The 144,179-nt window shown below is 43.4% G+C and overlaps 1 protein-coding gene across 2 annotated transcripts; it reads left to right on the top strand.

Moving 5' to 3' along the window:
* Window positions 1-62,545: 62,545 nt before the first annotated feature.
* GUCY1A1 (guanylate cyclase 1 soluble subunit alpha 1) lies at window positions 62,546-121,495 on the top strand. 2 transcript variants are annotated; one of them, XM_061191782.1, is made up of 9 exons: window positions 62,546-62,792; window positions 92,500-92,863; window positions 99,352-99,413; window positions 102,836-102,894; window positions 104,202-104,911; window positions 106,428-106,913; window positions 110,242-110,385; window positions 115,362-115,516; window positions 120,733-121,495. In XM_061191782.1, the coding sequence occupies exons 2-9, from the start codon at window positions 92,606-92,608 to the stop codon at window positions 120,932-120,934; spliced, it is 2,076 nt and encodes a 691-aa protein (XP_061047765.1). In that variant the 5' UTR covers window positions 62,546-62,792; window positions 92,500-92,605; the 3' UTR covers window positions 120,935-121,495. The 2 variants fall into 2 exon arrangements, with proteins under 2 accessions (XP_061047765.1, XP_061047766.1); XM_061191783.1 differs by lacking the exon at window positions 62,546-62,792 and adding an exon at window positions 63,046-63,215.
* Window positions 121,496-144,179: the final 22,684 nt, after the last annotated feature.

Below are 144,179 nucleotides of genomic sequence, written 5' to 3'. Positions count from 1 at the left end.
CCCTCCCCCCACCATCAACATCCCCACCAGATAGTACATTTGTTATAACAGATGCATCTACATGGACACATCAGCATCACCCAAACTCCCTAGTTGACATCAGGGTCACTTTTGCTGTTGTACAATCTATGCATCTGGACAAATGTCGAACGACGTGTATCCCTCATTATTTTTTTTTTCGACAACTGTTTTTCAAGCTTGTTCCAGTTACTTTAGGTCCTTGCGTATCTGTCTGCAACTCTATCTCTCAGTCTACACACGTATATTGAAAACGATTCTCAAAGTTTACAACTTGCTCGAGCTTACCAAAATTGAAAAAGTAGTCACACTAATGATCTCTAATAGTCATTAAGAAACTCACATAATAAAGGGACTTAGTCTCTCTGGTTGCCTGGCAGAAAGTCTAACAGGAGCAAAGGAAGTGCGGACACAGTTAGGAGACAGCGTAGTGAATAGGATAATGTGGATTCAGCCTTGTTGGTGTTGGCTTCAAATCTCAGATTTGCTTTATAATAGCTTTATTATTTAAAGCAAGTCGTTTTTCAAAATTTATTTTCAGTTCTTCATTTATAAAATGTAAGTATTTCACCTAGCCCTTGTAAGTATAAACCAGTTTATATATTGATACTTGGCTTTTTGGTTATGTAGATCACAAAATATGTAATGATAGTTCATATCTTTGTATGGGAATATTGCACAGTAGCATTCCATTCTGTGGATAAGCTACAATTTGTTTTTCTGTTCACTACTTGATGGATATTTGAGTTGGTTCTATTTGGGGGCTATTCCAAACAAAGACCTAAAAGTCTTTGTGAGAACATGGGCTTCATTTCTAGGAGTTGAGTGATATTTTACTTTTTACGAAATGTCTAAATTATGTGTGAAAGTAATCATACCATTCTGTGTTACCACCAGCAATTTATGACAGTTCTAATTACTCCACACCCTCACCAGTACTTGGTATGGTAAGTCTTCCTAATTTTAGACATTGTATCTTACATGCAGTGGTCTAATCAGTGTGATTTTAATTTGCATTTACTAACAACTTTGAGAATCTTATTTTTTTTCTTGTATCTTTTGTGTGTTTCTAAAGAGATTATTGTTAAACCAAGGCCCATATATTTTTCCTCATGTAGTATTCTAGAAATGTTATAGTTTTAAACTCTTACATTTAGGTCTATTTCTTTTTTAAAAAAATTTATTGAGATATAGTTGATTTACAATGCTGTGTTAGTTTCAGGTGTACAGCAAAGTGATTCAGTTATATATAAATATATATATATATTCTTTTTTTTTTTTTTTTAAATGGTACCTCATTTTTTTTTTTTAATTAATTAATTAATTTATTTATTTTTGGCTGGGTTGGGTCTTCGTTTCTGTGCGAGGGCTTCCTCCAGTTGTGGCGAGCGGGGGACACTCTTCATCGCGGTGCGCGGGCCTCTCACTATCGCGGCCTCTCTTGCTGCAGAGCACAGGCTCCAGACGCGCAGGCTCAGTAGTTGTGGCTCACGGGCCTAGCCGCTCCGCGGCATGTGGGATCTTCCCGGACCGGGGCACGAACCCGTGTCCCCTGCATTGGCAGGTGGACTCTCAACCACTGTGCCACCGGGGAAGCCCGAAATATATATATATTCTTGTTAACATTCTCTTCCATTTTAGGTTATTATAAGATATTGAGTCTATTTCCCTGTGATATATGGTAAGTCCTTGTTGGTTACCTATTTTATGTATAGTAGTGTGTATATTTTAATCCCAAACTCCTAATTTAGCCCTCCCCCTCTTCCCCTTTGGTAACCATAAGTTCATAGTTTGAAAATATACATAAACCCCTATGTTCATTGCAGCTCTATTTGCAATAGCCAAGACATGGAAGCACCCTAAGTGTCCACTGACAGATGAATGGATAAAGAAGATGTGATACCTATACACAGTGGAATATTACTCAGCCATGAAAAAGAATGAAATAATGCCATTTGCAGCAACATGGATGGACCTAGAGATTATCATACTAAGTGAAGTAAGTCAGACAGAGAAAGACAAATACCATGTGATATCACTTATATGTGGAATCTAAAAAAAATGATACAAACAAACTTATTTAGATCTATTTCTTGTCCTCTCTTCTGTTCCACTGACCTGCTTATCTATTCTTGCACCAACACGACACTGTTTTGATCCCTGTATGCTTATAAGCCTTGCAATCACACAGTTTATATCCAATAATTTGCTCTTTATTTAAAAATTGTTTCATACATTCTAGATACATTACATATTTGTATAAATTTTAGACTCAGATTATAAATTTCTATTAAAAACCCTGCTACAATTTCAATTGGGATTCATGATGAACCTACAGATAAATTTGGGGGAAATGGACATCTTAACAATATTGATTCTTCTGGCTCATGTACACAGTATATCTCTCCATTAGTTTAGACCATTAATTTTCTTCAGCCATATTTTTTTAGTTTTCGTGTTTCATTCTTCTACACTTTTTCTTAAAGTTATCCCTAAATAGTTTATATTTTGGAGGCTACTGTAAATAGTATTGCTGTTTTTTAAATTTAATTTTAATGAATGATTATCATTGTTACTATGCACTAATGCAGTTGACTCTTACATATTGACTTGTAACCAACAAACTTCTTAACTCATTTTTTTTTTTTTAAGTAGGTACTTTAGTGCCTGTATCAGGGGTCAGCAAACTATAGCACACAGGCCTAATTCTCTGTCTTTGTGAGTAAAGTTTTGGTGGAGCACAGTCACAACTTCCTCAGTGTCATCTTTGCTGCAACGGCAGAGATGAGCCCTTGCCGCAGATGCTGGTCAGAAAGCCTGAGAGATGTGCTGTGTGGTCCTTTACAGAAGAGGACTGTCAAACTCTGGTCTATGTTATACATCCTTCTCACAGTCTACCTTGAAGTAATGACCTAACACTTCACTTAGAGTACAGTCTTGTAACAAAATGCTTCTGTCTCTCCTCCCAACTTGGGCTAATATTGTCATACGTTTTATTTCTACGTGTGTTATAAAGCTCCCAATGATGCATAACTATTATTTTTGCTTTAAACAGTCAATTATATTTTAAAGAGATTTAGAAATAGAAAAAATATTTGATTTTCATCCACATATTTACCATTTCCTCTGCTCTTTATTCCATTGTGTAGATCAAGATTCCATCTGATATCATTTTCCTTTTGCCTGAAGGACTTCTTTTAACATTTTAATTTATTATAGTTCATGTCTACTGGTGACAAATTTGTTCAACTTTTATATATCTGGAAAAGTCAGTTTTGGGGCATTAATTTCCTAAAGATATTTTTGCTGGATATCGAATTCTAGTTTGACAGTTTGGGTTTTGTTTTTGGTTTTTGGGTTTTTTTTTTTCCCCTTTAAGAACTTTAATGACTCTGTGCTACTTTTTCTGACTTACGTGGATTCCAGTGGAAAGTTCTGCCATTCTTTGCTCTTCTGTACCTAATTTTCTTTTTTCACTGAAGGCTTTTAAGTTTTTCTTTTAATCACTGTTTTAAGCCAGTTAATTATGATGTTACTTGAGATAGTTTTCTTCATGTTTCTTGTACTTAGTACTTTGAACTTCTTAGATCTGCATTTTTATAGTTTTCATTAAATTTGGAAAATGATCTGTCCTTATTTCTGCTCCCCACCTATCTCCATTCCTCTGGGGACTCCAATTAAATATATTTTAGACCAAGTGTATTTTCATCTCTCATATTGTTTTTTCCTCTCTAGAAGTTTTATATGGGTGTTTTTTTGTGGGTTTTAAAAATGTTTTTGGTTCCTCTTCAACATGTTTCCTCTACCTTCCTGAATATATGAAATAGAATTATAAGTTTACATCTACTAATTCCATCATCTGGGCATTTGTCGGTTTATTTATTTATTTATTTATTTTTGAAATGTCTCTTTTTTTTTTTTCTTAGTGATACAAATGAGCTTATTTATTTATTTATTTATTTATGACTGTGTTGGGTCTTCGTTTCTGTGCGAGGGCTTCCTCTAGTTGCGGCAAGCGGGGGCCACTCTTCATCGCGGTGCGCGGGCCTCTCACTGTCGCGGCCTCTCTTTTTGCGGAGCACAGGCTCCAGACGCGCAGGCTCAGTATTTGTGGCTCACGGGCCTAGTTGCTCCGCGGCATGTGGGATCTTCCCAGACCAGGGCTCGAACCCGTGTCCCCTGCATTGGCAGGCGGATTCTCAACCGCTGCGCCACCAGGGAAGCCCTGTCGGTTTATTTTTACTGATAGATTTTTGTCTTAGCTATGGATCTTATTTTTCTGTTACTTTGTATGTCTCTCACTTTTTTGGTGCCAAAAATTATTATTGATACTATTTTCTGTGCTAGTTTTTTGTATTTCTATCAATATTCTGGAGATGTGTTCTGCAGTGCAGATAAGGTCCTCCAAAACAATTTTAAACTTTCAGTTTTTTAGGTGGGCCCAGAGTAGCCTATAGTCTAAGGCTAATTTATTTTAGTATTGAGGCAATCCTCTCCTAAGTAACATACCCTGTGGATGAAAAAGCCTCTCTGCTCTGGCAGCTGAGAACACAAGCTCTTCTCAGCAATTTGGGAGCTCTGAGGGTCAGAAATGGTTATTTCCCCGTATCCAGTAAAGCCCTCACGTGCATGACCTGATGAGTACTCAGCCGAGCCTCTGTAATTCTCACTCCTTCCAAGGCATCCCCAGATGCCCGCCTGTCTGCCCAGCCCGGGGAGACCACAGGACCCTCTCCTTCTTCCAGAAATCACTCCCTGGGCTGCCTGATCTCAGCCTCTGATTGCCGGTATTTCATATATTCTCTTCTGTGTATTGGTCATTTCTGGTGGGAGAGTAAATCTGGACCATCTTACATCAATTTGGCTGGACCATGTATGGTTTTCAGAGTGTGTTTTTAACACTTCGAAGTAATCTCTCCATATTTCACTTTATCCAACCTCTATAAGGTGTTTAAAGGGAGCATAATTATATTCACATTTAACCTTTGAGGAAATCCATACTATCTATGATCACCCCACTCCTTTGGTGGAAATTCCTGCTCTAGAACCCAGCTCCTTGCATCCAACCACATGTTTTCTCTAGACGACCATGTCAAAAAATAGCACTTGTACTTTGAAAGTAAATAGCTTCAGATTTTTTTTAAAAAATCACTTATATATGAGGTGATTATATGCATAACCTTTTCCTTAATGCTTTTGTTAAATTATTTCTTCTAAACCATTTTCTTTTCACATCAAAGATTGAATCGTATTCATCTGGAGCTAAAAATTTCCAAATGAGTTGGAAGATATATGAATATAGAATTGACAGTATGTTATTAATGTCATCTTATCAAACACACCTTTCACTCTGAACTTTCTGCTGCTATTTTTTGGATTTTTGGTGTATAAATTTACTGCTACAGTTGATGTACAAAAGTCAGACAAAATTTCCAAGGTCAATTTTAAAGGAGGAATTGAAAAGTAAGTTTGCCAAAATATTATCCTCAGTAATGTTTCAAGAAAAGCAAGTGATTTTTTCAACAAAATAAAAAAAAATATTATTATGAATACAATGCATCTTGTTTAAAAGATTTAAAATACAAAACAAAAAGGAGAAAAGACTAAAATTACCCATAATTTCAGAATCAGAAAACTATCACTAACATTTTGGTGTATTTCCTTCCAGTCTTTATTTTTCTCTCTCATATAGGTCTTTGTATGTGTACTTTTATTATAAAATAATGTAATTAAATTGTTCATATTTTGTAAACTTGCTTTTTCTTTTTTTGTTTTAACTCAGCTAACAGGCTTCTAATAGCTTCAATTCTCCCTTTTTATAATTTAATATCAAAGTTATGCTTGCATAAACATCTTTTCTGTTTAAAAGCTAGATGTTTATCACTGGCAAATATTACTAAGCCTAACACTGAAAGGAACAAGTCAAAAGTTTATAAAGAGAAAAGTAATTTTTATTTATATAGAAAGAAACAGACACACTCAATATCCAAAATTTTAGTCTGCATTCCAAATAAAACATTCAGGATGAATATTTACCTTTGGTTAGTTATTTCTGGAACCTCTTTGTGGTGGACAATTTTTCTAAAGCTTTGTTCCAGGAACTTGCCCTTTTGGGTTTTTCACAAGGGGCTGGTAAATGTGTTAGGCCTGCCAGGGCCCTAGGAGATGTCACTCGTAATGACAGCTCTCACTGTGAGTGCCAAGTGTCACACAGACTGAGGCAGGATCCAGGTGGCAGCAAAGCCTGTCAGAGCCCATAAGTGTCCCGACTTTACAAGAGTGAAGAAAACTCCTGTTACTCGGTAATGTGTGAAAGAAGACAGTATTCACGACATGCTTTCCAGCACAGATGGAGAATGAGGTATTCTCATAAAGAGAAATACACGTTTTTTTGCTTCTGTGTTTTCCAATCAGGCTGACCTAAGCAGTCAGCTGGGGCCCTTGTTAAAAATCCAGATCCCTCTCTGTAATCCAGAACCACTGAATCAAAGTCTCCAGGGAAGATTCTACCTTTAACAAATTCTTCCCCAGGCAATTCTAAAGATGTGGTCAGTTTGGGGGGGGGGGGGGGAAACAGCTCTCTATATGAATTTGCTTTTCTCAAAGTATTAAACTTCAGCAAATAATGTCGTCCTAGAGCTGTATTGAATGCATTCATCTCTGCTGATCCAGAAAAGGCGTTTCACAATCCTGCTGGATTCCTAGGAGCAGCATTAAGAACACACATTACAAAACTGTTGCAAGAATGTGTTTTATGTTACGTGTCTTTTGGCCACAATAAAAAAAAGAACATACATTATGATGGAATTATGTAGGTTATAAGAGATAGAGTGTGCTGTTCACCAGATAATTTTTAATAGAAATTCCATGTACAAATGCTGTTCAGGTGACTTCAGGGTGTCCTGTAGCTGTCACACTTGACTTGATGGTGAGCAAAGCACAGTTGTTATCAAACTCTAAGTTAGCTTGTGTAAATTTATTGGCAGCAGTGATGTGAATCATGCATTTTGTTTTACCATCTCAATTATTCCTGCCATTTCTTATGAAATAACTCATTACTTTCTTGCTGACTGGAGTCAGAACTCCTTCAGGGAAAAGCCAGTTTCTCTATCAAATCAGGAAGCCCCTGAAGAAAGCACCATAATCAGATTTACCAAGCGATGGAGACAGTGGGAGTACAAGTCAAAAGGGTTTGCCCAGCAGGGTAAGGGAAAGGCACAGAAATACCTGTTGTGAGATAAACACCTCACAAGAGTGAATATGTACAATAAGAACACAGGAAAAAAGCTCTCTCTCAGGAGAAATGTGTCTTCTTCTAAGGCTCCCAAATGGTGGCCTTGGAATATCGTACACTGGCAGCCCAGAAATCTGGACCAGCTTGTTGCTAGGTTGCCTGGTTACTAACAATTCAGGCAAGTCCAGTAATTCCCAATTGCAATTCACTACTTTTCCTGTTTGAGGATTTTTTGGGTTTTTTTGACCCTTTGATAATCTTACCTATTCCTACATTTTCGTCCTTACATAAGATGGTTTTCCATTCCAGCCCTTTTAATAATTATATGTCGATAGACAATATAGTAATTAATAAGTAATTAGTGATAAGTGACTGGTAATGTTTTTGTTAAAATTTGCTCCCGTTTATTTTTTAAAGTGCATTTTACTTCATGATACAAAGAGAGAAGAGCATAGCCGATTTTTCTTCCAGCAAGGAAGTAGCCGTGTGGATAACAGCAGTGGTGCAGAGCAGGGCAGAGTCTAATCTGTGTAATGTGAAATGAGTTGCCAAATTTGGGGACACACGCTTTGAGCTTTCCTTCCTTTAATCAGTAAATTGACTAAAAGCAAGCTGCATATATGGTCCTTGAGATAAGGCTTTGAAACACCGCAAAAGAACAAGGAAGACAAATGCATTAAATGACATTTCTTTCAGTCAGGCAGACAGATGATCAGATTTCTGTTTTCATGAATTATAGAGCATGTGTCCTGCTCTCGGTTTTGGGAGCCTGAAACAGTCAAAGCTTCCTCGCCATGAAACTTTATCCTCATCCTTAAATATCCATAGTTATTTTCATTACCTGTTTACTTTCTTTTATCAGTTCTTTCAGTGCAATAGCATCAATGACCTCAGCAGCTGTTTTATGTATATGCTACATCAGTACTTGTTACATTGTTACATTGGCACTTAGTATATACACTGGTACATGGTCCATTCTCTCCCATTGCTTCCGGGGTATATATTTGTGATATTGTGACTTATAAGAGGAAATGTATATTTAGTATTTTGTCACAAGACCTTTGGGATTTCCTAAGTGATAAGAGCAACACAGTTGTCTTCTATTTGTTGATGAGGTGGGTTTTGGACCGACCTTAGGTACCTAAGTGTGAGGACTGGTGGCTAAGAGAGCACCCCTTGTGTGTCGAGGACTGGGAATTTCAGTCCCACAACCTGGCCTTCGGGGAGGAGGGAGGGCCCGGAGGGGGAGGGCACCGCCAGCCAATGATCTAATCAATCATATCTATCTGAAAAAGCCTCCATAAAAACTCGGAAGGACGGAGTTCAGAGAGCTTCCAGGCCAGTGAACCTGTAAGTCCGTGCACCTGTCAGTAAAAGGATTTGAAGGGAAATGATTTTTGGAAGATTTGTAAGTCTTGGTAAACACCATATAGTTTAGGAGACACAAACAAAATTCATCTTAATATGCGTTGTCCGTGAAATCCGGACGTCTCTGCTTACGTGGGTGGTCGGCAATGTCTCGCTGAAGCTTGAACACGGGCACAGACCAAAGTCAACAGCTGCCACGCATATGAGCCGTTACCTTTTTTCTTTTTTTCAATGTTATTTAATTTTATTTTCTTATTGACGTAGAGTTGATTTGCAATGTTGTGTTAGTTTCAGGTGTACAGCACAGTGATTCTGTTTTTTATATATATATATATTATATATACATATATATATTTTTTAGTTCAGATTCCTTAAAACTGTACATGTTGTTTACTTTTCCACATATTATTTGCTTAAAATTTATTAATTTAAAAAAGGCCCCATGTAATGACTATAATATAATGTCATTAAAAAATTTTTTTCCGGGCTTCCCTGGTGGCACAGTGGTTGAGAATCTGCCTGCCAATGCTGGGGACACGGGTTCGAGCCCTGGTCTGGGAGGATCCCACATGCCGCGGAGCAACTGGGCCCGTGAGCCACAACTACTGAGCCTGCGCGTCTGGAGCCTGTGCTCCGCAACAAGAGAGGCCGCGACAGTGAAAGGTCCACGCACCGCGATGAATAGTGGGCCCCGCCCGCCGCAACTAGAGAAAGCCCTCACACAGAAACAAAGAACCAACACAGCCATAAATTAATTAATTAATTAATTAATTAATTAATTTTTAAAAAAAGTTACAATCTAAAAAAAAAAATTTTTTTTCCTTGCAAAACTAATTACTGTGAGAAACTTTTGTTAATGCTTATCAGTAAATCAGACTAGAAGAGAATGTCATTTTTTTGCTCGCCAGTGCCAAAATTCCGGATCGTAGATACATGACAACTGTTATGTTCTTATGCCAGAGTTTGAAAATATTCTGTTTATTTTGTTTTCTCAGACTGATCAAGGCCAAGTTCTTCACACAAGAATAAAGGCAACTTGCCGATGATGAGTTTTGGATCTAATGTGTTTTCCTCAATTTGGAAAGACCTTTTATGGACACTGCAATGCCTACAGCATAGAAGTATAGATTATGGATATCCATAAGTGTGTTTTTAGTTCTTTACTGTTAAATCTTTTTAAGATGATTATGAATATTACGCAAACCACAGTAAAAATGAGATACCTTTGCCGCTCGTTTGCAATTGCCTTCGCCTCTCCTTTTTTCCGGAAAGGGACACCCGATGTGTGAGGGCAGACGGGAGGGCTCAGGTCTCAGCTCACGCTCTCCTTGGCCGTACGAGAGGTTTCCTTCTCGGTCCAGCAAGGTTCCTGGCGACGGAGCACAATGTTTCTGCAGCGCTACAGCTTATCTGTTCAGCCTGAAATCTGCCTGCGAGGTAGGCGTCCAGGCCTCGGGGCCCAGGACAGGAGGTCCCTGGGGAGCCAGCCCAGGCACAGACACCCAGAGGACCAGTGAGCGGCCGTGTCATCGCAGGAGAGGACCGGCCCCCGGGGGAGAGAGCACAGCTTCAGCCCACAGACAGCTAACCGCTGGCGTCTAACCGCTGCCTTTTTATCCTTCTTCTTCCTTTCCTTTCCTTTTCTCCTTTCCTTTCTTCTTCTATGCATTCTCTTCTTTCGTTTTCCTTCCCTTTCTCCTGAGCACCCTTCCCTTTTCTCTTGCACATCTCCTGAGCTCTGCTTCTCTTTTTCTACTGCTGCTCCAGCTTATTTTTCTTCCTCACAACCAATTTTCTTTTTCCTTTCCTTCTCTTCTCACTTCACCCACTGTGGAGAAGCTTACGCCTTTCCAGAGACCTGTGGTTCCTCCCAGCAGGCGCAACATGCCCAAAAAGCATGCTTAGGGTGTCCTAATGGTTCAGTGTGGTTACTGAAAATTAAAGGTATATGTCAGAGGACGTAAAGGGTAGGGTTCTAACTGCTACGTTCTGCTAGGAATTTGCTTAGTCCTTTTTTTTTTTTAACATCTTTATTGGAGTATAATTGCTTTACAATGGTGTGTTAGTTTCTGCTGTATAACAAAGTGAATCAGCTATACATATACATATATCCCCATATCCCCTCCCTCCTGCGTCTCCCTCCCACCCTCCCTATCCCACCCCTCTAGGTGGTCACAAAGCACCGAGCTGATCTCCCCGTGCTTTGTCCTTCTTACTCCGCTAGGATACTAAAGTTTTCTCCACCCGATGCTATGGAACCTTCACCTTAGAAGCAAACCTGAAGGACATGGGCCATGACTGTTTCTGAGGAACTCGAGGCTTTCCACCAATAGACAAGTCCTAGAGACCCATCCGTCAGAAGAAGAACTGACGAGGTCGGTTAACTTTAAATTGCACATTGTCACTGATACCTTTGCTTAACAAGTCAAGGTATTTCCAACAACAATGCACTGAAAAATTAAACTACAGTTCACCCTTGAGCAGCATGGGCTTGAACTGCAGGAGCCCACTCATATGTGGATTTTTTCAATAACACAGATCTTTAGATTAACAAAGTGGTGGGTGGGGGGGAGTTTGCGTCTGATGAGAGATCACAGTGTGTGGAATCAAAAGAACTAGGGTTTGAGTCCTGACTCTATCCAGACCGTTTCGGCTTCTTGCCCTGGGGCGAGTCCTTTATCTATTCCTTTGCTTTTGAGGCAGACATAGAAGTTTGCACATTTGCACCTGTGAGGGGTCAGAGCCCCTAATCCCCGGTGTGTTCAAGGGGCAGCTGTATGGTAGTTCCATCTGGCACTGACATTGGAAGAGGATCGGTGTGTATGGTCAGAAATGAGATTCAGAGACTGCAAGTTCAAAGCTACTAAGTGAATAGTTTCCTTCACTTGCTTCTGTGTATTCAAGAAGGACAAGATAACAGCTTCATGTTTGTCTAAAATTTTCCATTTAAGGAATATCCTGTTTTAGCACTGTCACCTGCCTCAATATAACACCTACTCTGTGTTGTTATAAAGTTTTTTGGTTAAAGTTAATGTTTTTTAACTCTTTCTTGGCAAAGATTTTAATGAGGAATAGATATTACTCAGGTGGCAAAGAGTTGCTTATACTTCCTTCTAAAGAAATTATATTTTTCACAGGAACGAAGTAAGAATGCAAACCATATAGACTAATTTAATTTTCTTTGACTATCATTCAAAGTACACTTTGCCTTCTGAGGCTTAAATTCCTATACTGACTGAGGATTATTATTTCTTTCTATCTTTACAAAAATGACAAAATTAGAAGTCAATTATCTTTTAAACCCTATGTATGAAGTGTATATAAATGAATTGTACAAAATCAACACACAAAAAGGAAATTGTCAGTCAGATTCTCTTATGAGTTTCACACCTGCTAGAATAAGCAGCATTCTCCTTTTAGAATGAAAACAGTCCCACCTTCTGTACTTTTCTACTTGATAAGAGAAAAACAGATTCCAGACAGTTAACTATAGAATTCACCACATTACTTTTCTTCTCTCCACCTAACTAAAAATTTGTTTCTTCCATTTCTCTTAACTGAAGTTATTAATTTCATCTAAAAACATCTTTATACCATAGTCAATGAGTCCAACCTGAAATTGCATTATATGTATTTGAGGCTAATACATATTATAAAAAGTCTGATCTTTTTGCACCTTTTCCAGAGCAGTGACATGTGAAGCCAAAATTAAACATACTGAAGGAAGATTTTTAGTACGAAAGTGCCTGGCCTGTTCATTTGCATTAAATTGTTGACCTAGGGTCTAGTCGCAGCTCCACACTCACTGATATTTCTGTTTCCTAACTCATGGAGAACAAATGACAGGCACCCGTGCTTAGCAAGGAAAGAAAACATATCCAATCCTTTCCAGAAACATCCTGAACTTCCTAAAGTAGGCTGAATGGTCCGTGGGGAAAATTTATTTGCTCTTGGTCACAGGAACAATTAATCCAAAACAGATTTAAATCAGGGCAGCTGTAAGGCATTGGTTTCGAAAGAGGAAAAGGAAAAGAAAAAATTGTTTTATGTTTCAAGAGAGTTTAGGAGATTTCTTTCAAGTCTAAAAATCACAACCCAAAGAACACAAAGCTTAACCAAAAATAACAGCACTACAACTCTTGGCAAAGAATCAAGACTTTTTTCAATAAAATAATCAGTACATCTGAGCAATCTACTATACGAACAATCCAATAATATCTATATTGATGTTGCAATATGGAACAGTGTATATACTGGACCAAAGTTGTGCTAAAATAAGGCAACATAGCACATGTCTGACCACAGAGGAGTTATTTTACAGTGTAAGCTTCCATTAATAACAACATACATGCATATCATCAAACTGACCCTCGACGTAGATGGAGCAATCGTTCCCACAGTTTGGTTTCAATAATTTCATATTAAGTGGTTCCATTTTAAGTCAATTTCCTACTACACAAGACTATCAAATTAATGTAATTTCATATTTCAAATAGAGAACATATTACATATTTTATTTTATTTTTGAATCGTCTCTAAAGATTCAATGAAACCATGATATCGTGCATGTATAAAAATGCATTAGGGGACTTCCCTGGTGGTCCAGTGGTTAGGACTTTGCCTTCCAATGCTGGGGGTGAGGGTTCAACCCCTGGTGGGGGAGCTAAGATCCTACATGCCTCCAGGCCAAAAAAACCAAAACATAAAACAGAAGCAATATTGTAACAAATTCAGTAAAGACTTTAAAAATGGTCCATGTCAAAAAAAGAATCTTAAAAAAAATGCATTAGGGGCTCTTTGTGTAATGGATATCTTTACATTTTATCTGAAAAATATGATGTCTATAAAAACCATATAAATGTTTGCAAAAATATCTTCTAATATTAACTTTTTTTACTTTGTAAATATCTAAACCATTTGTAAGAAAGAAAAAACTTCTTTGTGTTTTGATAATTATCTATATCAGAATTTCCAAATTAATAGAACAAAATAGGAAAAAAGAACTTGAAGCCATAAGTTATATTTAGTTATTCGTCAAGAAGCCAGATTCCATGGGTTTTGAATATCTGACCCTTTGGCATCTTCCCACATAATCAACCCTTTAACCCAGACTTGGAGTAAAGGGAATAACAGTATTTTTTTCCCTTCTCTGTTTAACTTGGCTTAACTTTCTGTAGAAACTCCTCTTTCCCACAGCCTAATTCCAAACAAATTGTAATGTTAACAATACCCTTACCGTGGTTAATTCTGTCATTTTGCCAGTTAACCTGATGAAAGGCCAACATTACATCATTTCCTTTTTAGGTGAGAAATTAATTAGTAATTTCAACCTATGATTGACTTGTATTCTTATTACTGAATTTCCTTTTTTTTCTTTCATTGCTTTTGAGCAAAAATTTCCAGTCATGGAGAGATCTTAACAAAAAAACATGAGGGAGATAATATCAAATGATCTAGAAAAATATACCTTTCCCTTCTCGAGTAACCAATAAGTAATAGAATGCTAGAAAATGGGCCACAGACAAACCTTTGAAATGGTCATTTTTCCAGGGTAAATTTGAGAGGGTCAAATGTCATGTTGCTTTTTTTGTAGGCTTTAGAGAGAAAATATACAGATTTGAGAAATAATTGTTTTCTAAATCAGGAGAGAACAAAGTAAAAAAAAAAAAATCTGTGATGCTTTTGATAGAAATTAAATAGCTGGGGGCTGAAGAGTAAGCCAGTTTCACCCTATGTGAGGGGGTGGACGTGACTATAGGGACAGATTATTTCAGCTTTGTTCATTTGACAGAAAAGCAGAAACCAGGACATATGAAGAAAGTCTCCCTTCACGGGGCAAAGGGGGGCCCATGGGCTGCAGAGCTGCTCCACACGACACTGGGCCAGCAGCTGGCTGCTCTGTGTCCACGTTTTCTAGGCCGGGGGTCAGTGGGGCACTACAGCCCCGCCAAGCATTTACGTGATGGCCACAGTGGTGGGGATGGAAGGTTGGGGTAGCAGCGTTAGTGATTACATATGATTTAGAAATGCGACTAATGCATTCATGGTTTGAACATTTAGTGTTAAATAAATGCTTTAACTTTGTCTTATCCAGTGCTGCCCACACTGATTTCAGCAAAGAACTTTCCCTTCCGTCCCTCGCGACACACACACACACACACACACACACACACACACATGCACACACACATCATCTTTCACAAACCAGAAGACATAGGTGTCCTAAAAAAATGCGTTTTAGTCAACGATGGTCTTCAGCGTTACCAGTTGTCTGAACAGAGGGTTGGGCATATTGGTGAAGGATGTTGGAAAATACCAAGGACTTTGGAACTCCCAGGACATATATTCAGCCCTCCTTATCCACGGATTCCTTGTCCTCAGATTCAACCAACCGCGGATCAGAAATATTTGGGGGAAAAAAATTTCAGAAAGTTCCAAAAAGCAAAACTTGAATTTACCTTGCACCTGGCAACTATTTACGTAGCATTTACATTGTATTTGGTATTACAGGTAATTAGAGATGATTTAAAGTGTACGGAGGTTCTGTGTAGGTCACATGCAAATACTACACTGTTTTATAGGAGGGACTTGAGCATCCATGGATTTGGGTATTTGATGGGGGTCCTGGAGTCAATTCCCTGTGTACACCGAGGGAAGACTGTATTCAGTGGTCTAACACTTGATGAAGGCTAAGCTCAAAGGACTGAAAAATGAATCACCTAGGAGCTTCACATTAAATCATTTAGAGTAGTCTGTGCTGACCAGCAGGAAAATGGAATCGTTTTCTTCGTTCTGTGTATCTAAAACAGGCATCTAACATTCTTACTCAAGGTTGAGTAGACATGGGGACCAGTCTTTAAGGACTTTTCTTTCTACCTTTGTTTTTATAGTTAATTGACTTTAAGATCTCCTCAGGCAATAGATACTTGCTAGAACTGTAGTTCCTCTCCTTTCCCACAGAAAATTAATTTTTCTCATTTAGATAGGATCATAAGAGCCAAACCTAACCCTTATTTCAGTCATGAATATTCTTGAATGCAATTGATGTAAGTGGCATTTTTTGTTTAATAGAGGACATAAAAATGAACACCCGGCCCTAGAAAGATTTACTGGATGAACCTTGCCTCTACCTACACACTGTAGGAGGAATAAATGTCTGAAGAAGGACAAATTGGAAAGACGTGGAAGATATTATGATGTAAGGAGAAGTGTAACCCATGAAACCTTTCGAAGGACTCCTCTGACTTGGAATTAAAATATTTATTGCTCAATCCTGTACCTTCCAACAGTTATGAAATAACACACTCATAAGCTATTGTTTGGGGTTATTTTATTTTTTATGTGATCCCTATGCTCTGAAGATCTGCAGTGTGTCTGGGAAATAGACGACCCTTTTACTAGTAACAAAAATATCCACTCTCTATTGGTGTTGGGGGAAACCAGGGGAGACAGACTTAATGTCTTTCTGCACTTAATATGATGACCTGAATACAGCAGTCACTTAATGATACTGTTACGATTGTATTCATGCCAAATTTAGGAGCATCCTCACCCCCATTACTGGAAGGTGCTAGGAGGCTACACAGTGTAAAAGAAGACAATAAGGTGCATACAACGAACAGTTATTTAGTAGGACTCTGAGTATTAGCCCCTGATTTGTTTCTCTACTAATTCTGCAACTGATATCAGGTCAGTTAATCCTTATGACATTCTGACATTTTCTTTCTGGACTAGAGATAATATCTCCCATCTTAGGACATGTGGTGTGTGGAAATTTCATCATGATGAAACATATTTTGAAAAATGCAAGTTTCTATATTTCTTAAGATAGTATTAAATCATGGCTCTTCCACAAGTTTAGAACCACACAAAACGGCACTTTGTCCTTTTCCTCCATTTTTCTCCACTATATCTCTTGACTTAGTTCGGTCAAATGATAGCACAATTTTAAAAATATTCAGTTCTCAGAAAATAAAAGATTTTAAAGTATGTAAAGAAATGTGTTCAGTCTCAAAATCTGCAAAGTCACACATTCCTTTAGGTATAGTGTCCTGGGTCATTAAATGGTAATTGTCATGTACAAAAACAAGTTGCTATTATAAAAATTAGGCTTATTCTAAGATAAGCCTTTCTTATTCTAAAAAAAAAGCATGGGTAATTTCATTAAGAGCCTACAAGACCCTTAAGCAAGTTTTTTTAGCTTCAAATATATTTACAATTATGTGTGTGTGATACTATATATATATACATATATATATATATATATATATATATATATGTACACTAATGCCCAAAGCATCCTGCTAAAAGATTAGCATTCCATGCTAGATGCAGAGATTCTTAATGTTAGTCTGTTTGGTAAACAAATTTCACAGTTTTGTAGAGATAAAGAGATCATACTTATTCCATCCCTGGAATTTTTGCATAATGAGTTGAAATTATAGAAAAGGGGGCTTCCCTGGTGGTGCAGTGGTTAAGAATCCGCCAACCAATGCAGGGGAGATGGGTTCAAGCCCTTGTCCGAGAACATCCCACATGCCACGGAGCAACTAAGCCTGTGCACCTCAACTACTGAGCCCACGTGCCACAACTACTGAAGCCCGCGCGCCTAGAGCCTGTGCTCCGCAACAAGAGAAGCTACCGCAGTGAGAAGCCCAGGCACTGCAACAAAGAGTAGCCCCTGCTCGCCGCAACTAGAGAAAGCCCACGTGCAGCAACGAAGACCCAACGCAGCCAAAAATAAATAAATAAAATAAATCTTAAAAAATAAAAAAATACATTAAAAAAAGAAATTATAGATACTAATTACATATAAGTCATATAATGAAGCTATTTTCTAAAGCTACCATCCACCCATTCATTTATTCACTTACTCACCGATATCTATTGAGAATTTCACGTGTGCTGAGGACAGAATGGTGAGCCTGTCAGACAGACTAGGGCTCCACAAAGCCATGGAATCCGCTCTGTGTCTACGTCCACGCATGTTAACCTTTCTTGTCCAGAAATTAGCTGAAAGAATTAATGTTCCCTTTTAGGGTTTGCTTTCTTGTAGACTCTACATTTGATAACTTAATTTTTTATATTCCCTGGACTTTAGAGTGTTCTTACTTCAAATTAATTCAAACTATATTTGAAACATAAAAGCGAGCAAGGCTCTTCATGGAATTGCTAACAGCAATGTTTCACAGATTTGTTGAAAACTGAAGTTTGCTCAAGATCCCACACACAATATGGCTGATTTATCTGTGGTAACAGCAAAGGAAGAAGATTAAAGCTATTCTATATGTAATCATATTGCCTCGAATGCTATATGTGACCAAAATATGATTTCTGATGGAAAAATAAATGAGGTCTGCTAAAATGTCAAGAAACCTAATCATTGCATTAAATAATGATTTTCATACACTAGATGGGCATATTTTCCTAATCCCAGACAGGGGGGTTTCAGATGTCAAAAGTGTTTCACAATTTAGGTATCTGGAAGAACTGGTGAAAATTACCCTCTTAAACAATAATTATCCTGCTTTCATTGATGTTTGGGTTATATCAAAAATAGGTTAATGGGAGCAATTAGTTGATTTTTTTTCCTGGTGTAATGTAATTTATCTCAGTTGTGGTATTGGTACAAATGAGGAAGATGATAGTAAAAACCCATCACATTAAAATTTAATGTGTGTAATTTATTCTACTTGTTTCAGTGGCTATAATGCTTCTCTCTCCACCTTCGGTCACCCCACTCCCACCAACACACTTTGTTACGTGTTTGGTTGATTTACCCCAACTCTGCCGTGTTTGATTTTCTCACAGTGATGTTTGAACCCCACCATTCATACATGCACACCCTCTTCATAACCAAATTTGAAGACAATAATAATTTCAGATTTCTCAAACTCGTCTGTATTATGGCCTCCTTTAATTCACCAGCTACTCATTCCCTGACCCCTACAATGTAACATCTAACCTTCCACAGACCATTGAGTCTGACCCCCTTAAGATCTTCAAAGACCTCTTCATCTTTAAATATATCCCCTCCTCCATCCTTGCCACCCCCAGTGCTACTGGCAGAAACCATACCTCTCTAGGCTCCCGGAAATAACAGGAAGTCACCCTGTGTGTCAGACAGGGTGCTTTGTTGCAACAGAAACTGGTTCCGGCCATCTTCCATAGGACAGAGAGGTCGTGCACCACGATCAAGTGGGATTCATCCCAGAGATGCTGGGGTGGGTTGACATCTGCAAAGTAGCCCATGTGATGCACCACATTAACAAAACAGAGTGTAAAAATCACACGATCATCACAAGAGATGCAGAAAAAGCATTTAACAAAATTGAGCATATATTGATGATAAAAACTCTTAATAAAGCAGGTGTAGAGAGCAGGTACCTCCACATCACAGAGGCCATGGCATGGCCAGGCCACTCACGAGGGCTGCTCTCTTGTTCTCTGCGCATCCCCTGTCCGACCCGTCCCTGCCTGATCCACACCCACTCACATGCCCGACCCTCCCTCTTAATCATAGAGCCCGATCAGTAACTGCCTGTGTGCTCCCCCCACCCTTCCTCCCAGCTAGTTATTGATCCACTGTGATAGTCTATCAAAGGGAAAACATCTGCCTGTGTTGGTCCTTAGCGTGAGGGCTATGAGGGACATTTCCCTCTGCTGGTTTCCCGGGAAACCCATGAGCCAACCTGATGTCAATTTCCCTTATAACTGGTAACCTCCCTCCGCACCCCCCCCAGTAGCAAAGACTGCTGCCATGTCCTGTCCTGCCAGCCCGTCCACAGCACACTGGGGGGTGTCGCTCCAGGACCTTGCTTCATATGTGTAAGATCCCCTGTCCAATAAACCATTGATGTTTCTGCCACTGACTCTGGACTCTTTCATTGGTCTCAAAGCTGCACTTGCAGGCCTGCGGGGTGCAACCCAACTGTCATAAGTGACAAGTCCGCTGTTAACATCATTGAAAACAAAGTATCAGAGAAAAAAAGAAAACAATCCTCTTTACATTTACATCCAAAAAACAAAGCAAAATACCTATGAATAATTTTAACCAAGGAGGTGAAATACATTTATATTGAAAACTAAAAGACATTAATAAAAGAAATTGAAGAAGACACAAATAAATGGAAAGATACTTCATGCTCATGGGTTGGAAGAATTAACATTGTTAAAATGTCCATACCACCCAAAGCAATCTACAGATTCAATACAATCTTTATCAAAATTCCAATGGCATTTTTAATGGAAAAAGAACAAATAATTGTAAAATTTGTAAGAAACCCCCCCAAAAAAACCCCAAATATCCAAATATCTAGTAACTAACATAGTATGTTATTGGCATAAAAAAAGGCACATAGATCAATGGAACAGAAAGAGATCCCAGAAATAAACCCACTCATATGCGGTCAATTAATTTACGACAAAGGAGGCAAGAATATACACTGGAGAAAGGACAGTCTCTTCAATAAACGTTATTGGGAAAACTGGACAGCCACATGCAAAAGTATGAAACTCGACCACTATCTTATGCTATATACAAAAATTAACTCAAAATAGATTAAAGACTTGAATATAAGCCCTGAAACCATAAAACTCCTAGAAGAAAACATAGGTGATAAGTTGCTTGACATAGGTCTTGAAATAATTATTTTAATCTGATATCAAAAGCAAAAGCAATAAGAGCAAAAATAAACAAATGGGGCTACATCAAACTAAAAAGCTTCTGCACAGCAAAGGAAACAATAAAAAAAATGAAAAGGCAACCTATTGAATGGAGAAGATATATAAAGAACCCATACAACTCAATAGCAAAAAAACAAACAATTTGATTTTAAAATGGGCAGGAGATATGAATAGACCTTTTTCCAAAGACCAACATACAGATGGCCAACAGGTACATGAAAACATGCTCAACATCATCAATCATCAGAGAAATGCAAATCAAAACCACAATGAGACATAACCTCACACCTGTTAGAATGGCTCTTGTCAAAAGACAAAAAATAACAAGTGTTGGCCAGGATGCGGAGAAAAGCGAACCCTCATGCACTGATGGTGGGAATGTAAATTGGTGCAGCAACTGTGGAAAACAGTATGGAGGCTCCTCAAACAATTACAAATAGAACTGCCATGTGATTCAGCAAATCCACTTCTGGGTATTTATCTGAAGAAGATGAAAATACTAATTTGAAAAGATCTATGCACCCAATGTTCACTATAACACTATTTACAATATCCAAGATATGGAAACAACCTAAGTGCCATTCGATGGATAAATGGATGAAGAAGATGAGGTGTATATAGATATAATGGAATATTATTCAGACATAAAAAAGAATGAAAGCTTGCCATCTGTGACAACATGGATGAACACGGAGAGCATTATGCTAGGTGAAATAAACCAGACAGAGAGAGACAAACACCAATATCATTAAGATCTCTCTTACATGTGGAATTTAAACCAAACAACAACAAAAAACCCAGGGCTTGTTGTTGTAGATACAGAGGACAGATTGGCGGCTGCCAGAGGCTGGGATGGGGATGGGAGAAATAAGTGAAGGGGGTCAAAAGGTAAAAAAAAGTAATAATGATAAGATCAGATAAAATAAATATATAAGGCATTCATATACATTACTTGTAATCTGCCTTAGAAGTTACGGAGACACACCAGCATATTAAGTCCCACAGAAGTAAATAGAGAACTATTTAATACAAAACTCAGATTATTATTAATCTTATCCTAAGGAAAAAAAGTCAATTTTTAGCAGACGGGGGCCTCGTAGGCAATGGGAAGCTGACGAGCATGGGTCCCTGTGGCTGGAGCTGCTCTCTTAACTGCAGACACTGTGCAGAGTTCCACCTCCAAGCTTCTGCAGGAAGACAGCAAAGGCTTCCTTCTTCAAATAAGAGCGAACCTCTCCCAGTCTACATCTTTTATCAACCCGGACATTTCTTCTTCTTCTCATCTTTTTTTTTTTTTAATCTCCACTGCCTGACAGATATTTCCACTTGGATGAATTACTGTCATCCCAAATTCAATATCTTTAAACAGAAATGCATACTCTTCCCTCTCCTCTTTCCTAAAAATCCTTAATGCCACATTATCCCAGGCACATCTGTACTGTCAGCCTTTTACCAGGCTGAAATTCTTGAGTTATTTTTAATTCTCAGGAAACTCCTGCTCTGGTTCCTATGTTCCCATCCAACTTGGCCATCTGAGATATCAGTTTATTTATTTATTCTCCACTAGCGACCCCGTGGGCAGAAAGCCCGGGCTTTGCAACAGGTCCCCTGCTAGGCTTCACATAAAATGTCAACAGCAGTAAGTCCAATGAGGCTCAGAAGCTATTTGAGAAATAGTCACTGTTAATAGAAAGAAAGGAAGGAGGAGGGAAGGAAGGAAGGAAGGAAAGGAAGAAAAGAAAAGATGAGATGATATAAATAATAGAGCACTCAATAAAAACTTAGGAGATCTGGGTTCTACTTGCACACTTTCCACTAATTAGCTCCAGTAAACCAGTAAACCATTAAACATGCCTTGGTTTTCAGAGTCTTCATCTATGAGATGAGGTATTTGTCTGTGTGGCATGAGATCTTTCCTAGTCCTGACACTTTATGACTTTTCTTCGGAAATCCCTGTTTTCCAGGTTGCAACATTCAAGTTAAACTATCAGAGAGCCCTGGAGTCAAGTAGAGATCCCAGCAGGACTCCAGAGGTGCTCAAGGCTCCTGGAGGGGAGCCATGAGCATGTGATCCTCCAATTTCCCCTCCTAAGAAATCAGGACCTGCAATGTTGAGCCAGGGCCAGGTGCAGTATTTGGGAGCCTGGGTCAACTATGGTAGAGGGCATCTCTCACTTGTGGAGTACAAGGTGTGGTGCAGAAGGGTAACCCAAGACATCATCTTAGGAAGACTGAGTCAAAGCCAACTAGACCACCCAACAAATCAACAATCTAAAGGGCTTAGGCACCAAGACATTGAAACAGCCTAAGTGTCTATGAATGGACAAAGAAGATGTGGTACATATATACAATGGAATACTACTCAGCCATAAAAAAGAATGAAATAATGTCATTTGCAGCAACATGGATGGACTTAGAGATTATCATACTAAGTGAAGTTAGTCCGACAGAGAAAGACAAATATCATATGATATCACTTATATGTGGAATCTAAAAAAATGATACAAATGAACTTATTTACAAAACAAACTCTCAGACATAGAAAACAAACTTATGGTTACCAAAGGTGGTGGGGAAGGGTTGGGCTGGGAGTTTGGTGTTAACAGATGCAAACTATTATATACAGGATAGATAAACAACAAGGTCTTACTCTATAGCACAGGGAACCATATTCAATATCTTGTGATAAACCATGATAGAAAAAAATATAAAAAAGAATGTACATATATATATATGTATGGCTGAATCACTTTGCTGTACAGCAGAAGTTAACACTACATTGTAAATCAACTATACTTCAATTAAAAAAAATAAAGGGCTTAGGCAGACAAGAGAAATATATATATGAGGCAGAGAGAGATTCCAGGAAATTTCTCTTAATAGAATTTTGTCATGGGATGATCATGACCTCAGGTTAAAACTGTGACCTGGCTGTGTGTGTGTGTGTATCTGTCTCTGTGTGCCTGTGTGTGAATGTCAGTTTGCATGGAGTATGAAAGGTAAAAGATAAAAAAAGCAATGGGCTAAAATGTGAATGAGATATTAGAGAATGAATGTGAACATATGTAAATTATTCTGTTAATGCTTTCAAGACATTTGATAGTGAAGGGAAAATATAAGCAATAGCCAGATGAGAGTATACACTGAAAATAAATATTTGTTGTGAACCTACTGCATGTATGTCACTAAAGAGTCAGCAACATATAACACAAATATGGACCTCAAGCTATGCAGTGATTTTAATGTAAAACTAAAATTATCACAATTCTAGACTAAAATTATACTGTCTAACATCTTGGATAAAAACACACATGATGAAGAAGGAAGTGTGTACGTCAGCCGAGGTAAGGAAGACTGATTTGCTGAGCCTCCTTGCGAAGCTCCTGCAGGTCTGCCTTGGCATTTGTGATGGAGGATAAACTGCCCTCCGAGGCCGTGGGGTCATCACGGGGCGTGACTGCAACAATGACATCGAGCACATTCAGGGGATTCATGGGACAAAAGCGTAGCTGAGGCTATAATCTATGAATAAAACTTTCCTCCCAGCTCTGTACTCAGCAGATGTGTGAGAACAGAGACTGAGGCTAGTGCAGGTGAGAGGTCCGCGATGACAGGCTTTCTTCTAGCGTGGCTAGTGCAGGTGAGAGGTCCGCGATGACAGGTTTTCTTCTAGCGTGGCTAGTGCAGGTGAGAGGTCCACGATGACAGGTTTTCTTCTAGCGTGGCTAGTGCAGGTGAGAGGTCCACGATGACAGACTTTCTTCTAGCGTGGCTAGTGCAGGTGAGAGGTCCACGATGACAGGCTTTCTTCTAGCGTGGCTAGTGCAGGTGAGAGGTCCGCGATGACAGGCTTTCTTCTAGCGTGGCTAGTGCAGGTGAGAGGTCCGCGATGACAGGTTTTCTTCTAGCGTGGCTAGTGCAGGTGAGAGGTCCGCGATGACAGGTTTTCTTCTAGCGTGGCTAGTGCAGGTGAGAGGTCCGCGATGACAGGTTTTCTTCTAGCGTGGCTAGTGCAGGTGAGAGGTCCGCGATGACAGGTTTTCTTCTAGCGTGGCTAGTGCAGGTGAGAGGTCCGCGATGACAGGCTTTCTTCTAGCGTGGCTAGTGCAGTTGAGAGGTCAGCGATGACAGGTTTTCTTCTAGCGTGGCTAGTGCAGGTGAGAGGTCAGCGATGACAGGTTTTCTTCTAGCGTGGCTAGTGCAGGTGAGAGGTCCGCGATGACAGGCTTTCTTCTAGCGTGGCTAGTGCAGGTGAGAGGTCCGCGATGACAGGTTTTTTTCTAGCGTGGCTAGTGCAGGTGAGAGGTCAGCGATGACAGGCTTTCTTCTAGCGTGGCTAGTGCAGGTGAGAGGTCAGCGATGACAGGTTTTCTTCTAGCGTGGCTAGTGCAGGTGAGAGGTCCGCGATGACAGGCTTTCTTCTAGCGTGGCTAGTGCAGGTGAGAGGTCAGCGATGACAGGTTTTCTTCTAGCGTGGCTAGTGCAGGTGAGAGGTCCGCGATGACAGGTTTTCTTCTAGCGTGGCTAGTGCAGGTGAGAGGTCCGCGATGACAGGCTTTCTTCTAGCGTGGCTAGTGCAGGTGAGAGGTCCGCGATGACAGGTTTTCTTCTAGCGTGGCTAGTGCAGGTGAGAGGTCCGCGATGACAGGCTTTCTTCTAGCGTGGCTAGTGCAGGTGAGAGGTCAGCGATGACAGGTTTTCTTCTAGCGTGGCTAGTGCAGGTGAGAGGTCAGCGATGACAGGTTTTCTTCTAGCGTGGCTAGTGCAGGTGAGAGGTCCGCGATGACAGGTTTTCTTCTAGCGTGGCTAGTGCAGGTGAGAGGTCCGCGATGACAGGCTTTCTTCTAGCGTGGCTAGTGCAGGTGAGAGGTCCGCGATGACAGGTTTTCTTCTAGCGTGGCTAGTGCAGGTGAGAGGTCAGCGATGACAGGCTTTCTTCTAGCGTGGCTAGTGCAGGTGAGAGGTCCGCGATGACAGGTTTTCTTCTAGCGTGGCTAGTGCAGGTGAGAGGTCCGCGATGACAGGCTTTCTTCTAGCGTGGCTAGTGCAGGTGAGAGGTCAGCGATGACAGGTTTTCTTCTAGCGTGGCTAGTGCAGGTGAGAGGTCCGCGATGACAGGTTTTCTTCTAGCGTGGCTAGTGCAGGTGAGAGGTCCGCGATGACAGGTTTTCTTCTAGCGTGGCTAGTGCAGGTGAGAGGTCCGCGATGACAGGTTTTCTTCTAGCGTGGCTAGTGCAGGTGAGAGGTCCGCGATGACAGGCTTTCTTCTAGCGTGGCTAGTGCAGGTGAGAGGTCAGCGATGACAGGTTTTCTTCTAGCGTGGCTAGTGCAGGTGAGAGGTCAGCGATGACAGGCTTTCTTCTAGCGTGGCTTGTGCAGGTGAGAGGTCAGCGATGACAGGTTTTCTTCTAGCGTGGCTAGTGCAGGTGAGAGGTCCGCGATGACAGGCTTTCTTCTAGCGTGGCTAGTGCAGGTGAGAGGTCAGCGATGACAGGTTTTCTTCTAGCGTGGCTAGTGCAGGTGAGAGGTCAGCGATGACAGGCTTTCTTCTAGCGTGGCTTGTGCAGGTGAGAGGTCAGCGATGACAGGTTTTCTTCTAGCGTGGCTAGTGCAGGTGAGAGGTCCGCGATGACAGGCTTTCTTCTAGCGTGGCTAGTGCAGGTGAGAGGTCAGCGATGACAGGTTTTCTTCTAGCGTGGCTAGTGCAGGTGAGAGGTCCGCGATGACAGGTTTTCTTCTAGCGTGGCTAGTGCAGGTGAGAGGTCCGCGATGACAGGCTTTCTTCTAGCGTGGCTAGTGCAGGTGAGAGGTCAGCGATGACAGGTTTTCTTCTAGCGTGGCTAGTGCAGGTGAGAGGTCAGCGATGACAGGCTTTCTTCTAGCGTGGCTTGTGCAGGTGAGAGGTCAGCGATGACAGGTTTTCTTCTAGCGTGGCTAGTGCAGGTGAGAGGTCCGCGATGACAGGCTTTCTTCTAGCGTGGCTAGTGCAGGTGAGAGGTCAGCGATGACAGGTTTTCTTCTAGCGTGGCTAGTGCAGGTGAGAGGTCAGCGATGACAGGCTTTCTTCTAGCGTGGCTTGTGCAGGTGAGAGGTCAGCGATGACAGGTTTTCTTCTAGCGTGGCTAGTGCAGGTGAGAGGTCCGCGATGACAGGCTTTCTTCTAGCGTGGCTAGTGCAGGTGAGAGGTCAGCGATGACAGGTTTTCTTCTAGCGTGGCTAGTGCAGGTGAGAGGTCCGCGATGACAGGTTTTCTTCTAGCGTGGCTAGTGCAGGTGAGAGGTCCGCGATGACAGGCTTTCTTCTAGCGTGGCTAGTGCAGGTGAGAGGTCCGCGATGACAGGTTTTCTTCTAGCGTGGCTAGTGCAGGTGAGAGGTCCGCGATGACAGGCTTTCTTCTAGCGTGGCTAGTGCAGGTGAGAGGTCAGCGATGACAGGTTTTCTTCTAGCGTGGCTAGTGCAGGTGAGAGGTCAGCGATGACAGGCTTTCTTCTAGCGTGGCTAGTGCAGGTGAGAGGTCAGCGATGACAGGTTTTCTTCTAGCGTGGCTAGTGCAGGTGAGAGGTCCGCGATGACAGGCTTTCTTCTAGCGTGGCTAGTGCAGGTGAGAGGTCCGCGATGACAGGCTTTCTTCTAGCGTGGCTAGTGCAGGTGAGAGGTCAGCGATGACAGGTTTTCTTCTAGCGTGGCTAGTGCAGGTGAGAGGTCAGCGATGACAGGCTTTCTTCTAGCGTGGCTTGTGCAGGTGAGAGGTCAGCGATGACAGGTTTTCTTCTAGCGTGGCTAGTGCAGGTGAGAGGTCCGCGATGACAGGCTTTCTTCTAGCGTGGCTAGTGCAGGTGAGAGGTCAGCGATGACAGGTTTTCTTCTAGCGTGGCTAGTGCAGGTGAGAGGTCCGCGATGACAGGTTTTCTTCTAGCGTGGCTAGTGCAGGTGAGAGGTCCGCGATGACAGGCTTTCTTCTAGCGTGGCTAGTGCAGGTGAGAGGTCAGCGATGACAGGTTTTCTTCTAGCGTGGCTAGTGCAGGTGAGAGGTCAGCGATGACAGGCTTTCTTCTAGCGTGGCTTGTGCAGGTGAGAGGTCAGCGATGACAGGTTTTCTTCTAGCGTGGCTAGTGCAGGTGAGAGGTCCGCGATGACAGGCTTTCTTCTAGCGTGGCTAGTGCAGGTGAGAGGTCAGCGATGACAGGTTTTCTTCTAGCGTGGCTAGTGCAGGTGAGAGGTCAGCGATGACAGGCTTTCTTCTAGCGTGGCTTGTGCAGGTGAGAGGTCAGCGATGACAGGTTTTCTTCTAGCGTGGCTAGTGCAGGTGAGAGGTCCGCGATGACAGGCTTTCTTCTAGCGTGGCTAGTGCAGGTGAGAGGTCAGCGATGACAGGTTTTCTTCTAGCGTGGCTAGTGCAGGTGAGAGGTCCGCGATGACAGGTTTTCTTCTAGCGTGGCTAGTGCAGGTGAGAGGTCCGCGATGACAGGCTTTCTTCTAGCGTGGCTAGTGCAGGTGAGAGGTCCGCGATGACAGGTTTTCTTCTAGCGTGGCTAGTGCAGGTGAGAGGTCCGCGATGACAGGCTTTCTTCTAGCGTGGCTAGTGCAGGTGAGAGGTCAGCGATGACAGGTTTTCTTCTAGCGTGGCTAGTGCAGGTGAGAGGTCCGCGATGACAGGTTTTCTTCTAGCGTGGCTAGTGCAGGTGAGAGGTCCGCGATGACAGGTTTTCTTCTAGCGTGGCTAGTGCAGGTGAGAGGTCCGCGATGACAGGCTTTCTTCTAGCGTGGCTAGTGCAGGTGAGAGGTCCGCGATGACAGGTTTTCTTCTAGCGTGGCTAGTGCAGGTGAGAGGTCAGCGTTGACAGGTTTTCTTCTAGCGTGGCTAGTGCAGGTGAGAGGTCAGCAATGACAGGTTTTCTTCTAGCGTGGCTAGTGCAGGTGAGAGGTCCGCGATGACAGGTTTTCTTCTAGCGTGGCTAGTGCAGGTGAGAGGTCAGCGATGACAGGTTTTCTTCTAGCGTCCCATCTGTCACTGCAGCGAAAATCCCCAAGCATCATTGCTGCTCAGGCAGCTCTGAAGCTGAAAACCTTCCACAAGATTTGCATGTGAGAACCAGTTTACTCTTTTTTGTTGTTTTGGGTTTTTTGGTTTTTTTGAAGTATAGTCGATTTACAATATTGTGTTAGTTTCAGGTGTACAGCAAAGTGATTCAGTTATACATACATATATATATATATTTTTCAGATTCTTTTCTTTCATAGGTTATTACAAGATATTAAGCAGAGTTCCCTTGGCTACACAGTAGGTCCTTGTTGGTTATCTATTTTATATTTAGTAGTGTGTATGTGTTAAACCCAAACTCCTAATTTATACCTCCCCCCTTTCCCTTTGGTAACCATAATGATACAAATGAACTTATATACAAAAGAGAAATAGACCCACAGAACTGGTTTACTCTTGACTACTTTTCCTCCATTTATTTATTTCTCATTCATTCATACAACATAGCTATTGTGGAACACTTATGCACTAGGTACTAAGAGGTAGAAATAAAGTGGTGAAGAACAAGAAAGGAGCTGTTCCCACAAAGAGGCTAGTGGGAAGCAGCCGCAGAGCACAGGGAGATCAGCTCGGTGCTTTGTGACCACCTAGAGGGGTGGGATAGGGAGGGTGGGAGGGAGATGCAAGAGGGAGGAGATATGGGGATATATGCATATGTATAGCTGATTCACTTTGTTATAAAGCAGAAACTAACACAACATTGTAAAGCAACTATACTCCAATAAAGATGTGAAAAAAAGAAGAGTCCACCATCTAGGAGGGGATACAAACAACGACCGAATAACTGCAACGCAGTGAGTGTTATTGTTATGGGGAGTACGGAGTGCTATGGAAACACAAAAGCTGCACCCAGTGGAGGACTTAGAAGTAGATGTGTAGAGAATGACATTTCACATGAGACAGTGAATGGGAGGGGTTAGCTGAGCCGAAAGGAAGAAGCTTCTTGCAGACACATGCAGCAGTCAAGGAGGCTAAATCATGCTGAATTAACAGAAAAGACCTCCAGGTCTCTGGGGTTTATGTGTCCAGCATGGTTGGCTGCAGCTCTGAGACAGGCTGGGACCTGAGGCTTGGGACCCTTTGCTGCAGTGCTGGCGCCTGGACACACCTCTCCTGGAGAAACAAAACACAAAGAAACCGTAAGGGACTAAAAGTAACTGTGCGCATGTGCACATGGGGCAGATTATGGACAACAAGATACAAAAAGACCAAAAACCCAGCCGCCACTTCTGAAGAGCCAGGAGCAAAAGCAGGTCCTGCAAATGTCCCCTGCACTCAGCACCACCTAAGGGGCGGGCGGACCACCCCAGCCAGCCCTCCGGCCCGACCTCTGCACGCGCCCCTGCCCTCACCCCGTGTAAGGAAGCAGCTCGCCCCGCCTCGGGGAGTGAGCAAGGGCCCCTGTTGCTTGACCTCGCTCCCCCCTCCTGCAGCAGGGGCCCCAATTAAGCCTTGCCTGAATTTCTTCTCTGGCCTCTAGTCAATTTCCTTCTTTCTTTCTTTTTTTTTTGCTTAATTGGAGTATAATTATTTTACAATGTTGTGTTAGTTTCCGCTGTTCGGTGAAGTGAATCAGCTATACATATACCTATATCCCCTTCCTCTTGTGCCTCCCTCCCGCCCCTCATCCCACCCCCCATCCCACCCATCTAGGTCGCCACAGAGCACAGAGCTGAGCCCCCCACACTATACGGCAGGTGCCCACTAGCTGTCTGGTTTACACGTGGCAGTGCACATCTCGTCCATTTCTATTGATTAAGGAGGCCAAGTACCCCGTTGGGCATCAGCTCTGCTGTGCTCCCTGCCTTCTTTTCTCCAGGACACAAGTTGACAGGTCATTCTGCATCCGGGACATCGCCTGTCTTGTGGCAGAAGGCAAACATCGCGTTGAAGCACAGAGCTGTCATCCCAAAGTGACACGTGCCACTTCTGCTTACATCTCACCAGGCAAAGTAAATCATGCGGCCAAGTCCACCAGGCAAGGGTGTGTAATTTCCGAAGGGCAGGCAGGGACACCACATTGTGAACTGGAGTTGGTAGCGGAAGAGTGAGACCACCCATCAATGCTGTAAACAAAGCAATAGAACAAGGATAGAAGTTGGAACAGCCTCAGACTTACACTGATTGCAGTGTTGCGTGATCTCAGACGGTCAAACAGAAAGTGACAAGGATGAAGCCGGGTCACGCAGGCTCTACAGCCACCTTAAGGAGGGAGAATTTCATCACAGATGCGCCGGGTAAGATTTGCTGAGTGATTGCAGTGTGGAAACTGGATTGGGGAGAAGCCAGATTGAAGGACGTGTGGACCTTAATCCAGGTGAAAACTTATGAGACCTGAATAAAGGCAGGAGGAAAAAGACAATAGAATTTAAGAGGTGTCTGGAAAATTGAATCAGCAGTGGTTGGAGAATTCTTGTATATGAGGGATTAACAGGGAAAGATGGAAAGATGCAGCCAAGTTTTTGGGGTTTTTTTAAATTTTTATTTATTTGGCTGCACTGGGTCTTTGTTGCTGCATGTGGGATTTTTCGTTACAGTACGGGCTTCTCTCTAGTTGTGGCGTGTGGGTTTTCTCTTCTCTAGTTGTGGCTTGGGCTCCACAGTGTGTAGGCTCAGTATTTTGCAGCACGCGGGCTCTCTAGTTGAGGCGCATGAGCTCAGTAGTTGTGGCACACGGGCTTAGTTTCCCCGAGGCATGAGCTACCTTAGTTCCCCGACCAGGGATTGAACCCACATCCCCTGCATTGGAAAGCGGATTCTTTACCACTGGACCACCAGGGAAGTCCCCCAAGTTTTGGTTAGTTCCGAGAACAGAGGTGTCCATCCCAACATAGAAATACAGAACGGGGTCAGGTTGGGGAACAAGATGGTAAATTCCATCTGGGGAATTTTGAGTCTGGCTCTCCTGGAAGCCATTCCAGCAGAGGCATCCAGTAGGTGAGTATATACTTAGGTCTAAAGTTATGAAGGAAGGGAAATCTGAGCTAAAGTTGTACATCCAGGACTTATCAGGATGTGGGTGCAAACTGAGCTGAACGATTGAGGTCAACTAGGCGATGTGTGAAAGGAGAAGAGGGGAAAGGATGGAAAGATAAGGCAGCACAACAGAACCATTTTTCCTGCCGAGATTTTCTTCGGCCTTTATTAAGCGCATACCTCCCCATATTTTTATTACTCTGCCCTAGAGGAAGGGCAATCGTTCCCGAGGAAGAATCACAGGTTTTCCCACCGCCCTCAACATAACATGGTCAGAAGAACAATTAAATCATGAGTCAGGCAGCTTGGGTTTCAATTTCCACCTTCACTCCTAGCAACGATGTGTCTGTGGAAAACTCCTTAATCAGCCGTGTCTTAACTTTCTCACCCTGAATCAGGGGTGCTAACACCTTGACTCCCTCCCTTAGGAGATTGTCAGGGCTGGGAAAGCTGCATGCTATGGGTGAAAACTCTTTGAAAACTGAAAGTATCTTTTAAACACAAGTTGGTATTACAGTGTTCACCCTAGGAGGGGAAATTCCAAAATCTATTTTGAGATCTCATAAAATATGAAGAAAATAGAAAGCCCTTTGCCAAATCTCATAAAAGCAAAATTGACAACATTTTTGACATGACTCATTCTTCCTTTGAAAACCAGCTATCAGATAAGGGTCAGCTCCTTTCAAAAAGAAACTTAAGGAAAATAGAACTTGTTGGAGTGAGACTGTTGTTTTTCACATTGATCATTTTCAAGGTGTCTATCATTATTAACATATGAGTTAGCCCGTGGCCTTAACTCTAACCCTAATATATGTATTTTTCCCTTCAGGCAGATATATTTAAATGGTGGCAAAATAGTTAAATTTTCCAATTGGATTTCAGTGACCTTTTTTATGGAGCTCTCGGTACTAACCAAAAGTTCTGAACACCCACATACTTACAAGAACATTAATTCTAGAAGATTTGTCTAGAGATGAGAAGCCAGGAATCAGAGCATTTACACTGCCACTGGTCCAGTGACTCTGTTTTCTATACCTTACAATTTCAGACAGTAATTATGATCCCCTTTCAAACAGTTTTTACTTATTTAAGATTAGAGCCGACCTTCATCCTCATTGCTTATGTGTCTTGTTCTTGTAAACTCCAATTTAGAATCACTCTAGTGCCCTCTATCCCAGCAGCTTATGGGAAATTTTGGATTATTGGTTGTATGTCAAGTGTTATTGTAAATACTTTGTCAAGAGTGGGGCTTGTGCTTTCAGCTTTACTACATTTGTTTCATTTTATCTTCCCAACCAAAAGGTGCCCCAAACACGAAAACGTTATAAAAGTCATCATATACCACAGAAAGTACCAACTACGATTTAGAGATTAAAAGAACTTAAACCTTCACTGCACATTTAATTAAACGTCTTTAAGTTTAAATGTTGAATATATGTTCAGGGATATATAAGTAATAGAATTAGTTTTGTCCTTGAATTAATTTCTAAGCTATACTACCTCTAGGGGTAATAAACATTAGGTATATGGGCCATCAATCACCACCCTCACCCCAAACATCACTATCATTATATACTTTCTCAGTCAGTCCTCAGAATCTTTCTCAACACAACGCCCCAGGAAGCCCCTTCAAATCACTTACCTGTTTGCCACCCTGAGGCCAGCAGTCTACATAGGTGATAAATACCAATAATCAAATGTATTTCATCCTACTTTATCTAAAGTAGATGTATCTTGTCCATAAATTTTATCTCTGAATGTAAAAAATCTTCCTCAGAACTTAATTTATGCTATAAGCACTAAAGCTATAGGCAACAACCTATTTTTTACAGGTATTAACACTGCTTATGGAATGATAAATTATTATTGTCCTACCAGTACTCTGTCACACTTCACTACCATCCAAGAATAATGAAGTGTTTGCTAATTGTTAATCACTAAATGCTTATTTAGCAATTATTCCTACACTCATTTCAAATAAACTGTTAATTTAGGAAGGAAAAAGTAAGCTGATTTTAAATCTTATGCAAACTTTGTTTTATCACTTCTATGACTACAGACTATTTTCTCATATCTCAGCTAATCTTTTCAGCACTGTTTGTAAAGCAGTAATAAAATGGACATTTATTGTGCACTAATGTGGAAAGTTATCATTATTCTTCTAGAACACATCCTTTGCCTCTTACTGAAAGGCATTTTCCTCTTTTTACATTCTTTTGGACTCTTCCAAATGAAACTTCACTAATTGTATCGTAAAATCGCGCCATGTAGCTTTTGAGATCATGCAGATGTGTGTTGACAAAATAGCTATTTCAAACTTTGTACATGGCCTTGAAAAAAGTGTTTTAATGACTAGGAAAGGAGATTTGTTCAAGTCAACAGGTTGACAGTAAGCAGCTGTTTCTGTTTTATACATTCCATCTGTTGGACCACACTTTATATCTGTCCCCTTTTCAAGTCAAATTTTCAACAGATGCATCTTAGTTATCGTTTAATAGTCAGTGTCTGGCCGGCTACAGTTCTGATACTTGTCATAAGCTGGTTGGTGAGTATTACACTGAATCCCCTGGCTGGGAGCCTTTGGCAGTTTTACTGTAGTGCACAGTTCTTAACGAACAGCATGAAATCGATTTCCAACTGCCGTGGAAAAATGCAGTAATGTCTCATTGTCTATAGCACTACAATGTGAGATCTTAAAACTACAGCTCCGTTAAAAACACATCTGAAGGACTTCCCTGGTGGTGCAGTGGTTAAGAATCCGCCTGCCAATGCAGGGGACACAGATTCGAGCCCTGGTCTGGGAAGATCCCACATGCCGCAGAGCAACTGAGCCCGTGCGCCACGACTACTGAGCCTGCGCTCTGGAGCCCACGAGCCACAACTACTGAGCCCACGTGCCACAACTACTGAAGCCTGCGCACCTAGAGCCCGTGCTCCGCAACAAGAGAAGCCACTGCAATGAGAAGCCCACGCACCGTAACGAAGAGTAGCCCCCGCTCGCCGCAACTAGAGAAAGCCCGTGCGCAGCAATTAAGACCCAAAGCAGCCAAGTAAAATAAATAAATAAATAAACAAACAAATAAATTTATTTATTAAAAAAAAAAAACACATCTGAAAATATTGGCTTCAGAAGTGTGTTTGGTACCAGCACATATGTCTCTTTGCAGAGAGTCCACACTTAAAACTCACTTTGAATCAAGTTCATAAGTCTTTGATGGCTAATTATAAAAGGCTCTTCATGTTAAAAAAAAAAACTAGCCTAAATTGCTATTTGTTGATTTTTTATTGTACATGTGGTATAATTGTGACTGTATAGTCATTAAAATATATTTAGACTACACAAATCACTGCTTACACACCTTGAATAACCTTGTAGTTTCTACCATAGAAAATATTCTGCTGGCCCAGAAAGGCTCCCAGTTCACGGGCTAGATCATGGCACTGTCAATCTCTCCTGAATAACCACATATTTCACATGAGAATTAAAATGACTTATGCTATAATTGTGTGGCCTTGCTGACCACCAGAGAGCTTAAGAGGTCTAGCTTCTGTGATTGAAGCATACTGGTCGGGGAGAATGAGAGTTCCTGACCCTGGAACCAGAAATCAATGATTTGAGGTTTTCTAAATTAATTATATGACATGCTGTTAAGATTTTACTAGATAACAATAGAACTAGTAAAATGTCAGTCCACAGCAATCATTTAAACAAAGAACTATTTAAAATTTTAAAGTTTTAATATGTTCACAGATATATATGGGTAGACAATAGCTGACAATTTGATTTCCTCTCAAATAATATTGTCATCAAAAAACCATAGAAAACTAATCTAATGAATGGACTTAGAAGCATCTGGAATGCACTGTTGGTAAAGCAGTGATCAGTAACTTGGTATTGGCACATCACATACTCCCCTAGGAAGAAGCCACAGAGACTCTGCAACCCTGAGCTAAACCATACAATTGAAGGCTATGTGTGACTGGGGTTCTGGAGCTGTGCAGGGTGCAACTCTCACGACACTTGGAGCCCTGAGAGCCTGTAAAGGGCTTAATATCAATGTTTGGATCAGTAGTTTTGAAGATAGAAAATGGGATAGTACGGCTATGATATCACTCTCAATTTTATGTCAAGATTATCCCTCAGTTTGTTAAGAGAAGATTTACTCAGTCTCATTCAGAGAACTTCTAAGTCACCGTTTGTCAAGATCAGCTTTTTATTTTTTTAAAAATTTAAAAACATTTATTTTATTGAAGTATAGTTGATTGACAATGTTGTGTTAATTTCTTCTGTACAGCAAAGTGATTCAGTTATACACATACATACACATTCCTTTTCCTATTCTTTCCCATGATGGTTTATCACAGGATATTGATGATAGTTCCCTGTACTCTACGGTAGGACCTTGCTGTTTATCCATCCTATAGGTAATAGTTAGTTTGCATGTGAAGATCAGTCTTGAAGTGCGTTCAAAATTTTACTTTTTAGCAAAGCACTCAAGTATGTGCAAGATTTGCTTGAAAAATAAGTGACAGTAGATCCAAGAGTCAAGATTCTCCGTACAGCGGTGTCCCTTAATCCGCATGGCAGTGTTTCCCCGAGCGGGAGATGAGGAATGACGGCAGCCTGAGCGCCAAAAGGCTCTGTGAACCGGCGCCCTGTCCGGTCTGAACCTCACCCCGACTAGACCACGAGCGTGTGGCTCGGGGCACGTCACTCTCCGTGTGGGGCAGACAAGGAAAAGCATCTCTACTCCGGAGAATAAATCCGACGCTCAAATTCAGACCAGTCAAGGGAGCTCAGACCTCAAAGAACTTGTAGCCAAGTAGTGCAGACAGGGGTAAACAAAATGCTGCAATAAAGCATTTAAGTCCTAAAAACTCATACGAGCAAAACAGACAAGACGCAGGCTCAACTTGTGTTCAGGTCTTGGGCATCGAAAGGGAAGACCTCACACATGAGAGGAAGTGAGAGCGGGCAAGGGGGCTGGGATCCAGGACGGCGTCAACACCACTCTTGGCCTGTCTGATCTCTGGAGGGTGAGAAGAAACCTCCATGGAAGGGTCTGCAAGGCGCTGTGACTGGGGCTGCTCACAACACATCCAGGAGGTGGAGATGCCTTCTGGGGAGACATACAGACGTATAAGAGAACGGGGTACAAGCAGGGTCCAAAACGGGTGTGGGGACAACAGAACGTGGTCTCTGACTTCTCCCTGGACCACAGATCAAAGTCAGAGGCTGTTGTTCTCGTGCCTTGCCGAGGCCACCATTTCTCCACTCGGTCTTCTGTCTCTATTCTTTACTCCGTTCCAGTCTCGGTTCTTTATTCCTTGCAGCCTCCACACCAGCTCCACTCATCTGCTTTCAGTTCTCCCGACATGCTGCATGTCCTGTCCTCAGGGTGCTCGCATATACTGTTCCCTCTGTCAGAAACACGCTTCCTTCCCCGACACTCTGTTCGGTTCCCACACGCCCTCCATATCTCAGCTCCAGCTTCACCCCCTCTGACCACGTCTCCACCTCCCACCTGCACCTGCAAAGATCAGGTTCTCCTTTTCTCATACTTCTCTGCACTTCTTTTTCATAGCACTTGGGCTGTTTTTAATTGTATGGCTGTTGCTTCCCATCTCACTAACTCTGGAGCAATCGGCAAAGTATTAAACTGTTTTGCACACCACTGTATTTTGTTAATGTGTATCTATTTTGTTAATGTGTATTTATTTAATAAATAAAAATGATAACCGACTCAATCTGAAAAAGTTGTCTTTGACCACACTCCTCCCCTGTGTCTCCTTCTGTGATATTCCCCCTTTCTGAATCTCAGCATGGAATGCTCAGACCAGACGTTTCAGTCCTTTTCCATTGCACCCTCTGTTCTAGAATCTCAAATACCCAAAGGGAAACGATCTTGGCTTCTTCAAGAGCAAGACTTAAGGGAAGAATCCTTAGTGTCCACTTTTTCATCTTTGCTGTTCTTCTGATGTATCTAACTTGACAGTGATAAAAATTTTCTTCTGAGAAAGAAAAGCGCTCTGGACCGCAGGCCTTTCTAATGTGGGGCATAGGAAATCTCTGTCATAAACAGAGGAAGTCAGATGTTTCCTTTTCCGTAACTTCTAAGAAAATTATTATTGTTAACATCTATTCTCACCTAGGAATAAAAGTAATTTAATACAAATCCAAGAAAATTCCTCATCACAGAAATTGGTTAGCTCCATCTAGAGAAGCAGATGTTAAACCACAGTCTTATCAGCTTGATGGGGATATTTGCAGTTTGCACACAAGATAGACAAGCATAATTTACTTATTGACAAGACTATGCCATTTTCTGATAACCCAAGGACATGATTTTATATTTATCAAATATTTGGATCTTGTAATAATAATAGACAGTGAGTCTCTGTAGATGAAATGAAGGCATTAAAGTCAAACACTTTTCCAGGGCTTTGTAACTGTAGGTGCTTCTCATATAACTTATAGTCCAAACCAGGCACTTTTGAGAGTCCAAGAGGATACCAAAAATAACTGAAACTATATAACTTTTGAAATGTTCATTTTTTTCTAATAAGACAGCTTTTGTATATTATGGAGATATGTATTTTTTTCAAAATATGTCTATTTTCAAAAGCATTTTCTTCTTAAATTAAAAGTAACATATCTGCACAAACTAAATAAGAATGGTATTTTTTTCTTCTGTCTATTGACTATCTTGACTATAACATAAGCAGAACTTTCAGTCTCAGTTCTGACAGCTCTAAAGAACTTAGAAGTTATCACTCCCATCTTTTCAAGAAGAAAAAGCTGAACTGGACCAGGGTGAGTCCATGGTCTTCAAAGGATCCCCACGCTTTTGTGGATTTCACATCTAGGAATCCTGTGAAGTTCCAAGGAAAATGCCCTCCCAGCTGTGGTTGTGAAACATGCCCAGTGTCTTCTCCAGGGAAAAGGGTTCACCTGACCCTTATCTTATCCGGAGGAAGGGCATTCCTCTGACTTCAACCTTCCTGCATAACCCAAGGGAGCAAACAAAAGCTGTGCTACTGGAGACGCACTTGTGCAAGTCCCATCCCACTACACGGCTGAGATTTCACCCTGAGATTATAGAACACTTCTCCTCTCCCCCACTTCACCACCACACCAACAGGGCTCTTGTACAGCAAGAGTGGATGACAGCTGAAATTTGCTGCAAAATGCAGCCCAGAATCAAGAGGAGATAAAAACAAGAACGCTCAAGGAATTTGAAGCCTCTGGCACCTACAGCTAAAGCAAACATCAAGAAAACCCCAGTGCTTCTCATAACATAAATCCTCACACTAAATGCCTATTTTCCTCTGTTTCTATTACTCAGTACAACATGTCCAGCTTTCTCCAAAAAATTACAAGGCACGCCAAAGTCAAGAAAAAAGTCTGAAGAAACAAATGAAGTATCAGAAGCAGACTCAGATATGACACAGATGTTGGAATCATCAGAGCAGGAATTTAAAATAACCAAAATTAGTACGTTTAGGTGTCTAATGAAGAGGGGACAACATGTAAGAACAGGAGGGTAATGTAAGCAGAGAAGTGGGAACTCTAAGAAAGAGTCAAACAGGGTAGAAATGAACTTATCTATAAAACAGAAATAGAGTCACAGATGAAGCAAACAAACTTACGGTTACCAAGGGGGAAAGGTGGTGGGGAGGGATAAACTGGGAGATTGGGATGGACACATACACACTACTACATATAAAATAGAGAACTAATAAGGACCTGCTGTAGAGCACAGGGAACTCCACTCAATACTCTGCGATAACCTATATGGGTAAAGAATCTAAAAAAGAGTGGATCTATATGTATGTATAACTGATTCATTTTGCTGTACACCTGAATCTAACACAACATTGTAAATCAACTATGCTGCAATAAAAAACTTAATAAAAGGATATTATAGAAATCAAAAACAGTGTAACAGAAATGAAGAATGCTTTTGACTGATTTATTAGTAGAATGTGACTCAGCCAAGGAAAGAATCAGGGAATGTGAAAATTAGGTCAATGGGATCTTTACAAGCCAAAATGTAAAGACAAAGAAAGAATGGACAAAAAGAATAGAACTTTTAAGAACTGTGGGGAAATTTCAAAATGTATAACGTATATATAATTGGAACGCCAGAAGGAGAAGAAAGAGAGAACAGAGCAGAAGAAATATATGAAGTCATAATGGTGAAGAACATTCCAAAATTAATGACAGACACCAAATCACTGATACAGGAAGTTTGGAGAGCACCAAGCAGAATAAATTTCAAAAAACTGACACCCCACCATGTAATATTCAAGTTGCAAAAACACAAAGATGAAGAGAAAATTTTCAAAGAAGCTGGAGGGAGAGGGGGTGGCAACACTATCTGTAGAAGAATAAGGGTAAGAGTTACAGTGGACGTCTCATCAGAAACTGTGCAAGAAGAAAGCAGAGTAAAATACTGAATGCATTAAAAGAAAAAAAATCCACCAACCTAGTATTATATATCCAGCAAAATGAACCTTCATAAGTGAAGGAAAAATAAAGACTTTCTCGGACAAACAAAAGCTGAATACATCCACTCCCAACAGACATGTCCAGTAAGAAATGTGAAAAGAAAGAAACAACGAATATATGCAATGAAGAGAAAACAGTTACAGATATGGTGGATATTAATCCCAATATATCAATAAACACCTTAAATGTGAATTGTACAGATACACTAACTAAGAGAAAGAGATTGTATGAGAGGATAAAAAAAGACCCAATTATATGTTGTCTACAAGAAACCCACTTTAAATATAAAGAAACAGATGTTAAAAGCAAAGCAATGGAGAAAGATATATGGTGGCAACACCAATCAAAAGAAAGCTGTAGCAGCTGAATAAATCTCAGACCAAGCTGACTTCAGCACAAGGAAAACTATCAGGGATCTAGAGTGGCTTTTGATGAGCAGAAGAAAAGAAATATCAAAAATTATTGCATATTGCAATGAACTTGAAGGTAGGAAAAGTAGAGAAAATCAAACCAAAACCTGGTCATTTAAAAAGATAAATAAAATTGATAAATCTCTCAGCCAGTCTAATGAGGAAAAAAAATTGAGAAAACACAAATTACTAATATCAGAAATGAGAGAAGGGCTATCATTGCTGATCTCTTGGACATTAAAGAATGATAAAAGAATATTATGAACAACTCTAGGCCCATAAATTTGATAACTTAGATGAAATGGACCAATTTCTTGAAAGACACAAATTACCAAAACTCATGTGAGGAAAAAGAGATAATATGAATAGACTTATATCTATTAAAGAAATTGAATAAAAAATGAATAACCTTCCAGAAAATAAATCACCAGGTTTCACTGGTGAACTCCACCAAACATTTAAGGAATAAATGATAACAATTCTCCAAATTCTTTCAGAAAATCAAAACAGAAGGAATACCTCCTAACTCATTCGAGGCCAACATTATCCTGATATTAAAACCAGGTAGACATTACAAGAAAGGAGAACTACAGACCAAAGTGTATAGTATGGAAAGGGAGATGCTGAATGATGGGATTCTGGGGGGAAAAATAGGATATCTTGTAAAAACTAAGTGAATATGAATACACTTTGGAATTTAGTTAATAATTTATTAATATTAGCTTATTAATTATACCAAATGTAGATATTAATGTAAGATGTTAATAATAGGAGAAACTGAATGTGGGGTATGTGGGAACTCTGTGTACTAATTTCTGAATTTTTCTATAAATATAAAACTGTTTTTAAAAATAAAATGTATTTAAAAACAAAGTTTTGCCCTACAAAAGAGACTATTAAGAGAATAAACAGGTGAGTAAATTTACTTCTTATGACAAACATGGTTTATAACTATAAGTGAACAGGTAAACTTTTCTAAAAAAGTTATATTCACCACAGAGAGTCAAGGAAAATGAAGAAACAGAGGAATATATTCCAGATGAAAGAACAAAATAAAACCTCAGAAAGAGACATAACTGAAGTGGAGATAAGTGATTTACCTGATAAATTGTTCAAAAGGAGCAAACATCTGGTAGTTGCAAAATAAATAAATCACAACGTACAGCATGGTGGCTATAGTTAATAATGCCGTATTTTATATTTGCAAGGTGCTGAGAGAGCGGAATGTAAAAGTTCTTATCACAAGAAAAAAACTGTGTAACCGTGTGGTGATGGATGTCAACCAGAGTTGTTGTGGGGATCATCTCACAATACATACACGTATCAGAACATTATGTTGTGCACCTGAAACTCATATACTGCTGTGTGTCAACTGAAAAATAAAAGAGCTCAATATAAAGGTTATAAAGATTCGCACCAAGTTCAGGAGAACAATGGAAGAACAAAAGTGAGAATTTCAACGAAGAGGTAGAAAATATAAGAAAATACCAAACTGAAGTCCCAGAGCTGAAGAATACAATATCTGAACTGAAAAACACAGTAGAGGGCTCAACAGCACACTAGATAAAACAGAAGGAAGGGCCAGTGAGCTGGAAGGCGGGACAGTGGAACTTATCCAATTAGAGCGGCAAAAAGAAAAAAGCACAAAAGAGTGAGGATAGCTTAAAGGACTTGCGGGACAAGGTCGAGTGGTACAGCTCAAAGCCCTTGAAAATATTGGAAAAAATAGGAATGTTCTTTGCCTGTTTTAGAAAATACAATTAAAATAAAATCGCTTTTTGACATAAAATACAGAATAAATATAAATTAAACTTGTTATATGCACACAGATATAGAAATATTTTCTAGCCTGAACAAAAGGCAATGTTTATCCAGTGCTTTCTTTACCTGTTCTCAAAGAACTAGCATCAATAACTGTGTTTTTCTTCTGTTAAAGGTGTCTGTTTTTGAAGTTTTACCCTCTTTTCTCAACCTAACTTTAATCAGGGTTAAGTTACAGGTATTTGAGTTTAGAATTTTAATTTCTACTTAATAGATGACTCCTTCTTTTGGTTTATGCAAGCATATTTCTAGTACATATGGGAGAAAGGAAAGAGAAGATTGTTTTCTGAATTTTATCCCACACCCTAACCTCCCCACGATGCTTATATGGTTACAGATTGTAACAGGAAGAGCTGCAGAGATGACGCAGGCCCACCCTCGCCCCATGTGAAAAGGAAGCTAAGACACGGGGTGTTAGAGAGCTTATAATCTGCTAACAGTGGGTGTCCTTGACAAATTGGTGTGACTGCTGTATGTCGAGCCGCTAACCATAAAATAGGTGTAAAGAAGGGCTCACAGGGAAGATGTAAAAGTTTTGGAAAAGTAACTGAGCAGCTCAAAGTAAAGTGCAAACGATTTATTGGAAATTAATGAGTATCTGAGGAGGGTACAGTCTGCAGCGTTCCAAATTAGAGCGGTCTTAATATTGAGGCCACAAGAGGTAAAAGTCACAATCAAATAGAATATGTAAACTAGAAACAGTGGTCATATATTAACAGTTAACCGATTGCACTGTGATTCACCAGGGTCGTGCCTGCTGTTGCATTTATACAACCACGCCGTCCTGCCAGCTGTTCACATGCTCTGTTATTGTTTCTCTGGTATCTATAGAAATGACTCGTTTTGATACCTTTCCTTCCTTAACCTTAGGGAAAGTCCAATCTGCTCTCAATTTCTCTCTGTCTTTTCACTGACCCACAGTTGTGGCTTCAAACACAGAAAACCCTGCTCCCCAGAGACCACTGCCCCTGTCCACCGCCTTCCCTTTGCTCCGGCCGAGGCACCCCCAGCCCCAAATCTCCACGCTGCACATTCAGGGAACAAGAATATGACTAACTGTACATCATGACTCTGACCTCGTAAAGATGGGGGAGAGGCCCCTGCAGGAGAAGACTGGAGAGAGAACAAACTGAGAAAAGAGTCCAGATTCGCAGCATCCCGCAGCATAGAAGAGGCTGTGAGCGAGGTGAGCAGAGGCTCTGCGGTCAGTAAAGTGTGTCCCCTTTACTGAGACACACGTGTGTGTGCGGGAGAGTGGCGCGTGCAGGAGGGGCTACTGATGGGGAAGGGGAGAGTCAGGGACAGCTTGCCGGGAGAAATTCTCCATGTCTGCTCTTCCAGCATCATTCTTATCGCACGCTCTCCGTTCTCGTACATGACTGCAGTTTAGACAACAAACCATGCTGTCAACCTAGGATCAGTCACCCGCTCCGAGCTTTTGAGGAACTTAAGACAGCCAAGATTTTCACCTACTAAACAATAACTACCTTGTTTTCCTCCTTTTCCATATAAAAGTACAAGTTAGAGTTCATTATTAAATATGTTATCTTATTTTTCATTGTAAATTATTTCCATATTTCAGCTGACAGTTTTTAAAGTCCCGAAGGGAAAACTAAGACATAGCAACTTTACCACTATTACAATGTTTTTTCTTCTAGCGACAATTCTCTAACATAGCACATTTCTAGTTACTTTAATTTACCCGTCTTAACTCCCAAAAGAATATACACATTATTTATAGAAGGAAAGAGGGGAAGCACATAGGTGACCATAACAAGGTCCCTGCTGCTCTGCTATAATGAAAATAATCGACTTTACTTGATAACTTATTAAAAGTGCCTGCCTGGATATTGGCTTTTTACTTTCCATGGTGTCTAGGCTAAAATCATTGTTATGCAAAAGCCATCAGTCTCAGACGATTCTTACATCTTTCGGTCTCTGAGTTAGATTACAAGCATATGAGAAAAGCAGATATAAAGTACTTGGGTATTCGTAATAGTATTTGTTGAATTATTGAAGATAATATAAAACCATGATTAAAGTGTATGAATATAGCTGTGAATTTTCTTATAAGCTTTTCCCTTGCCCTCTTCATTCAGTTTGTCATAATTATCTAACAATTATGTGTGGCCCTTTAGGCAATTTCTGTGTGTGTGTGTGTGTGTGTTTTCACTGTTGGTATTGTCTGGTAGGTTATTATCACAGTAAGAATTTTACTTCTTTTTCTTTTAAAATACATCATAAATCAAGAAAGGAACCTGAACCAACCACTAAGCAGTTTATTTCCTGAGATTTGAAAATATGTACCTTAGAAAACTCCAGTAAATACAGTAATATCTTCATCTCCATTTCTCTGGACACCAAATCACCCCTCACCCATCCACCTGTTCAACAAACATTGGCACTAGGAGCTGTGCTCTGTATCAGGCACCGTGCTGGGCATCTCAAGACTTCACAAGTTTGCTCAACCTCTCTGAGCTGCAATTTCCTGGTCCATAATATTGGAATAATAATTTACACTTCCACAGAAAATTATGAGACAACCCTGAATTCCCAAATCAAACATCATCAACTCTCTGAAATGAGTCATGACCATTTGTGGGTTCCTAAAGCATCCTCTGAGCATTTCTATTACATCATGCCTATTGCGGTTTCCTAACTACTTTTTTTTTTTTTTTTTTAAGACATGGTAGCTTTTTATTTTTATTTTTTATTTTTTTAACATCTTTATTGGAGTATAATTACTTTACAATGGTATGTTATTTTCTGCTTTGTAACAAAGTGAATCAGTTATACATATACATATGTTCCCATATCTCTTCCCCCTTGCATCTCCCTCCGTCCCACCCTCCCTATCCCACCCCTCTAGGTGATCACAAAGCACCGAGCTGATCTCCCTGTGCTATGCGGCTGCTTCCCACTAGCTATCTGTTTTACGTTTGGTAGTGCATATATGTCCATGCCACTCTCTCACTTTGTCCCAGCTTACCCTTCCCCCTCCCCGTGTCCTCAAGTCCATTCTCTACATCTGTGTCTTTATTCCTGTCCTGCCCCTAGGTTCTTCAGAACCTTTTTTTTTTTTTTTAGATTCCATATATGTGTGTTAGCATATGGTATTTTTTTTTCTGTTTCTGACTTACTTCACTCTGTATGACAGACTCTAGGTCCATCCACCTCACTACAAATAACTCAATTTTGTTTCTTTTTATGGCTGAGTAATATTCCATTGTATATATGTGCCACATCTTCTTTATCCATTCATCTGTCGATGAACACTTAGGTTGCTTCCATGAGCTGGCTATTGTAAATAAAGCTGCAATGAACATTGTGGTACATGACTCTTTTTTTTTTTTTTTTTTTAACATCTTTATTGGAGTATAATTGCTTTACAATGGTGTGTTAGTTTCTGCTTTATAACAAAGTGAATCACTTATACATATACATATGTTCCCATATCTCTTCCCTCTTGCATCTCTCTCCCTCCCACCCTCCCTATCCCACCCCTCTAGGTGGTCACAAAGCACCGAGCTGATCTCCCTGTGCTATGCGGTTGTTTCCCACTAGCTATCTATTTTACATTTGGTAGTGTATATATGTCCATGCCACTCTCTCATTTTGTCACAGCTTACCCTTCCCCCTCCCTATATTCCCAAGTCCATTCTCTAGTAGGTCTGTGTCTTTATTCCCATCTTACCACTAGGTTCTTCATGACCTTTTTTTTTTTTTTCCTTAGAGTCCATGTGTATGTGTTAGCATACTGTATTTGTTTTTCTCTTTCTGACTTACTTCACTCTGTATGACAGACTCTAACTCCATCCACCTCACTACAAATAACTCCATTTCATTTCTTTTTATGGCTGAGTAATATTCCATTGTATATACGTGCCACATCTTCTTTAACCATTCATCCGATAACGGACACTTAGGTTGCTTCCATGTCCTGGCTATTGTAAATAGAGCTGCAATGAACATTGTGGTACATGACTCTTTTTTTTTTTTTAATTTTATTTATTTATTTATTTATTTATTTATTTATTTATTTATGGCTGTGTTGGGTCTTCGTTCCTGTGTGAGGGCTTTCTCTAGTTGTGGCAAGCGGGGGCCACTCTTCATCACGGTGCGCGGGCCTCTCACTATCGCGGCCTCTCTTGTTGGGGGGCACAGGCTCCAGACGCGCAGGCTCAGTAATTGTGGCTCATGGGCCCAGCTGCTCCGCGGCATTTGGGATCTTCCCAGACCAGGGCTCTAACCCGTGTCCTCTGAATTGGCAGGCAGATTCTCAACCACTGCGCCACCAGGGAAGCCCCATAACTCTTTTTGAATTATGGTTTTCTCAGGGTATATGCCCAGTAGTGGGATTGCTGGGTCATATGGTAGTTCTATTTTTAGTTTTTTAAGGAACCTCCATACTGTTCTCCATAGTGGCTATGTCAATTTACATTCCCACCAACAGTGCAAGAGGGTTCCCTTTTCTCCACACCCTCTCCAGCATTTATTGTTTGTAGATTTTTTGATGACGGCCATTCTGACTGGTGTGAGGTGATACCTCATTGTAGTTTTGATTTGCATTTCTCTAATGATTAGTGATGTTGAGCATCCTTTCATGTGTTTGTTGGCAATCTGTATATCTTCTTTGGAGAAATGTCTATTTAGGTCTTCTGCCCATTTTTGGATTGGGTTGTTTGTTTTTTTCATATTGAGCTGCATAAGCTGCTTGTATATTTTGGAGATTAATACTTTGTCAGTTACTTCATCTGCAAATATTTTCTCCCATTCTAAGGGTTGTCTTTTTGTCTTGTTTACGTTTTCCTTTGCTGTGCAAAAGCTTTTAAGTTTCATTAGGTCCCATTAGTTTATTTTTGTTCTTATTTCCATTTCTCTAGGAGGTGGGTCAAAAAGGATGTTGCTGTGATTTATGTCATAGAGTGTCCTGCCTAGGTTTTCCTCTAAGAGTTTTATAGTGTCTGGCCTTACATTTAGGTCTTTAATCCATTTTGAGTTTATTTTTTGTGTGTGGTGTTAGGGAGTGTTCTAATTTCATTCTTTTACATGTAGCTGTCCACTTTTCCCAGCACCACTTATTGAAGAGGCTGTCTTTTCTCCATTGTATATTCTTGCCTCCTTTATCAAAAATAAGGTGACCATATGTGCGTGGGTTTACCTCTGGGCTTTTTATCCTGTTCCATTGATCTATATTTCTGTTTTTGTGGCAGTGTCTTGATTACTGTAGCTTTGTAGTATAGTCTGAAGTCTGGGAGCCTGATTCCTCCAGCTCCATTTTTCTTTCTCAAGATTGCTTTGTCTTATCAGGGTCTTTTGTGTTTCCATACAAATTGTGAAATTTTTTGCCCTAGTTCTGTGAAAAATGCCATTGGTAGTTTGATAGGGATTGCACTGAATCTGTAGTTTGCTTTGGGTAGTATAGTCATTATCACAGTGTTGATTCTTCCAATCCAAGAACATGTTATATCTCTCCATCTGTTTGTATCATCTTTAATTTCTTTCATCAGTGTCTTATAGTTTTCTGCAAACAGGTCTTTTGTCTCCTTAGGTACATTTATTCTTAGGTATTTTATTCTTTTTGTTGCAGTGGTAAATTGGAGTATTTCCTTAATTTCTCTTTCTGATTTTTCATGATTAGTGTATAGGAATGCAAGAGATTTCTGTGCATTAATTTTGTATCCTGCTACTTTACCAAATTCATTGATGAGCTCTAGTAGTTTTCTGGTGGCATCTTTAGGATTTTCTATGTATAGTATCATGTCATCTGCAAACAGTGACAGTTTTATTTCTTCTCTTCCGATTTGGATTCCTTTTATTTCTTTCTCTTCTCTGATTGCTGTGGCTAAAACTTCCAAAACTATGTTGAATAATAGTGGTGAGAGTGGGCAACCTTGTCTTGTTCCTGATCTTAGAGGAAATGGTTTCAGTTTTTCACCATTGAGAACAATGTTGGCTGTGGGTTTGTCATATATGGCCTTTATTATGTTGAGGTGTGTTCCCTCTATGCCTACTTTCTGGAGAGTTTTTAACATAAATGGGTGTTGAATTTTGTCGAAAGCTTTTTCTGCATCTATTGAGATGATCTTATGGGTTTTCTCCTTCAATTTGTTAATATGGTTTATCACATTGATTGATTTGCATATATTGAAGAATCCTTGTATTCCTGGGATAAACCCCACCTGATCATGGTGTATGATCCTTTTAATGCACTGTTGGATTCTGTTTGCTAGTATTTTGTTGAGGATTTTTGCATCTGTGTTCATCAGTGATATTGGCCTGTAATTTTCTTTCTTTGTGACGTCTTTGTCTGGTTTTGGTATCAGGATGATGGTGGCCTCGTAGAATGAGTTTGGGAGTGTTCCTCCCTCTGCTATATTCTGGAAGAGTTTGAGAAGGATAGGTGTTAGCTCTTCTCTAAATGTTTGATAGAATTCGCCTGTGAAGCCATCTGGTCCTGGGTTTTTGTTTGTTGGAAGATTTTTAATCACAGTCTCAATTTCAGTGCTTGTGATTGGTCTGTTTATATTTTCTATTTCTTCCTGGTTCAGTCTCGGAAGGTTGTGCTTTTCTATGAATTTGTCCATTTCTTCCAGGTTGTCCAATTTATTGGCATATAGTTACTTGTAGTAATCTCTCATGATCCTTTGTATTTCTTCAGTGTCAGTTGTTACTTCTCCTTTTTCATTCCGAATTCTATTGATTTGAGTCTTCTCCCTTTTTTTCTTGATGAGTCTGGCTAATGGTTTATCAATTTTGTTTATCTTCTCAAAGAACCAGCTTTTAGTTTTATTGATCTTTGCTATTGTTTCCTTCATTCCTTTTTCAATTATTTCTAATCTGATCTTTATGATTCCTTTCCTTCTGCTAACTTTGGGGTATTTTTGCTCTTCTTTCTCTAATTGCTTTAGGTGTAAGGTTAGGTTGTTTATTTGAGATGTTTCTTGTTTCTTGACGTAGGATTGTATTGCTATAAACTTCCCTCTTAGAACTGCTTTTGCTGCATCCCATAGGTTTTGGGTTGTCGTGTTTTCATTGTCATTTGTTTCTAGGTATTTTTTTGACTTCCCCTTTGATTTCTTCAGTGATGTCTTGGTTATTTAGTAGTGTATTGTTTCGCCTCCATGTGTTTGTATTTTTTACAGATTTTTTCCTGTAATTGATATCTCGTCTCATAGCATTGTGGTCGGAAAAGATACCTGATATGATTTCAATTTTCTTAAATTTACCAAGGCTTGATTTGTGACCCAAGATATGATGTATCCTGGAGAATATTCTATGAGCACTTGAGAAGAAAGTGTATGCTGTTGTTTTTGGATGGAATGTCCTATAAATATCAATTAAGTCCATCTTGTTTAATGTATCATTTAAAGCTTGTGTTTCCTTATTTATTTTCATTTTGGATGATCTGTCCATTGGTGAAAGTGGGGTGTTAAAGTCCCCTACTATAATTGTGTTACTGTCGATTTCCCCTTTTATGGCTGTTAGCATTTGCCTTATGTATTGAGGTGCTCCTATGTTGGGTACATAAATATTTACAATTGTTCTATCTTCTTCTTGGATTGATTCCTTGATCATTAGGTAGTGTCCTTCCTTGTCTCTTGTAATAGTCTTTATTTTAAAGTCTATTTTGTCTGATATGAGAATTGCTACTCCAGCTTTCTTTTGATTTCAATTTGCATGGAATATCTTTTTCCATCCCCACACTTTCAGTCTGTATGTTTCCCTAGATCTGAAATAGGTCTCTTGTAGACAGCATATATGTGGGTCTTGTTTTTGTATCCATTCAGCCAGTCTATGTCTTTTGGTTGGAGCATTTAATCCATTTACATTTGAGGTAATTATCGATATGTACATTCCTATTACCATTTTCTTAATTGTTTTGGGTTTGTTATTGTAGGTCTTTTCCTTCTCTTGTGTTTCCTGCCTAGAGAAGTTCCTTTAGCATTTGTTGTAAAGCTGATTTGGTGGTACTGAATTCTGTTAGCTTTTGCTTGTAAAGTTTTTAATTTCTCCGTCGAATCTGAATGAGATCCTTGCTGGGTAGAGTAATCTTGGTTGTAGGTTTTCCCCTTTCATCACTTTAAATATGTCCTGCCACTCCCTTTTGGCCTGCAGAGTTTCTGCTGAAAGATCAGCTGTTAACCTTATGGGGATTCCCTTGTATGTTATTTGTTGCTTTTCCCTTGCTGCTTGTAATATTTTTTCTTGGTATTTAATTTTTGATAGTTTGATTAATATGTGTCTTGGAGTGTTTCTCCTTGGATTTATCCTGTATGGGACTCTCCGCGCTTCCTGGGCTTGATTGACTATTTCCTTTCCCATATTAGGGAAGTTTTCAACTACAATCTCTTCAAATATTTTCTCAGTCCCTTTCTTTTTCTCTTCTTCTTCTGGGACCCCTATAATTCGAATGTTGGTGTGTTTAATGTTTTCCCAGTGGTCTCTGAGACTGTCCTCAATTCTTTTCATTCTTTATTCTTTATTCTGCTCTGCAGTAGTTATTTCCACTATTTTATCTTCCAGGTCACTTATCCGTTCTTCTGCTTCAGTTATTCTGCTATTGATTCCTTCTAGAGAATTTTTAATTTCATGTATTGTGTTGTTCATCATTGTTTGTTTGCTCTTTAGTTTTTCTAGGTCCGTGTTAAACGTTTCTTGTATTTTCTCCATTCTATTTCCAAGATTTGGGATCATCTTTACTATCATTACTCTGAATTCTTTTTCAGGTAGACTGCCTATTTCCTCTTCATTTGTTTGGTCTGGTGGGTTTTTACCTTGCTGCTTCATCTGCTGTGTGTTTCTCTGTCTTCTCATTTTGCTTAACTTACTGTGTTTAGGGTCTCCTTTTCGCAGGCTGCAGGTTCGTAGTTCCCGTTGTTTTTGGTGTCTGCCCACAGTGGCTAAGGTTGGTTCAGTGGGTTGTGTAGGCTTCCTGGTGGAGGGGACTGGTGCCTGTGTTATGGTGGATGAGGCTGGATATTGTCTTTCCGGTGGGCAGGACCACGTCCAGTGGTGTGTTTTGTGGTCTCTGTGACCTTATTATGATTTCAGGCAGCCTCTCTGCTAATGGGTGTGGTTGTGTTCCTGTCTTTCTAGTTGTTTGGCATAGGGTGTCCAGCATTGGAGCTTTCTGGTTGTTGAGTGGAGCTGGGTCTTAGCGTTGAGATGGAGATCTCTGGGAGAGCTTTTGCTATTTGATATTATGTGGAGCCGGGAGGTCTCTGGTGGACCAATGTCCTGAACTCAGCTCTCCCACCTCAGAGGCTCAGGCCTGACACCCGGCCGGAGCACCAAGACCCTGTCAGCCACACGGAGGTTCTCTTTTTTTCCCAGCTCTCCCAGGAATCATGAAGTCTGAGAAAGCCAATTACGTAGAGCTGTGATGGAAATTAACAACTAAAGCAGTGCCATTCGAATTGAACTCAAGATACAAATGCTGGTCCAGGAACCGTTTTATTCTGGTCTTTAGATGGCTTGCATGAAATAGATTTTTGGTCAGTTACAATAAGGCAGAATGGAGGAGACTCCTTGCCTGACAGCAGTTTTCCAACAGCCAGATGAAGAGACACATAAGGGGTCCTGAACAAAGGATCTCCTGTCCTCATGGAGTTTGGGGATCTGCACAATGGACCCAGATAACACTTCTTAAAATTCACAGCAGTTAGGTTACTAGGCAACTAATAAAATATTATTGAATCAAGTGAAATAAGAATTAATCTGTTAATTAATTGAAGCATTAGTATTAAATGGCATTAGTTGGTCTCATGAAATGGTAGAATAAATGTTTAAATGTGTGAACTTAATTAATTAATATGAAATGTAATCGATTGAACTAATGTTTCTATCACCCTTGATGCCTTGAGATTTCTTCATCTACCACCAGCCCATAAGGGGACACCCCCTGGCAGAGGTGTCTTTCCTCTCAGCCACCTACACACAGTGTTCTTCTCCAACCTGCTCTTTTCCTAATCCCATCTCTCTGTGGCCAAACTTCTATTTAATTAACTCAAAACTGGTGGCTTTATTTACAACTTAGATGAGGAAATTTAATATCCTATAAAAAATATATTGTATTTGGGAATTGGCCAAAAACATACTGTGCAGTACTTGCAATAGTGTTTTCAAGCTTGGCTCTTATGCCAGATGGTCTGTCATCACCTGGGCATCAGCCCCGCCCCTTGCTATGGGCTCTTCCGCAACACAAGCAGGGAGCATGGAAACTACGGTTCCCAGAATCCTTCACCAACAGGGCTGAGACCGGCCTGTGATTTCACTGAGGCTTAGACGGCAGAGAGAAGGAGCAGGCATCTGGCGTCACTGACATCTTCCTTCGATCCCTACACTCTTCGCCAAGGCCTTCCAACAGCTCTGTTTAAAATGCATCAAGGGTCAAGTGATGTCTGTTTTCCTGCAGAAAAACAATCTGACATAGGGGTCATAATAAGACTGAGATATTAAAACAACATCCACGACTTATTGGCTAGAGAGTCGGTTAACTCCCTCCCCTCCCACCTTCCCACTCCCGGCCCATCATCCTTCTCTGCTTTATTTTTCTCACACCCCGTACCACCATCCGATGTCCTATAGTTTTGTTTGTTCATATTTTTAGTTGTCCGTCATAGTGGAAGCACCATGACAACAAAAGTCTTTGTTTTACACACTAAGTCCCCAGTTTCTAGAACAGTGCCTGCTGTGTGATTGGTATTCAATAAAAATAGTTTAATGAATGAGTGATTCTGAGGGAACGTTATTTTTTTCTGGTGAGAATTTGTGTTTGCTTCTGCCAGGCTCCTGCAGTGCTCCCAACACAGGACCACTTTAAACTCAGGGTTCCGGGGCTTCCCTGGTGGCGCAGTGGTTGAGAGTCCGCCTGCCAATGCAGGGGACACGGGTTCGAGCCCTGGTCTGGGAAGATCCCACATGCCGCAGAGCAACTGGGCCCGTGAGCCACAACTGCTGAGCCTGCGCGTCTGGAGCCTATGCTCCACAACAAGAGAGGCCGCGACAGTGAGAGGCCCGCGCACCGCGATGAAGAGTGGCCCCCGCTCGCCGCAACTAGAGAAAGCCCTCGCACAGAAACGAAGACCCAACACAGCCAAAAATAAATAAATTTAAAATCAGGGTTCTGCCTGCGGAGTTTCAAGCCACTGAATGTCAATGCGTTTCTGAGCCAAAACCGCGCATGTGCAGGCTTCAGACCAGGAGTACTTGGGGGAGATTGTGTTCTCCCCATTCTGAGTCAACACTGAGGAGAGAAAACACGCCTGCAGGATTTCTATCGTGGTATCATTTCCTGTCCCTGCTGGTTCTGTCTTGTCCCCTCGTACCTGCTTCCACCAGCCCAGTCCTCCGTCCACCAGCTACAGGTGATGACAGCCGAGGAATTCCAGCTCCTCTGCTTCCTACCAGTGAAGCCTTTTTTTCTCTTTATTCCTTGCTGCAGCTTGTTACCCTTTCTGGGCATCCGGCCTGCTTAAGCCCTAAAATCGTGCTCAAATTGTATCCAGCACTGCCAGGTGTTCTGTACTGGGGAGGGTCTCTCTGTACATCTCCTGAGGTGCTGCAAAGGGAAGCCCCTTTTATCACTTGCATCACTTTTATAATCAGACCAAAGTAGATGCTCTGGAAAAGAAGAAGAGTTTGGTAAGACACTACTTCCCCTAGGTCATATTGTCTACCGTTTAAACACAGTATTTTATAAATATAAGAGAAGCACCCATAACTGTCATTTTCAGAAAGTGAGATTTCAACAAGTCTGCCTCTGCATAATTCGCCTTTCCTTTATGTCAAAGCAGACATCTCTTCACATGGAAACTTGAGTCAGTCTCTTGTCTTGAACCAGGGCTCAGGACGTGCCTTTGGGCCCCGTCTGGCGAGGTGACCCCTTAAGAGAATCTTAGTCTCCTTGGCAGTTTTGAGGTCTACGTGCTTCGTGTTTGCCAGAAGGAGAAGCAAACCTGGAACACTTATGAGGAAGGATCAAAGGAAACGTCTTGTCTTTGGAAGTAAAGGGAAAAACAAAAGCGACAGTGGCACCCATTGGTTAGATGTTTCTGGCACAGATTCATCGGCTCACTAGAACAACACATCACCAGGGCAAGTGAACAGTGGAAATTATCAGGGCTTCCTCCCAGGGGACTGCTCAGTGACAGGCATATTATTGTTCTTATACCATATTTTGCAGCTTTAAATTATGCTATATTATATTGGAAGCAAAAAAATGTTTATCTGTTACAATATTTGAAAGGAAAGAGGGCACTTTATTGACTAGAGTATAGTTTTCGTTCCTTTCACTGGTATCTGAAAAGTTGCAAACATGTCTTTCTACACAGCTGGCTCTTTCCCGTAGGTCAGTAGGTCGTGTGGCTTTGGAATGTTTCTCTTAAAACTTAAGGGCTCATAGATTTTCCCATATTTGTATTCACATATAAAAACTCTCCTCATTTGGATTAAATGCATTCTTCTAAAAGTGATATTCTTTTAAGGCTGTGATTTTTTTTAACTCTGTTTCAATTCAGCTAATGCAGGACCCCCCTGAAATAGAAGACTCACATCCTGGCGAGGAAGATGCTTGGGAGCTTCACCTGCAGGAGCTCTGTGGTTACTTCCAAGTCCACTGACCAGACATGGCAGGTGCTAAGGGATTTTCAGCTCTTTGTAAAAGGCATACACGTAATTGATGCTTATTTTCTAATATGCTTTGCCATGAAGGGAAGCAGGGACCTGTCAAGCTTTATGACATTTGAAGAATTGGGATAAGGTTACCTGAGTGTGATTTCCTTAATATTTTCTTTTATAAGCAGCTTTATGAATATACTTCCAATGCTTTGCCTACCTGCTTCAGGAATCTTCCTTCCCCCCTTCCTTCCTTCCTTCTTTCCTTCCTTCCTTCCTTCCCTCTCTCTCTGCCTCAGTCTCTCCCTCTCTTTCATTCTATAAATGCATAAATAAATGGAAATGCGTTACTACGATTTAGTTAACCTTGCCATTAGGAAATAAAGCTATTGAAACTCATGTTCTCCACTGCTCACATGTAGCTTAAACAAGTCAGACAAGGAACTTAAAGGAGTATTTAAACAGTTTGAAGTGCCAATGTTGAAAATCCTATTGCATAACGGTGTCAGGAATGTGTCCCCGCCCAGGGACTTCTTCACTGAGACAGCTTTACGACCAAGAGATATTTAGTGTTTCTGATTGTGACCCTCAAATATCAGAATGACCTACAGATGCTTGTTAAAATGCAGATTCCTGGGACCTGCCAGTACCCAAAGAATCTGATTTAATCAGCCTGAGCCGGGGCTTTTTGTTTTGCATAATTAGCGAGCTCTTTGCAGAATGACCAGAGGCATTCACACCCAGGGTTCCGAACCAGGCCACCTGAGTTTGAGCCCTGCTTTTGCTGCTTGCTAGCTGTGTGATTTGGGGGAAATTGCTTAATCTCCCTACACCTCCATTTTCTTGCATGTAAAGCAGATATAGTAACAGTGCTCACCTCAAAGGATTACTGGAGGAAAGGAGTGACCCAACACATACAGTGCTTGGAATAGTGTCTGATACATAATTACATCTTGCCGTGCGAACTACTATGGTTCTTTCCTGACAATTAACATTTTAGAACCCCAGAAAAGAATTCATTCATCTTTCTCTGAATAACTTTGCTTCTTGTTGATGTTGTTTTCAGCTCTCGTTTTAAAGCCAACTTTATTGAGATACACGTACATACGATAAAACATACCCATTTTAAGTGTAAAATTCGATGAGTTTCGATAAATGCATACACCCTCAGTGCCCCTACCACAATCGTGATGTGGAACATTCCCAGCACCAAGAAAGTCCCTTCTGTCCCTTTGCCAGCAATTCCCCACCCTGGGTCCAGGCAACCAGGGGTCTGCCCTCTGTCACTACCAGATTGGTCTTACCCTTTCTAGAATTTCATGTAAATGGAAACATGCCATATGCACTCTTTTGTGTCTGGTTTTTTTTCCCTCAGCACAATGTTTCTGAGATTCATCTGTGTTGCTGTGTGGGTTAGTAGTTTCTTCTTTTCCTCTGCTGAGTGCTATTTCATTGTATGGATGTACCATAATTTGCTCAGCCACTCATTTGTTGCTGGATATTTGAGTTGCTTCCAATTTGGAGTTATTATAAATAACTCAGATAACTTCTTTGTTGGCAGCAAGTTTAGTTTTCCTATTTAAGAAAGAGTAAAGTCAAGGACTCAGAAAACAGAATCTGTCTTCATATGATCAATTTTGGAAAGCCTAGAAGTCTTGCAAGAGCAAGATGCAGGGGAAGAAAAAGCAACATTGAAAACTACGTGTATTTTTTAACTAAGTTAGAATGAGCGCTTAACCTTAGCTGTGGACTTTTCTTCTCTCTTTACAGAAAACATATCATTGTGTGGCTGAATTGTTTTTTTTAAACTTGTCAGTTTTGCTCGTGTGAAATATCTTTTACTGAATACAGTAAACATAGTTACACTCAATAAATACGTTTGAACTAGTTTGTCAGATCTTTATTTTGCAGTATCCATTAACCCATTCATCTTTGGAACTTTTCATGTCACTGTTTCTACCTTATGCTTTCCTTTCAATTTCCTCTAGTCAATGCAGTTGTAAGTTATTCCTATGGGGGGAGCACTTTAAAAGCAGCATTAAATATATTGAGATCTATACGATACCATTTTGGCCTCCTTTTTTTAAATTTTTGTTTATTTATTTTTGGCTGCGTTGGGTCTTCGTCGTGGTGCGCGGGCTTCTCATTGCGGTGGCTTCTCTTGTTGTGGAGCAAGGGCTTTAGGCACGCGGGCTCAGTAGTTGTGGACACGGGCTCAGTAGTTGTGGCTCACAGGCTCTAGAGCGCAGGCTCAGTAGTTGTGGTGCACGGGCTTAGTTGCTCCGTGGCATGTGGGATCTTCCCAGACCAGGGCTCGAACCCGTGTCCGCTGCATTGGCAGGCAGATTCTTAACCACTGCGTCACCAGGGAAGCTCCTTGGCCTCCTTGTGAAGCACAAACAATTTATGAATACCAGGGTTATGTAATGATATCAGGGCCAAAAGAGTCACTATAATTATTACTCTAGGACATAAAATTAAAATATGGGGATCTGTTGAGTCAATATATTTAACAGATTTTTCAAATATGAGAATTAACAAAACCTCTCAGGATCGCCAAAGCACAAGGACGTTATGTTTACCCAGAAAAGGGTGGCACGCCATGCTTAAGCATCCAGATAAGCTGAGGATTTCCCAAATCACCAAGTCCTGGCTCCTTTTTGCTTCCTATCTCTTCCTTCAAGCTATCTCTCTCCTTTCACCTTTTACAATAAGCAGCAAGAGGAAACCAGCCTGTGTCTTCAACACATTGCTTAGCACTTGCCTCTGGTAAGTGTCTAAATATTCCTCGTTCCCGCATACCTGCAGACCGCAGTCCTGCTGAGTTTCTGCCACTGCGTAAGGATCTCCTTTCCCCCGTTTTCCAATAACGGGTTCATTTCCAGCTGTGCCTTCACTGGCAGTGCTTTTACCATCCCTGCTTCTGCCAGCTGACCATTTGTGACCTGTTAGGGGTTCTCTGAGATGACGGGGGTTTTCTCTGCCGTGCTTGTGACTCGTTGAGAGCGGAGTGAACGGCCGCACGTTTACTAACAGTACACTCAGAGCAACCTAGGCTTTCTAACAAATCATGCGCCACAAGATTCTTCCAGCCTGCCCCCTCCAAAGCTACTTTCACATTTTAAGGTATTTTTTAGAGCAACACCCCACTTCCCAGGACCAAAATCGGTATTAATTTCCTATCACTGCTGTAACAAATTGCCCAAATCTAGTTACTTAAAACAACGCACGTGTATTGCTTCACATTTCTGGGAGTCAGAGGTCTGAAGCGGGTCTCGCTGGACCAGAAGCGAAGTGCTCACGTGGCTGCCTCTCCTCTGGAGGCTCAGGGAGAAGGGCTTTCCAGCCTCACCTTGTCCAGAGGCTGCGCACATCCCTGGCTACTCACCCCTCTCCACCTTCAAGCCAGCAATCGCTGGGCAAGTCTTCCTTACACTGCATCGCTGTGACTCTCTCTGCCTCGGACCTGGACTTTCTTGCCTCCATCTTTCACTTATAAGGACCCCGTGATTGGGCCCACACGGGTAATCTGGGGTAATCTTCCCACCTCAAGGTCCATCGGTTACAATCCTAATTCTGTGTGCAAACTTAACTGCCCCTCGCCATGTGCCACGAAGCATAAGCTATTCACAGGTTTCAGGGATAGGGACACGGCATCTTGGGGCCGGGGTGGAGGGCGTGAGGGCATTATTCTGCCAACCACCCTACTGAACACTGACAAACACCATCTGTTTTGAGAAAATATAATGAACTCTATTTCCGTCCCCACTGGAATCTCTTAAAGCCCACGTTGCTTCGTGAACGTGTACATCAGGACCAGAAATTTAGGGACTCCGACCTCCTGCGTTCTGCTTTCCTGAATTAAAACCTCACATTCCAAAAGAGACGTGGGATGCTAATGTGGTCCCAATGATTGATCACAGGTTACCAGGGCAAAAGACATCTAACTAGGTGCGTTTCAAACAAATTGAAAGTAAATGACCTTAAGGAGGAAAAAAGAATAATAAAGAGAAAAACAAAGATAATGAAGTTTGACAAGTTACCTCGATGTGATAAACAGTACGGTCAATGGTTTGTTTGCTAAAAAGTAAAGAGAAGTTCTACCTCTGACATATTTTTAAAAAGTACATGTACACTAGCGTACAATTTCCTCACATTTCTTCCCTCCCACCCTCTCCCTTTTCTCTCTAAATTCCTTTGGTTTGTGAACTTGTGGTTTTTGTTTATGAACTAGACCAAGAAGCCAAAAAGACGAATCCATTAGTCCCATTAGTTGATTTGAACTGATATGGTAATAAAATCCCAGAAAAAAAGAAAGAGTCTTGCTCTAAAAATCCCCAGGTTTAAACAGATTCATAAAACCCATTTCCAGGTGGAGCATACTTAATGAGCCGACTGCAGACCAGTGCTTCCAAAACTGTAATATGCGTACAAGTTAACCAGGATTTTGTTAAATAAAAGTTCTGATTCGGTAGGTTTGGGGTGAGGCCTGAGGCCTGTATTTCTGACAAGATCACAGGTCATGGTGTTGCTGCAGATACACAGGCCACCCTCTGAGTAGCAAGGAGTTAGATCGCACCTCTGATTGCCATTGTCATCTGCAAATGTGGAAAGAATACACAGTTGAATGCTTGTGTGCTGTTGCCAATTGTGCATACAGGAAAAACAAAGCATCTTGAGAAGAAAAACTTGAGCTTTTCTGCCTGAGAGACAAAGTTACAGAAAGTCGCTTTAAACTGAATACTTGTCCTTGTTAACATTTTGATGAAGTTGTCATGACAACTTTCCTATTCTCAATAAAGTGAAGGCAAGTAGGTTTTAACCTACACGTCATCTGTAAGACAGAACAGATCTCAAGGATGATGAAATATTCAGGTGTTCATTCATGCATTCAATGATTTTACCGAAACCCTACTGAGATCCATGTTCTTTGCTAAGCACTTAGGCTGGAAAGATTACTTCCCAACATCAAGGAACTCTTAGTAATTTTTCAGGGCATATCAGTCATCCAGATTAGAGAATGTCTCTCACAATCACGCTTTGGTGGTTCCTGTACCCCAGGTTGGTTGCTTTTCCCACACACCCTATAGAGAACGGGGGAGGACCACAGGCAGCCCTCTTTTTAGTACGCTTCCCTTTATTGCGTTTTCTTACAGATTGAAGGTTTGTGACAACCCTGCATCGAACAAGTCTATCTGTGCCATTTTTCCCACAGCATTTGCTCACTTCATGCCTCTGTGTCACATTTTGGTAATTCTCGCAATATTTCAAACGTTTTCATTATTATTGTATTTTGTCATGGTGACCTGTGATCAGTGATCTTTGACTTACTACTAAGACTCGCTGAAGGCTCATTGATGGTTAGGATTTTTTAGCAACAAAGTATTTTTTTAGTCAAGGCAGATACATTGTTTTTTAGACATAATGCTATTGCATACTTCATAGACTACAGTGTAGTGTAAACATAACTTTTATATGCACTAGGAACAAAAAATTTGTGTGACTCGCTTTATTGTGATATGTGCTTTATTTTGGTGGCCTGGAACTGAACCCACTATGTCTCTGAGGAATTGCCTGCACAAGACACTCTCTACCTGAGAGCTACCCTTGGTGAGACTGGGTAGGTCCTGGTAGAAAGTACTGAGGTTAAATGTAGTCCTTACCAAGGAGTCTGTGTGCCTTAGAATTTGAGGCTGGTAAAGGCAAGAATGAATGGGTCAGGCAAGTCATGATCCAGGATGAAGGGTATGTTGACAAGAGTAATGACAGTAGAGGAAAACAAAAAACAAAAAAACAGGTTTTATATGAAGCTGCAATGCATGACAACTAGAAGGCTGGCAAATGAGGCCGTCTGGACTCAACTTACCTTTCTACCTCATCTGCCTATACTTTTTTTGGTGTACTTTGCAAATGACTCCCTTTTAAATTTATTTTATTGAAGTATAGTTGGTTTACAATGTTGTGTTAATTTCTGCTATGTAGAAAAGTGAGTCAGTTATATATATACATATACATTCTTTTTTATATTCTTTTCCATGATGGTTTATCACAGGATATTGAATATAGTTCCCTGTGCTGTACAGTAGGACCTTGTTGTTTATCCATCCTATATATAATAGTTTGCATCTGCTAATCCCAAACTCCCAATTCATCCCTCCCCCACTCTCCTCCCCCTTGGCAGCCACAAGTCTATTCTCTATGTCTGTGAGTCTGTTTCTCTTTCATAGATAAGTTCATCTGTGTCATATTTTAGATTCCATATATAAGTGATATCACATGGTATTTGTCTTTTTCTTTCTGACTTACTCTTAGTATGATAATCTCTAGGTCCATCCACTGTTGCTGCAAATGCCATTATTTAATTCTTTTTGATGGCTGAGTAGTATTCCACTGTGTACATGCACCACATCTTCATTATCCATTCATCCATTGATGGACATTTAAGTTGCTTCAACGTCTTGGCTATTATAAATAGTGCTGCTACGAACATAGGGGAGCATGTATCTTTTCGAATTATAGTTCACTCCGGTTATATGCTCAGGAGTGGAACTGCTGGATCATATGGTAGTTCTATCAATATTTTTAGTTTTTTAAGGAACCTCCGTACTGTTCTCCACAGTGGCTGCACCAGTTTATATTCCCACCAACAGTGGAGGAGTGTCCCCTTCTCTCCGCACCCCCTCCAGCGTGTGTCACTTGCAGACTTGATACTGATGGCCTTTCCGACCCTTGTGCTCGCCGCTCCCTCTATGAACAGCAGGGCCCTGCCTTCCCACCTCCAAGCCTTTGCTCACAAGCAAGTTTGCCTCTGTCGGGAAAGCACAGAAGACAAACACTTCCTCTACTTTATCTTTTCCCAGATATGATCTGTGCTGTAAGGCCTGACTCCACTGCCGTCCTGATATGAAATAGTCTCCTGTCAGAAGGTATCTGTGTTTCCTCTGAGCTTTCAAATCATTGGCTTTATCTTTCTTAAAATACGATGAAATCCTCTTTCAATCATGCGATACTGGGTACTTCTTACTTATTTGTTTCCTCCTAGGACTTAAATTCTCTGAAGACAAAAGCCCTTTTGACCTAAGAGATTATCATGCATCAGGTGTAGAGAAACAGATGGTTTCAGAGATGGCAGAGCCAAAAAATGCACACTTATAGCTCTGGACCAGTTGCCCGATACTAAGGCAAATTTTAGTTAAATGCCCTTTTTTCTTATTTAAATGTCTTTTTTCTTATTTAAATGTATGTTTATTCTGACTGATGTTTGCCTTGAGGACAGCATAGTTGTCAAGGCTGCGAGATGAGTCTAAAATGGAGAGATTATGTGGGTAAGTTTAGGGAGAAATATACAATTGGAGATAACCGCGAACAATGTATCTCAGAGTTCCTGGGTTTGAAGAAAGATCGCATAATAATCATGATTAATTATGAATTCAAAATGAAACAGCATAATGAGCTTTTCTGAGGTCGGAAAGGTGACTCAAAACATTTATATAAGAACTTTTTTTTCTGTTCTGGAATACACACACACACACACCCAACAAACAGAACTAAATGTACCGAACCAAGCAGAATCAGGACCTTACTGGAAAGATGTAAATGCTCTGCAGCCATAGAACTGCATTTGCAAAGGAGCAGATTGGCTTTAACCTGAGAACCAGGGCACGAAAACCATCCATGCAGAGACATCAATTTCCCAGCAGAAATGCTGGAGTTTCTAACTACGGAGAACTGAGGTTTTTCCGGCCCAGTGCATAGTGGAAAACATTGTTTTTTAAGTCGGCCAAATTTTCCTTGCGTTCCCTCCCTCTTTCTCCTTTCTCTTCCTTTGTCCCTGTTCCCTGGCCTCCGTCTCCACACAGGAACTGCTGGGAAGCCGACTGGGCGGCTGGAGGGCTCAGTCTCCCTGCTCTAGAATGGTCGCAGCGGGTGACACTCAGCCCCGAGCTGGCTTTCCAGGAGCAGATTTCGCTGCAGTTTCCCTACACTTTGGCTGCTAGAGTCCACGCGGAAAGCAGGGAGCCGCCGCGGGAGCCCCCCGCCCCCAGGCGACCGACGCTCGCGGGGAGGGCGCGCCGCGAGCGGACAGGGGCCCGGCGTAACCTCACCATGGTGCGTTCCCGCCGCTGCTTTCTTTCTCAGTCTTTTGGTGCAGGGAAGGGGAGGGGTTCCGAAAAGACCGCAGGGAGAGGCGCTGCGAGGGATCCTTGGGGCTGAGCGGGGGGAGGAGAGAGGGAGGGAGAGAGGGAGAGAGAGAGCGGGAGCCCGGGGCCGGGGCTGCCTGAGCGTGGGCGCCGCGCGGGAACCGGGTTTGCTGCGCGCCGCGCCCGCCCCGCCTGTTGAGCGGCAGCCGGGAAGAAGCGCGGCGGCCGCCGGCGGTGGGGACACCGGTGCAGGGACCGGCAGGTGCCGCCGCCGGGCCCCCCTCTGCCGCCCGCCGCCCACTCTCCTCCTGCGCGGGCGGCGCGGAGCTGCGAGGCGCGCCCCGGAGCTGCCGGCGAGCCGGAAACGCAGCCCGAGGTCGGGACGCCCCCAGTAAGTGGTCGCCGCGCGCCCTCGCCGGCCCGGGCTCCGGGGCCGGCCCGCTCCGCGGCCCCCCGTCCGGGCCCTCGCGTGCCCCCCAGGCAGCCCTCCTGCGCTCCCGGGGCCGGGCCCGGTTCCCACGCCGGGGGCAGCTCCGCGCCCCGGGGCCCCGCGGCGGCCGAGGACGGAGGGCCCGCGGGGAGCGAGGCCGCCGCGAACTTCCAGGGGGGCTGCCGGGCTCCGCCGGGGTGTGTGCGCGTGCGTGTGCGCGTGCGCGTGTGCCTGTGCGTGTGTTCGTGTGCGCGCGCTTGTGTGTGCCTGTGCGCGCGTGTGTGCCTGTGCCTGTTTGTGTGTGTGCGCGCGCGTGTGCCTGTGCGTGTGTTCGTGTGCGCGCGCGCGTGCCTGTGCGTCTGTGTGTGTGCGCGCGCGTGTTAATTACTGCTTGGGGATCCGATGCCCACTGTGACCGCGGCGCCCTGGGGAGCGGTGGGCGTCGGGCCGGTGCCCGCAGCCTGTCCTGGGTGGGCCGAGCAGCCTCGCGGCGGCACTTGCGGGCCCTCCGCTGCAAGGGGTCATGTGATTTCAGGGTACGCATCCCGCGCGTCTTTCCTTCGCTCCCTCGCTTCCCAGGGTCGCGCCTTCACTTTGCACCTGGTGGACAGTGTGTATCTTCTGAAGTAAGCCAGAAGGTTGCACGTGTCGCTGAATTGTGACTGGGGCGTCTTGGTTTCCATCACACTGAAACCCCCTGGAATTTTAAGTAGAACAGGTCGTATATACAGTTTTAAATTAGAGCTTGATTTATAGCATACCAGGGTCAGTCCTGTGATAGTAATTTCATCAAATGCTTACCTCCCAACTAGAACTGCTCTTGGGAGGAACATCGTTGACCCTCTGACGACACGTGGATAAGCGTTAGAGCCTTCAGTGATGGATGTAGATTTTTATACCTTGGTTCCTAGTGTGAGTGTGGGACTAATCTGTTGCTTTTCCTAAAACGGCTGTGTTTTTTCGTTTTCTTTGGGAGTTGTCATTTCAGGTACTATATTATGAAGAGTGACAAAAATCAATAATAACAGCAATTAACAGAAATATGATGTCTAAAATTTCGAAGCAAATCTTAATTTGTCAAAAAGCCACGTTAACAGTGTCATGCTTTTGGTGGAGTCTGCCCGTGTAGCCTGCGCTCTCCGTTCAGTTATTGCACAGCTCCGTCTGGGGATTGCTTCCGGGGATCCTGAACTTGTATTTAAACGTTTGAGTCTCTGCCTTTTTAGGGAGATAATCCAGAGTCCTCAGATATCTAAAGGGATCTATGACCCAGCAGAAAAATAAGAAGCACGCAGTTAAAATAAATAAGCTATACTTTTCATGTCAAAACAGTAGGCTCTTTACATAAAGCCTGTAGACATAAAGTAGTAGGAAAAATTCTAGAATAATTATTGGTACAGTAATTAAACATCTCATATAAAACAGACCCACTTGTATGTTTTTAAATGTATCAGCGAGGAAACTTAACTAGCTGAAGTTTATTTAATCGAAATTTGTAATGAATAGATGGGTATTCTGTTTTTTCTTGTGCTGTAGGATCTTTTTTCTAATGTATGACAGAGAAAATAAGAATTTTATTTTTCTCTCTTTGAGACCCAACACAAATAGAAAGTACTTATGCTTGGTGTGGCGTTTCATAGTGTATGAGTATGAAAAGTCCCTTTAAGTCCCCGCTACTAGGTATCCAGGTATAAAATAACATGTCCAAGATACTTTTTTGTCGTTCTTGAGAATGTAGAAGGAGACGTGGCTTCACAAGGTTTGGTCCTCAAATCTCATGTAACTATGGCTTATAAAATGATCTTGTGTTAAGGCATTATTTTAAAAAACTTTTAAAATAATATTGGACTGAAGAATAAAGAAGTAAGTGATCACTCAAATTGTTATTTCCATTATGAATGTTAGATTTTCCAGGAAGTTGCTTAGTTTTCCTTTTATTTGCTAGGATACATAACTTTTGTATCATTGATTTTTATACCACTTAATTATAAATATTTACCCAAGCAACTCTTCTTAAACATTACAGTTTATTACTTTTCTGCATATTTGTAGAAACAGTTGCTTTCCTTTCTAAAATATCAATAATTTCACTGGTTTTTAGTCTCTAGGCCATCTAGATGTTTTCAGTAAATATTCGTTAGGTGCCTGTGCAGCAGTTTTGGTTGGGGCTCTCCGTCTTGATACAAGAAAATCTTTTGGCAAGTTTTAGGTCTTTAGATGAACCAATTTAGCCACCCGTAGATTAGTTGACTCATTTGGCATTGGAGTGATTTTTTGGCTATCCTGACTCACATTTGCTTCTTTGTTTCTCTCAAACAGTTTGGAAGTGTCTGACCTAGTTCATCTCTATCTCTCTCCCCTGAGTGCAGGCCCACAGGCTTGTTCTTCCTGCAGCCTTCAGGCTTACAGGGTATGAACAGAGTTATTTGCCAGGAGTGAGGAGCTTTAGGCCAGTCCCCGCCCAGCAGCGGTAGGGGAGTGAGTACCTTATGAACCCTGAGGGGCTTTGGGCCACGATCCCCCCGTCCCCCGGGTCCAGCCACGAAAATGTGATTATCACCTGTGTGTAGTTGCTTGCCTGGAATCCTTTCTGGCCGTTAATAATCTTTTTATTAAAATAAACTCTCCCTTTCAGAAAATCAAAGGCAACTCAAGTTAATTCACTCAGGTACCACTTCTTCCTTCTCACCACAGTAGGAATTAGCAAAAAGCCAACAGAAGACAGTGGCTTTGGGAGTGAACACCCCAGGAAAGGGGTCTGGGCACCCCCAGGAAAGCTTCTTAATCCTGAATTTTTTCCAGGTCTGACATAACTATGTGTCCCCTTTCACTCTGCTACCTTACATTAAAAATACCTTTTTAGGGACTTCCCTGGTGGTCCAGTGGTTAAGACTCCACGCTCCCAATGCAAGGGGCACGGGTTTGATCCCTGGTCAGGGAACCAAGATGCTAATGCTGCGCCGTGTGGCCAAAAAAATAAATTAATTCAAAATGAAAATAAAAATACCTGTTCAGACAGGGAAGCCAGAGAAAGACAAATATCATACGGTATCACTTGCATGTGGAATTGGAAAAAAAAAGATACAAATGAACTTATTTACAAAACAGAAACAGACTCACAGACATAGAAAACAAACTCATGGTTACCAAGGGGAAAGGGGCGGGGAGGGATAAATTAGGAGTTTGGGATTAGCAGATACACACTGCTGTATATAAAGCAGATCATCATCAAGGACCTACTTTATAGCACAGGGAATATCTTGTAATAACCTATAAGGGAAAAGAATCTGAAAAGGTATATATATATATATGTGTGTGTGTGTGTATATATATATATATGTGTGTGTGTGTGTATATATATATATCTGAATCACTTTGCTGTACACCTGAAGCTAACACAACATTGTAAATCAACATACTTCAGTTGAAAAAGAAACACCTGTTCAGATGTCTGTATTGCTTCCAAACTCAGATCTCCCTCAGGATATTCATCCTTGGATTCCCAGTACCTGGCACATAGTGGGTGTCTTCCTAATTATTGATTTAAGTTTTTTGATGCCTTGGTGCTGTAGGTATTCTGTTCGACAACACCATCTCAGGATTAGTATCTGTTTTGCAAGGAGCCTACATGGACTGTTGTGGTCTTGGTCCTACACACATGCCTGTGCTTTTCTCCCATGGGGCCTGCAGGCTGTTCAGAGCTGCTTCTAACTGTTAATTCTTTCACCATCGCCCAGCTACCCTTGGTCTTTCTAAGTTGACACCCTTCGCGGGTGTTACCCTCTCCCTGTGACCAGTGCTCATTGACTTCCTGAGTATTCCACTTCCCTTGGGAATCTACGCTCACAGAGGATTTGCTTCCTCCACTTTGATCAGCTGTCATTGCTCAGGACTTCATTCAGCATCTGCGCGCTGGATCCACAGGACCTCAGCCTGCGCTGCTTCACCTTGGGAATCCACTGGTGTTCAGCCCCGCCCTCCGGGCCTTCCCATCACGCAGGGCTGCGCAGCTGAAAAAGCCGAGCCTTCCATGTGCTCTTCTGACCCCACCTCCTGCCCTTCCAGGAAGCCCCTCACTCGGCACCGCGCACCCCCTCCTGTCCTGCGACTGCTCCTGGGCCGGTCCCGATTTTCTCCGGTTTTCCTCTTTGCTCAGCGCACTGACGGCGGACAGCCACGTCAGCTCTGCTCCGTGCCTTAATCGCCTGCCACTAGCCCTGCCAGCACCTGATTCACTCCACCTTCAGCTTCAGGGATGGTTAACAGTGCTCGGAAGTTATTCTGTTCTTTCTTGGATAATTCCTATCAAATTCCCCATAAGACATGTTCCAGGGTTCTCCAGGTTTTCCAGTCCAAATTATCTTTATTTTTTCACTTTTAGCAGGTGATCTTATTTCCAAATTCAAGGAGAATATTAAGATCAATTTAGGCGACCTATTGATCGAGATTCATCTTGAATGCGGGAGGCATTCCTTTATTTGACCTGCTCTGAGCGTAAGAACTCTTTCCTTATAGTGAACTGTACTGTTTGACTCTATAATATTCATATCCCAATTTTTACCTCTTAGAGTACTTATACAGAAAGCTTTTCTACATAACAGAGATATAATATGTCTATGATCTCTATGGTAATATTCATTTCCTTCAACTTGTCCTTAATTGGCATAGGTCGAGAATCCCATTATCATCAAGGAATTTCTCCTTTGGATGAATTCCTGTTTTTCTGAAAGTGTGGTCCTGAGAGCTGAGCTGAGGAACGGACTAACATCACTGGACTTGTCTGGCTATCTCCTCTGGGTACCACATGGTAAATCACCCTCAAGTCAAATTTGTCCTCTCCCCTTCTATATTTTTGGCATCCATACTGCACTGTTTAATTAGGCATCTTTTTGCATACTTCTCTGCAAGTATACTTCTTTTCCTCAATTTGTACATTTGGCTACTAGATTTGGGACTTTGAAAAATACTTATTGCAATTAAATGTAACCTTTACCTTTCATTAGCCTGTTGTTCCAGAAGGTCAGGATATTTTTGGATGCTGATTCCATGATACAGATTAGCTGTTCTTCCCCATTTAGAGGCATGAGCAGATGTGGTCAGGATGCAGTTAATATCTTCATCCAACGACTGTGCAGAGTGGAGAACAGGCAGGACGTTTGGTCCTAGACGCCGTCCCTTGCTTTGCAGGAGCCCATGAATTAGTGGTCTTTATAAGGCCATTCGGGCAGCGTTATAGTCAAGTGACTCCTTCCTCAGCGTTTACATTCCTTCATGTGGGCGGGGCGGATGCATTCTGTGACAGACTCAGTCAGGTTCCTTGCTGGACTGCATTTCCACTTTCTGCAGAATAGCTATGAAGCAACCCTGTAAAAACAAAAAGAAATAGCCCTGGGTTCCTTTGTAATGATGGGTTCCTTTGAGCTCTCCCTAGCTGGTAGGTAACAACACTTCACATTTTGGGCGCTTACAGATGATAATGTTAAGAATCTCGTGGGAGTGTGCCTGGAATCAGTGTCAAGCTCTCAAGGCTAAAGTTGGAATCCACCTTCTTTGTTTTGAAAATTGAGACCATGGCTGGCTTCTTTGCTCCCTGTCAACCCTCCCTTCACATAACATTTAAAAAGATGATTGTAACTGTTCCCTTATCACATCCACACGTGCTTTCAGTACTTTGTGATGAAATTTTTCCAAATTAATGGATTTAAACTCATTTAGAATATTGAACATCATACTATGGCTTGGGCCTTAAATTTGTTACTTGATTTCTGTCTCGCTTTTGCCAGTATAATGATATTTTCTCGAGGAACTGAGGTGAAACCAAACCAGAATCGGGTAGTTATGCTGTCCAGTGAGTCAGCTTCATTTGAATTTCTTCACCCCCAGCAGTCAGTGCGCTCCTCCTATAGCTGATAAACGCTCTTAGCACCACTGTGCTAGCAATAATAACAAGAATTAAAAGATTTCTTTTTGAATTTGTAGTTTTTGAAAGCTTCAGCTTACGTTATGTTTTATGACACACTTTTCAGAGGTTAGTCACCTTTTTGTACCTCTCAGGATGAAGTGTATTATGGATTATGCGTGTTACTGAGGAAGATGCAAAGTTTATGACATTCCTGCCTGAAGGGGCTTAAAGTCTGTGTGTGGAGATAACCACCCAGGAACAGCCTTGGAATTACACATGTCAGCACTTTACCAGGAGCTTAATATTTGTGCTGCAGTTTTAGAAACTTCTCAAGAACTTGAAAAGCCAGAGTCCCACAGGAGGGAAATGCTGAAGAAGGCTTTCTAGGGAAGGTCTGGCACTGAGCAGAGATTCTACAACAGGATGAGGATGCCGGACTTTGCAGGACCTGTGGGATTTAAAGAGTGGTGGGAAGAGTGGGGTGTGAGTGTGTGTGAGTGTGTGTGTGAGTAGGTATGAAGGTGTGTGTGAGAGTGTGTGTGTGAGTGTGAGTGTATGAGGGTGTGTGTGTGTGAAGGTGAGCGTGTGAGGGTGTGCGCGAGGGTGTGAGTGTGTGTGTGAGGGTGTGTGAGGTTGTCAGTGCGTGTGTGTGAGTGTGTGTGTGAGGGTGTGAGAGTGACTGTGTGTGAGGGTGTGTGTGTGAGTAACTGTGTGAGGGTGTGAGTGTGTGTGTGAGGGTGAGGGGTGTGTGAGGGTGTGAGTGTGTGTGAGAGTGACTGTGTGAGGGTGTGAGTGTGTGTGTGAGGGTGAGGGGTGTGTGAGGGTGTGAGTGTGTGTGAGAGTGACTGTGTGTGAGGGTGTGAGTGTGTGTGAGTGTTTATGAGGGTGTGAGTGTGAGAGTGACTTGTGTGAGGTGTGTGTGTGTGAAGGTGAGTGTGTGAGGGTGTGTGTGTGTGTGAGAGTGTGAGTGTGAGGTCAGCGTATGTGTGAGTGTGTGTATGAGTGTGTGTGAGACGAACCTGTGGATGGAGAACCGGCAATGCCACTTCTTCTCACCCCACCCTCTGCAGCGTCCCTTTGTGGGAAACACTGCGACCTCCCCTCCTCTTCTGGATTCCCTGGCCCCTTGCTGGGTCTTTGAGGGCCCGTACCTACTCAGCCTTTACATCTCAGACTAGGCTCTGCTTCCCAGAAACTCTCCCTGCTCTTCCAGGTCTGAATCGAGGGCCTTGTTGTTTCCCTGCACCTCCCTGTTTATCCCCTATGCTATTATTTATCCTCGGCTGTAATCTTTTTACTGAAGTAGAGTTGATTTACAGTGTCATGTTGGTTTCAGGTGTCCAGCAAAGTGATTCAGTTATATATATCTATGCATATATATATATATATATATATATATTCTTTTTCAGATTCTTTTCCGTTACAGGTTATTAAAAGATATTGAGTAGAGTTCCCCGTGCTATACAGTGGTCCTTGTTGATTATCTATTTTATATACAGTAGTGTGTATCTGTGAATCCCAAACTCCTAATTTATCCCTCCCCCCCTTCCCCTTTGGTAACCATAAATTTGCTCTCTGTGTCTGTGCGTCTGTTTCTGTTTTGTAGACAAGCTCATTTCTGTCACTTTTCTAGATTCCACTATAAGCGATGTCATACGGTACTTGTCTTTCTCCGTCTTATCCTCCGCTGTAATCACTTGCTGAATTGACTCTTCTCCCCAATGGGAGGAGATGCCATTTCAGTTTAGTTTCCATTCTGTTCACAGACACGTAATAAAAGTGCTCCAGGGATCACGAGCGTTCGGTCAGAGTGGGTGATGTGAAATGGGCGTCTCAGAGCAGTGAGTGCTGGGAAATACCGATAAAAAGAGTTGAGGTTAAAAGGGGTTAGGTTGCAACTAGACCAGGATGTCCACTGAACCTTTCTTTGTTAGGTTATGCGGAACCATTTTGTTGTTTAGAGTTTTGGGGAAAGGATGTGTGGCATATGCATTACTTTTAATTAGACCTTCATAGTCAATTCCAACCCTTCAGAGTTTTAGATGCATCTCTAGACTTAGGGAAATTGTTTGACTCCTCACATTGCATCAGGTGTTTCCATCCATGAGGTTGACAAACCCTAGAACTTTAATAATGCATATTTTTATTAGAGGAGTTTGGTTATGTTACTAGTCTAATTTTATATGAATGCACTGAAATTGCCAGCTGCTTCTCATTCATTTTGCAGCTTCAGATATCCTCTATTACAAGTAGTTAAATGATACATGGCTCATATGATTAACTTAATTAAACATAGGACAAAGAATGTCAACGTTTCACTAGTATAATATGAACTTCTAAGTTGTGTATTGGTTAATATAAAACTGAATCAATATAGGTTAATTCAGAATTTAGAGGATTACAAATGTAACGTGGAAGATACTTGGATAAACACAGTCACAGAGTCGAGACTTGATAGGTCAAGATTTGAGGCAAGAGATTCTTACGCTGGATCAACACAGTACGTTTCCAAACGTGATTAGCAACAGGCCATCCTCCCAGTGAAAACTCTGGGTAAAATTTCATTTTTCAATGTCTTAAAGTATTTGCAGTCACTAATGACTAATGACTAACATTCTTCTTTGTTCGTCTCTACTCCAAGTAACAATATGCCACAGCCTCTATTTGTGGATCTTTTCTGTGGGGACGGTTTAGAGTAATGTTCTTAAGCTCTTGTTGTGTCATCTCATGCTGGAAAATGTTCCTGGCGGTGTGTGAGAGAGCTGTGGTACTTCTTGACAGAGCCTGTCGCATAGCAGGCTGTCCTAAGGGAAGCTGCTGTCCTCTGCTTCTCCTCGTTCCCCGCTCCCTCCGAAGCTGTAAGAGTTTATCCTGACTGAGGCCGGGTTGTCCCCTGCAGCTCACCTGCTGGCTTGGCCAGGAGCAAGAATGTTGTGTATCGCAGGTATCGTGAGGCCACAGCCCACAAAAGTTTCTCTCGCATCGGTCCTGCCCTGTGGCCCGCTCATTTGGACTGATGCGGTCCTGTGGAGTGTATCTCTGGAGGCCACGGGGAACTGTTTGACCCAGAAAAGCAGCACGAGCTTGTTTGTCCAAGAGCAGAAGTCACTGTTATTATGTTGCCTTCTGCCTTCAGTCAAGACCATGGTTTCTTGAATATAGACTTTCAAAGTCAAGAGAAAAAGGGAAGTGGTAGACGTCGCCGGTGGGACTTAAGAAAGGCAGGAGAGTCGGGTGCCTTGGGCACCAGGGCGCTTAAGCAGCACGGAGGAGGCCCCGGGAAGTCCTGGGAAGAGCTGTGTGCTCACACGTTTTCTTCCCTGTTAGTCTTCTTCGTCGCTGATGAAGAAACGTCTTAACTGGGGGTGGTTAGAACATTTTTGCTCACCAGCCCTGATCATCTGTCCAAATCCAACTGGAGTAAAATCTGTTTAGTTATTCTTGTCTTAATATTGGCTGTGTTTCGGTGCACAGTGGATGCTGGGAGCTGTGTGCCGTCAGTCTGTTTTACACGCAGTAAAATGGTGTTGGGCTGTGGTTGTCTGCATTAGCTGTCTTTGACAAATAAGCGTCGGTCACTGCTTGAGTACCGAGAAGAAGTGGTGCCGCGTGTGCGTGTCACACGCCGTGTACAGTGGTGTAGAAGTGGTGCAGTGCTCACAGCTCCCCCTGGGTGATCTGACGGCCGCACGTCGCCTCTAACTCTGTTCCCGTGTCTCGGTCACCCTCCTACTGGAATACTGTGTCACAGCCACGTTGTCCCAGCTGCAGTTTGTCACCAAACGCTTTCTTGTTTTGTCTTTCTCTTTTGCGCATACTTTTCTGCTCCTTGGAATACATTTTCTTGTTTGTTATGCCTTGTTATTTCTTACTCATTCAACAGGGCTCAGTTTAAGAGTCATTCATTTGAGGAAGCACTTACCAATGTACCGTGTCAGCGTTCGATGCAGATTTTCTGTGTCCCCATCACAACATGTCATGATAGTTCACACTTCACTGAATTTGTGTGCTTTTATCCTGTTCACCCACCAACCCCTACATGAGACACTCCTTTAGGGTTTCATGTTGGCTTCTTTGTATTTGTTTGTTTTTGTTTTTAATTCCTGAAACCTCATCCCTTAGAATGTAGGAATAGGTGCTTAATAAATAATTTGCAGGATGTATGAACAAATGAATAAGCGAATGGTTGGATGGATGGGTAAATTCAGGAATTCAGGTAGACAGAAAGATTAAAGATTTTACATGGGTAGAATAATTATAAAGAAAGGTCTTAAAGAAAGCATCTGTGATGGAGTCCAGAGCAGAATATGAGCTTTAAAGGAGAAAGCTATGGTCTTGTCCGGCATTGGAGAGAAGTGTGCGTTGCCGGATGGAGAGTAGTGTGATGTGAAGGTAAAGCAGGGGTGTGTCCACGGTTAGTGAGATTGAAACTTAAAGTTTAACCTCTGTGAGCAGTAACTATGCATTTGGTAAAAGAACCCACCGTCAATATACAATCGTTTGAAGTGAAAAGCAATGTGTTTTCTATATTTAACACAGGTTGCTTTCTATATTTTCTATATTTAATTCAGGTTGCTCTAGTGGAAGTATGAAAAAACCCAGCCTTACACTGATGCATAGTTGAAAAGGGAGGAGGGGTTTAATATGTTTTAAGACAACTGTAGATATTCTTTTGGTATAAAAAATTCAAAATTTGAGAAGTGATCATTTCATAAAGGTTACTTGCCACATGAGATCTGAAACCATTAAAATCCATTGTTCTGTGAATGGAGCCTTTATTCCTGCATGAATTTGGAACATCGTGGTCACTGGAAAATACTGGTTCCCCTTGTTTTGCAGGTCTTCCAAATGTTGACAAACTTTACATTTTATATTATACAGTATCAAAAGAATCACATTAATTAACACCACCACTGACCTCATCAGTGCTGGGACGCTGTCAGGCTACCATGGTAGATGTACATGGTGCAGCTGTGGGTTGAGGAAGTTGTCCAGTTCCCTCTTTTCAAGCAAAAAATCTGTCTTTAAGTAGAAGAAAAGTATAAGTAAATTTTTCTTTACATTAGAATAAGTATTGTTGAATTCTAAAATAATAACTGTTAAAATGAAAATTTTAAATTTAGAAAAGTTAATATAATTTAATATCATTGCAAAACAAAACCCCAAAGTGTAGTTACTTCTTGTGTTTACATGTAGATGTAAGAAGAACTTGGGAATTTCAAAATAATGATTTATTGGACAATAATGAGGTTACAGAGATCAGAGCAAGTGTAACGAGTGAAAGGTAGAAAGAGCACAGTAGAAGTTCGGAGAACAAACGGAGTTAACACCTGAATATACACATTCATACCCTAAACCTACTACGGTAGAGAAGTCTACAGGGGCATGCATTTCATTAGCTGCATAATGATGACCTTGTAGATGTCATGTAACTTCCAGAAAGCTGCACTGTGTACTTGTGAGAGAATGAGAATGGAAAGGACACATGGTATCCGAGTGCTGTTATGAAAGCAGTCTGACCTTGCACCTTCTAGGAGAGGCTCTCAGGGCACCCCAGGGTGTGCAGAACTTGGAACCCTTTGACAACTACTGCTTTGTTAACCAAGCCTTGAACAAAGTAGCATCAAGGGGCTAGAATAATGTAAACCTAATTTCAGGTCATAATAGTCAACATTCATTAAGTACCTACTATATTCCAAGCATTGTTAAAACGCAATTACCTTTCTTGAAACCCTTGAGAATGTTCTACCCTTATCATTTAATTTAAGATGAGGAAACAAAGTCAAGAGTAGAAAAATAATTTGCCTAAATGTCATACATTGAATTAGTGGTGGAACCAGTCTTTTTAGCCAGGCAGGGTCCATCCTCTAAAAACTATGCTTTAGGACTTCCCTGGTGGCTCAGTGGTTAAGAATCCGCCTGCCAATGCAGGGGACACGGGTTCAAGCCCTGGTCCGGAAAGATCCCACATGCCGCGGAGCAACTAAGCCCATGCGCCACAGATGCTGAGCCTGGACTGTAGAGCCCGCAAGCCACAACTACTGAGCCTGCACTCTAGAGCCCACGAGCCACAACTACTGAGCCCACGTGCCACAACTACTGAAGCCCACGTGCCTAGAGCCCGTGCTCCGCAACAAGAGAAGCCACTGCAATGAGAAGCCCACACACCACAACGAAGAGTAGCCCCCGCTCGCCGCAACTAGAGAAAGCCGGCGTGCAGCAATGAAGACCCAATGCAGCAAAAATAAATAAATAAAAATTAATTAATTAATTGTAAAAAAACTATGCTTTACCACCTTAATGGCTTACATATAAGTTTTTCTGTTGGTTTGTATATGATTTTGCATATAATCAGTAGCATTTGTTTTTAAAATAGTCAGATTAGACTCTGTAGCATTATGAGCTTTAGAGTTAGGTTTTGATGATCTATGAACTTCCAAATAAAACACATAAAACCAGAAAAAAATTAATACATTTAATACAAATGATAGAAATTCAGTTAAATTAATGTATCTTTAAATTCTCCACCAAAGTTATGACTGTAATGTTTAGGAAACTTCTTTTTTTTCATATTAACTCTTGAAGAATATTTTGTTGGATTTGTAATTTAAGGTAAAGAGGGTTTTTTTCTTCTTTCAGCCCATACATTTTTTTGCATTATCTGCTATTCTCTATTGTTTTGGTGAAAAGTAAGTAAAAATCATTTACTCCCTCTTTATTATATTTCTTTTTTTCACCTCTGGATGTTTTTTAAAAGTTTTCTTTTTATCTTTGAATTTCAGAGGTTTGATAACATTATGCCTAGGTGTAGTTTTCTTTGTATTTATCATGTGTGGGGTTTAATGAACTTCTTGGATCTGTGTTTGATGCTATCATCAAATATGGAATATTCCCAGACATTATTTGTTCAAGTATTTTTCTGCTTCCATTTCCTCTCTTTTTCTCCCTGGACTCTAGATACGTGTATGTTAGACCTTTAGATATTGTTCTACAGATTTCAGATGCTTTTCTATTTTATCACTCTTTATTCTCTTTGTGTTTTTGTTGGGGTTATTTCTGTTAACCTGACTTCATGTTCACTGATCCTTTCCTCTGATGTTAAATGGAATTCTTTATTTCCCTTGCTGTGATTTTTCATTTTTAGCATTTCCGATTGTTTCTTTTTCTTTATGTTCTGTTTCTTAATGGAAACTCCCTATTTATGCCGGCTATTCAACTAGGCCACTGGATTCTTTAATATATTTATCACGGGTGTTTTAAAGTTCCTGTCTGATAACAACATTGGGGCCATTTCTTGGTCTCTTTCTGTTGACTGTTTTCTCTTGACCGTGGGTCACTTTTTTCTTCCTCTTCTCGTGTCATCTATCAGGTGTGTGTGTCATGTACCACATACACATATTAGGCTGCGAGTGTGGAGGACCAGCCCATCTTAGCTTCGGGGTCCTTGGTGATCTAATCTCTCCTCCAGCAGCTAAAAGTCTGATAGACATTTAACCAGCCACTCTTGACCCCAGCCTGTGGGAGATTCTGCCACCTTCCACCACTTGATCTGGGATGAAAATAGCCCAGGTCTCATCTCTTCCACGGCTTCTTATTTATTTATTTTGGAATTTAGTTCATTTAGGTTCTTTTAGTCCTCCACTGAGTTGTTTTGTTGTTTTTTTTAATGACCTGGCTAAGGTATGACACTTAAAATAAACCTCAAATACAAAAAATATACAGTTGGATAAGATATGACAGGTGTATACACCCGTGAACCCGTCACCACAATCAAGATAGAAGTCGTTTCCGTCACCCTCAAACAAATTCTTTTGTCCTTTTCCAACCAGCACCCCTCCTCTGTCTCCAGGCAATCGCTGATCTGCTGTCTGTAAGTCCGGGTTTGCTTGCAGTGTCTCAATTTTCTACAAAGTACTATTACAGTGTGGACTCTTGTATGTGCAGTCCCATCGCTCAGATAATGATTTTGAGATTTATCTTCTTTGTTTCTGCTGGATAATAGTCCTTTGCACATATGGCTGTACAACATCTTTTTCATTCATTCACGTGATTGAAGACGTTTCAATTGTTTCCAGTTTTTGATTGTTACAAGTAAACCTGCTTCATGAATGTCTGTGTTCAAGTCTTTGTTTGTATATGTATTTACCTTTCTCATGAGTAAATACCTAGAAATGGAATAGCTGGGTGGTATGATAGGGTGTGTTCAACCTTTTAAGAAACCACCAAACTGCTTTCCAAAGTGGTTTGCTCCTTTTTACTTTCCCACCAGCAGTTTACGAAAAATTCCCGTTATGCCGCATCAGCATCAAGTCTTGGCATTGTCAGACTTCTAAATTTTAGACATTCTAATGGGTTTTTGTCTCATGACTAATATTATTGAGCATAAGGAGATGTTTATTGGCCAGCATTAGGGTTAGGTGAGGGTGGGAGTGTTGCCGAGTCCAAGCTCGCTCCGCTTGCCGCACAACCGGACAATACGTCGAAAGACGCGGCGTTGACGCAGGCGATAGGGACTTTATTCGGAAAGCCGGCAGACCCAGAAGATGGTGGACTAGGGTCCCGAAGAAGCATCTTAACCAGGTTTGGATGCTAGTTTCTTTTATAGAACAAGGAGAGGGAGGTGAGGAGGTAAAGTACAATGAAAAAGGTAATAAGTTGTTGCAGATATTTCCGATTCCGCCCAGACTCGGGAGGGGATGTATGAATTTCTTCCTTCCTGCGGCCGTTCACAGGTGGGCCTGGTCAGGGTGTTCCCTGTGAGCTGAACAAAGTTATTTTAGCTTAATGCTCATGACCTGGGAGGCCGGGTTCCCAGAGATGGGCCATTATGGATAATTTAAGCTTATAGGCAACTTGATTATAGTGATTAACTTGTAGCAAAAAGCAACAGAACACAAAGGTTAAAGTAAAAGAAGCAGCTCCAACGCGGAGTCAGATTTGTTCTTTCCTGTTACAGAACCTCATGATGGGATTAAGTGCCCTTTTAAGATGAGATACCTGAGAACTATCGCGTCTCTCTCTCTCTCTCTCTCTCTCTCTCTCTATGTCTCTCTCTGTCTTCTCTCTTGCCCCCCTCCATGTGACAAGGTAGGCATCTGCAAGCCACAAAGCCAGCTTTCACCAAAACTCGTCCATGCTAACACCCTGCCATTGACTTCCAGCCTGAAGAACCTGAGAAGATGTGTTAATGTTGTCGCGGGCACCCAGTTACCCAGTTCGTGTTGCTGAGTGGCCTGGCTGACAACCACACCCCCTGACCCTCTTCGGTCTCCCAACAAGCCCCTGTGTTGGAACATGTGTCCTCTTCTTTTCATTCCCAGCGTACTTTCCTGATCTCTGCTTCTCCACCTGAGTCATAACATCCTTCTTCAGTTCCTACGTAGGAATATTCCCCAGAGTCATCCGTTTGGCCATCTTCTCTCTCTTTTGCGGCCCTTTGACATTGAACAGTTTGACTTAAAGTCCTGATTTAAATGGCTTCCTCTATCTAGAGGACCACAGATTCATATCTCTAATCTGTTTTACGCTCCTTAATGAAAGACTTCAATTTTCAGATGCATCTCTACCCAGATGTACTGCTAAGAGTTCAAGATCCACGTGCACAAAACACAGCTGACCATCCCTTTGTCAAACTGGCTTCTGGGAACTCTTTCTATTAATGGCCCAACATCCTTCCAGACAGAACCTGAGTCATCCCGCTCTTCAGACCTATTCATTTGCCACTGATGCCAACTTTAATTTTGTAGTATCTCTAGCACCACCCTTTCCTGCCTTTCCCACAACTTCCTGCATTCCCCCCGCCCCGTTCACCTCGCTGTACTTTCTCCATGGCATGCCCTTTTGCTCATGACTTCATGTCCAATCTCCTGTCATTTTCAAATGAGCTTAGTGAACTTCATGCATTTCTATGTGTAGTGAGATTCTTCCTTTCCAAAAAAGGTAAACATTAAATAATAAAATAATGAAAGTGATAAAAAGAAAAGGAAAATAATGGGACAAAAATAGTAAAAACGAATAGGACAGCTCATACAAAATAATAAAGATAGAAAAGGAAAATACGTAGGAAAACTTTTTGAAAATGATTTCTTCTCCAGTTGTGTGTTGCTTACATATGTGTATTTGTGCTGCACGGACAGAAGGATCCAGGGAAAATAAAGGGAAAAGACTGAGTGAACCGTATAATAAGGACTTAATATATCTGTATCCCATCCATGTTTATACCAGATGACTCCAAGCTGGTAGTCCTGTCTTTTAATTTCAGCATAAAATTAACTTACTAGGAGCCTAAAGTTAGATAAATTGTGATCTACATTGGCTAGTTAGATTAAGGCTGGAAACATACTTAACTTTCAATTAAGTGGCAAAGACAGGGTAATGAGTAAGTCAGGCTATTTAGAAAATATGTTTAGAGAATTAAAAAAGGACTAAAGATAACTTCTTGAGAAAGTGCAAAAGGTGATGAGAAAATCGTGAAAAAGAGCCTGGGGAAATGTTTTAGAAACTGTGGACAGCCAAGCCAGTTTCGCAGCGTGTATTGATGCTGGTGCGAGGTGAAGAGGAAGGGTGACCCTCCGACCGGACTAAAATGGAGCATGTGTGGTCACTCTCAGATCAACAGGTGTGGGACTGGAACTCAGAGGACGGAGCGGGGAAGTTTTCTCGAAGCATCACAGCCACTGCGGGGCCGCCACAGACGGAGGGGGCTTCTCTGCCTTTCAGTTGAGGAGGCCAGAGTGTGTGGAGTGCTCACGTGGCCTCAGCTTCTGGGCGACCTCTGTCCCTCAGGAGCTTTGGGGTTTGGGCCAAGTCACGAGAATCTGGATTTCTGTTCCGCCACCTGCGAGTGGGAAGGACTGCAGTAAACAGCCTCTAAGGTCTCCTCAGGTTCTGAACTTGTATCATGTAAGTGCCTGTGTCCTTATGTTGACTTTTGCGTAAAAGATACTGAAACGCAGGAGACACATTGTTTGTGTTCGCTGTGAACAGGAAAGTTCCTTCGGACCCTCCCTGTTTTCAGTTGGTCAGAGATGAGGAGGCCTTAAAACAATGTAGTTGTGGTTTGGGGTTTAATGGGAGAGAACTTGCTCTCTCAACATGCCCCTTGGGGTGTCCAGACACACACCTGCAAATCCGTGTTCAGAAGCCAGGTGTCATTTCTGGTAATGATTTCTTCTGAACTGATCCTAATGTAGAAACTCAGAAAGAAGTGAATTTCTGTTGGAATTTGCTGCATTTCTTTGGCTGGCCTGGTTCCAGCATAAGCTTCAAGGACCGTGTCTCAGTGTCAGTGACAGAAGACCATTTTCTGTCTCAAGAATCAGAAAGAGCTGAACAGAAAACTCTAGAAGGCCCGTGACTGCCCGGCAGCCTCTAACCAGTCAGTGGCCTGTGTACCCCACTCTCCCGGAGCTGCCAGAGAAACCTCTCTCCCCCCGCCCGTGGTCTCCAGGACGGGAGCCTTGGGTGAATCACAGAAGAGGGAAGATCTAACTCAAAAATCTCACTCTCTTCTGTGTCAACATTACTCTAATCCAGCTCTTTTTTTTTTTTCACCTTTATTAGCCTTTTCCCTAGGATTTTAAAGGAAAATTTCTCAGAAAAATATACTTTCCCATAATTTATTCCTCTCCTTTACAATAAAGATGCTTTAAGTGTGTCAGAGACAACCACAGCCTTTCTAGTTGTCTTTCTTTTTTTTTATAAATTTATTTTTGGCCGTGTTGGGTCTTCGTTGCGGTGCGCGGGCTTCTCATTGCGGTGGCTTCTCTTGTGGAGCACGGGCTCTAGGCGCACGGGCTCAGTAGTTGTGACACATAGGCTGAGTAGTTGTGGCACGTGGGCTCAGTAGTTGTGGCTCGCAGGCTCTAAGCGCAGGCTGAGTAGCTGTGGCGCACGGGCTTAGTTGCTCCGTGGCATGTGGGATCTTCCCTGACCAGGGCTCGAACCCATGTCCCCTGCATTGTCAGGCAGATTCTTAACTACTGCGCCACCAGGGAAGCCCCTCTAGTTGTCTTCTGATTCTACTTTGATTCCTAAAACCAAAGAGGCTCAAAGTGAAATTTTGTGCAACGGGGTCTCCTTAGAGTTCACGGGGGTCCCGAGAGGGCCCCTCCCACCTGCGTTTCTGGGATGTCTTCATTCCCTCGGTCCCAGGCCCAAAAGTCTGACCTTCCGTTTTAGCAGATGAATGTAACCTTTGTTTTCCCCGACTGTATGTACTGCCAGAACAGTTTGAGTAGTAATCACTGTGGTCTATAAAGTCCCCCATTTTTCAAAGTCACCCCAGAGCATCGGCTTTACAACCAGATGGGCCTGGGCTCACCTTCCGTTTCTGCCACGCACTAGCAATGACCACGGACAAGTTCCTTAATCTACGGTTTAGATTCTTCTCGCGTAACATATACACACACGCTCCCCATCAGATGGTTGTGAAGATTCGATGAGATAATGTATATGATGTCTTATAAGGTCAGCAAACTGAATCTATAAAGGACCAGACAGTAAATATTTTAGGCTTTGCTGGCCTTGGGGTCTCTGTCGCAATTACTCAGCTCTGCCACTGTGGTTCCAAAGCAGCAGCCTTGGGCCACAGGTAAATGGGTGAGCTTGTAAACATTGAAAAGCCCTGTTTTCCTTCATTCATCAGTACTTCACTTCCGACACCAACTGTGTGTGTTTCTTCCCCAAGAAATTCCCGACACCAGCTGGGTGTCCTACAGTTTCATTCAGTTCTGAGACCGCATCCCATAGATGAAGGGCTCAGCCCCACAAGGCCGCCCCGACTTCAGAGCCTAATCACAAATTCATGCCACAACCAGCTCTAAATGGAAGCTTCCCACGACCCACCCCTTGGGTTCCATATTATGCTAGAGGAGCTCCCAGAATTCAGGAAACAGCTTGCTTACTATATTACCCGTTGATTATAAACGGATACAATTCAAGAGCGGCCAGATGGAAGAGACGCACAGGGGAGGCGTGGGGAAGGACCCGGAGCTTCCATGAGCTCTGGGTGCATCATCCTTCTACACCTCCACGTGTTCCCCAGCCCTGAGCTCGTCCCTGCGCTTGGGGTTTTCTGTGGAGGCTTCGTTATGTAGGCATGATTGATTAACTCATTGCCCATTAGTGATTAAGTCAACCTCCAACCCCCCCCGCCCGCCCCCGAGAGATCTGGGAGGGATGCAAAGTTCCAACCTTCTAATCTCAGGTTGGCTTCCCTAGCAAGGAGGCCCCGTCCTAGGCTGCCCAGGGGCCTCCAGCCACCAGCTACCTCATTTGCTTAAAAAGCACCGTCACTCTGGAGATTCCAAGGGTTTGGGGAGCTGGGTGCCAGGAAACAGAAAAGGGCGAGAGTGGGCAGAGACCAACTATATGTTTCTTATTATGGCACAACATGGCCGTGTTCCAGTGAAGCTGTATTTGTGGACACTGCAATTTGAATTTCATTTCGTGCTCGTTTATCATGAGACATTCTTTTGGCTTGCCTCCATTACGTAATGTGAAGACCATTCTTAGCACAAAGCCTGGACAGAACCGGGCAGTAGGCTGGACCTGACCCACGGGCCGACCCCGTGAGTGCCCAGTGCCCTGCTCAGGGCTGGTTTAGCTTCGTCTGACCCTCCCGTTGGCTCACCGCCCGCGCCTCCATTGCCATGCATTTCTTCGGGTCTCCTTGGTTTTCTCTTTGTTGGTGCCTGTGTGGCCAGGCGTACGCATCTTGATTGATTTGTTCTTGGTGAGGCTGGGAAGGTTCTGTCTCCAGCAATGCTCACAGATCTTAAGTTTTTATGACTCTGTTAGTTTGTGGTCTTTTTTCTCAAGGATCTTGGGAAAAGTTCCAAGGGCTGGATTAGAAGAATCCAGAGTCATTGTTGTGTCTTCTTCTTCCATAATCTTCCTTCCAAATATGACAGGTTAGAGCCCAGATGATTTGACTTTCTTCCACCATAGAGTGAATTCTGTGCTTGTAAGGTCACCCTTCCTTCCCATCAAGGAGAAGCCACCTTAATGCCCCCTCGTTGTTCAGAATGTTAAATCAGATGCTCCACAGATATGACAGTCAATCCCAGAATGTACTATACTCTTGTCACAAACCCTGTTTTAGTCAGTCGCTGGGTGAGGTACCTTGATTTCACAAATATCTTAAAATTAACATTCCAATAAGTGTCTCAGCTCTCCCTCCTCATCACCTAAACCTTTCTACAAAGTAAGTCAACTTTGAGAAGGTAAGTAGATAAAAGGGTTAACACTGAATCAATTTTGAGAACAGGTAACTTATCAAAGTAGTGATAGGAGAAAAAATATTTTGTATAACAAATACTAATCATTTGTCAATCTAGTGTTCTAGGAAAAGAAAATCAGATACCATGGAATTTCTATTTTACCTTGGTTGTTATGAGTTTATTTTGTTTAAAAAATTTCCACATTAGGAATAATGTGTATTTATTGAAAATAGTATGCACTCCAATGACATAATATTTGCTTGATTGATATAACGAGTTTGGTTTAATGAGTGGAAAAAGAGATTTAAAATCTAGCGTAGTTCTTCAATGTTTATTCTAATATTTTATTAAAGAAACTTGGCATGCAACTTATTAGCTAATAGAATTACATAAGATGGAACCAAAATAGTATCTTAGTGCACTGGGCTGTGCTGTAAACTCAGCCAGGGATTGAACCTGGGCCCTGGGCAGTGAAAGTGCCAAGTTCTAACCCCTGGACCACCAGGGAATTCCCGCCTTACTTGTAAATTTAAATCAAACATTGTTGAGAATACAAGCACTTCTTATACAACATAACTGTTCCTAAAAAACTGTGTGTTGCAAAACTGCGCACTAAAAATAAAAGGATTTATGGGAAGAAAATATGTTGGGGTGAAACCAGTCAGCGCTTATGGACACTAACAAAAGCTATACCAATCCTAACAAATATACAAGCTTAGTTAAAAAGACAAGCTGAATTCTGATGAAAACCGCGCTACAGTAATTATAGGACTGATTTAAGGGAAAAAAGGTAGCTTGATTGGAAGGGACTATATTATAGGAAAGCACAGAGCCTGCTGAGCTGTAGAGACAAGGAACCAATAAAGGAAACTCTGTAACAGGTTTTTCCAAGACAGGGCACGTGTTCAGACTGAGCTGAGGGGACCTGCAGGGGCGGGCGGGCGTCTTCAAATGTGACCGCTACTTTACGCCGACATTATTCCCCTATTTATTAGTGTGAGCCAAGCCGCAATACAGAAATACACAGCGTTTATCTGCAAATAGATGAAAACAAAATGGCTTTTTATAGAGTAAAAAGGCCTTACTCGTCTCCCTTAACCCTTTTCATAATAATCACTATATTTTCTGTAAATGTTTTTTTTTTAATTTAATTTAATTAATTTATTTATTTATTTTTGGCTGCATTGGGTCTTCGTTGCTATGCACGGGCTTTCTCTAGTTGCGGAGAGAGGGGGCTACTCTTCATTGCCGTGCGTGCGCTTCTCATTGCGGTGGCTTCTCTTGTTGCTCTAGAGCGCAGGCTCAGTAGTTGTGGCGCACGGGCTTAGTTGCTCCGCGGCACGTGGGATCTTCCCGGACCAGGGCTCGAACCCGTGTCCCCTGCATTGGCAGGCGGATTCTCAACCACTGCGCCACCAGGGAAGCCCCTGTAGATGTGTTTTGAAATGACTATGTCTTTGTAAGGAACTGTTTGAGCAGTGTAACTAAGATGGGGATTAGAGGACTAGCTGGAGATTATTTCATGTGTTTGAGGAACAAAATATCGAAACGTTTATCTGATTTCCTCATGACCTGCCATAAGTGGGAATGATATTTAATTTGAAGAGATAGTCACTGTACGCATTCAGATTTCAGTGGTGATCGTTAAAAGCACAGATATTTAGGATTTATAGTCCCAAAGGTTTTACTCTTTAATTAGTTATAAAGCATCCTGTAGACATTTTGCTGTAACAATTGAGAATCAAAAAATGATCATTCTTAGAGTTAAAAACCTCCCTACTCTAGAGTGCACTAAACTTCGCTCTTACTTCAAACTTGTCACCGAATTGCCTGCTGAATGCAATAAGAAAGGTGTGGATCACAGCCACCTTATTTTCAAGAAAGGATTAATGTAGTGTGTTAAACGTAAGTTACGTCCCGTAGCGTAGCTTTAGTGAGGCAGCTGTTTCCAGCAGGGGATGCTGGTATGTTGGGCCCCCAGAGCTGAGGTTGCCGTGGCCTTTAGAGTTGACCTCTTAGTTTTGGGGAGGGTGACCAGTACTGGCTCTTAGGAACAAAAGTATTTAAGAAACGCACCCTCCACTCTTGCAGAGAGCTAGAGACGCCTTGCACTGGGAGGGTGAGTCCCTGGCCTGGAATCTGAACGGCAGTCAGCTTGCCCACGTCTGGGCTTTTGAAGAAGGAAGAATTGCTTCCCTAAAGGGGGTTTCAGTAGGAGAGTTGAAGCATCCAGCTCCCACGAGGGGTTATGCAATATTGAAAACCGCACATCTGGACTTAGTGATGGCCTAATGGCCAAATCCTGGGAAGTGAACTGTGGACCGTTTTGGTGGCCGTCCCTGGACCCTGGTCTCCCCTCCGCGGGGCTGGGGTATTGAGAAGGTGAGTCCGGGGGCTGTGGGCTGCCTTTCCTTCATCGCCACGTCCCCCCAGGAGACACAGCCTGTGGGTTCTCTCTCTGAAACGCCGCAGGGGTTGATCCACTTTTTATCCTCAGGGTGTCTCCGTAATCCCACCCAGATCGGCCGCCTGTCCAACTCTGACCCAGCCCTCATCCTGCATCTCAGATAATCTTTTAAAAATACAATCCCGGTCTCACCTCTTAGTCACTCGGCTGCTTGCCCTCGGAAGAGAGCGGTGGCTTACGCAGCGTGGATCACACGCTCGCGTCTGGACCGTCCTGGCCTCCCCGGGAGCTCCCCGGCCGCTTGCTCCCCCCGGGCCGGGATTGGTTCAGCTCCTGGAACGTGACTGGGTCCGTCCTGGCCTCCAAGCGTGCTGTTCTCTCTGGGGCTCTCTTCACCTGGCTCGTGGCCACTGTTCAGCTCGCTGTCTCCTCCTGCTGGGACTGGGTTTGGATCCCTCGTGTCCCTCCTGGATCGCAGTGTGCCTGTCCTTGAAGAGCACACATCACACTGGGAACTGTCGTGTCAGGAGGAGTTTTCCTAAAGGAAGCCCTCCTACGCTGCTGGTGGGAGGGTAAATCGGTGCAGCCACTGTGGAGAACGGTATGGAGGTGCCTTTAAAGCTAAAAATAGAGTTGCTGTTATTACCCAGCAATCCCACTCCTGGGCATCTATCCGGAGAAAACCATAAATCAAAAAGACACATGCACCCCAGTGTTCGCAGCAGCACTATTTACGGTAACCAGGACATGGAAGCAACCTAATTATCCATCGACAGAGGAATGGATAAAGAAGATGTGGTACGAATATGCAATGGAATACTGCTCAGCCATAAAAAAGAATGGAATGATGCCATTTGCAGCAACATGGATGGACCTAGAGATTATCATACTGAGTGAAGTAAGTCGGAGAAAGACAAATGCCATGTGATATTGCTAATATGTGGAATCGAAAATATGGTACAAATGAACTTATTTACAAAGCAGATACAGACTCACAGACATAGAGAACAGACTTGGATTACCAAAGGAGAAAAGGGGTGGGGGAGGGATAAATTAGGAGTTACAAAAAAAAAAAAAGCAATAGTTTTTCTGCTGGATTGTAAGCTCCATGTGTCTGTGATGACTTTTGTGTGTGGCTCTGCCCTTGCGTCTGGAAGAAGGTCCCACACAGTTAGGCCATCCATAAACGCTCGTTGAACAGAATGAAAGTGAACAAATGAAGGAATGAAGGAATGAAGCAGGAAGCAATCCAGTGCATCAAAGAATCCATGGGAGTGGAGGTTATGAAAAGCAAAATGCCAGCGGCAGGGGGAAGTCAGGTGTGTGCAGAGCTTTAACTTTCAGGAGCTCATGGTTGAATTTAGCAAAAGCAGGTTTGGGTGACGCGGTGGAAGCAAAGCCAGGGCCTTGTAGGCACCGGAGTAAATCTCGTCTGCGGCGGTGAGCGCAGCCCAGGGGCCGTGACCAGAAGGGGAAGCAGAGGAGACTGTGGAGCTGGGAGCAGGGGCCTTCGCTGGCCCTCCCTCCGCCCAGCACTGCACAGACTTGGAAGTTCTCACCAGCTTTTCTACTACTTTGTCCTGCTGTCCTGGTCGATCGCAGGGGAAAGTTCTATAAATATTGCTTACTGCCAGGTGAAAAGAAACACATATTAAAGGCCTGATTTTGGGATTTTTGTCTAATAATTTTTCAGCTTTTGAGGAATGAAAACGTTCGATTTTCTGAACATGAAGCTGTCTTCTTGACGTTTATTTATGAAAATGGTTGCTACAGCTTGGGCCGGGGTTGGCACACTTTATCCTTATCGAGGCAGTTTGTTTTGAAGTTCTCTCTTCTTTCAGCTACTCTTCAAAATCTGGACTTTGGAATTTAATCTTAAAACACTTATATTACTTGAATCACAGGTTTCGGCATGGCTGGGCGCTAAGTCTGGCATATGACCTGCTGTTGGAAAACAGGCTTTCTGTGTGAGAGAGTATGCATAGGGTGCTTTCTGCAGGTTTTTTTTACATGTGGAAACAAGGGGTTTGTGCTTAATTCTCTGCTAGAGGTTCATGATGGAGAATCCCATTACCTGCACAGCAAGGCATCCTCATTACTTTTCTAAACTTTTATTGGAGTCTAGTTGCTTTACCATGCTGTGTTAGTTTCAGGTGCACAGCACAGTGAATCAGTTATACACACACATAGAGCCACTCTTTCTGCCTCCTGGTTATTAATATGAGGCCAATACATGGGTCTTTATTCTCACCCTAGCGGAGTTAATCACTCACCAGTAAAGGGAGAGAGCAGTCAGTGGATTTGGAGGCCGTTTAATCATCAACCCTGGGGATGGCAAATACCTCTCCGAGCTTCTGAGAATCTCTCTCCCACTGCTTGCCAAGGCCTTGTCACCACATTTATCACTTTGATTCACTTGTTTTTTCCTTCCCCTGTCACTACCATCTCTACACCCAGCTCTGTACTGGATTCAGGGACTGACCCAACCGTTTCTGAAGTTGCTGCTAATGTTACACGTAAAAATCATCATTCGTTCTGTTGAAGAACGTAGTCTGTCTTCCTGGCGAATGCAAGGCAAACACGGGTTTCCAAGGTATCAGCAGTGGGTGCGTCTGTTCATAGTGTAATCTCATCAGCTGAACAGACTAAGGATGCTAATTAGTTTGTTGATACATATGTGATTTAATGAGACTAAACACTTAACTGATGTTGAAGTATGCACAGCTTGTTTCCTGTTGCTGTTTTTACTTTAATTAAAAAAACCATGTTAGGCACAATGGCTGGAAATTAGAGCATTGTGCCATCTCGGAGAAGAAAGAATTTCCAGGAACGTTGACTGGTCAGTTGTATCCTGCTCTAGTGAGGTTGAAGAGAAGATGAGGGTAAAATATCGGGTTTGGGGACAGGGGTTGAAATCCAATTTAAATGAGAAGATTAAGCATAATGGAAGAATTTTCATAAACTACATTATGTCAAACTCCTAGGTCCAATACTAAAATTATAATAGATACCAGAATAACTTATTTTAGGAAGAAATTCCAGACCTGCATCAGCTCCAACATATAATCTTGTATTTTTTGTGGCCTTCTTTTTTTTTTTGAGTGCCCTCTTTTCTAGTTATTGTGTTATATGTTTACATAACTGAAACCATGGCATTCAATTAATATGGTTCTTCTTCCTAAAAATTCATATAAAATAATGGTATTATAATTTTTATGAATGAATATTTATTTAATATTATCTACTATACTCTCCTTTATTATCTTCAAGTTGGACAGAACTGGATCCACAGAGGTTCTCTATTTTAGGGGCGGGATGGGGAGAAGATGTGAGGAAGTAATCTGACCCTATTGTCAAAGTTATATTTGGATTAAAATGCTTCAGTTAATTTGCTCAGCTTTTTGCAAACAGCAGTCAGCACACTATGGCCTGTGGGCCCAGTGCAGCCTGTTTTTATGGGAACACGTCCATGCCCGGCCCTCTGTGTATCTGCTGTGGCTGCTTTCCTGCCAGCAATGGCAGAGTGGAGCCACTGACTGCAGAGCTGAAGTGACCTATGGCCCTTTACAGGAAGGTTTGACCCTGATCTACAGTGTGTGTTAGGACAGGAATTAGTAAACAGTAACAGTGATGTTGAGATGCATCAAAGACTGAGAAACAGACACTTGTAGAATTGAATCTTAAACGAAGCCTGGTTGAGAGCCCTAGATCTGCAGGTTTTTCGGAATCCAAGTAACCGTTCCTGCATCACCAGATTCCCTTTGGGCCACTCAGCAGCCCGTGGACAGAGGCAGTGCCCTCTTCTCTGCCCGCACAGTAAGGTTTCTGCTCCTGAATGCGGAGGATCTTCCTCTGAACCTTCTGAAGATTAGTAAGTGACGTGTGATCACAGATGTGGGGTTTGACTTTAAGAAACAGAGAGTCACTTACACGTGGAATCTTAAAAAATGATACAAATGAGCTTATTTACAAAACAGAAACAGACTCACAGACATAGAGAACAAACTTATGGTCACCAAAGGGCAAAGGGGGGCAGGGATAAATTAGGAGTTTGGGATTAACCTACACACACTACTATATAGATAACCAACAAGGACCTACTGTATAGCACAGAGAACTCTACTCAATATTTTGTAACAACCTATAAGGGGAAATAATCTGAAAAAATGATATATATGTGTATAACTGAGTCACTTTGCTGAAACTAACACAACATTGTAAATCAGCTATAGTCCAATATAACATAAAAATTAAAGAAAAAAGAAAAAGAAACAGAGAGTCCCGGCAGCTTCTTCTGGCCAGTCAGCATCCATCATCTTCCTCAAACCTGATAACCCAGCGACACCCCAGGGGCTGTCAGATGTGAATTTAGCTTCCTTATTTGTCCCAGTTTAGGAAGTGAATTGTCCATTGTTATAAGCTTGTTAGTAACGTATCTGTGACAAATTACAAGCCGATGCTTATATATATTAGGAACATATTGAGAGCACTGAGGGGCATAGAAAAGACAAAAAAATAATCGAACTCCAGTTCCAAAGACTGAAACATAAGATTTTTTTTTTTTTAACATCTTTCTTGGAGTATAACTGCTTCACAATGGTGTGCTAGTTTCTGCTCTATGCAAAGTGAACCAGCTACACATACACATGACGTAAGATTTTATCCCGGATGATTCAAGCACCACCAGCCAGTGAGCAGGAGAATTATGCTCTTGTTTGCTTTCTAATGTAAACTTGAAAACCATATCTTTAAGATAAACTAATCCTACTGTATAAACTAAGCCTGATTATTTAGAAGCTAGTCTCACTTGGTAAAATATGAGTTTGGGTTCATCGAAAGGCACTGGCTGTGGAGTCAGATGGACCTACATTTGAACCCTAGTTCTGGCACTTTCTAGCATTTCAAATGGAATGACCTAAACTTTGAGCCTCTGGCCCATTGGAGCTAAGAATACCTACTCCCAATGGTTGCTGTGTGGCTTAAGTGTAAATACAGAGTTCCCAGCCCTGTACCAGGCACTTAGTAGGGGTTAAGTAACCATGGGTTCTTTTTCACTCTTTTTTTGTGCTTTTTGATTTTCCAAGTATGGAAATAGTTGGTGGACCCAAGTTAATCAAGATCATTGTATTTTTTTGTTTGTTTTTGTTTTTAATAAATTTATTTTCTTTATTTTTATTTTTGGCTGCGTCGGGTCTTCGTTGCTGCTCACGGGCTTTCTCTAGTTGCGGCGAGCGGGGGCTACTCTTCGTTGCGGTGTGCGGGCTTCTCATTGCAGTGGCTTCTCTTGTTGCAGAGCACGGGCTGTAGGCGTGCGGGCTCAGTAGTTGTGGCACGCGAGCTCAGTAGTTGAGGTTCACAGGCTCAGTAGTTGTGGCTCGCGGGCTCTAGAGCGCAGGTTCAGTAGTTGTGGTGCACAGGCTTAGTTGCTCCGCAGCATGTGGGATCTTCCTGGACCAGGGCTTGAACCCGTGTCCCCTGCATCGGCAGGCAGATTCTTAACCACTGCGCCACCAGGGAAGCCCAAGATCTTTGTACTGTTGATAAGCTGAATTTACAACCACACGGTTCCACTGAAAAGTAACTAATGAGACGTGGGTTGTGAATTGTGTGGAGACTCAGTCAGAACATCAAAAACAAAAGTAAGAGGGAAAGTCGGCCAGAAGGGCCGTGCGTGTGACTTCAGGGACCCCTAGGAAGAGAGGCTTTCTTGGTTTACCCTGGTGTTGTGTGGATTCGGATCCTGAGACCCTTGCAAATCCAATGGCATGGTCTTAGGAATCAGGAGTTCTTTGAAAAAATATTACGTGTTTTTCATTTTGATGATATATATTTTTTTTTTTTTTTAAAGGAATTCCTTTATTTATTTATTTATTTTTGGCTGTGTTGGGTCTTCGTTTCTGTGCGAGGGCTTTCTCTAGTTGCGGCAAGCGGGGGCCACTCTTCATCACGGTGCGCGGGCCTCTTACTATCGCAGCGTCTCTTGTTGCGGAGCACAGGCTCCAGACGCACAGGCTCAGTAGTTGTGGCTCACGGGCCTAGTTGCTCCACGGCATGTGGGATCTTCCCAGACCAGGGCTCGAACCCGCGTCCCCTGCATTGGCAGGCAGATTCTCAACCACTGCGCCACCAGGGAAGCCCAATTTTGGTGATATTTTTAAGTTATTTTACTATTTATAGAGACAAGTATCTTCTTTGCCAGTAATCATTTCAATTAATTTTTTTCATGTAATTCTTTTCATGTAAAAGTCAGTGTTTCGGATCTAATCACATATACTTGGGCCTCATTATATACATTTTTTTTCTTTAGGTATGTTTAGGAGACATTAGACATGCTATTCTGATTTTTCAGAAAAGACAGCACAATGAGAATGTAGCAGTACCAACAGTGATATGACATAGATTGAGACTCAGCCTCTGCCATAAAACCGTAGTGTTTCACTCTTGTGGAATCACACAGGACCACATGGGCTATAAAAATGAGAATCAGTAGTTTGTGCTAAAGACATTTTGGAGAAAATTGCATTCCGTTTGAAAAATATTAAAATACTAAAAGGAAGTACTAGTATACTAGGATGCATACGTATGAAATAAAGATCTTTACCAGATGTTCCATCCATGAATTGACATTTGCACCAGAATGTTTTCTTTACTTGAAAATGACATAGCACTATACGGTCTTTGCTTTTGCACACCTGCCTTTCTCTGTTTCCCTAGGAATCCAGAGTCGCTCCTCTTTCTGTCCTGACCTTCTGCTGCCCCTGGACGCTCCAGTTACCAGTGTCCCTGGTCCCGTAAGAACAGCCGCCAGGAGGTGGTCACCATGTTTTGCGCGAAGCTGAAGGACCTGCAGATCACGGGGGACTGCCCCTTCTCGCTGCTGGCCCCGGGGCAGGCCCCCAAAGAGCCCGCGGGCGAGGCGGCGGGGGGCGGGCCCGCAGCTCCGCCCGGACGGCAGGGCGTCTGTCCCGGCGACCCCGGGGAGAAGCCACCCGCGGGGCTTCCCCAGAGGAAGAGCAGCCGCAGCCGCGTCTACCTGCACACTTTGGCAGAGAGTATTTGCAAACTGATCTTCCCGGAGGTGAGTGCCTGGCCTTTCGAGATTTTACTGATAATCTGAAAACGGCAAAAGGATGTTTTCCTAAGGAAAATGTGAACACTTGCTTTCTCACTTTCAAGGCTACAGTCGATGTAGACTGTTTTCTGCAAACATTTTTTTTAAAGCAGTCATTTTCTTAAATTGTGTTTAATCTGAAAATGTTTAAAATCGTGCATGCTTTTCCAGAGCATCCTGCACTCTGACAGGCTTTGTGACTTTGAGCCGCTGCCTCACCCTTTGGCCCCAGCGGCCGTACCTGAAAGTGGAAATGCTCACAGCCCCTGCTCCCTAGGGTCTGCACGGGCATCAGGTGAAACAATCCACAGCTCTCGCCACCCACAAGGACCCGTTTTCTACTTATGGATGCCAAGCTATTTTTTATGGATTCGTTCGCTGTATTTTTAGAGCTAAATTCCTTGAAGGATAACTTATTCCCTGCTGGGTTTTCCTAAGAGTGTCATTGTTCCCTGGCAACTTGCTGAGGTGGGAAGACCGCCTCACCCTGCTGGTTCAGAGTCTGAAGTCTCCACTCACGCCGGGCCTGCCCGTGACACCCACCTGCCCTCAGCTCAGACACATCTCGATGTAGCGCTGTGGGCTGGGCTGCACAGCCTGATGCCGTTTTGAGGTGTGGAGCGCAGCCCTTAAGGGGATCCTGGAAAGACTGATGCTGTCAGGTCTCCCTTATATGTGGAACCTTAAGAACAACGACAGCAACTCGTAGAAAGTACAGACCGGCAGCTAGAAGGTGAATGAGTGCTCGGGGGTAGCGTGCAGCACGGTCACTGGACCTGGCACTGCGGGATGATGTGTAGGAAAGTCGTTAGGCAAATCCTGTGAGTTCTCAGCACAAGGAGACTTTGGTTTTCTTTTTTCTTTCTGTTCTTTTTACTGTATCTATATGAGAAGGTGGATGTTAGCTGAACCTATTGTGGTAATTATTTCACACTCTATGTAAATCAAGCCGTCATGCTGTGCCCTGTAAACTTAGACAGTGATGTATGTCAATTATTTCTCAATAAAACGGGTGGCGGGGGGGGGAAGGGGGGGAAAAGAACTCTGGGGACAGAGCATAGACCAGGTAAAATATCTTTGGAATGGATGGGGCATGTGGCGGGTTCCTTGTCCCTTGGGGTCAAAGAGAAGAGCTACTGAAAGGCTTCATGGAGTGTCTTCCTCCCTCTGTCAGTGTTCACGGTTTTATATAAATTCTCATCAACTGGGAGACTGGGGATTGATGTGATCAAGCTCCAGCTCTCGTCATCCACGGATGATTTTTAATTGACTCCACACCAGCCCTGTGCCTGTGTGAAGCACTGAAGAACCACAGACTGGTGACTTTTGGGAGTGGAAGGGACGTCAGAGATAAACTTGTTTCACTCCCGAGAAGGACTAGAGAGGCTAAGTGACTTGACCAAAGTCACACAGCTTTGGAAGGATAGAGCAATTACTGCTGTCAACAATATGGACTCGAGTGACAAAGAAGAGACTTGAATTGAAGCTTGAAGGATGGATAAATTAGAATTAGCAGGAAGTTGAGGGAACTTAGCATCAAATTTAAAAAAACACAGTAGTACTTTGGTTCGTGGCCTTTGAGATGGAAATATTTAATTATTCTCGCCCTGCTCCAGTCACTAGCCAGCCGGCTTTGGCTGGGGTGAGGGATGTAGCCCTTCTCGGGCGGGTGGTTGGCATCACAGTCTGGGAAGCGGTTGGTAATCTCATTTCCAAGCGCAGAGCGGGATGCACAGGGATGGACAGATGGTGAGGACGGACGGCTGGAGACCTTCCATGCTTTCCCTGGGTCTTGTCATTACCATGGTGGCTTCATTATTCTGTTTGGTAAATTTTGAGTTCCTACAGTAGAAGTCGTGCACATGTTGGAACCTCTTTTAAAAACATTCTGAACACCAAACATATATGTTCCTGTTTTCCTTTACTTTATTTAGAAGGATCTGTGTTGTTTGTTCATGAGCTCACAGGAATAATCATCAAGGTTTGACTGCGCTGTCATGTAGCAGGGAAGGCGAGGATGTAGGCCTTCCAAGAGGCAGGAGGTGACCCTTGGCATCAAGGACCAGGACCCTTTTCCCACAACTGAGGCCATTTTCATTAAAACAGGGAACGTCCCAGGGCCGTGTAGTAAACAACCTAGATTACTTCATCCCCTGTCCGAACATCTACGTGTCTTTGATTAAGTAGGACTTTTCTTTTTAACCGATTCTTTCTAAGTGGACAGATTTAATGCTTAGCCTACTGTTCAATTTCAGTTCTACCAGTAACCCAAAGGACGAGACTCCAAATACTATCTGATGGCACCCTAGTTCTTGCTTTCGATAATCAGATTTAACTCCCCAATTATGTTTTATGGGGTGACAAGTATATCCTTAGCAGATTTAGAGTGGGAGATGGCTTTCCAGAGTTGTGGAATCATAGGTTACAGAAGTCTTTTTGCTCATCTAATGCAAACTTTTCATTAGTTTGAAGAAATTGACACATAAAAGGCCACTTGCTTTAAGTAAAAGATAACTGAGGAGACCAGGTAAAATATCTTTGGACTGGATGGGGCATGTGGAGGGTTCTCTGCAGTTCATTCGTAATCTGTTGCTCTTTCTGTTACATTGTTAGCTGATTTTTCTTGAATATTCTCCCCAGTAATCCTGTAAGCTCCTCAGGCAGAATGTCTTTAAAGAAATTATGATATGGTATTAGCCACAGTTGTAGCGAATCAGAACCCACTTCCTGAATTGAATCAATTGAGTCAGATATGCTTATATAAAGGATATCATCCCAAATCCAAGACCTTGTGAGATTAAGAGGGTCTGAGGGGACTCCTGAAGTCTCTAAATGTGCTGCAAAATATTGGGTTGCAAGAAGAAAAAAGAGAAACAGTTTTACAGCCTCCTTATGCGGGAAATATCCTTGGTCTAGAAAATCATTAAAAACTGTAGAAAACACCCCATCCCAGCTCCTGCCATACTTAAAACCTTTCAATGACTTTTCATTGCTCTAACATAAAAATAAACTTTCTTAATATAGCCTCCAGGCCAAAAAAAAAAAAAAAAAACTGTAGAAAAGTTAAAAATCAACTGAAATAGCAACATATCCATAAACCAGACCAATGAAATTCCATTCAGAGTGTTCCCAACAATATTGCTTCAAACAGCAGTTGTACCTGAAGTATTAATACACGAGTATCCTCTAGGGCTGTCCTGCAGTGATTGATTCCGTGTCATGAGGCCTGAGGTCTCAGGAAAGTTGAGTCCTTCTCGTGGATTTCTTGTGAACTGCGTCATCTCAGGGTCTAGGCTCAGGTTGTCTTGTAGAAGCCCTAGCACCAAGGTAGGAAACTATGCACCAGCAGCCTTTACCAATGCATGTTTTGTCTGAAAAGCTTGTTGGTTTTGTTTTGTCTTGTTTTGAATTTATAACAATTTTCCAGAGGTGCAATGGTGGGTGATGAAAGTAGACAGAAAAGCCTGGTAAGCCACAATATCACCACCTTATGCTACTACAGCTTGGCTAGGACTTTGGAACTTTCTTCTTTAGAAAAACAAATTCTTTTTTTAATTTTATTGAAGTACAGTTGATTTACAATGTTGTGTTAGTTTCAGGTGTACAGCATAGTGATTCAGTCATCCATATGCATGTATCCATTCTTTTTCAGATTCTTTTCCCGTATAGGTCATTACAGAGCATTGAGTAGAGTTCCCTGTGCTATACGGCAGGTCCTAAGTTCTGATTCAACATGGAAAGTCAGGAAGACACCTGCTCCACAAACCCCAGCAATGAGAGCGGGACCATTTCTCCTTTCTTACAATGGCAACATATACGCTAGGAGGAAAGGACTAGAAAAAGAAGTTCCTGGTGGCAGTGGGAAGGAAATGAAAGACCAGGAAGAATACAGACTGGCAAGGATAAAACCATGTACCTGTTGTTTTAACCGAAAGGTCAAGAGGAGGAGAGAGAAGGGTGGTGTCTCAACTAGCGCTCGGGGCGAGGAAGGAAAAAGTCTTTGGTGCCAGAATTGGATGGATTCTCTTTTCTCATTGCTCATCCGAAGTTCCTGGTCAGAGCAGCAATTCATATATAAACAAATGTAATCAAATTATTTTAAATTGGAAACAATCTAAATCCATTTTTGAACAAGCTGAAAGAGTAACACCTCTGTACTGGCTTATATCTCCTCACTGATAGAAATGTTATAGACCAAGCCTTCAAGACTGAACAGCTGATGGGGCGCGGGGATGATGGTCATTCATTCATTCATTCATTCCATCACTGTGTAGCGAGCATCTCCTGTGGCCAGGTACTATCTAGGTGCTGGACATGCAGTAGTGAGCAAAACAGATGCTCCCTGCCCTTTTGGAGTCTCTATTCTAGTGGAGAAGACAGAAAATGCGAAACAAATGTCAGGTAGCAGATGCTTGAAAGACAGGCTCGTGCAGAGGCAGTGACCCTCATTTCACTGCTGACGCCTCTTCCCGTATGAACAGGTTTTGCGGAAAGATGGATGGGGCGGAGCTGAAACTGGCAGTCTCATATACAACTGATAAGAGTGCCAACTGCTACAAACTTTTATGAAATTAATTTGGAAAGAGCTCCTGAAAATTAAAAATGCACAGACTTTAAGGATTTCACTGAAAAAAATATAGCTTATGGACATAAAAAGCAATATATGAGAGGGAAAAAAAGGCCCTTGAGAAACTGAAGATTCTTGCGCACCCCCGGCTGATCTGCCTCGTTTACGGTCTTGGGTTTAATGTTCCCTTCCTCCTTCCCCGATCCAAGGACTCTGAGGAACAGGCCCCCATTTCTCTTCCTAAACCCGTTCCCCACCTGCCAGGCATCCGGCCCTTGGTCGGAATCTGCCCACTGTTCCAGCCCTTCTTTCCTCCTGAGGCAGATGTGTCCTCTCTCTCCTTACCGGAACCGTCAGAAAAATGGTTCTACGTGGTAGATCTAAGTTCTCCTTTATTTCTTTTCAGTACTTGCATTTTCTTTCAAGAAATTTCACATTTCTTTTCTAAGCTCTATATGCTCTTTAAAAACCAAAAGTTTTGGGGCTTCCCTGGTGGCGCAGTGGTTGAGAATCTGCCTGCCCATGCAGGGGACACGGGTTCGAGCCCTGGTCCGGGAAGATCCCACATGCCGCGGAGCAACTAAGCCCGTGCGCCACAACTACTGAGCCTGCGCTCTAGAGCCCGTGAGCCACAACTACTGAGCCCGAGTGCCACAACTACTGAAGCCCACGAGCCTAGAGCCCATGTTCTGCAACAAGAGAAGCCACCGCAATGAGAAGCCCACGCACCGCAACAAAGAGTAGCCCCTGCTCGCCGCAACTAGAGAAAGCCCGCGTGCAGCAACGAAGACCCAACACAGCCAAAAATAAATAAATAAATTTTTTAAAAACACCAAAATTTATTTTAATAACTCATTTCATTAAAACAGAAGCTTGGTCTATTTTGCTTAACTTTACTGTCTCACTTGACCAGTGGAAATTCCAAGAGAAATATAAATAGTTCTCAAGGAAAAAGGAATTTCACAACTTGGGATATAGCCAGAGAATTCTCCACTGTCCTCTGGGTAAACTACACAAAGAACTGGTGGCTATATACACACATAGATACATATGATTTTTTTACGGAATGCAAAGAAATTACCAGTGCTTTACTTCCCACTTATCAACAAGCTGTTAAGAGAGGTTAATAGTATTGAAACCAGTGTTTAAAACTATGCAGGCTTATGTACAACTATTTTGCAATCTAGGAAGATTCATGAGATACTCAGAAATCAATAGAAGAGAAGAACACTGCAAGTATTTGGTGAAGGTTATTCGTTCAAAGAAAGGAAATGAGTGCAAGTTCGGGGAAATCCGAGATTTGTTTCAATCAGTGATCAACTGACCTTGGTGACAGATTGGATTTAAGGGATAAAAGAAAGGGGAGAGCCATACTCGGGAGTTTTCTAGAGCAGGACACGTAAACCGTACATGAGACAGAAATGTGTGTTTGTGGGAAGGGTGGCGGTCACTGGGGTGGCTGGTGTGGGGCTGTGGAAGGAGTGGGAGTCTCTTGGCTTGAGCGCCCCTGAGACTGAAGTCCTGGCCACACACCCAAGGGGTTTCCAGCCCCCGAGGAAAGGGTGCCCGCGATTCCTCCACGAAGGCTTGACTTCACCAAGCCAGGTCTCCTGTTTGATTCCAGCTCAGTGACTGTCAGTGAGCCGCCCACCAAGGGCAAAGCCCACATCCAGACTCAAGTGAGTCTGAGAGCTTTGCTTCTGCCCAAGTGTGAAAAGCCCATAGAAAATCTATCCCCTTTTCCACAGCGTCAACTCACTACACTTATTAAAGTAACTGCTTCTGCTTCTTCATAAGGAGCTTTCAGCACCAATTTTCTGTAAAGTATGTATCTTCAAGAATATGATTGTTTAAGGGAATGTTTAAAACTTTTCCTTTCAATTTTCAGTTTGAGCGGCTGAACCTTGCCCTTCAGAGAACACTGGCAAAACACAAAATAAAGGAAAGCAGGTAAGTTGAATCACTTTAGTTGCATGAATCTCCTGTTGCAATCGCTGACACAGCTACTAATAGCCAACACTGAGTGACGTATGCGTGTGTTTTGAATCATTTTGGTATGCCGGGAACTGGGCTAAACGTTTTAGCTACCACTCATATGAAAGCAAGTGTATTCATTTTTCACATTTTATGTATCACTAAGCTCAGGTTCCTGTAAAATATCTGGGATCATATAGCTGTTTAGGCAAAGGCAGAACTGAGTTTCAAGCCTGGGTTTTTCAGAGCCCATGATGTTAACCATGTTGCCCTGTGCTGTTGCTTTTAATAAGCTCCCAGAAGGCCTGTTCTTTCCTAGCAAGGGATAGCTTCTGAAATGTTTTACAAAGGTAAGGCATGGGTCAGAGCAGAGTCCTTGCCTGAAGAACACAGCCGAGAGGCTGGGGCCTGCCTGGCTCTCCCCCATAGCCTCGACCACAGGTTAAACTTTCCGCTCCTGCATCAGGAGGACGGGAAAGGATACAGGAGCCAGAGGAGGGCCACTCAGGGGTCTGGGGCAGCTGGGGCGGTCCTCAGGGAGGTGTTTCGGCATTTTCCTAACTGGTTCGGCTATACTGGTGTGTGAATACCTGTTCCGTTTATACTTTTTTTTTTAAAAAAACAACCTGACTTTTAGAGTTCATTTTAAAAATACATCTCGGCTCATTTACTGCTGGTGGATAACTTGATTTGGCCTTGTTTTGGTTTTCCTGAAATCAAAGGATTATTTCATGTGCAAATAATACAATAAACACTTGAGTTCCAATTTTCAGAATTGAACTTGGAAGTTTTGCAAACCAGTATCATTGTCGGGAATATCTGATAAGGTCATTCATCTGTCTGCTGCTCAGGAGTGGATAATCTGCTCTGCGGATTATCTGGGCTGAATTTCCCTTGCTGACTAACTGGTCCCAGACTGTGGGCAGCAGGCAAAGCCAAGAAGGGGTCAGAGACAGGTCCAAAAAGAGAGAGTGTGAATCTATGTGTCTGACAGAAGCTGTGTTTACAGAGTGATATGGAAAGCATTCCAGAACGCCTCTGACCTTAATTCTCAGTCAGGCTGATAAGATAGCCAACAAGTCCTGTAGCTGTGCTACTGTGTCTGTCTGCCTAGGGCTTCGGCAGACAGTTTACTCAGAATTTATTCTCAGGGCCTTGTGTCCTGAAATGTGCCTAAGCTAGATGCAGATATTCAGTTAGGATGTGTTCCCAGAGATGTATCTCTTTAAAAAAAAAATTCTCAAAACTTAAAAAAATTATTTTATTTGGAAATTAAAAAAAATCTTTTACCACTTCCCTGACTTCTTAAAGAGTTGATCACACTTTTAAATTGCCCTAATCACTATTCCACTGTTGAAATAGGATGAAGGACCTTTTTTCTTATGAGACTGCCTGCTGATATGCTAAATGGCTTCTCTCTGCTTTCTTTCTTTAGTTCTTTGGGACATTGGGCCTTTCTCCCCATCTTTCTGGCAGGTCAGCTGCTGTTTCTACTGCAGTCAGTTTGCTGCCTGCTGAGGGTACCTTAACTGCCCCGTCTGCCACCTTTGTTAAGTAAATGAGTTTTAGTACAGCCGTTATGATACCTCTTTGGGTTGGTTGCACAGAGAGCTTTTGGTTTGTTTCTTTTTCTAGGACCTTTTGATCACATCACAGCATCATGTGTGAACTTGTGGCTGGTGTGTGTGTCTCTGTGTACAACATATGCACATTTGCTGGTGTCCATGCAGGCTTACACCTTCTCGTTTTTTAATTTTTTTGAGGGTAAAGAGAGGGAGCTTATTTTGTTTTTTGGGTTTTTTTAAAATAAATTTATTTATTTATTTATTTTTGGCCGCATTGGGTCTTCGTTTCTGCGCTTGGACTTTCTCTAGTTGTGGCGAGCGGGGGCTGCTCTTCGTTGCGGTGGGCGGGCTTCTCATTGCAGTGGCTTCTCTTGTTGCGGAGCACGGGCTCAAGGTGCACCGGCTTCAGTAGCTGTGGCGCGCGGGCTCAGTAGTTGTGGCTCGCGGGCTCTAGAGCGCAGGCTCAGTAGTTGCGGCGCACGGGCTTAGTTGCTCCGCGGCATGTGGGCTCTTCCCGGACCAGGGCTCGAACCCGTGTCCCCTGCATTGGCAGGCGGATTCTTAACCACTGCGCCACCAGGGAAGTCCCAGGGAGCTTATTTTGAATCGCACTATGTGTTGTTTGGATTAGCTAAGCGTTGCTGGGAGCTAGCAGAAGAGGTCTCTGAGCAGCTTTGCTCTCATTCTTTAGAAACAAAACCAGAAGTTGCTTAAGGGAGGAGACGGAGCAAATCTAAAGACTGAAAATGTAACATAATATGTAACAAAGGGTTGGGGGGCCTCTAGATCCAAACTAGATGAAATTCAAATTATTTAGATAAGAACATATAGAAATATATATTTCTAGTAACCTAGTATTTTAAATAATTATAAGCAGTATACCTTTATGCGATCAAGTAGCCAACAGAGCAATTTTCCTTCTCAAAAATGTTTCCTTTTGAAACTTCTCTACATGTATCATGCTGTACTGAAATCTGTTTAACATTTTAAATTCATGCCTGTTTCCTCTTGGCTTGTCTAATGGCAAGCTGAACCACAAGTAGAACTTGGGTGTCTTATAATACACTTCAGTAGTTTGGCAAATTTGGTCATAATCAGTCATCACTATCAGAAATCATCAATTAGGCAAACATGAATCAACAAGTTGTCCAGCTGAAATTACAAAAACCTTCTATCAGTCAAAATGTATGCTATTATATTATCAACTTTTGTGCTACATAAAGCAGTGCAGAAATTGAATAAGGAATAGATTTCTTTAGTTACTAATTTTTATGTAAGATCAAGGATAAAAGTTTAATGTGATGATGTCTGAGAGTTAAATATATAGAACCAAAATCTCAAAAGCAGGATGTACTCTGTATTTGCTTTAGAAAATAATTAAGAACTTACTTAAAAGTGAAATCCCTCAGTAGAGAGATTTTTCTTCTTGGTTGGTTGGGTTATCAGAAAACCCCATGCTGATTTATTATCATCTGGTTGGGTTATCAGAAATCCCCATGCTGATTTATTATCATCGTTTCCTGGCCATTTCATACCACTGGTTTTCTGCCAGTACAGCCTCTATACTATTAGCCAATGTGAAGTTAGCTTCAAAGGTAAATATACTTTATAAGAAATGATGCAACACTCTAAATCAGGTATATTCGGGGGTTTTCCAACATTGTTTTGGGTTTGTACATGTCACTGCTCCTTTCCTGTAAACTTGACAGTCAAGATTTGCGTCTACAGAAAAGGTAATTTAAATTATTTTCTGTCATCATTTCTGTATGTTATAATGTGAAATTTTAGCATTCACTTGTCAGTTTATAATTTAAGATATTGAAATAATTTCAGGAAATCCTTGGAAAGAGAAGACTTTGAAAAAATAATGGCAGACCAAGCGATTGCAGCAGGTAATAGAATTAAGTATATGCAATTAGGAAATAATTATACTTGTAGAACTAATGTTTTACCTGTAAACAAAGATTTTCTATTCCTAGAAAATATTTACCTGGAGAACTAATATTTTCTTTAAAATACTCATATTTATTGGTTGGTAGCTTCCAGTGTGAAATGTTAAATATCATGTTTTGTGTTAACACAAAGAATAACTCTTTTTCGTACAATATGTCTTTGTTTGACCTCAAATATTTCCTCTTCTTACAATGTTTATTTGCTGAGAAGTAGATAAAGCTGCGTGGGAGGCTGACTCATAGGCATTCACATGCTTTGGTCTTGAACTTTAAGTGTTCCTCATTTATGCATGAAAAATTCTACTCAGCAAAGTAAAAGAAGTAATTTTTTTAAAGGTTGGAAGCAATCATGGGAAGAAAGGTGAGCAGTGCTCTCATATTAATACCTAGTTTGGAGGAAGCAAGCAGATGAGTGACTTTGTCATACTGTCCTTTTCAAAGTTTGAGTGCACGGACCAACAGGTTAGATGTTTCTCAAAGTACAAGAGATGAAGAACTTGATGATGATGATGACAATGACGATGGCTGACTTGTACTGAGCCCTTCCTCTGGGTCAGGCGCGATTGAAACGTGCCCGCCAACCCTGCCACGGCAGTGCTGTGGACAGGGCACTGGGGTTCCCTAAGTCACAGATGAGAAGAATGTGGTACACAGAGTGTAAAGAACAAAGGACATTAGAGGGAGAAGCTTTGGAAAGTAGATAATATATTCCAAACACCTATTCAGTCAGGTAACATCAAACAAGAATGCTATTTTACTCGGAAAAAAATTACTTCATATCATCTCTAAGGAGAAATGACAAAATTGAGTTTCACCACCAGTGATTTAAATTAATTCCTGTATCTGATGCTTATACTCCAAGGGGGCCGGGACCCCTTCACCAACACGTACCACTGTTTCCGTGGTTAACAAGGTGGGAGAGCTTTTTCTGAAATGGACTTGATCCTGTGATTCCAATTGCTCTTTTATAGTTAAGTTTCAGGGAGATAAAAAGTCATATATTATACTCAGTTGATCATTCTTTCGTAATTAACCGACCTGGGATTCATATTAGGAGTTATCCAAATTTTAGAAACTAAGTTATGTAGATAATTTAAACACGGGTAGTTAATTTTGGTTGGGAATCGTATTAGCAGATACAAAGCAAACTACCTCGTCAGATAGAACAATATTAAAAGTAGTAACAGCACACCTCTGCTAACATGGCGCACTTGATACGGCAGAAAACGTGTTGTATGTGCTTTCAGGGGTCCCAGTGGAGACCATCAGAGAGTCTCTCGGTGAGGAGCTTTTCAAAATATGCTATGAAGAAGATGAATACATCCTAGGTGTGGTCGGAGGAACCCTGAAAGACTTTTTAAATAGCTTCAGCACCCTTCTGAGACAAAGCAGCCACTGCCAGGAAGCAGAAAAGAAGGGCAGGTTTGAGGACGCGTCCATCCTATGCCTGGACAAAGATCCCGATTTCTTAAATGTTTACTATTTCTTCCCCAAGAGGATCACTTCCCTGATTCTCCCCGGCATCGTTAAGGCAGCCGCTCGCCTCTTGTACGAGACCGAAGTGGAGGTGTCCTCGACGCCCCCCTGCTTCCACCAGCACTGCAGCGAGTTCATGGACCAGCCCTGCCTGCTCTACTCCGTCCACGTCAAGACCCCCCGACCGTCCCCACCCCCCGGGAAGCCCCCGTCCTCACTGGTGATCCCCGCCTCGCTCTTCTGCAAGACCTTCCCCTTCCATTTCATGCTGGACAGAGACATGGCCATCCTGCAGCTGGGCAACGGCGTCAGAAGGCTGACGAGCCGGAGAGACGTGCAAGGGAAGCCTCATTTTGACGAGTGCTTCGAGATCCTCACTCCAAAAGTCAGCCAGACGTTCAGCGGAATCCTCACCATGCTGAACATGCAGTTTGTGGTCCGCGTGAGGAGGTGGGACAACGCCGTGAAGAAACCTTCCAGGGTAAGAAGAACGTTACACTGTTGTGAATATGGAATCCATTGTTTCACGTTTAAAGACTAGCAATAAAAAAGGTTGAAATATACGCGTTACTTGAGACGTTTTAATACAGCATTTCTGTTTAAGACAATTCTAAAATACTATGAAGGCTGGAGTAAATTTAAGACAAGATTCTTTCTGCATTCCTTTGCTTGCTTACTTAAGCCATCACTGCACAGATATTTGTTGAATGCAGTCTACCTTTTACAATCTTTATGGAGTATTTTATAACTGAATTAGAAAAATATTGATGTAAAAGTATGGTTTCAACCATCATGAAATAGCTGACTTAATTTGGAATGATAAGAGGAATTCTACAAAAAAGAAACAAAAACTTGTTTCTTACAGGAGGCAACTAAATGGATTTTTTCACTATTTAATAGACATGGAAAAAATCAATAACTTGTTTGATTAACTGTTAGAGAATGTGGGGAGAAATGTTCTGCTCTCATCTCATAATAGAGAACCATGGTAATGATTTAGAAAAATGTTTGGGAAATCACAGCCGATAGTACAAGTGAGCTCAAAGAAAGGCTTATGACGCATCTAACTTCTGGACACACGTAAACCAGCAGACATGCTGTCTGTCCCCCCAAATGAAAACAGCTTTATTACTTTTTATCATAAAAGTAGTATAGCTAAGTGTTTAAAAAATAGGTAATACTTAAAGATGTTCATTGCAAAATCAAAACCACTAATTATACACATTTTTGTTTAAAACAAAATATACTATTTACAACTTTTTTTTAATCACTAAACGATATCTGTGGGCCTCCTGCCATGTCATTAGATACCTGTCTATTTCACTTTTTCAAAGGCCGTGTCGTATCCCATCGTGTGGTTTTCCGTTTAACCGTTCACTATTGAAGGACACCTGGGCTGCCTTCTTCCGCTTTGCTGCCGTGAACACACATGTAAACGTTTGTCTCATTCACACAAGTAATCCTGTCATCCAGGACAAACACGTGAAGTCCCCCTCGCTCAGGGCTCCTTGTGCCATCCTTTCTGCCGCTGTCCACAGAATGTAGTAGCAGAAGCATCAGCGTGCCACATAGTGAGAAAGCCTTGAAGCAAGAATTTTGGGCTCTGTTGATTGAAAATCATGATTTCTGTGTAGCCTGTACTCCAGTATATTCTCCAAATGTCTGCATGCCTTTTAGAATTCATAGTAAATTGCAACGATAAGAAAGCATATTGTTTTTGTTGACAAGTAGAAAAACATCAAGTCTAAAAATAAAAGGAGGGACTTCCCTGGCGGTCCAGTGGTTAGGACTCCACGCTTCCACTGCAGGGGGCGCAGGTTCGATCCCTGGTCGGGGCACTGAGATCCTGCAAGCCTCACGGTCCAGCCACACACACAAAAAAGCAAAAAAACAAAAACCAAAGGGATTATCGCTGTACCCACCTCCTCACCTTTTTGTCTCAAAAAGGTGTTGGGAACTTGAATAAGCCACAGCTGTTGGCGCTCCTCTCTACGCAGGTGATGGACCTCAAAGGCCAGATGATCTACCTGGTGGAGTCCAGCGCCGTCCTGTTCCTGGGCTCGCCCTGCGTGGACAGACTGGAGGACTTCACGGGCCGCGGGCTCTACCTCTCGGACATCCCCATCCACAACGCGCTGCGCGACGTGGTCCTGATCGGAGAGCAGGCCAGGGCGCAGGACGGCCTGAAGAAGCGGCTGGGCAAGCTCAAGGCCACGCTGGAGCAGGCCCACCAGGCCCTGGAGGAGGAGAAGCGGAAGACGGTGGACCTCCTGTGCTCCATCTTCCCCTGCGAGGTGGCGCAGCAGCTGTGGCAGGGCCGGGCCGTGCAGGCCAAGCGGTTCGGCGACGTCACCATGCTCTTCTCGGACATCGTGGGCTTCACGGCCATCTGCGCCCGCTGCTCGCCGCTGCAGGTCATCACCATGCTCAACGCGCTCTATACCCGCTTCGACCGGCAGTGCGGGGAGCTAGACGTCTACAAGGTAGGGGCCGGGCGGGGCGCGGGGCGGGGCCGGGCGGGGCGCGGGGCGGGGCCGGGCAGGGGGCGGGGCGGGGCCGGAGGCCCCGGCCCGGGAGCAGGAGGCGTGCTCGGCCGTGCGCGCGTCTTCCGGCCCGAAACGGTTCTGAATCCGCTCGTTCCAGAAAGGACGAGCTTGCCCCAAAGAACAGGCACAGAGTGCAGGGGGGACAGAGCGAGGGGCCGTCGGACCCTCAGAAAGGGGAAGTTGAAAAGACGGTGAGCCTGAGCCTCGACGGTGAGACCCCAGATGAACCGCCAGGGTGAGATGCACCGTCAGGGTGAGATGCACCGTCGTCAGGGTGAGACGTTTCAAGGTCAGCCTAGCACAGGGAGGACGTATCCTCTCTCTCTGCAGAAGGAAAGAAGCACGAGGACTGCACGAATTGTCTGCGAACGGATTCGTTCAGTACAGGGTAACGGGGTCCTTTTCACAGCCAGGGCGCAGAAACCCAAGTCAGCGGCTTACGGGGTGACTGTACCCAGGCCAAGGGCAGAAGGAGGCCTGTCTTCAAATCTCCTTTTCTGCCTTATTGGCTTTGTGAGCAGAGAAAGTTAAATAACCTTTCTCATTTCTGAAACAGAGAATATAATACCCACCCACAGAGTTTATATGCATGAATCACATGCATTATGTCCCGTAATCTTCATGAACACGACTGTTACAAAGATTACGGTAAAAAAAATAATCTGTCATTCGTCAGCCAGCAGGATTTACTGAGGGCCTGCAGGGCACCAGCCACCATTCTAGGCTCTGAGGAGGCACAGAGATTGTCCCTGAAACATAATAAACTATTTTTTAATTAACTTTTGTTAATAAGAGAACCAATGAAGACATTTTGTGTTCAGCTTATTTCTTTAGAAGTAAAACATATTTTCTTGCTGATTTAAAGTATTTTACATTGTCCTAAATGCTGGCATAAGGAATAAAGCATGCTTCTCATTTATGTGGCTTGAATCATCTTTTAATTTGCCACGTAAAAATCTGCCATATCAGAGCTTAATGCAACATGAGAATAAATAAATGATTAAAGAGGAAACAAAAATTATTTATGGGACTCTGTAAGCCCCTCCTTTGTTCCAATCTAGATGCTCGAAGTAAAACTTTCCTTGTAAAAAATTTCTAACAGGAAATTCCAGACAGAGCTATGATTCCCTTAGGAAAAAAGAGGTCCATGTATAATTACAGATAAAATAATTGGCTTCACTTAGGTTAAGCCTGATGGCCTCTTGTGGAATTCACTGTATTTATTTGTAGACAGTTTAGGTCTTGAGAATATCTCCTCTCGGAGCTGGGAGGAGGTCTCCCTGTCTTCTGCAAACTGCAGTGGCCGCTCGCAGAAGCCGCCCGCTGCTGCGCGGCTCGCCCTGTTGCGACTTTAAAGCACGGGCCGTTCCTCCCGAGTGTTCAGAATCTTGCTGCCCACGATGAGGGTGCGGGCGCAGAGACCCGCGGGGGCCCAGCTGCAGCCCCAGCCGGAGAGCCTGCATCCCCGTTTCACCTGCTCTCCATGCCGACTCTGCGTGGAAGCACCTGGAGATGCTGTGACTAAACGGGGGAGGGTCCTCACCTCGGAATAACCTTAAGATGCAGAGAGTGTTAACCGGGGGCTGACCTGTGCCCGTGGTGGCTTCCAAGGAACCGTCAGGCTTGTTTACTCCAGGACCCGACTGGACCAGGACTTCATTCAGTTACATCTCCTTTCTGTCTTTCAATCTCTTGGCCGTTTTCTGCTTATCGGAGGGAGTATTTGTTGTTTCAGCACATCCTTACTGGTCCTCCAGCGTGGGCCAGCGTGGGAGGGGGTACAGTCCCTGTGACACTGGGGACGCGATACCACTCTCACCTCCGCAGGGGCTGCAGCAGCGCAGAGGACAGCACCCAACACCCAGCAGGGGCGAGGGTGCCCTTCTCCTGCTTAGTAACACTTCCTGAGCCCTGTGACAGGTTAGCCGTTAGCCTGAGCGCTTCTCTGCCTATGATGCTGAGGAGAGGCTCTCGGGATGCCCGGCCGCCGGGCTGTGTCCTTGGTGAGCAGCCTGGGCCCCAGTGATGGGGGAGTTGATGAGACAGACTCCGAGAGCTTGCGTCCCACTGGGAGAAAAGCCAACACACACAGGCGTAACTCCACAGCATCCCCGTTGGTGTGTTCTCCTGGTAGGAAATGGAGCAGGTACGGGGCCATGGGCGGGATCGGCCTTCCTGGCCAGGTGGGTGTCAGCAGGGCCCGAGGAGACCAGGGACATGCCAGGTGGCCACCTGCAGGAAGACTGTTCCAGACCGTGGAGTAGCAAGTGTTTGGTATGTCTGAGGGGAAAGGGGTGGCCGCTGGCTTGGAACACAGTGAGCAAGAGGGAGAATTCGGAGATGGATCGGGGGCAGCGGAGAGGCAGGGCAAGAACTTGGGGGGCACATTAAGGGCCCCGGCACTTATTCTGCATGAAATAGGGAGTCACTGAAGTTTGCCCCCGTTCTCTTCTCCTCTCTCGTCTCCGTCCCCCTAGATTGGAAGCTCTGGATCAGAACAGTGATATGATCTGATAAGTTACAATTAATATTTAGAGGAGAAAAATGTACCTATTACAAATTGGTGGCTTATTTGTGGATTTAAAGTAACCATTAGCTTTCTGTACTCAGGATCACAGACAGATAAAAATCACTGGTAGCAACAGCAATCATGACAATGATAATAATATACATGAAATTTACAGAAGAGCCTGATTTCCAATGGCTTTCCAGTCACCACTGTCTCTGCCTCTGGGCTTGACGTCTTGGTTTCTACACTTTGTGATTAATATTCATGTGGACAGTTTAGCGTTGCTATGACAACCCCAAATGTCCTTTTGGAAAGCTAAAATGACAGTTTTAACCTGGCACATCCTTATTAAATTCATAGGGCCTTGATTCAGTAGTGACTTTGTTCAGAAAGCTGTATTTTATGCTGAGAGGGTACACAATTACCCAATATCTTAAACAGTTTAGTATAAACCCAAAGTACGTCATTTGCTTCTACAAAGCCCTTTTACGTGGTGGGGAAAGAAGGAGGTGAGTCAGTGGCGATCCTGGGAGTAGAAGCCCCTCCCGACACCGTGTTCGCAGCACGGCACTGCCGCTCACCTTGTGCGTTTCCTGGAAAGGAAAGCCTTTTCCAAGGGTCTGTGATTTGCTCTGATGTTCCGTTGGCCCTGAGCGCTGAGGTGTCTGCAGCATGATTCTTAGTTTCTGCTCTATGATATGCGCTGTGCTGCTTCCTCAGCTTCCGTTTGTAACATGGAAAATCCGTTGTGCGTAGGTGGAGACCATCGGCGATGCATACTGTGTGGCTGGGGGCTTGCACAAAGAGAGTGACACGCACGCTGTTCGGATCGCACTGATGGCCCTGAAGATGATGGAGCTCTCTGATGAAGTGGTGTCTCCCCACGGAGAGCCCATCAAGGTGAGGCGGGTCACGTACTGGCCAGGAGATGTCAGGACAGTAAATGCTGATTAGTTAGCTCCCAACAGAATGGGGCATCCCTCAGGGTTTAGTGGCAGAGAGCAAATCTCCAGCTTGCTTTACTACGCGGTGTTAAGTGGCTTACAGATCACTTAGAGACCAAAGATGCCATCCGTGGCTTGAGCTTTGAAAAAATGGTTCCCAAACCCGCACTTCAGAACCACGGCTTCCTCCGTGACCTGGAAGCTGGTTCCAGAACCACACAGCCACAGCCAGGCAGAGGACCACTGTGCTCGGAAAGCAGCTGTGTCCACTGCTGGCTGCGGAAGAAAGTTGCAGCTACTGTAATTGCATCAGCAACGTGGAAATACTGCATCATGACTCTTCCAAAATGAATGACTGGCAACTGGGCTCCCTGCTAAGCAGGGGAGAGAGAACACAAAGGCTTCCCCAGCCATGCTCACAACGGGAGTGCAGGCAGAAAGGCAGGTTTCCAGAGCTCATGCAAGGGCTTCTGATTCACCACACCTAAGTACATCTAGAACCTTCAAGGGACTTTGGAAAACGGAATGTTTAGGGTTTTTTTTGTTTTTTGTTTTTTTAAACATCTTTATTGGAGTATAATTGCTTTACAATGGTGTGTTACTTTCTGTTTTATAACCAAGTGAATCAGTTATACATATACATATGTTCCCATATCTCTTCCCTCTTGCATCTCCCTCCCTCCCACCCTCCCTATCCCACCCCTCTAGGTGGTCACAAAGCACCGAGCTGATCTCCCTGTGCTATGCGGTTGCTTCCCACTAGCTATCTATTTTACATTTGGTAGTGTATATATGTCTATGCCACTCTCTCACCCTGTCACATCTTACCCCTCCCCCTCCCCATATCCTCAAGTCCATTCTCTAGTAGGTCTGTGTCTTTATTCCCGTCTTGCCACTAGGTTCTTCATGACCTTTATTTTCCCTTAGATTCCATATATATGTGTTAGCATACTGTATTTGTTTTTCTCTTTCTGACTTACTTCACTCTGTATGACAGACTCTAACTCCATCCACCTCACTACAAATACCTCCATTTCATTTCTTTTTATGGTTTTTGAGCCCTGCAGGGGAGGAATTACACGAGCATGAAGTGGGCTACTAATCCACCAATATTTTCCAGGACACATAAAATTCCAAAATTTCTAGATGAGCCAGATCCCAGAAGAATAATGTCTTATAGCAGATGAGAAAATAAAATTAACATGCTAAGCATTGATTTAATAGATAAAACATGAGTGGAATATCCTTATTTGTCCCATTTGAAGTGAATCTGCCATTTAATTTTTACAGAACAGTCCTCAGTTGATGACCTTCAGAAATGGGCCTCTGAAGTAACATGGAATCCTATGTGGCATGATATAAAATATATAGAGAAGGAGGAAAAAAATTGGAAGTTTAGCCAGGGCTCTCTCCACTGTTACTAGAAGCCGTGTGTGTAAGCCTTCACAACTATCTTCTAAGTCAGCTCTCATCCCAGTTATATACTGATGTGTGACACACTTCCCTAAAATTAGTGGTGTAAAACCACAGAGCTTTGATTTTGCACTGATTCTGTGCGTCGGAATTTGGATGAGGCAAAGCAGGAATGCCTTGTCATTTCTCATAGGATCTGGCACCTCAGCTGGGAATCCTCAGCGGCTGAGGGCGCGTAGGGTAGCTGGGATTACAGCACTTGAACCAGAGCACCGATTCCAAGATGCCATGTCACTCACCTGCCTGGTTGCATGTCACTCCCCTGCCTGGTTGCATGGTGGGGCTGGCGGAGGGCGGGGCCCAGCTGGGACTATCAGCCCAGGTGCTCACCTGTCGTGCTCCGGCGGGGCAGCCTCAGGGCCGTCCCACTTCTTACGTCGGGGCCACGTCCCGGTGAACAGGTCTGCATCCACTGCATGGCCTTTATGCCCTGGCCTGAGGAGATACACCGTGACACGTCCATTTTGTCCTACTGGTCACAGCAACCCTAAGCCTGCCCACAGGGGAGAAGACTGAGACCCCAGGTTTCAACAGGAAGAGCGTGAAATAATTTTCAACTGTGCTTTAAAAGCTTCACAGTATCTGACTTTTCCAGATGCTTAATTTCTATAATTTTTTGGAAGAGAATTATGTGTTTTTTTGGGTTTTTTTTTTCGGTGTTGTTTTGTCCTTTTTTGGTGAGGAAACTCATAGCATCAAAGTAAATGCTTAAAATATTCAGATTAATAATAAAACCAGTGATCTCCACATAAATGGATTTTGTAATTAAGATGTGTATGTTTGGGGCAGGGGGATTAGTGGCACGATTTTTGATATTTGCAGAAATACACTTTTAGAGTTTTGCAATTGCAAGAATTATTTATAGCTAGTTTCAAAGATAATTGCCTGGGTGATAATAGTTTAGCTTTACTGACCTGTAAAGTCATATGTGAAACTACCTTTTTCTTTGTATTGACCTGCAGTCCTGGGAAATATCTGACAGCCTTAGGGGCTACTCATGAAATATCACAGACGCAGAAGTGCAGAGTAGTCTTAGTAGAGAGAGAAGCACTAATGTGTATCACAGGGAGCAGATTGTGACTTAAACATCATCTTATTTAAAATCTTTATATCAACATTATGAAAAGGCATCCACAATTCACTGCTAGACAAGAGTAGTCGAGTCTCTCACGGATCCGGATTTGGAGTCACGTGTTTCTCACCCTCCTGCCCCACGGCATGGAATCACAGTGAAAGAATAGGAAATATTTCCTTTTTTTCTCTTCAAACTCTATGTTTTCTCCAGCGTGTCTCATGTACAAACCATCTACACACTTACTCCTACCGACCTCCTCACTAATGTCCACCCGCTGAGGCTTGGAAGACGGTGGGAGGACGCTATCTCGTGATGCAGACCAGGGCCAGGCTGAGTCGGGAGTTGCAGAGTGAACTCGGACACAGGCTCTGGAAGCCTCCCTCCCCGCCCCAGAACCCGTGTGCAGAGGGGCTACATCAAAAGTGGCCCCAAGGGGAGACTCCCCAGCAGGTTCCCACTGGGGGCACTATGGGCCTGTTAAACTTCGGACCATTTTCGTGCTTGTAAATTTGAAAAGTTCCCCGATAAGGAAGCTTTGGGGTTGAGAGTGAGATTCAGGGCTGGGGGAGGGGAGTTGGGGGGCAGGGGAGGAAGCAAAGAGACACTGGCTTTGTCTGTGCTGTTTGGATGTTTACGAGGAGGACGCATTTCCATATTAATTATGCAATAGAAACAGTAAAACGCCATGATAAACTTGTCGTATTAAAAGCTAGAATGACTAGGTACAAAGAGAGAAACTGATTTAACCAGAAGAGTGCCCAAAGACAGTAAAAACTTCTAAAATTCTGCCTGATATTTATAAGCAGAAGATAGCCTTTTGTCACCTTATTTTATGTGTTTACATTGTTCTTTGTCATAGTGTTTACATATAGAACCATATTCTCCTAAGGAAGAAAAAGCCAGATGTAATAGACATTTATGTTTTCCTGCTTAAAGTAAAACTTGGATGAAGAAGGAACTTTTAAAATAATCCAACCCTGCATTTTTTAGGTGAGGAAAGAGTACAAGGGAAATTTGGAGATTTAGAGAAAGTCAGACTACCAGATGCAGAGAAGAAACCAGCAGTCCCAGAGGGAAGGGGGTGGAGGGAGGGGAACGTGGGAGTGAGGGTTAGATGTACAGACAACTGGGTGTGAAATAAATACGTTATGAGGATGTAATGGACCACACAGCAAGTACAGTTATTTTATGACAACTCTGCGGGGAGTGTAATCTATAAAATATTGAATAACTGTGTTGTACGCCTGAAACTAATATAATATTGTAGGTCAGAGTACCAGCTCTTAGCACAATTTTGGTTTCTAATACAAATTTCCTGATTCATGATGTAGGGCTTTTGTTTGAAAATTTTGCAAAATTCATGATTTGACATGTTATAAGCCAATGATTCTCAGAAGTTTCTAGAAGAGATCTGAAATTAGCTGTAAAACTAGGGAGATCTGGAGTCTTCTGGATTCTAAAGTACATCTAAGTCACTGAGTACTTGGCCTCTGTTTACAATATGCACATCTAATAAAACTTGTTTTAAATGGTCAGCTAAACATAGAACTGAAAGTAACGTGCATGGTGTCTGACTGTCATGTAAAACATCCCCCCTTTAACTTGCTTTGTTGCAGCAGTAATTTAAAATCTGTACCTCCTCTAAGATCAGCCAGTCTTTGGAGCCTCCAGAAGATCCCACTTTAAAACATTGTCTTAACTGCGCTCCAGATCATTGATAACTTTCAGGATGCCTCAGCGTTTACCTCAGCATATCCTGATGCGGCAGGACTCTGGTTTTCCTCGGGTCCAGATGGTTTGGACTGAAGTGTGTGTAGCCACTGTGACACAGGCATCAGCGATGCCAGCTTTCCGCTTCCTCCGTCATTTTCTGCTTAAATATTACCATTCTCTTTCTGCACTTGGTCATTTGAGTAGTGAGGTAGTGTTTGGCATAAAGTCCTTTTAAAGCAGAACAGCGAAAAACCCGCCCTCTGCAATCTGAGCACTGGCTTCTTGGCCCCTCTGACCGTGTCGGGAAACAATTTCTGGGCTCCGGAAGTCAGGCCTCTCTCACCGATGGACAGAGCAGGTTCACATCAGCAGTCCACAGGCACTCTGGTCACCATGGTGACTGTGGTCCGTTCGTGGGGGGCTTCGATTCAGATGCGGAGGACAGTTGAGATAACGGATGCTCTGTGTGAGCCGCGTTAAGAGGCGGGGCTGATGCGGCCTAGTGGTTTTTACGTGGAGGTGAGGAGCAGAGGGGAACCGGCTGCGGGCTTGGAGGAAGGAGGGGGTGAGGGGAGAGCAAGGAGCCCAGTGATTTCGACAGGCACGCGGCCGGCGCTGGCTAGCGGCAGTGTTTACCCATGACCGCAACGTTGCGTTACTCTTGCTTTCAGATGCGCATTGGACTGCATTCTGGGTCGGTTTTTGCCGGAGTTGTCGGAGTTAAGATGCCCCGTTACTGCCTTTTTGGAAACAATGTCACCTTGGCTAACAAGTTCGAGTCCTGCAGTGTCCCCCGGAAAATCAACGTCAGCCCTACCACCTACAGGTATGGATCCCGTTCAGTGCCTGAAGTCTATTCTTTTCATTCATACGCAGTCGTCATTTTTGTCTATTGGTTTGTTTCATTCTTCATAACTTGTTCTTGCTTAGATCATCTTAAAGGAAAAGAAAAGCCATAACTTGTATCATCCTCACTTTAACTTTTTTTTTTTAAACTGCTCGTTAGCCTCATGGGAACTTTGATCTCCAGCCCGACCCATGATTCTCCACTGAATTAAACTCGTACGTTCTGACCTGTATTTCTGCTCGGGTGATTAATTGGCCCATTACAACCAACGTGATCCTATTAGAACAGCTGATTCCCACCCCCCCCCCCCGAAGACACCCACTTCCCACCGGCCAAGCTCCGTCCGTCTCCTGACTGGGTGGTAGAGGGCCGCGCACCTGGTTCTTGGGACCAGCACCCTGGGCGTGCCCCCTCCTTCCCCGTGCGTGCCCTGCCCCCCTGCAGATGAGTGCGCTGCACGCAGGGCTCCTCACCCCCCCCCACCCCGTGCCGCTGCACGCAGGGCTCCCCAACCACCCCCCTCGTGCCGCTGCACGCAGGGCTCCCCAACCCCCCCTCGTGCCACTGCACGCAGGGCTCCTCACCCCCCCCCCACCCCGTGCCGCTGCACGCAGGGCTTCTCACCCCACCACCCCGTGCCGCTGCACGTAGGGCTCCCCAACCCCCACCTCGTGCCGCTGCACGCAGGGCTCCTCACCCCCCCCCCACCCCGTGCCGCTGCACGCAGGGCTCCTCACCCCCCCCCCACCCCGTGCCGCTGCACGCAGGGCTTCTCACCCCACCACCCCGTGCCGCTGCACGTAGGGCTCCCCAACCCCCACCTCGTGCCGCTGCACGCAGGGCTCCTCACCCCCCCCCCACCCCGTGCCGCTGCACGCAGGGCTCCTCACCCCCCCCCACCCCGTGCCGCTGCACGCAGGGCTCCTCACCCCCCCCCACCCCGTGCCGCTGCACGCAGGGCTCCCCAACCCCCCCCCCCTCGTGCCGCTGCACGCAGGGCTCCCCAACCCCCCCTCGTGCCACTGCACGCAGGGCTCCTCACCCCCCCCCCACCCCGTGCCGCTGCACGCAGGGCTCCTCACCCCCCCCCCCACCCCGTGCCGCTGCACGCAGGGCTCCCCAACCCCCCCCCCCTCGTGCCGCTGCACGCAGGGCTCCCCAACCCCCCCTCGTGCCACTGCACGCAGGGCTCCTCACCCCCCCCCCCCACCCCGTGCCGCTGCACGCAGGGCTCCTCACCCCCCCCCCCACCCCGTGCCGCTGCACGCAGGGCTCCTCACCCCCCCCCACCCCGTGCCGCTGCACGCAGGGCTCCTCACACCCCCCCCCCCACCCCGTGCCGCTGCACGCAGGGCTCCTCACCCCCCCCCACCCCGTGCCGCTGCACGCAGGGCTCCTCACCCCACCACCCCGTGCCGCTGCACGCAGGGCTCCCCAACCCCCACCTCGTGCCGCTGCACGCAGGGCTCCTCACCCCCCCCCACCCCGTGCCGCTGCACGCAGGGCTCCTCACCCCCCCCCCACCCCGTGCCGCTGCCCGCAGGGCTCCTCACCCCCCCCCCACCCCGTGCCGCTGCACGCAGGGCTCCTCACCCCCCCCCACCCCGTGCCGCTGCACGCAGGGCTCCTCACCCCCCCCCACGCCGTGCCGCTGCACGCAGGGCTCCTCACCCCCCCCCCATGCCGCTGCACGCAGGGCTCCTCACCCCCCCTACCGCTGCACGCAGGGCTCCCCACCTCCCGTGCCGCTGCACGCAGCGCTCCTCACCCCCCCCCCACCCCATGCCGCTGCACGCAGGGCTCCTCACCCCCCCTCGTGCCGCTGCACGCAGGGCTCCTCACCCCCAGGCTCCCCTCCACGTGGTACCCATGTTCTCTTCATGAAGCACAGGCCAGATCCGTCCCCCCGCCTTACAAGCCAGAACAAAATTAAACGAGCCACCACGGACTCACGTGTTCCCCTGACCAGAGTCCCGCCAGACCCTACCACCGCGGTTTCTTCCACTCTCTCCTTATTCCACGGATCTCCTGCAACCCGGCCTCGTTTTTATGCATCACACTCGCCAAACCGATTCCTGAATGGAGGCTGCTTGCTTTGCATTTCTCTCCCGGGTCATCCCCTGCCTTCCTCCTTCTCACGATCAGACCTTAAGTCAGAGGCGCGTCTCCACAGACACATTCCTCACCCGCCCCGGACACACCCTCGGGTGCTCAGCTTAGCTCATCCTGTGTTTCTTAAGTTCAGGACAAGCGGCGATTCTAGGAGAAGTTATACAAATACGAAAGGTAATTACTTCTTTGCAGAGCTTTATTGATAGTACATTGAATTCAGGGATGGTGTTTCCCAATAAAGTAATATTAGGAAGCGTTAACTTCCTTGATATATTTATGAAGCACATGTAACTTTAGGACACAGACTGCATACCCACCACCAAAAATATCCATTTCCTTCAAACTTCCACTTCCAAATTCTGATCAGTAATTTAGAATGTAATGGCAATTAGACATTCCTTTCTTTTAAATGTCATGAGGAGTTTTCTTCTAGGGGACAGTTTCCCGCATTTTTGTTTGTTTTTACTGAAGTGCAGAGAACGCACAGACACTAGGTTCAATACCGTTTGCGTTTGGGGTCAGTGGATTAAAGGGAGGGTTGCGTGCAGTGATGCAGGATCATTAAAGACAAAACTGGCAGGTGCCCCGTGTGGGCAGGAAAGTTGACCAGGAACTCCTGTAGTGACACAGAAGCAGGACTTGAATTCCACCAGGGAACAAGGAGAATAAGGGATTATGGGACGATGACCGAATTAGGAGAGTTGATGCAGCCACTGGCAGGAAACCGTGTCCGGTCAGGAGGGATAAAGAAAACCTCCCTCCACATGTGAGCATCTGCCCTGAGACTGTGGCTACTATTCTTGGATCTTACTCAAGCTTTATTCTAAATGGTTTTATTTTTCAACCTGTTTTTCTTACAAATTTGGATCTTTTTAAAAAGACGATTTAATGAACAAAAAATCTGTAAGTCTCTTTAAAAAGCATGGGATTTGTAGGCAGAAGACATGTCCTACAGCACAGGGCTTACCAGATGTGTGATCTGGAGCAAGGCTCTTCATACATTCAAATGATTTGCTTTAAAGCCACTTCTGAATGCTCCAGATAGAAGAATAAAACCAGAGAAAAATAGATTCCACTCATACCCTTTTACAACTTGCCTTGAATCCAGTCAATACTATGTTTTTGAGATTTTTTTCTTGATGAAATATAAATCTAGGTCATTTATTTACAGTATTCCTAATGCAGTGGTGTGCTGGTAAACCAGCCTGCGGAGTGAAGTGGATACTCCCTGACTTCTAGCATTTACCAGTTTTTAAGGTGTAAATACTGTCACCGTGGCAGGTTTCAGGCTACCGATGGCTTAACTGGCTTGCAGAATTCCCGAGTGTTGAACAGCTGTTTCTCACAAGCTGGTACGAGATAAATCTAGCATGTCCCCATATGTGCATGTGACATAATATGTATTCTAGAGTATAAATAAGCCAGTCTGTCTTCTATCCATGGGTAATTAGAGGATTGCCAGTTTTTCATTATTACATAGCGTGATTTGATAAATATTCTTATACATATGTGTCTAGATAATATACCTACGAATGGTATTCCCAGATCGTGGGCTATACCCAGTTTCGGCTTTACTAAGCATCAGTTAGCTGTCCAGATTGGTTTCACCAATCTGTTGGTATATATTGGTAATATATACCAATAGAATCCACAGTGTCTGAAAGTTTCTATTTCCCAGTGACTGATATTATCAGACTGATTGTTACCAATATGACGGTTGTTATGTGATATCTAATTGATGCTTAATTAATCTTGTTCAATTTATTTAATCTTCACAACTGTCTTAAGAGACATGTATTATTTTAATCCCCATTTGAAAGGCTAGAAATCTGACATCTTTGCTGTTATTCAAACCTACATTTACCAGACTTTGAAGCTTATACTTTCAACTGTGTGGAATTCTGTAATTTTTCATTATATATTACCAAATACTATGCCTTAAAAATAATAGGTACTCAAAATATTTACAAATCCATGAGTAAAACATCATTTCATTAGTCTTATGATTTTGCAGACTACATATTTATTGGTGCACTGATAAAAATTAGTTGATTGAACACGCCCATGTATTCTACTTGAGGGCTGTGATCCTCGAGACCTGCATCTCTGTCCAGCGGTTTCCTCAGCACACAGAGGGGCGTCAGGGTCCTGAAGTCTCGTGCAGCATCGTCACTCTTTTCATTGCAGACTGGGGAGTGGAAGGGAAGATACAATGAGAGATTTTCTGCAGAAGCTGGTTTAGAGCCTGTTTCCATCCACGGCCTGAATAATAGATCAGAGAGATGCTTATTAAGTTTGCATTTGACAGAAAGCTAGGGAAGCAAGTGGGAAGAGGAGCCAGTAACTTAATCAAAATTAGTTTCAAATGAGTTTATCATCATGGACAAATGCAGCAAATAATAAAAGCCTGTAGAACATCTGAATTTAAGATGAAATTTAATTCTTAAGAATTTAAGAAAATATATTGCAAATATCAGATAGTAAGTAGAGTGTCGATATATACAACTAAATCTCACTTCAGTCCTACTAACCTAGAATTCATAAAAATTCTATTGAGAGATCCCAAAGATACTCTCACATTTTATATATAGATATATATCTTATATAGAATTTTCTTTCACAAGTTCTTGCCCAAGCTTACTTCTCAGTAATATTTAGAAAATGAATGAATTGACAACGTCTTATCTCTTTCAACTCTTCCAGTTCTGTAACATTATTTTCATGTATTTTTTGCTATTATTAGACTTTTGCATTGTTTTGGGTTTTTTTCCCCACTGCTGTGAATTGCACTGTTCTATAGATTATAGATGATACCTTTACAAAACTATTTTATAGTTATTTTTCCTAATATGAGTGAACTACATTATTTGGTAGGGCTTTCTGTTATTGTGCATTGACTCCTTGCCGTTCTTCTGTGAAGACGCTTATAAACATCATTAGGATTTTTCCTGTCAGTGACACTGAAGATGGCTGGTTTATTAATATTCTCGGGAATGTTCCTTTAGTTATGCCACCTTTTCTTGACTAGACAGTTACGTCAGTCTTAAGTTTTATGATTAATATTTGCGTTTCAATATTTCCAGATTACTCAAAGACTGTCCTGGTTTTGTGTTTACACCTCGATCAAGGGAGGAACTCCCGCCAAACTTTCCTAGTGACATTCCTGGAATCTGTCATTTTCTGGAAGCTTATCAACAAGGAACAACTTCAAAGCCATGGTTCCAGAAGCAAGATGCTGAGGAAGCCAATGCCAATTTCTTAGGCAAAGCATCGGGCATAGATTAGCCAAATACACACCCAGTTGTTAGCCTTTGGGTTGGAGTCCTTGGAGCGTGCGTGGACCTTCTGAGAGCACCCTGGGACGGCAGCAAGCTGAGAAGCAGTAGTAACATTTTGGGAGCTAAGTCACCATCTGCTTTTCCTTCCACTTAACGTGACAGAAATGTATTCACCTCAACATTCAACTCTTCAGTGAAAAAGAAAAAGAGAAAGAGAGAGAAGAGAGAGAAAGAAAGAAGGAAAGAAAGAAGCCTCAAAAAGTGACTTTGGGGGAATATTTCTGATATATAAGAATAGCTTATAACCTGTACTCAGAACGCAGCGCCTTGTTCATATATCGGGTGATTGTAGTGACCTGTTCAACCTGGTGGAGCCGCCTGCCTTCTGCCCTGGCCAAACACCCTGGTTATCAAAGCGCTTCTCATAGTGTTGGTTGCCTTAAAAACGCTTTTTGAATAGAAACCATAGTCTTGGCTACCCTAAGCTCTTTGAACCTTTCAAGTCTGCATTTTGTTACATTTCCTCACTTAACTGTTAGCATACATAACAAAATAGATTGAGGCTTTCTTCTGTTGCACTTTTTTCTTTTTCTTTTTTTAGAGAAAATAAGCCATTATGGGTTAGATGCAATATGAATCTAAAGTAGTTCTTCTGTAAATGTCAAAGATGATTTTATAAAAATAGTCTCCACAACATAATGTGTCGTAACAATAAATATTTCCTTTTTTGACATTTTTAAAAGTCTATATATGGGAAAGGCTATTTTAATTCATAAGAGCAATTTCATTTCTATTAATTCATTTTTGTGTCATCATCTTCAGGATAAAAGAGGGTTACAGCCTACATTAAAATGCAATAATATTATTCTAATTTACTTTACCCAGAAGCAAGATGGAGTAAAGGCAGCATTCAGGGAATGAATCATAACGTACAAAAGTAAAACATTTACACACACAGCAGTAATTTGGACCTGTTTCAGCAGACACCCTCCATTGCCAGGCTGAGCCATATAAAGTTCCATTAGGAAAATCTAAGTTCAGAAGTGGGAAATAAGACTTGTTCTTTTTGCTGATAGCTTATTTTTTAAGTATTTGTGTTGAACACTTTGGTGTGTATGTATGTCCTTGGAACCATCAGGACTCTTTGTCTTAAGTACACATCTGTGAATTTTTTATTCTAGCAAAATTAATTCAATGATATTTTTAAAGAGGGTGTTAATATTGATGAAGAAAATTATGCTGTGATTTCATTGTAGAAATTTCAAAACATTTTTCTGGAACGTGAACTTTTAATAATGTTAGTCTAAGATCTCTGGTGAACTAAGTAACATGCAGAGTTTGGTTGGAGATAAGGATCTGATTTTAAAAAGAACGCAACTTCAAAGCAAGAGAAAGATGAACATTACAGTGTTTAAATCAGTATTAGCAGAGCTATAGATACACTGAACTCTTATTTGGGGATCTGAGGAGGAAGTCAGCTGGAATTTTTAACAGTTATCTCCACTAGTCCCCAGGCCAGCCCATGGTGACCTCAGGAATAAAGACCATTACTGGCTGGCCTCTAGCATCCCTGGCGTATTACTATACATATCACAATAATTATTATTTACTCAGTGATGCTCCGGTGTCTTGAGGTACTGAATAGGGCTCATTAAATACCAATCCTATTATTGGAGAGTAGCACAGGCCTTGGGAAAATATAGTTATAGTCTCACAATTATATGAAGTTAATAAAAGTATTTAAAAGGAAAGTAAAGACTTAAATACATTTTTCTTTCTGGAAATGAGCCCTTATCACAGGGAAAATATTAGGAATTAAGGGAAATTAAAAAGCATAAAATAATGTGTCTTATTTATCACCTATTTAAGCAGACCCAAATTTGCTAATAATTTATGTTCCAAAAGTTGTAAATTAATTAGAATTCAAAAAATATTTTCTGTGTATGTGTGTGTGTGTAAACACACACACACACACACAGAACCAATGGAGGAAAATGTGAACAATCTGAGTAAAAGCTCCATGGGAATTCCTTGTACTATTCCTGCAAACTTTCCATAAGTTTGATATTTTATCCAAATAAAAAGTTACCCAAAATGTATTTTCTCGAAAACATTAAGTCATCTGTGATAGATTCCCCAGGCCAGCCTGCAAAGGCTCGTTAACTACGGGATACCTCAGAGCCCTTAAGCAAGATGGACATACAACATTTCCATGATGGAATGCGCTCAAAATCTGCAACTTGGGTGCTAAAAACTTTAAGGAATCCCTTTTCCATCTCTGTCTGATCCACTTTGGAGGGTGGAGGTGAGGGAGACGTATTCATGGCCAGACCGCTGAGGGTAAGCAGGGACGGAGTCCGAGGGTATGTTCACAAGGAAAGTGAGGGACCCGGCCGGGGGCTTGAGGCTGGCGTGGAGTTGAGGATGCAGAAAAGGATGGACACAGGGTCTCTGGCAGGAGCCAAGGGTTCTGAATCTTACTGCCAAGTGAACTGTCCTAAAATACATATAATGTGGGTCCCAAGACACGTGTTCCTCCTAAGAACGCCAGGAGCTGCTCTTCAGGTGCTGCTGTTTCCATGCCTTCTTGGGTGGGAAGGGTTGTTCCAGCGTTTCACTGACCTGTCCTCCAAATCCCTCCTCCCTGGCGTTGCCGGTCCCTCCGGGGCAGCTACGGTGAGGCACACAGCAGGCTGCTTGGCCGGGGCCGGGGGGGGGGGGGGCAGCAAGGGAAGGAGCGGTGAAGCGGGGAGTGACTGGGGGCAGACTCGCCCTCACCCCGCGAGCTACCTGCAGAGCCCCAGCGATGCCTAAGGCTGCCTGAGGCTGGAAAGCCCACGTCCTCGCTAACGTCCCAGTGCGAATGAGCCGGTGGGTCCTCGTGGCTGTGAATGGTGGGCTTTACCCGGATACGTCGTTATTCCTCAGTGGAAGGGACTCTACAGGACACGGCCCTTCCCCGAACCACAAAACGTACAGAGCTGTCATGCCTGCTGGTGGGCTTGGGTGCGTTTCCCCCTGGAGCCGGGCGCGTGAGAACAAGTTAAGTGAAGGCCGGTTTGCAGGGTGAAGGATGCAGTGCGACACACGTGACACACGGGCGGGGGAAGGGCGGTCCGGAGGGGCTTGGGCCAGAGGGGTTGCAAAGCCTGTAAAGGAGGACGTAACACGTCCTGCAAAACCAAACCTCAGGTTGCTGCAGAGACGATAGGAAAGTGCGATCCCCTTGTCCAAACAGAGGCTAAAAGCAGGAACAGCTTGCTTTACTCAGCAGAGAACACCAAGAGGTAAATGTAAACCAGAGTTTACAGTGTTGCGACCTACATTCTCTGCTGGAATTCTTCCTCAGATCCTGGGAAATCTGTGTTCTCTTGTGAGAAGGGGAAGAATCCCTCCCACTGTGAGAAGGGGAAGAATCCCTCCCACTGTGAGAGGCGAGAACTTCTGGAAGGGATTAGCCCTTTGCAGTCCTGGTTGCCTTCAGTTTCCTTTTGCTCTTTGCCTGTTTGCTTCCAGACTGCAGAAGTGTGGCTTCCTTTAAATGCTTCTTTTATGGTGTTGGTGACGTGTACTCACTTGGTGTTCGTACTTTAAGCCACCTGCAACATTTTACACTTTATTGCCACCTATATTTCTCCTGAAGCAGCCTTGCCCTTGACCTGTCACACCTGCATCTGTTTCGACCAACTCCCACAATCCACACACTTTTACCTCTAAAACTTTTCTTCCTGTATCCAGTGCCTGCAAAACCAAAATAGCATGGGTTTCATAAATACATAGCTTTCAAATTTTTAAAACTAAGCTAAAGGGGAAAAAATGTGATATTCTAAACGCTAGGCTTCTTTTACTGTCAGTGCAAATTCTTTTTCATCGTAATAAACTTAGTTTCAGGAAAATGTTAATATCTAAGATTTAAACACAGGCATCGAAATCAGGACAAAATTTAATTTGCAGATCTAGGACTTAAGCTCAGATATTTTGGTAGAAGATTTTCGATAAGGTTGTGCTGCCTTTCAATGTTTTTAAGTATTTAACGTTAAAACATTCTGCCATTTGCAACAATGTGGATGGATCTGGAGGGTATCAGGCTTAGTGAAATAAGTCAGACAGAGAAAGACCAATTCTGTGTGCTATCACGTATATGCGGAATCTAAAATCTAAAACAAACAAATGTATATAACAAAAAAAATATTAAATTGCAACTAAACCTTACAGATCGGGAAGAAGATCACTTGGCAGAAAATGACTTTGCATAATGCCCAAATTTATAAAGTATCAGCTAAGATGTTTGTTTAGTCTGAAAGGTTGCCAAACCCATCTGTACTGAGGGAAGAGCTATGGGGTCATCTCAGGGAAAATTAAAGCAAAACAAAATGCTGTTACAGAAGTTGGACAGTCCATCGTATTACACGCCCAGAATAAAAAGGTAAAGCTGAAGCCTTTGGGACAGGTACAGTGACAAGGCTCACAGAATTCTGTGCCTTTGGAAACAATGATGCCCCACGAGGCGGCATCCAGGGCTGTTCAATCACAGTGAGCTGCTTTCTTCCCCAGATATATGTCGGAAAATTGAAGTGGATAAAAACGTTTTAGTCTTTGGGAATGTACTGTTCCTTCATGTCCTCCCACATGTAAATTAAAGACGCCCTGCAAGATCTTACGACACAGCTTGATAGTTAGTAGTCTAGAGCAATGTTCTCCAGACTCCTGGATTCTGCACACCATTAGTAAAATCTTTAGAACACTGACAATCTATTATAAATATATAAAAATAAATTTTATCATATAAGTATTATTAATATTTATGATTAATAAATATATAATATGCTGCTCTGTCTGATATAATATAGTAATAAGCTTATTTTAAGCAAGCATGAATATAAATAGAAATTCTAGTATTTTCTTCACTTACCCCAGTGAATCTTCTTTATATTTTATTTTAGAAACTGTTACAACAGGCCAGTGGGTCTCCACGTTCACTGAGTCACAAATCACTTTGAGAACTGGATAAAAGATAAAAGATATCGGCCATCACCCTTCTAAAAATGTGCATATGCCCTTACACCCCAAGACTGATGTGTATTTCCAGAGGTTTGGGGATTCCCTGGAATGTACTCCTAGGCCACCACAGTGAGGTAGCAGAGCCCCTCAGGCTAATAACTTATTATCTAGAAGGGGAAAAACAGCAAATCCTATTTGAAATGAGAAGAGAACGAAGAACTAGAAGAAGTCTGCGAGTTTTGGCATAGATGTGACCACTTGAGTTTTGAGGAGCAAAGGGCGTAAGTTCTTTTGCTCCTGATTCTGTGGAATGATTGATTCATGGGGCTTCACACATGAGCAACTAAAGTTTTCTTTTTAGCAAATGTTTAACGTATCTCTCAATGCATTTTCTCGAGTTTTCGGTAAATGTGCACTGCTCTTGGTATCCCACTGTTTCTTCTAGTTTAAGTACTTCTTTTCATTTTTCCTCTACGTGAAACAGGATAGCTATTGAACCTCGTGTTGAAAACCTTCTTGATACTAACAACACTTCTTTTATGATGACTTTCACAGTTGCTTTAAATTACACTGTTTATTTTGAGTTCTGCTTCTGGCAGAGTCGCAAAGTCTATCAAAAATTTATCCTGTGTCTCAGAAGCTTGTTAGATATTGTTGCCATATAAATATTGTAATAAAAGTGTTAAATAAAAATCTTTGTAAAATTTAAAATGAGTTCTGTTTAAAAAGAAAATGAACCATCAAATCAAGTAAAAACAATATTTAATACATTTGTTCTGTTGTGGGTCTTGCCGTTTCAGATGGAGGAAACCTCCAACACAACAGTGGGGAGAAAAAGGACCAAAAACTCTTAATTCAGGCCTTTGCTGTGTGTAGGTCAGTGTATCCAAAATCCCTTTTGAAAAAGTTATTGTTAAATACAGTCCCGGTATAACCAAAATACATTTCTTTAGGGCTGTAAAACTCCTACTTCCAACAAAACTCATATTCGAGTTTTTCAAATCACAAATAAAACCAAAACCATAAATTTTTTGAAACCCTAAATTTAAGAATAAAACTGTGCTCAGCTTATCCAAGTGTAACGGCGAGTAGCGCGAGCTCTGGGGTCCATTTGCTTTGGCCGCAGGTTGCTAGGAGACGTTTTTCCATCACTCCCTTGCATTTTGTAGAGAAACAGGAGGACTGGCTGCCTTTGCTTTACACGATCTTTTCAAGAATGTCTGTACAGCAGGCAGCCTTAGCAAACAGAGATAATGCCCTCTCGCAGAGCAAAAGCGCAGCCATATTTCCTGCCCGTTATGCAAGATTTGCATTCCTAAGCTCAGGGCTTCTGTCCTATAATGCAGCCCACTGTGTATGCAGAGATCACATTGTCCTGTGGAAGTGAGGGCCCAGGAAGCCAGTGCAAGGCGAGGCTGGTTCTCCGTGTCTCTTGAGATCGTTTTGAGTGGTGAAGTCTTCTGCCTCTGACCCAGGGATCTCGTGTCTTCTGCCAGAATTCATGACACTATGGCAGTTTAACCTGTTACCTCACAAGTAGAGTAAAATGTCACTCTTCTAGTTCTTGACAGTTTGGCAGCAGCGAGGATGGGATGCTGACGGAGACACGGCTTCCTAGAAGAGGATGGGCGAGGCTCCTGTGGGCCGATCAACAGGATTTGAAGGAAGAGTCCATGGGATTTGGTAGCAAAGATGGTGACCAAGTTTCATGTTCCCCAGGGTAATAGGTGGTCATCTGTTTTATTGTCTGCTAGTGAGGAAGGATTGGGGGTGGAGTTTCATGTCATGACCAGGCAGGAGGTTCAAATTCAGCTGTCTCAGCGGTGGCTGCGTTGTTGCTGACACCCTTCTGGATGAGAACCTTTCTCCCCAGTCAGGTTCCCAGCCTCAGATGTATGTCATCGTCATGACCAGTTCAAAGAACAGTCCTGGACTAGAGCAAGGTTCCAGCCCTCTTCAGACAACAGTAATGGAGAGGGACATTTACACTCAGTGAAAAGGAAGACGGTCCACATGCCCTGTGAGCAGAAACCAGGTGAAGCACTGAAACGCTGGCTAGTTCACCTGTGGATGCATCATGCTTGTTGGGAAAGGATGGCAGCTCCTGGGAGTCTGAGGCCTAGCTGTTCCTGCAGACTTTCACACCAACCTTAGATCTTTGCAGAGGTGACAGTCAGAGGTCTTGGACTTTTTCCGTAGTCCTCGCTGCCGTAAGGGAGCTTGGTTCTCTGGGGGGGGGGGGATTTCCCTGAGACACACAAGCTCCCGTGGAAACCACAGATAAGGCATTGCTGTGGGTTGAACAGTGTCCCCCCCAAAATCCATATGTGGAAGTCCTAGCCCCCAGTCCCTATTTGGGAATAGCGTCATAGCAGGTGTAATCAGTTGAGATGAGGTCACACAGAGCAGATAGACTAGACCGCTAATCCAATATGACTGGTGTCCTTAGAAAAAGGGGAAATTTGGACGCAGAGTTACCCAGGGAAAACCCACGTGAAGACGAAGGCAGAGATCGAGGTGAGGTTTCCACAGGTCCAAGAATATGAATTATTGCCAGAATCAACCAGAAGTTAGGTGAGAGGCCCAGGACAGGTATTTCTCACAGCACTCAGAAGGAACCAACCCTGCTGACACCTTGATCTTGGACTTCTAGTCTCCTTGGTTGGGAGACAGTAAATTTCTGCAGTTGCAGCACCTGGATACTTTGTTCTGGCAACCCTAGCAAAGTCAGGTAGGCAGTATCTGGACCTTTCATGCCCTGAATTGGATTTACGATGCTGATTCAAGTGACTAGACAGACTGACACAGACAAATGACTGAAGTCAGACCCACAGCCCTGGAAGACGCCCTAGACCTTGCACATCAGCTGGGCAAGAATTTAAGGATATTTTCTTAGTAATAGAGCAAATCGTGCCCCAGATTAAAACGATCTCCTTAAAAAGAAGTCACTGCTATGCAAGTCAGCCCCTCATCAGCTGGAATGAGCGAGCCCCACGGCCCCGGCTGGATTCAGCGTTGCTGGGCTGCTGAGTGCAGGGTCCCCAGGCCGAGGTAGACGGTGTCAGTCGCGAGGACCCGGCCTCGTGCTCCAGGGTGCTGGACCCAAGACTTCGGAGGTTCTCTTTGTGGAGCCACGAGCTGGCTCCAAACTACAAGTGAAGGCTCCTTGCTTAGCGGGTTGGAGCGGCCCTCTCCCTCTGCATTCCCTGGCCCTTCCTACCTGCGCCTCTCTCTTTCAGGAGAGAGCCGGTTAGGGGTGAGGCCCAGGTCTCCCTGCCCCTGGTGTGTGTGTGTGTGGAGTCACGGGTCTGAATACTGGGGAGTGGGGAAGGGAGAGTGAAGGGAATTGAGGTTTTACGACTGTGCTGTTTGCAAGTCGCCCTCCTAGCTGGTTCCCTGGTGGGACGCGCATGTGAATGACACTAATGGGGTTTAGGCAAGAATCCCAGTGGAAAGGGGACGCAAATGCGCCCCGTGGGGGGCCTTTTAGGCTCATTCACTGTGCTGTGGTTACACGCCTGTCCGGACGTCCAGCTGGAGGTAACCTGTCCGCGCGCCTGCTTCCTTGTGCCTCAGCGCCCGAGGGGCTTCTCCTGACGCGTCGTGCACACCTCGACTCTCAGCAGCGCAGGTCCTCGGATGCAGGTCTCTGGTCTGATGACTCTGGTGATTGGAGCCCAGACGGAGAGTCAGCCTTCGCCGCGAGAGCCCTCCTCGAGGGTTAGACCTGTCACCCCCGACAGCGACCTGCAGCCCCTACTGCCCAGCCTCGCTGCTCTGCTGCCGTGACGCTTCTGTTACAGCCGAACGCCTGACCCGGAGGGCGTGGGGCTCGCCACCTCTGCTTCCATTTGGGGCAGCTTGACTCAGTCTCAGCGAGTAACAGGGTCGGAAGGGCCCACAGCCTCACCTGGTAAGTGGAAATGGCTTGTTCAGGAACACAACTAGCCTGGCCCCTCGGCCTCTCAGCTTTACAGGAAAAAGTGGCAGCTGTCACCTTGGGGGCAGCTTTACACGCCCTCGGCCACTTAACAGCAAAGCTACTGGTTCAGCCGAGCCCTCGGTTCACAGAGGTTTCCAACACGTCCGGGCCTGGTTCACTGATGGTTCAGCTGAGCTGAAACCCAGGGTCTCGCTGTATTTTCACTTATCCTTGGGTTGTTGCTAATATTCTAGCTCCTTCAAAAACCACATACCAGCAGACTAAAGGCTCCCGTATTTGGGGTCTTGACGGTGGAAACAAATCACAGTTGCTGATGCTATTTGCACCGCTCGTGTAAGTGCCCCTGACAAGGGCCTGTTCTCCGAGGATGCCGCCTGGACTCCCGGGGCTGAACGAGGCTGCACTCACATTCCCGCCGTCACCGCCTGGATCTGTCATTGTACCAAACATAACACAGTTGCCATCGCAGGCCAGGCGCCAATATGGTTCGGAGTCAGAGATTACCCCTGCCGCTAGGCTTGCGATTCCCGCCGAAAGTGGCCCCACTTGTCTCCTGGTGAGAGTGGCCGAATGGCTTGGAGCATCCCCCCTTCCCCCAGTCCTGCAGACAGACCACGTCACACTTCCGACCCCGCGTGAGGCCACCGGGCTGCACCACCAGTGTTGACACTTTTCAGGTCACAGTGCTTAAGTTCCAGGCAGATCAGCTCACTGATGTCACATTATTATAGCCCTTGAAAGTTAACTGAATATTGTTTTCAGGTTTTGGGAACATTTACAGTCTAACAATGGTGTATTTTTATTGCAAAATCCACTCGGCTATGTGCTGATAGTTAAGTTCTTCAGCTGTCCTTCCTTGTTTCCTACCACCCACCAGCACCTGGGACTGCTGACCACGAGAACAGCCTTCTCAGAAATTGACTAAAATTCCTTTTGGCTCTACCTCCATCACCTCCTCCTGGTGTACACACTTTGATAAGGAAGCATGATTACTAAGTGCAGTTGTCTCAAGAAAGGAATCATCTCCCCTCGGCTGCTTCCTGGGTAATGAAAATGATAAGGATGAAAAAGATAACTAACAGTAGAGCTACCATATGATCCAGCAATCCCACTCCTCAGCATATATCTGGAGAAAACCATAATTCGAAAAGATACCTGCACCCCAGTGTTCACTGCAGCACTATTCACAATAGCCAAGACATGGAAGCAACGTAAATGTCCATCAATAGATGAATGGATAAAGAAGATGTGGTAGATATATCCAATGGAATATTACTCAGCCATAAAAAAGAATGAAATAATGCCATTTGAGACAACATGGATGGACCTAGAGGTTATCATACTAAGTGAAGTAAGCCAGACAAAGACAAACATCATATGATATCACTTATATGCGGAATCTAAAAAAAGATACAAATGAACTTACTTACAAAACAGAAACAGACCCACAGACATAGAAAACAAACTTACCAAACTTAGGAGTTTGGGATTAACATATACACGCTACTATATATAATAGATAACCAACAGGGACCTACTGTTTAGCACAGGGAACTCTACTCAATATTTTGTAATAACCTATAAAGGAAAAGAGTCTGAAAAAGAATGTGTGTATATATGTATGTATGTGTAACTGAATCACTTTGTACACTTGAAACTAACACAGCATTGTAAATCAACTACACTCCAATAAAAAAGGATAATGGGAAAAATAGACCTAATCTGAAAATTTTGGATTTTGCTCTGAGCTTTTCTGCACAAGATGCTTCTCTCTGTCTCCCAGCAGAAACCAGGCCAGCACAGCTACACAGACTCTGGGTTGGCAGCCCAGACACAAGAAGACCTAGAAAATTCAGACTTAATTCTGGTTCATCCACCTGGGTTCCCTTGCGGGAGCGACCTGGCTCCAGATCGTAGGGATGAAGGGCTCTTGATTGAGTCCCCATACAGTGGCTCACCGGGGCACGAGCGGGGAATAGAACCCATGTCTCTAGGTTTTATAAAATATGCCCTTGTGTTTCCTGTACCTGATTATTCCAGATGAGTGGTCTGGGCAGAATTAGGGGAGAATTGGGAAAAGGCTGAAGTTACAGCTACTGAAATAGGACCACAGATTCACGGTGGTCAAGGAGCATTCACGGTGGTCAAGGAGCAGCCACGGTGGTCGGTGGCCCCTGGGGAGGGAGCACCTTGACCCCAGGAGATACGGCAGAGCGAAGGGTATTCATGGCCTTTATCATCCATCGTCAACCCTGGAGCCTTTCTCACAAAGGAAAGGGCCCCAGGGTGGCTACCCAAACTGTTTTAAATGCATTGAATTGTATTGATTTCTGAGGCTTCCATTTCCTGCCAGACAACTCTGAACATGATTTAATTACCGTTGCCCTTAACCTGACTGATTCTATCAGCACAGCAGGGTGTAGCTCCAGCTCTGCAGCTCCTACACAACTGTCTGTCTTCCCCACGCACTCCTGTAGCTGCTGCTTGGCATTTTCCAGGGCCAAATGGCTGTCTTCGGCTGCTGGTGTGGGTCTGTAGGGCACGCACGCAGGGCCAGCTGCACTCAGGCAGGGCCTCCATCAGAAAAGACTAGACTCATTTATTCCAGCTAAACCAGGAACCCTAACGCCCACCAGCTTGCCGGGCAGGGAGGAATAAGGAAGAAATACCAGATCTTCAAGTGCTCAGGGCACCACCGGGAATTGATGAGGAGGCCTGGGCATGGGGACTGGGGTCCCTCCAGAGTGAGGCCATCCTTGGCTACTCAGGAAGGGTAACTGACGGATTCTTTATGCATCTACTGCAGGCTGTTACCCCTGCGATGAGAACGGTGCTATGAAATTTTCCCCGGTCTTAGCCGACGTCAGAGACACCACCCCGGTCCTGAAGGCATTCCACTCAGGCTCGGCTCAGCGGTCAGGGCCCTTAGGAATGATGAGAACATTGCCCTGGCCTTTCCCCTTGAGGTCAGTGTGGAGCCCGAGCCACCACTAACAGGACCAGCTGGAGAGGGCAGGCTTTGGAAGACAGGCCTGGCGGTTGATGGGACTCGTTCCGCCCGTGGGGTCCAAGCATCCGGGGGGCAGGGCGTGGTTAGGGTCAGCCCTGCAGGGTGGCCTAATAGCTGCTTGGAGTCCTGTTGACAGTACCTGGAACTAAATGCTGTACGAGGCAAATTGAACAAATTTGGGTGCAGATCTTTCAATCAGATTAATCCAAGTGCTGTATTGGTAAACTTCACCAGATGCCACGATGGTGTAGAACTAGGGGTAGATTTCATCGCGAGACAACTCTCCACGGGCCCCTCATACGTGTGCGCATCTTATGAGCAGAGGCTCTGACTGCCTTTGGTCCACACTGTCTTTCCAAGGGTGTGTGTACAGCTAAGTGCCTTGGAGATGGAGACAGTTATCTCCCTCTAGAGCAGAGGGAGGGTTGCTTCCCATCCGGTCTGCAGGATTCAGCTCCCTAAGCTCAGGGCTGCTATCCTGGAAGAAAGCCCACTGCACCCACAGCTGTCCTCTGGCCGTCTCTGTGTCTCCCTGTGGGAACTGGGACTTGGGAAACTGACCTCTCTGGCTACTGCCGTGGCTGTGAGGAATACAGTGCTGACCACCATTCTAGGAGTGTCGCGTCTTCTGCCAGGATCCTTGAAACAGCAGCAGGCTAACTTGCTGGCTTGCAAGTGGGATGTGGTTAGGATAGGGCGCCAGCATTTTTAAATGAGACCATTTTGCACAGAAGCCTAGATCACAGATCTCACTCGGGAATCTCAGTGCATTTGGCCTCACTGTCCTATCAAGGAATATCTGTCCCTGAATCGCAGCTGCCGCATTTGGGCTGGCAAGGCTTCAGCAGCCCACTGCAGTCTCCAACACTCCCTGTTGTCTGAAACCTGTGCTAGGGAAGATGGGACTCCACCTTGGAGCGGCTTTTTTTACTGTAACCTTTGTATTCCTTTGCTTTTGCTACAAGTTAAGAATGTTGCCTACAGCCTGAAATAGACAAGATAGCCTCTTCTCAAGGCTCTGACCTTTAAAGGTGTAACACTTTACATTCAAATAGAGATAAAAAGTTGCAGAACAGAGCACAACAGCTGCAAGAACAAAGGATTCCGACACCAGGAAGTTTGCAACAACTAGCCACACCCCCTCCCCTTTTAGCGTAAAACAAGCCTGAATGCTAACCCGGGGAAGATGGTTCTTTGGGACGCGAGCCCACCGTCTTCTCAGTCCGCTGGCCCTCCCAATAACAGCGTTATTCCTGTGCCAACAATTCGGCTCTCGATTTATTGCCTGTCCAGCAGTGAGCAGTGGAGTTTGGACTGGGTAACAGACCTACCCAAACTGCCCCATCACTTTCCATTCCCTGCAGCCCCGCGGGCTTTAGAGCCATGCTTCTTGCGTACCTCCCTGGTAGAGCAAAACGTGCTCTGTGAGAATTATGATGAAAAGGACTGTTCACCATGTCAACAGCCCTCCTTTGTCGACCCCCATAGTTCATACTAGGGTTGCCTTAAACTTCTCCCCTTGGCATGACTAAACGTGACCTGATTCATGGTCTTGAGAACTGTGTGTGTTGTCAAGAATACAGGTTCTGTACAGTGAGGTTCACTTTAACACAGTTCTGCCCTAGTACTGGCAGGAGATAGCTGTGTGTGTCTCTTTTGTAGATGCCACAGTGGTGGTCGGTGTGCGTCCTGGAACTGGCCATAGCACAGGATTTAACAGCCCTGGGTTCAGTCCTCAGAGGGTCCACTGCTCGATCGCTGTGACACATCCCAAGCCCTCTGCCTGACGACTCTGACTGAGACCAGACAAAGTCCCAGCTCACACCTGTGCTTCCTGCTTACGGAAAGAGTAGCCGTCTTGACTGCAATCTGGATCCCTAACGTGAGGGCAAGGCACAGGCCCACCCGAGTCCGGACGGACAAAGGCTGGGGGAAACAATTTCTCCAGCTTCCTGCCCCCGGGGAGGCTGTGTGCGGTACAGAACACAGCAGCATCCCTAGGGTAAGCAGTCTTCCGTCTGCAAGGCTGCCAGCCGGTACCGTGTTCATTAAAACAGGCGGACCCTCAAACAGACCCCCGAGGTCTGGCGCCCACAGGAGCCGTTTATTTCTCACATAACCAGCCATTCAGGGCCTGACCGACGAAGCGCTCTCCTCTGCAGTGTCCCCCGGGCACAGACACCCTCCCCGTCGGGCAGATGGAAAGAAAATGGGCAAGTCCCTGTGGAGGGTTGTGTCCAGGGCTGGAGGCGAACACGCCCCTGCGTTGGCTAGAACCCTAGGGCGCGGCCAGCCTCACGGGAAGGGGCGCCAGGAGGAAGTGGGCTCCCTTGGCTGATCAGCCTGGTCTCTGGCACAGACGTTCCCCCCGGTCCCACTCGGTGCCGGGCGGTGTCTGCACATTGTGCCACACGGTACTGGAAGGTTCCAGAGAACCAGGAGATGAGTGATGTGGGCCAGACCAGGCCCGTCGTCAGTGCTGCCGGAAGCAGTGGAACCCGCAGAGTAGGTGACAGTGAGAGGATCGCAACGTGGCAAAACCCACCCGCTCCCCCACGGAGGGGGTTGGATGCCCCTCCCTCTCCCGCGTCAGGAGCCCGTGCTGCACGCTGAGGGAGGCGTCTTCCCAGGATGAGTGTCACACGAAGAGCAGGGGCCCTGCCAAGCGACTGCCATGCTAACAGAAGCTCACTGCTGCCAGGGCTGGACGCCGTCTGCACAGAACTTTCTGGTCGCCGATACGCCCTGCTTGAGGACCTCTTGTAGTTTTCCAGGGGGAGTTCCTGCCATTCGTTTTCCAACCTTGGCATCAGGGGAGAGAAGCCAGGAGAACGGAGCATGAGACGTACCCTGGGGACCGGACAGGGGACCTCTAAATGTGGACCACCTGCTTTAGAATCACTGGAGGAAGGGGGTGCTTGGTAAAGTTGCGGATTCGCGCAAACAACCACAGACCCGTCGATTAGAATGGCAGGGTCGGGGCCCCAGAATCTGCATTTTAACCAAACGCCTCAAGAGATCTTTTTAATCAGTTTTCAGTTCCAGGAGCCCCCTGCAGCCCTCCTCAAAGGGCTGGGTAACTCTGCCAGTGTTTACTCACCGATGGCAGGGTCTGCTAACCGCAAATACCTCTCCAGCCACGTGGATTTTGCTATGTAAACCCGCAGTTCCCTGCTTCCTGGGTCACAGCCACAGTCACGGAGGTGGAGGGACCTCAAGCTTTCTGGGCTTCTCTCCCCGGCTCAGTAGGTTAGAAGGGTGATCCGCCTGGTCCAGTACCCCGAGTCTAGAGCAGAAGAGATAGACCGTCCCTGCTGGACCACGCACCATCAGGAAGACAAAATGACAGTCAGTAAGAACCTGTGCCACGGGGTGGTCACTAAGCCACAGACCTAAGATGAAACAGTAGAACCAGGATCTAGAAATGCCAACCAATGGGTCCACAGGGTTTTTTTCCTGCATTTGTTCTCAGTTGTACAATCCGTATCTTCAGCGCAATCGGTGATGAATCAGTTTTGGGTTTGTATTCCCAGGCTCATCCCTGAAACGTGACTCATTTCCTCTGGGTTTTTTCCTCTGCCCCCAAGATGAAGAGTTTCATCTGCTTCTCCCCCTCTTCTTTCCCAGACTTCGAGCTTCACTGCTGGCTCTTTCTCAGATCACATTCTCAACTCTCGGGATGAGCCATCTCCCTTTACATATTCCTGATGTTCAAATGTGATTAAAAAAAAAAACAGTGTTTGGAAACAGACCAAGGATTTTGATAGTGAAAAGACAGGCAGGGAAATACTTTAGACCCTGTAATGCATCTACCAGCACAAAGAACTCCCCAAACCAAAAACTATTAAATAACGCTATATCCTTGTAAAAAAGTCACCCCCCCCCCCGAATCCACATACTTATGTAATACATGCAACACAACTGACTCTTTTGGGTCACCTCTCAAGGAGGAAATGAGTAGAATTAAACATAATTTACATTTTCCCCACTATTTTCATAGTCTTTCTCATGATTCTCATTATTCCTAAGTTTCTTTTACATTTAAGTCAGCCAAAGATTCTGTTGTTTGCAATACAGAACACTGACTGATGGAGAGACCGAATTCCATGACAATTAATCCTGGGGCAACATCCTTCTTTCAGAGAAGGCTGTGGCTATCCATTCCAGGGTGGGTGTCCTACATCATATATAAGGTACATCACTGAGATGTACGTGTGAATCACAGCACAGCCAACAGGGGAAAAGAGACAGATGCACATAGTGACAGGACATGTGGAACAAGTGGGAGACCTTCCACTGCCATCCACACCTCTGACCTCTGCTTCTACCATCACATCCTCCCTGGCTTTGACACCCCTGCCTCTCTATTATAAGGACCTTTGTGATGACACTGGACCTGCTCAGAAAATCCTGGGTACTCTCTCCATATCAATGCTCTTTTTTTTTTTAACATCTTTATTGGAGTATAATTGCATTACAAATGCTGTGTTAGTTTCTGCTGTATAACAAAGTCAATCAGCTATATGTATACATATATCCCCACATCCCCTCCCTCTTGTGTCTCCCTCCCACCCTCCCTATCCCACCCCTCTAGGTGGTCACAAAGCACCGAGCTGATCTCCCTGTGCTATGCGCCTGCTTCCCACTAGCTATCTATTTTACATTTGGTAGTGTATAGATGTCCATGCCACTCTCTCACTTCATCCCAGCTTACCCTTCCCCCTCCCCGTGTCCTCAAGTCCATTCTTTATGTCTGCGTCTTTATTCCTGAACTGCCCCTAGGTTCATCAGAACCTTTTTCTTTTTTTTCTTAGATTCCATGTATACGGGTTAGCATACGGTATTTGTTTTTCTCCTTCTGACTTACTTCACTCTGTATGACAGACTGAAGGTCCATCCACCTCACTATAAATAACTCAATATCGTTTCTTTTTATGGCTGAGTAATATTCCATTGTATATATGTGCCACATCTTCTTCATCCATTCATCTGTCGATGGACACTTAGGTTGCTTCCATGTCCTGGCTATTGTAAATAGAGCTGCAGTGAACATTGTGGTACATGACTCTTTTTGAATTATGGTTTTCTCAGGGTATATGCCCAGGAGTGGGATTGCTGGGTCGTATGGTAGTTCTACTTTTAGTTTTTTAAGGAACCTCCATAGTGTTCTCCATAGTGGCTGTATCAATTTACATTCCCACCAACAGTGCAAGAGGGTTCCCTCTTCTCCACACCCTCTCCAGCATTTATTGTTTGTAGATTTTTTGATGATGGCCATTCTGACTGGTGTGAGGTGATACCTCATTGTGGTTTTGATTTGCATTTCTCTAATGATTAGTGACGCTGAACATCCTTTCATGTGTTTGTTGGCGATCTGTATATCTTCTTTGGAGAAATGTCTATTTAGGTCTTCTGCCCATTTTTAGGTTTGATGTTCTTTGTCATGTGAAGGAAGATCCTGCAAAATACATTCTAAATGCCATTGTAATAAATACATATGTTTGATAAACATACTAATGGGTACATTCAACGCAGTTATTTTGCTTCAAATGTCAGTGAAATTGAGGAAGATTTTTATCACATCAGCAGAGGATAATTTTCAATTTTTTTACGTTGCTAATAAAGCACCCATTCCGGAAAAAAGCTCATGCTCTATGTGAATGGATTAATGGATAATTTGCTTCCTCTTCACTATTTTTAACTAATGTTTGTTAGAAAATTCATAATATCATCGTATCTTTTAGTTAGGTCTGGATTTAATTTTTAACAAAAGAGAAAAGGACAGAATTCAGGAGATGAAAGGTAGACGCAGCCGAGAGATTGTCAGATTGTCCCTTGTCACCCGCCGCTTCCGACGTGAGTCCTTGGCTCACTCACTTATGAACTCCAGTCAGTAAGGGACAGAGTGGGCCGTTCTTTACAGCTTGCGAGACGCTTTCACACAGGTCTCCTTTGATCCCCCTGGCACCTTAGCCGAGGAAAGTGGGCCAGGCACTTTGGTCACGGTTATAAAATGGGGGATTGAGACCCCGGCTGACTCGCCAGGCAGGAAACCAGCAGGGCTGATCCAGTTCCTCAAACCGCCAGATGTCAGCTCCTTTCACTGCGCATTTGGTGCCCGTGGACGCATCACATTTCTATGAGGTGGACACTACGAGTTTCGCCACAGCAGTGGTTGATTCTAGAAACAGCAACAGCCAATGTCAAAAGCACTGTCATCTAACAGTTTCTGAGTTCTCCAGACCCGCCTCTCACTGCTCCGGCATCACACTTGCATTAAGCCATTTGCTGTTCACAACACACCTGTGAGGCTGGTAATATTTTTAATCTTCTCAACACCGGAGTGCATTGATCTGTTATTTTCCCCACTTGATAAGAGAGAAGATGGTGGTTCAAAAATAAAGTGACTTGTTCGATGTCAGTCCTCTACTAAATGGTGAGAAACAAGCAGTCTGACTAAAGAATCTGTGCAATTAACTACCACACTATATTTTGTCCCCATAGCTGACTTTGTTCTTTGCTTTTTCAATTAAGAAAAGATAAAAAGTAAGGTATTCAAACAGTTGAATTTGTGGCTCTCATTCTCCCCTATTTCCTTTTGTATCAGTAATGCTCAGTTGTAACTGAACACAGACTAGAAAGTTTAATGCAGTATCTAGAGGCTTCTTAATGCTGTGGACTGTTTTGAAAAAGACACACAGAGCTTAAGTGCTAGATTCCAACCACTAGTGGGTGAGAAAAGAGGAAAGTATATTTAGCTCTCGCTTCATGGGAATCTTAAAATCCTCCAGGGCTTCTGAGGACAATAATTCATTACTTCACTAATTATTACTTCTTAAATAAATGGTTGACATTTAAAATTTTCATTGTTCCCTGACAAAGCAAAATGCATAGAGCTTTCCTGATACAGAGAAAGAAGGTTTTTACTAAATGGCCTCTAAAATAACTTTCCGAGCTCAAAGTAGATGAATCTTTGACATGTTCGTGGTAGATCTATTTTTATTAAAAAAAGTCTGTAAGTATGGACTGTGGCCAAGGTAAGCTCAGTGAGTTTTTATTTTAATCAATTTGACTGCAGAAGCATATGAGAGCTGAATCTTGTTTTCGTAAGCTTTTCTCAGAAATAAAATATATTTTATTTAATTACATATATTTCAGTATAAATATAGGTGACGAGTTGCCTTACCTTTACGCTTCTAATTATTACAACATCAATACGAAGCATCGTTTTAAATTCTCTTTAAATTTCTTTCCATTTATTTACAGAGTTTGAGCATTTTATGTGTATATATATATTCATGTATATATATACATATACTTGAACATATATACGTGTGTGACTGCATTTTTTTGTTTGTTTATAAATTCTGATGGCACGATAAACATTGAAAGGAATTTGGTACAGAAGAGTAACTTCAGAAAGTGCTTCTTTTAATATTCAATAATACCCTTTTCATGTGACTAAACTCACAATTTGCAAATTAAAAGGAAATCTGAGCGTCACCTCTTTAAGAATCTGAATGATTGAATCTCCTTTTTTCCGTTGGTCGAGAACCCCATCACCTAACATGTCACCCAGGACTTACTTTTCTCTTTGCTCATAAGCATTCTGAATTCTCTGCTGTAAGTACTGAAGTGGCTGTATTAGTGAAAGTCACAGGAGGGGTGATTACTCTGTGCGTACCCAGCACTAAGCAGCAGACGCTTCACGGAGGAAAAAAAAAATAATCAGGCTCTGAGCCATACGGACGAAAGAAGCATATGAATGTCAAGCAAAACATTGTATAAGGAATTGTTGAAATTAAAGCACACGATGCTCTACGACATGATCCAAAAATAGAAGGCCTAATTCCCTGGTAGGAAAAAATCTGGCAAAACACCGAAGCATTCAAAAACAACGCACAGACCCGAAAACAGCCCCCGAAGGTTTCCTCTTTATCCCCAACCTAAGGTTCGTTATCTTCCCATCACTGGAAAAGCCTTGAGAACAATGCTTACAATACGCTTAATGTTTAACTTACCCAACGCATTTATTTTTACTAGCTGAAAATGTGAGTCATTTCAGCTGACATTTTGGAAAGCCACATATTGCCTTTTTACTTATTTATTTTTCATGCATTAGACTGATCTTCAAGTAGTTTGCGTTGACTCCGGGGTTGGGGGCGGGGCAGGCCAAGCTGTTCCCCAAGCGCCTCCTTTTCCTCTGTAGCTGGTTCTCCTCAGTTTGGCCGTCCAGAAGGGAGCCCAGTAACAGACTGTTTCCGAGAACACAGCACAATCTACTTGTGACCTGGTTGCTCCGCTCCTATGGCAGCAGTGGCGACAGGGGGTAGGGTGCTGGCGGAAGCCTGGCGACCCGCTTTGGGGCTCTCGTGGCCGGCAGGTTCCCTTCTCTCCCTAAATGCCACATCCTCTATAGTATCCGTGGGCCAAAGGAACATTGGCAAAGTTTCCTTTACACTCAGGTGACTATGAGATAATTAGAAAAGCAAACAGTATAATATACTGACAAATGCAAATAGCTGTTGGACAAAAAGGGCCATGTGGGCGGAAGTGTGAACTTCAGAGAGGGAAAACAGTTGGCAGGGATGCTCATCCCTCACTTCCTCTCCCATCTTTCTCCAGGTGGACTTTCCTCATTTTCCACCACGACAGAGCAATGCTCTCTCCCTTTTACTTGCAGAGTCTAAGGTGCAGGCCACTGCAGCACATTCTGGACTGAGACACAACACAACTGTTGTTCAGAGGAAGACAGGTCAAGATATAACAACAGGTCTTTTTAACACGTTACAAAAACATTACATCTGCATACTTTGATGATGGCTATTCTGACTGGTGTGAGGTGATACCTCATTGTAGTTTTGATTTGCATTTCTCTAATAATTAGTGACGTTGAGCACCTTTTCATGGGCCTGTTGTCCATCTGTATGTCTTCTTTGGAGAAATGTCTATTTAGATCTTCCACCCGTTTTTTGATGGGGGTGTTTGTTTTTCTGATATGGAGCTGCATGAGCTGTTTGTATATTTTGGAGATTAATCCCTTGTCGGTTGCTATGTTTGCAAATATTTTCTCCCATTCTGAGGGTTGTCTTTTCATTTTGTTTATGGTTTCTTTTGCTCTGCAAGAGCTTTTTAAGTTTAACTGGGTCTCACTTGTTTATTTTTGTTTTAATTACTCTAGGAGGTGGATCAAAAAGGATGTTGCTGCACTTTATGTCAGCGAGTGTTCTGCCTATGTTTTCCTCAACAGTTTTAAAGTATCTGGCCTTACATTTAGGTCGTTAATCCATTTTGGGTTTATTTTTGTGTATGGTGTTAAGGAGTGTTCTAATTTCATTCTTTTACATTAGCTGTCCAGTTTTCCCAGCACCACTATTGAAGAGACTGTCTTATCTCATAATTCAAAAAGACACATGCACCCCAACGTTCACTGCAGCACTATTGACAATAGCCAGGACATGGAAGCAACCTAAATGTCCATCAACAGAGGAATGGATAAAGAAGATGTGGTACATATATACAATGGAATATTACCCAGCCATAAAAAAGAACGAAATAATGCCATTTGCAGCAACATGGATGGACCTAGAGATGATCATACTGAGTGAAGTAAGTCAGACAAAGAAAGACAAATATCATATGATATCGCTTATATGTGGAATAAAAAAAGGGTACAAATGAACTTATCTACGAAACGGAAAGCGAGTTACAGATGTAGAAAATAAACTTATGGGTACCGGGGGTAAGGGAGGGGGAGGGATACATTGGGAGATTGGGATTGACATATACACACTACTATATATAAAACAGATAACTAATAAGAACCTACTGTATAGCACAGGGAACTCTACTCAATACCCTGTAATGGCCTGTATGGGAAAAGAATCTAAAAAAGAGTGGATATATGTATATGTATAACTGATTCCCTTTGCTGTACACCTGAAACTAACAGAACATTGTAAATCAACTATACTCCAAAAAATTTTTTTAAATAAAATATTATATCTGCATAGAAAAAAATAAAAAGGTACAGAAGGTCATGATCAAAAAGTAAAAATCTTGGTTCCTCCAGCCACTGGTTCTAATTACAGACAATAGTCATCTCAAAGCTCTCCTAGGCATCTTCCCCGAAGGTTATGTTTATAGCAATGTGTGTGTTCTTATTATCCAAATAGCACCTTACTCTATACAATGATTTTATATATAAAAAAATTGAAGGTGATTACATACATGTGCCACGCATTTATTCAACAACGCATCTTTCTGTACCATTATGTATCTAGCTTTTTTATGATTGCATAGAGTAATGGGCTATTTTAATGTTTAAAAATTTGTAGTTAATGTTAAATAACAGTTTAATATTTTAATAATTATATAAGGTATGAAAGCCTCTAATTTATTAAAAAATTCCACCATTAGTGATAGAAGTTAGTACTTTTATAGGTTGTTGTCTTATTTGTCTGCTATATAGCATTTCTGTATCAATTACATTTCAACATCCGTCTCTGGGTACAGAAGCCAGTACAACTTGTATTGCTTTGACATTTTTCTCTCTTCCCATCATAGAATCTCATCCTGGCTTCTTGGCTCCACTGAGACTGGTGCCTGGAAGCACGGCTTGCCTTTCCTTCCTCACTCTTGACCTAACGCTAGTCAACCGTGTCCATGCAGCGCGGGCACAGAGTGTTAACCAGCAGACAGTTCCTGCTCGGGCATCTCCCCGCGGTGGAGCTCGGGGCATTAACTAACCTAAGTGCCTGGTAGAACGGAGACCGGAAGTAGATTAATTAAAAGTCTGCTCGTTTGGTACCCGGCCTTTTCCAGTTCGGCAGTTCCCTCGGAGAAAGAGCAACAGAGGCCGAATCGTGGCCAGCTGCGGGCTCCCTGGAGTCGTGGCTCCTGGCTGTGGTGCGGGGTCAGGTGTCCCACCCGGATGGAGCCCGGCGCCCCCTGGACCTGGCAGGGCAGTTGAGTAACGGGCAGATCTGGTTGACACGATGCTCATCCAAACTATGTTACTGAGAATTTTAGCTCTCTCAACTAGTCTCACTGACGAAAAGTGAAACGTGATGAGCGCAGTCTTACTAGCTTTCAGTTTGCCATAAACGATGTTGAGGGAACAAGCCACAGAGGAAATGTCTATCTGCAGCACTACACTGAACAGGAGGATGCTGACCACGAGGGCGTGTTCCTCTCGAGGCGTGTGCGTTGCAAGATAGACACACACACACACACACACACACACCCTCCTTGGTCTGCACACACACACACACACACCCCTCCTTATTCGTCGGTGCT

Source organism: Eubalaena glacialis, chromosome 5, assembly GCF_028564815.1.
Source record: "Eubalaena glacialis isolate mEubGla1 chromosome 5, mEubGla1.1.hap2.+ XY, whole genome shotgun sequence".
NCBI classification, from domain to species: Eukaryota; Metazoa; Chordata; class Mammalia; order Artiodactyla; family Balaenidae; genus Eubalaena; species Eubalaena glacialis.
The sequence above is the reverse complement of the archived record's forward strand: the minus strand, read 5'-3'. Positions and strand labels throughout refer to the sequence as shown.

Bases quoted from the DNA above. Each gene is read 5' to 3' on its own strand.
- GUCY1A1 (XM_061191782.1), top strand. From the start codon at position 92,606: ATGTTTTGCGCGAAGCTGAAGGACCTGCAGATCACGGGGGACTGCCCC. The intron at 104,912-106,427 runs GTAAGAAGAACG...CTCTCTACGCAG, and splicing joins CCGTGAAGAAACCTTCCAGG to GTGATGGACCTCAAAGGCCA. The intron at 115,517-120,732 runs GTATGGATCCCG...CAATATTTCCAG, and splicing joins GTCAGCCCTACCACCTACAG to ATTACTCAAAGACTGTCCTG.